Raw genomic sequence first — 112,787 nt, forward strand, 5'->3', positions numbered from 1 at the left:
AGATAGGGTGGTGAAAAAGATATTTAGCATGTTGATCTTCATCAGTCAGGGCATTGAGTGTAGGAGTTGGGACATAGTGCTACAATTGGACAAGATGTTGGTGAGGCTGCACTTGGAGTACGGTATACAGTTTTGGTCACCCTGCCTATAGGATATAGGAAAACATGGTTAAATCAGGAGTTCCAGAAAGATTTACTTTGATGTTGCCAGGGCTAGAAAGCCTGATTTATAAGAAGAAATTGGCCTGTTTAGGTCTATTTATTCCTTGGAACACCGGAAATGAGGGGTAACCTCACTGGAGTGTTCAAAATTATAAGATCATTGTCTTTTCCCCCCAGGGTAGGGAAGTCCAAAATTAAGGGTTTTGTGAGATTCTCACTGAAGGGGCAACTTTTTCCACGCAGGCAGTGATGGGTATGGATCATGCTGCCATAAGTGGTTAAGGCAGATACAATAGTATCATTTAAGAAACACTTAGGTAGATACATGGAAGGGTGGAGCTTAGAGAAATGTGAGCCAAATGCAGAAAATCAAGACCAACTGGGAGGGCCAAATAGCCTGTATCCATGCTGTATGCTGCCTGACTTTAGATATGTCATGTAGATTTTTTTCAAAATTAAAATCTTTGGCAGAACAAAAAGATTTGCATCCAGAGAACATGTATTTGAGAGAAATTTTGGGCAGAGTTGTTTGATGGGAGTAACTGAGAAAAAGACCTTTCTACCTTTTAAGGGAAAGGTAGAAATAGATTATTTAGGATAGTAGTTAGGGATTGTTTTAGTAAAAAGAATATATTCATGTTTTACTTTTCAATCTATAAAAGTGTTGTTTAATGGCTGGATCCATCCATATTTTGATAAATATGCCTCTTTTACATTAAATCATCATTGATATAAAGATCAAGTTATCACAGTATTCATTATTTAATTTGCTGCCAGCCAAGTATAAACATAAATTCAAGCAACACACATCAAAGTTGCTGGAAATTAATTGTTGAATTTCAGTTTTATTGCTCTTTCTCCCCTTACCTTTAGAGGGCGATGATGCACCTAAAAACGTTACTGCATTTGTTAAATTGTGATGAATGCCACTTCAAATGATGTGATTTGCTACATTCAGGCTAGTAGTAAATACAATTGTCTCACTAAGAATGAAAGTCATGGGCTTGAGCTTTAGCAAGTGCTTGCTAGAGAGACAAAGCTAAAACTCCATCTGCAATAACAACTGGCAATGGAATCAAAATCTAAAGTAATTATATTGAACATCACCTTTTAAGCTCAAGATGCTCTTTCAAAGAAAAAGAATCATATTTAGCTTTGAAGCCAATTAGTCTATTTCATAACCAAATTTGAGGGGAAAGGGTTAGTCTATTCGACCATCCACTGTAAAATTCAACATTGGCTGACTGCAAGGTCTGTTCTACAGCCTGGGTCTTTTTGTTTTAAAATCTAGGATAGGATATTTGATATGGAATCCAGCCATATATCCCAAATGGACAACTTATGTCTCCTTTCAGCAGTCCTTCCTCATTCAAATCTATCAGCGTAACCATCTATTCCCTTTATCCTTGTGTAGTCTTCTCTTTAATATAGCTTCACCATTTCATCAACCACTTCTACACTGGGGAATTACACATCCCACTCCCAGTGAAGAGGTTTCTTTTGAATTCCTTGTGGACTTTCTAAATACCAGCCAATCAAAATCTACTTAAAAGGCCTTCACGAGATTACCCTAGAATCTAGAAATTGTGTGGACTAGGTTAAGGCTGGGGCATTGTGCATTAAACAAAACGTTGAAAATGATAGAGAAACACCAGACAGGATTGTGTGAGGAATGTCAGGAAGAGGAGTCAATAGAACGTGTAGTTCTGAGTTGCAACAAGTATGGGATACAGAGAGAGATGATGAGAAATAAATTTAGGGAGTTGGGGATGCAGGAATTCACATTAAAAGGGTTGCTGGGCATGGGTGAGAGAGCACGTCCGGGTATTTTTAGCGTTTTTAAGGAGTACAGGGGTTTTTTATAGAATATAACGAATAAACAGGAATAGGATACTAGGATGGTCAAAGATGGGAGGGTGAAGTGTAGGGGTGTGTGTGTGTGTGTGTGTGTGTGTGTGTGTGTGTGTGTGTGTGTGTGTGTGTGTGTGTGTGTGTGTGTGTGAGTGAGTGAGTGAGTGAGTGAGTGAGAGAGAGAGAGAGAGAGAGAGAGAGAGATTGGGTGAAGGGATTTAGAATGTATGTCTAGTGCACATTCTGGAGCAGAGGGTGGCGGTAATGCACCATTAAACTGGATGCCAACCGCCGTAAAACAAGACACAGACAGGCCCTAGAATCTATTCGCAGCAGAAAGGGGCCCCAAACATGTAGATGTGTAGTACAGTGCACGTCGCATAGAGACGCTGCCTCAATTCTCCTGCGACATGGGGTCAATCCTCACGTCTGTGTGCTCCAAGTGATTTTCTCCTACATCCCAAAGACGTGTTGGCATGTTAATTGACCACAATAAATTGCGCCATCGTAGCCCTGCCGACTCTCCCATCAAAAGTATTGATGGGAATATGGTAAGAGTCGGCAGGGCTACGAGGGCGCTCAGCAGCAATTCCTTTGAGCTTATCTGCAGAATCCATTTAACTTCTACCTCTAATGTCTCTTTTTCCCCTTTTTCAGGGTGGATAGGGTTCTGTTAGAAAACCTGACCTGAAGTTACACTCAGACCGGTTTTTTGCGGTGGTAAGGCCCAGTCCCAGGGGCTCACGACTGGCTGCTTTACGCAGTCCCGTGGACGAGCTGATTCTCTGCGGGCTGCCGACTGAAACATCACAGAAGAAAACGATACAGTACATTGGGAATAGCAAATCAACTTTCAGAGACTCTGTACTCAATGAATTGTTCTCTCTCTCTCTCGTTGGTGGGGAAAGAGTTTGTTGCTAATTCTTGAGTCAGAGAACTCTCAGATAAGAAGCGATGCGACAGACTTTACCGTCGCAAATCAGCGTCTCCTCTCACTGTGAAAGATGGACATCTCTCTTTCCCTTTATTAGGAAGGGGGAGAGCCTGTGGTATGTGGAATTGTCGGGTGAATAATTAGTTTTTGTTGTACTCCATATTGTCATTTTTGGGAGTTCTGCTATTGCTTGCTTGGTAGGTGGAGGGGGCCGACGCCTTTTTTTTTGCTGAGGGGGCAGTGCTTTCAAACGTTTTTACTGTCACTCATTTTTTTGGGCGCTCTTCTGTTTTTGTGGATCTCTGAAGAATAAGAATTGCAGGAACAAGAATCCCTCCATGGTTTTATCAAGTTCTTTAATATCACCTTCTCTAAACTGTTAGGCCAATTATCATATATCACAGAAACATACTCTTTAGCTCACAATGTCCATTCTTCCCTTTTTGGTCTTAGATGGAGTTAGATAGAGCTCTTAAAGATAGTGGAGTAAAGGGATATGGGGATAAGGCAGGAAAAGGGTACTGATTGTGGACGATCAGCCAGGATCACAGTGAATAGTGGTGCTGGCTCAAGGGGCCGAATGGCCTACTGAATGTCTATTGCTCATCTAAACCAATCTCAACTGCTGCATTAAAACTGTATTCTTCTCTACCTTGTAGCTTTTATCCCCAGTTATCAGAAGCTATACTTCAAAATTCAGTACAAATAGATAAAGTAGATTTTAATTATGGAATTTTAAATAAGCTATTTGTTTCAAGTCAAAAAGAATAACATTACAAAAGGTACTTGATTCAATATATCAATTTTTCAATTTAATTTTGAAAAAAAAGAGCACCTTTGTAGTATTATTAGGAGGGAAAACTTGAGAGGACAATAACCAGATGAGATTTTATTATAAACACAAAAGATTCTACAGATGTTGGAAATCTTGAACACCACCACACACATAGTGCTGGAGAAACTTGGCAAGTCGAGCAGCATCTATGGAGGGGAATAAATAGTTGACAATTGGGACTGAGATGAAGGGTCTCAGTCTCAATCATCCACTGTTTATTCCCCTCCATAGATGCTACCTGACTTGCTGAGTTTCTCCAGCATTTTGTGTTGCTTGAGATTTTATTAGGCATTCATAAATTCAGTTTGTAAGACTATAAGACACAAGAGCAGAATTATGCCATTCAGCCCATCGAGTCTGCTCTGCCATTCCATCATGGCTTATCCCAGATCCCATTCAACCCCATACACCTGCCTTCTCGCCATATCCTTTGATGCCCCGACCAATCAGGAAATGATCAACTTCCACCTTAAATATATGCACAGACTTGGCCTCCACCGCAGTCTGTGGCACAGCATTCCACAGATTCACTACTCTCTGGCTAAAAAAATTCCAGCTTACTTCTGTTCTAAAGGGTCACCTCTCAATTTCGACACTGTGCCCTTTAGTTTGGGATACACCCATCACAGTAAAAATCCTCTCCATATCCACCCAGATCTAGCCCTTTCAACATTCGGAAGGTTTCAATGAGATTCCACGCTCCCCCCCCCCCCACCCACATTCTTCTAAATTCCAGTGAGTACAGGCCCAAAGCTGCCAAATGCTCCTCATATGTTAACTCCTTCATTCCTGGAATTATCCTCATGAACCTCCTCTGGACTCTCTCCAATGACAACACATCCTTTCTTGAGATATGGGGCACAAAACTGGTGACAATACTCCAAGTACAGCCTGACTAGTGTCTTATAAAGCCACAGCATCATCTCCTTGCTATTCTATTCCCCTTGAAATACACGCCTACATTGCATTTGCCTTCTTTACCACGGACTCAATCTGTAAATTAACCTTCTGGGAGCCTTACACAAAGACTGCCAAGTCCTTTTGCACCTCTGATGTTTGAATTTTCTCCCCATTCAGATAATAGTCCACACTATTGTTCCTTTTACCAAAATGCATCATACATTCCCAACACTGTTGCCCATTCTGCGACTTTTTTACCCATCCTTCCAATTTGTCTAAGTCTTGCTGTAATCACATTGCTTCAACCCTACCTCCCCCCTCCACCTATCTTCATATCATCCACAAACTTTGCCACAAAGCCATCAATTTCATTATCTAAATCATTGACAAACAATGTGAAATGTAGCAGTATTAATACTGACCCCTGAGGAACACCACTAGTCACAGGCAGCCAATCCAGAAAAGGCCCCTATTATTCCCACTCACTGCCTCCTGTCTGTCAGCCATTCTGCTATCCACGCCAGTATCTTTCCTGTAACACCACAGGATTTTATCACATTAAGGGCCTCATGTGTGGCACCTTACCAAACATCTTCTGAAAATCCAAGTAAATAACATCCACTGCCTCTCCTTTGTCCACCCCACTTGTTATTTCCTTGAACAACTAACAGATTTGACAGGCAAGATTTCCCTTTTTCAGAAACCATGCTGACTTTGACTTATTTTATCATTAGTCTCCAAGTACCTCGAAACCTCATCCTTAATAATAGACTCCAACACTTTCCTACTCACTGAGGTTAGACTAACTGGCCTACACAATTTCCTTTCTTTTGCCTCCCCCCGCCCCCCACTTCTTAAAGAGTGGAATGACATTTGCAATCTTCCAGATCTCAGGGACCATGCCAGAATCAAGTGATTCTTGAAAGATCGTGACCAATGCATTCATTATTTCTTCAGCAACCTCTTTCAGGACTCTGGGATGTAGTCCATTTAGCCCAGGTGACTTATTCACCTTAAGACCTTTGAGTTTGCGCAGCACTTTTTCCCTTTGTAATAGCAAAGTGCTCCCTGACACTCACAGACCTCTGGCACACTGCTAGTGTCTTCTTCACTGCTAGTGTCTTCAGTGAAGACAAATGCAAAGTACCCCTTCTTTTTCTCCCATTACCTCACCAGAATCATTTTCCAGTGGCCAAATATCAACTCTTACCTCCTTTTTATTCTTTATACAACTGAAAAAATTAGCATCCTACTTTATATTATTAGCTAGTCTACTTCATATTTCATTTTTTCCTCTTATATAGCTTTTTTAGTTGCCTTTTGGTGGATTTCAAAAACTTCCCAATCATCCAACTTCCCATTTACTTTTGCTACCTTATATGCCCTTTCCTTGGCTTTTATGCAGTCCTCATCTTTCTTTGTCAACCACAGTTGCCTATCCCTGCCATTTGAGAACAACTTCTTTTGTGGGACATATCTATCTTGTGCCTTGTGAACTATTCCCAGAAACTTCAGCCATCTCTGCTCTGCTGTCATCCCCACCAGCATCCTCCTCCAATCCACCTGTGCAATCTCCTCTCATGCCTCTGTAATTCCCTTTATTCCATTGCAATACTGATACATCTAACTTGTGCTTCTCCCTCTCCAACCGCAGTATGTATTCAATCATATTATGATCACTGCCTCCTAAGGATTCCTTTATGTTAAGCTCCCTGTTAAGATCTGGTTTATTACACAACACCCAATCTAAGATGGCCTTTCCCTGAGTAGGCTCAAGCACAAGCTGCTCTAAAAAGCCATCTCATAGGCATTCAACAAATATCCTCTCTTGTGATCTGACACTAACCTGATTTTCCCAATCTCCATGCATATTGAAGTCCCCATTACAATTGTGTCATTGAGGACACGCAGTCCTCTTTTATTGACATTTAGTAATGCATGCATTAAGAAATGATACAATGTTTTTCCAGAATGATATCACAGAAACACATGACAAACCGAGACTGAAAACCTGACATAATTACAACATATAGTTACAACAGTGCAAAGCAATACCGTAATTTGATAACAGACCATGGGCACGGTAAAGTCTCAAAGTCTCTCAAAAATTCCATCATCTCATGCAGACGATAAACCTCCAGCGCTGAAAAACTTGCCGATGCAGCATCCCGGAAGCATCCGACCACAGTCTGACTCAGAGTCTGTCCGAAAACTCCAAGCCTCCGACTAGCTCTCCGCCACCGAGCACCATCTCTGCCGAGCACTTCGACCCCGGCCCCGGCAACAGGCAAGGCCGAGGATTTAGAGCCTTCCCCTCCAGAGATTTTCGATCACACAACAGTAGCAGCAGCAGCCAAGCAGGCATTTCAGAAGTTTCTCCAGATGTTCCTCCGTGCTTCTTCACGTCTATCAGGATTGTGCACGACATCCTACTTCACAGATACGATATCATTCGGAACGGCCACGCACTGTGTCGCGCCGCCATCTTCTCCTCTCTCCTCCTTACACTTATTACACGCCTTTTCCAGCTCCCTTTGCCATCTCAACCCCATGTCTTGGCTACTATTTGGAGGTCTATATATGTGTTTTTCTTACCTTTTCAGTTTCTTAACTCCACCTACGAAGATTCAACATTCTCTGACCCGATATCACCTCTTTCTAAAGATGTAATTCTATCTCTTACCAACAGAGCCACACCACTATCTGTGCCTTCCTGCCTGTCCTTTCGATACAAAGTTCCTTTGATATTAAGCTCAACTACGGCCTTCTTTCAGCCACAACTCAGTGATGCCCACAACAGACCAACAAATCTCCAATTGTGCCATAAGTTCATCCACCCTATTCCAAATGCTACGTGCATTTAAATACAGCACATACAGTCCTGCATTCTTTGTCCTTTTGAATTTTTGCCTCTGTGGTACAACTTAACTATTTGCTCTGCCTGTACTTGTACCCAGTCATTGGCTTGTCCTTCCTTACATTCATGTTACACCCATCATCTACTTGTAAACCTGCTGGCTCATCCTCAGCTCTATCATACTGGTGCCGTATTAGTTTAAACCACTCCCAAAAGCTCTCATAAATCTGCCCACAAAAATATTGATCCCCCTCTGATTCAAGTCCAACCACTCCCTTTTGTACAGGTCCCAACTGCCCCAGAAGAGGTCCCAATTATCGAGAAATCTGAATCCCTCATCTGAAATTAAGTCTGTATATTTATCCATCCTGATTGCAACCAGTGCCGTCGCCCCTTCTATTAATATCCTTTTGTAATTACCTGTCTGGTAGAGCAACAGTGACAACTTTAAGCCATCCCCGTTATTTATTTACTTTCCATCGAGTACTTTTCATGATTAATACACTGATGATTTTCATGACTAAAAAATCTGAACAAGTTGAGTGTGGCTTAGAGCACACACCCAGTTTAGAAATGTGGATATGAATGCAAGTCCAAACTTCAAGATCAATGACTGAAAAATGAGAAATAAAACAAACAATTTAAGTCATCACAAAATCCTTTCCAGCTTTATTGATTCTTACAGCACTTCAAGCATTTTCTGCAATATTCAGTAAAGCTTTCAAACTGTATGAATTAGAGTTGAATTCATGGAACTGTTGGTGAGCTGGGCTAGTACATTATTCTCACTTGTGGATTGAGCACATTTGTGGCAAGTTTTCAAACAGTAATAATTAAGGGTCTCGGCCTGAAACGTCGACTGCGCCTCTTCCTATAGATGCTGTCTGGCCTGCTGCGTTCACCAGCAACTTTGATGTGTGTTGCTTGAATTTCCAGCATCTGCAGAATTCCTGTTGTTTGCGTAATAATTAAAAATATTTGAAACCTGAATATTGATTCTTCTGAGGTGGACAAAGCCAGTCAAACAACAGTATTGTCAGGCTTTCTTTGAGCAGCAGTATTCCCAACACTTTAAATGTAAATGCCTGCAGAGAGTTGGTATAAATGGGTGTTTCTCCAGTTGGCAGTCTGTGGAGAGTGGGGTGCCGCAGGGGTCGGTGCTGGGCCCGCAGCTGTTTACAATTTACATTGATGATTTGGAAGAGGGGACTGAGCGTAGTGTAGCAAAATTTGCTGATGACACTAAACTGAGTGGAAAAACAGATTGTACAGAGGATGTGGAGAGTCTGCAGAGGGATATAGATAGGTTAAGTGAGTGGGCCAAGGTCTGGCAGATGGAATACAGCGTTGGTAAATGCCAGATCATCCACTTTGGAAGGAATAATAGGACAGCAGATTATTATTTAAATAGTGAAAGATTGCAGCATGCTGTTGTGCAGAGGGACTTGGAAGTGTTTGTGCATGAAACGCAAAAAGTTGGCTTGCAGGTACAACAGGTTATTAAGAAGGCAAACGGAATGTTGGCCTTCATTGCTAGAAGGATTGAATTCAAGAGCAGGGAGGTCATGCTGCAACTATACAAGGTACTGGTGAGGCCGCACCTAGAGTACTGTGTGCAGTTCTGGTCTCCGTACTTGAGGAAAGATAAATTGGCTTTGGAAGCAGTGCAGAGGAGGTTCACCAGGTTGATTCCAGAGATGAAGGGGTTAACCTATGAGGAGAGATTGAGTCGCCTGGGACTATACCCTCTGGAATTCAGAAGAATGAGAGGAGATCTTATAGAATATAAAATTTTGAAAGGAATATACAAGATAGAAATAGGAAAGTTGTTTCCATTGGTAGGTGAGACTAGAACTAGGGAACATTGCCTCAAGATTCAGGGGAGAAGATTTAGGATGGAGATGAGGAGAAACTGTTTTTCCCCAGAGAGTGGTGAAAAAGTGGAATTCTCTGCCCAGGGAAGCAGTTGAGGCTTCTTCACTAAATTATATTTAAGAAACAGTTAGATAGGTTTTTACATAGTAAGGGAATTAAGGGTTATGGGGAAAAGGCAGGTAGATGGAACTGAGTTTACGGACAGATCAGCCATGATCTTATTGAATGGCGGGGCAGGCTCAATGGGCCGGATGGCCTACTCCTGCTCCTATTTTTTATGTTCTTAATGCCATACAGATCCACAAAAATGAAAAATAAGGCACCTACAAGGTTTAATTAGTACAAACACGTCTGGCCTACTGTCGACCTCCAGAATAAAATATAGTGGAAAACTGACATTGGATCAAATATTCCCGGAAGAGTCGGAACATTTTGTTTTCATACAATTGATTCTGAATGATTGCTGATTGAGAATTTGTCACTATTGCATTGTGCTGGCATTAAAGCTGACTTAATGATGTGTATCAATGGATTTGCCAACTAGAAGTACCAAAAGGGAATAAGCATTTAACTATTAAGAAATTCATATTTACTTCAGTGGCTTTGGAAGCAGTGCAGAGCTGATTCACCTGGTTGATTCCAGAGATGAGGGGTTTAGACTATGAAGAGAGATTGAGTACAGTCCCAGGCGACTAATTCAGAAGAATGAGAGATCTTATAGAAACATAAAATTATGAAAGGGATAGGCAAGATAGAGGCAGGAAAGTTGTTTCCACTGGAATGTGAGACTAGAACAAGAGGACAAAGCCTCAAGATTTGGGGAAGTAGATTTAGGACAGATGAGGAGGAACTGCTTTTCCCAGAGAGTGGTGAATCTGTGGAATTCTCTGCCCTCTGAAGCAGAGGAGGCTACCTCAGTAATATTTAAGACAAGGTTAGATACATTTTTGCATAGAAGGGGAATTAAGGGTTATGGGGAAAAGGCAGGTAGCTGGAGATGAGTCCATGGCCAGATCAGCCATGACATTGAATGCTGAAGCAGGCTCAATGGGCCAGATGGCCTCCTCCTGCTCCTAGTTCTTAAATGGAAAATTAAACTGCCAATGACTCAATGTCAGTGTGCAGAATTTCTACAAACCTCCTTTCCACAAATCACTCATTTTGAATGTATTAATTCAGGGATAGTGGTATATTAAAAACATTTATATGTAACAGTTTCACCTGGATAATATAAATAATGCTTCTTAACACGAGAGATCTATGCCAAATCTTACCTTTGGCTTCACCTGAAGAGTGCAGGTAGGTATGTGGACATTAGTCAATAAGATTGCAATGGTGATTTCATGCCAGCAGTGGTCAAGCTATTCAACTCAAGTAAATTTGAATACATAACAAAATTATTTCCTATAAAAGGAATGAATAGGACACCTGTGCTGAACGCATTCCATTATCAAATACACATACAAAAAAAATGCCATTAACAAGCCACAACAGGTCATGAAACCTTGTATGTTAAGCCTGAGCATAATAAATAGCTAGGGTATAGAACACAGAAATCTGTAGCACATTACAGGCCCTTTGGCCCACAAGGTAGTGCCGACCATGAAACTGGTCTAGAAACTGCCTAAAATTACCTTACCTTACTGCCAAGTCTTCCATTTTTCTAAGCTTCATGTACCTATCCAAGAGTTTCTTAATAGACCCTATTGCATCCACCTCCACCACTGTAGCCAGGAGTGTATTCCACGCACACACCACTGTGAAAAACTTAACCCTACCATCCCCTCTGTACCTTTTTCCAAGCACCTTAAAACTATGCCTCTATAGGTATAAAACTATGGGTATAATCAATTACTTTGCATTTTACTAGAGAAATTCAAGATAGGAAAATCTATGAATATAAGAACACATGCTTAGAACTAAAATAAAGCTAATGTAAAGTTGATCCAAGAAAGCATAGATTTGAACAATGAATTGAACTTTAGGATGATAAATTGGCAATAAAATGAAAAGGTCTCCATGAACTAGAAGGGGCAAAAATTTTGGATAAAAGATGAAAAACCAAAGCTCAAATGCTTTGACACAGCTAACCCAAGTTATATACCACAATACAAAAATATTAGAAAAATGGGTAAAATATAGACTCTGGCAATTTTGAAACAGGGTTTGATTTAGTTCTCATATTTGTGGAAGATTTTGCATTGAAATTATGTAACAATGAATACAAAGACACCTCACTTTGGTTCTAAACTATATGCTCAATTTTCATTTATGGTTATCCCTTGCCCTTCTTCCAAAACCTACCCTCAGATGTATATGACTACTATCAAGTAAAAAGAACAAAGGACATTTGAATCATAAATGAGACACTTGTAACATCCACAGTTTAAACCATAAGAAATAAAAAGCAAAATGCAGCAGTCAACTACTTTGAATAGGCAGGTGTTTATTTTGTTCAGGCTTTGGGTTTTTATTTTACATTATCAAACAGAGCTGAGGTACTAGTGATATTCCAGGACAAAATTTTCCTTTTCTTAAACTTCGGGTTATCATAGTAACAAGACATACGCAAAAGTAGTAATGAATATACAGTTGCATGGGTACAACAGTCAAGCCAAGTAAGCCATATTCTGTTCAAAAACCAGTACTATTGAAACTGCACACTACTGCACCACAGAAGCCTTGAGAGCTCAGCTTGTGAAATAATTTTTAATCCATACATAAAAGAAAAATGCTGCTCTCCAAAAAATTGTTCACAAGCTTGTTAGTTTTGTCAGTGTATAAAGAAGTTCTGATAAAAATCAGCATGCTCTTGTTTGGCCAGACAACTTCCCCAGTTGAGCTTTAATGATTGTTTAAATACCGTGGAGAAAAGAAAATGCATGGGCAATCCATTTAGTGTTATTTTCTTGTACTCCAAGAAAAATGAGGATTACAAATGGCAAACGTATATAAAGAACCCAAGCCACACCGTCTTACAGTATTTTCAATAGGAAAATTAAGAACTAATTAGTTATCTAAAATGGATAAGCAAAAAATCTGCAATACATTACAGCTCTGGCATGCAGGGGGGAAAGCAGCCACTTCCAGGCAACATTTCAAAGTGTGATAGACCGGTCAGGTTTTGTAAAGACCAAGAAAATCTTAGTGCCTGTAAATGCCACACCAAAAGTAAGGCAGAATTATGATTCTTAGCAACAGTGAAACCAACTATACCTGCAGCCCTACTTTAACAACGCATGAGGTGTAGGCACTTAAAGGATGCAAAAAATCTTAACTGGATAGTTTCATGTGGTTTTACTTTCTCCAGTAAAAATACAGTAAAAGTGGTGTACAGCATGAACTAGAAACAGTTTCTCCATCCCCTCCAACCAGTTAGTCTAAACATGCTTTGATGCTTAGATTAGAAAGAAAGCCACAAGATAAAGCTATAGTGTTCTATGCTGAAAATCCTTACATGACAAAAATAATAATAAAATCAGTGACACTTATCTAAAAGACTTCAAAAAAAAACTGGAGCACAGAAATAAATTAGAGGGGAGATAAACAATCCTCTTAAATAAAAATCCTAAATCATATTATTCCAGGTAGGTAAATCAACTATGCAGAATTACAAAACCCTAAACAATATGGAAGCCCTATAACAAAAATTAATAGAAGATGCATAATTTTACAAATTCTGCATGTGAATGCTTTCCTTCCTTCAAATGCACAATTGAAGAGATCTCTGTATGCTAGAGGACATTCTACTTTTAAAATGTGTGCAAGTGAGTAAAGAGAACTTTCCAGCCTATGCAACACAAAGGTTTGTCTTCAGTTACTTTTTGCCCTTTCAAATGCAATTCTTTTATCTCGAAATTATGCTTGATTATTTGAAAATGCATATCTGAGGGGCCATCACCATCTTAATTGATGGCTAAATTTAGGGGAAAAAAGACAAGTTGGGCTCAGATGAAGCGATAAAGGAATGGGGAAACATGAATTCATTGACATGATTTGGGTGGGGTTTAAATACTAACAGGTTTCAGCAAAACTACAAGTGATGTATGCTTTTAAGTTCTCTTTGCACACATGAAATTTAGTTAACAGATTTGGTTGAGAAACTTATCATTTTGAAGCATTAAAAGATCCAATTCACTGGTGTCTCATTGTTCAGATATTGTAGTCACTGTCATAAAGCCACTTAGCATTCAGATGTTATCTGCATAAACTGTCCTTTACACTAAACAGCTACAGAGTTCCATCATTAAAAGTGCAATATTATACAATGCAAAGAACTAAATGTGTCTTCCAATTAAAAGTAAACTGATGCAGATTGAGTTTTGGCAATTACATTTTTTTTGAATTTATTTCCAATGAAGACACTGACATTTTCTCCACATTTGTGCTTGTGAAGCTAATAGATCAATTACAAGACAGCCAGCAATGATGAATTGCAATACTTTACCAACAGGGTAAGATTACTAGCCAATATTCACACTGTGGTGGATGGCAATGACAAATAAGCAGTGGGCTCTAGAACCAGTATTAGCAGGAGCATCCTCCCTCACTGACTGGTTGTTCTTGGGTCTTTTCCAGTTTTATATCAATCACTGAAAGTCACCTGTGTTAAGGGAAAGTTTATCATACATTTTAAAGCCTTTCTTCTTTAAAGAAGGGCTGATCATTAACAATTACCAAAGAACTCAACTGAATATCAGAGCTTCATAAAGCATCAAGACTTCACCATATTGCAACATATTCAGGGTATTTTATAAAATGTATTGAATAAATAGATTCACACCTTCCTATATTACAACGAATGGGCTGAAGTTCTGAGAGCAAACTTGTGATTTCAGCTTTAAACTACACGTGTATTGAAACAATGGTTCCCAACATGTTTGAATGAAAACCCCACTTGCATAAACCTGGAAAAATATGCATACCTCATTCCCAGCATAAATACCTGTAACATCATAGCTCAGAGTTGGAGCTTTTTCAGCGGTTCTGTGACAGCGAATAGTCCCCAAAGCTGTTAACTAGTGTGCTGAGAAATCTTTATTTTACAAACTTTAATATTGAATTATTTTAATTTAAAAGTCTTTGCATCACTCACATCCAACAAGAGATTACTTCTGAACAACCTCATAGTTTCCTAGAACTTTCCAATTTCCCTTAAAAATTCCAGCACAACTGCACAATATTAGAAAATCATAAATACAACTCCTGAATTTATAAATTCAGAACAAAAAGGAAAATTATCTAGTTGCCTTCTCCCTCCACCCAAGTTGAACATGCGCAGTTCTGTTAATTAAAGACCAAATTCAATTTTATTTTACTTGGGCAAGCCAAAAAAGGATACTGTCTTCCCTGCTCTTGTCCTGTGTGCTTTCCATTCCAGGCAAGGCAGCAGCTACACGCCGGAAAAGCTAAGGTAAGAGATGCACAAAAATAAAAGCTTTGATTTCATGAATTTTAAAAATGGATTGGTGTGATAGGAGGCTTAAATAGGTGCAAAAATATTGGGAAAATATCTCAATCAGTCCCTTTAATTTGGTCCATTCCTGCATCTTTGACTAACCAAATCCCCAAAGAGTTCAGCAAGCCACAAATTAAAAAACTAAGATTTTAGTACAACTTTAATGTTACATCTTCTATTCGAGTTAAAACAAGAGGTGCACATGCCGGATGCATTATAGTGGCCTCCCAGAAAAATCTGGCAAAATCTGGCACTTTCTGGAAAATATTGCTGCATCCTTTTGAGAAAAAAAAATCAGAAAAACACACAATCTGAATGTAATTTTGAATTAACAAGTCAAATTTACAATCAACTGGTTTCGAAGACACTAAAGCAGTAAACAAATTTATCAAAATACTGGGGATCCAAGAATTCATAAATATTCAACAGTACACTGAATTAATCCATTTAGAAAACACAAATTGACAACAAACAGCACAAAAAAGCCCAACTTTACCACGAAGAGCATCCCATGAATGACAATTCTTTTTAATTGTAAAAATGTGTAGGTTATTACTGGAGATATACCCAAAGCAAATAGTAAAATATGACTTAGAAAAAGAGCTAGTCCTTTTCAGATAGCACAGAACTGCTGATAGAACTTTGCTTTGTTCCAGAAAGCCAAAGAGAACTGAACTGCAGTGAGCACAGTTTTCCCAAAGCCAATCCAGTTATCAAAATCAATAAATATACAAGTTTAGTGAGACAGGCAGACTGCCTGACCAAGTGACATCGAGCACGAAGCAGGGTTTAAATTTTCTCAGAAAATTTAGAGAATATTATTGTCTGGTACTACAGACAAAATATTTCAGAATTATGGAAGAGTTAACATATTGGCATGCAAGATTGACTGATTTAATAGAAAGTGGAAGGTTATTGTAGACAGGATCCAGTAACTTGGTTCTTTCCTATATCTTTCCTCTATCCACGTAGCATCATCTTTTACTCCAGTGCCCGCAGAGGTCAACAGATGATATTAACAGCTGCTTAGAATTGCTGTCATCACCTTTGCTTCCCATTCTTTAGTTGCTGACTACTTGAACATTTAACCCTAATCACGTGACACTGAACAGTCAGCTTTATAGGGGAAAAAAAACAAACTGATTTAAAGGAAACTTGAATATTTCTGATTAAGAAATAAATGATGTGTATTCCAATACAGGTAAAAACAATGCTAATGTATTGCTGATTGCAAGCTGTTGTACTCAGACATATTCACCAGTGTACTTGCTATGCAAGTTGAAGGAAGCATCTATCTTTAGCACACTAATTCATTATACAGTAGGACGAACCAATATTGAGGTAGAGCATTAACTAAGGAATAGCCCTTTGGTCTGCTCAGAAGTTGTTGACCTGCCAGCAGATTGAGATATTCGTGGAGGAATCAACTGGCACATTCCCAGCCGCAGGATATATGTTGAGGAATGCATGAAGCTTGGGTGCAGCACCACAAGGGCTCAGTGGGGAAGAACTAGTGTAGGGTTCTTCTGTTACTGGAGCGGGAAGGGCCAGGTTGGGTGATGAAACCCCTCAGTTATGGTAGGAGTATACCGCCCTAAAGGGATCACGAGTGGCAGTAGTGGTATTGACGTGTAGGAATGTAATAGAAAGGTGCTGAAAGCATTGACTATGGATGGAAAGCACGAGAGGGCATAGTTTTAAGATGCTTGGAAGCAGGTACAGAGGAGATAACAAGGTAAGTTGTGTTTGTTTGCTGTTGTTTGTTTTTTTTTTAACAGAGTGGTGAGTGTGTGGAACGGGCTGCCGGTGGTGGCGGAGGAGGTGGAAACGATAGGGTCTTTTAAGAGACTCCTGGATGGTTACATGGAGCTTAGAAAAATAGACAGCTATGTGTTAGCCTAGGTAGTTCTAAGGTAAGGACATGTTCGGCACAGCTTTGTGGGCCGAAGGGCCTGCATTGTGCTGTAGGTTTTCTATATTTCTATGTTTTTTCAAGAATGAAATGCATTGCACGGTTTATTCTCGTTTTATTATGAATAAAGCTTATTTTGAGTTTTAAAAAATAAGGAATAGATCTCTGCGTTATCACTATCACTAAAATATTTGTTATCTTTAGCATTCAGCATTTGCTGCTCTCTCTGTTCTGAGGAAAGTAGAGGTGCAGTCTATCATGACCTAAATATTGAGAATAACAAGTACTCGTAAAATACCTATAATCTATAATTTTACTGTAATCGCATGTTACTTCAATCAGTTGGTCACTAGGAACTTCTATCCCCATTGGAGTTTTCTGTTGGCCTCCGATTAATGAGGGGTCTGTTATGTATTAAAAACTCAATTTACTATTGAATACTGCATAATTTTTTAATTTCTACTTCCTACAAAAGATGAAAGCAGCACATAATGTGCAAAATGTTTATTTCCTTAAAATGAAGAGAAATGCTGTTAACATTATGACTTCCAACAGATAGGGAAAAAAAACTTTAAAAAGTCTAGTATACCTAGCCCAAAAGTTTAATGGAAAAAGCCTTAGTATGTTTAATATAAAAATTGAGATTTGATCACTTTCACAAAACTTTCTAAAATATGGACGCTACTTGACTCTGAATTTCCTGCTGAGACAGGTTACAAAATTGTGTTCAAGTAGCTAATACACAGAAGAGTGAAAAACAAAATTAAGAAATTGTGGTGCATCCCATGAAACAAGTCAAACATACACACTGTTGCGTCCAAGAATCCACCGCTTATCAAAAGATAACCAAGATTCATTTATGTGCAAATTACATTAAGATTACATACAAGGCTATATAAATTCCTAGTTATCTGTATGGAAGTTGCAAGAAAAGCAGAATGTTAAAGCTTTTTTAAAAAATCTGGAAGAAATAGCTACGGATCAACCTTCAATGTTTGATAGAGATATTGGGAAAATCTTACCTACAAAAAATTAACACTTCTGAAACCTACAACGCACCTGACTAATTTTCAGTTCAGAGCATTTTGGACATCTATCTGAAGATATTGATTTCCTGTTGAATGTTTATTTTTAAGAGCTGGACTTTGATGCTAAGCTGTAAACTTCAGGTATGGTGCCAAAATACACTCAGTGGCCACTTTATTAGTGACACCTGCTCATTAAGGCAGATATCTAATCAATTATCTGGCAGCAACTCAATGCATAAAAGCATGCAGACATGGTCAAAAGGTCAGTTGCTGTTCAGAACAAACATCAGAATGGGGAAGAAATATAATCCAAGTGACTGACTGTGGAATTACTGATGGTGCCAGATGGTGATCTGAGTTCTGCAGGAACTGCTAATCTCCTGCAGTTTTCATGTAAAGTCCCTAGAGTCTACAGAGCATGGTGCAAGAAACAAAAGACATCCTGTGAGTGGTAGATCTGTGGGTGAAAATTCCTTGTTAATGACAGGGGCCGGCAGGGAATGGCTAGACTGGTGTATGCTGATAGGAAGGCAATAGCAACTCATTACCATATGTTACAGCAGTAGTGTGCAATGGAGCATCGCTGAATGCACAACCTGCTGGACCTTGAAATGGATTGGCTAGAGCAGCAAAAACAAAGATATATCACACTGGGTTCCATTCCTGCACCTAATAAAGCAGCCACTAAATGTATAATACCTACAAACTACACTGCAGAAGTTCTCCATGGCTTCTTCCTTAAAACCATGACTGACAGGAGAACTGGTTCCCTCTAAACACTCACCATCCTCACTATGTATTAAATAATCAAACTCACAAAAATCCGTAACTAATGTTACATGGGACTACCTTAAGGAGGCAAATTAACTCCACCTTTAAAGAGCAATTGGGGATGGGTTGTAAACACTGACCTTCCCGGCAAAGTTCAAGTTCCAGGAGCAAACAAACTGTGCTTTTCATGCTGGTGATTTGTGCGTTAGGAAGTGTTTCAGTAATGTTCACTCTCCAAACCTCTGCCCTTTATAAAGCTGCATTCTGCTCTACATGAGAAGGGAGTGCCCTGGGAACAGCATAAACTTGGCCTAACTGCTACTGAATGCAGCAACAAACTATTTGCTGGCAGAGCTCAAAAGGTTGAACAGCATCTGGTGGGCAGGGGTGTAAACGGACCTGAAATGTCAAAATTCATTTTAATTCCCTCCCACCACCACAAATGAAGCGCGACCTGCTAAATTCTGATGGCAGATTGTTTATTACTTCAGATTCCTGCACCTGTGGTCATTTGTGTCTCCGCTCAGCTATTTTATGTACTCCTGAAATTATTTAGTGGTCAGTTGAGTAGCAAGGGTCACAAATGCTTAGTGCAAACAATTTGTATGCAAGGCAAATTATAAATCCTGCAACACTTTAGGTGACAAAGTGCATCATCTACAGTCAGGTAGTGATGGAAAAACTGGATACTATGACTGAAAATATGGAAGTGTAAACTATCTTATAAACTTAAAAGTCAAGTGATGGCTCAGAAGTTGCTGAACCTCATGCTGAAAGGTGTACAAAACTTCTGTGGATTAAGGAATAATCAAATGCTTATTGAAGACAGGCCAACAAAAACTCATATCATCAAAACTTCATGCAATTTTCAAATTCCAGTTGAAAGAGCATCTCTCTTATTGTCATCATGATCAACAAAGAATTCTGCATTCTCGTGTCTCCAATGCCATCATGAATCTTTCCATCATGAAGATTATTCCATACAGGGTTGATGTGAGTATTCAGTCATGAGTAAATACTTATATTTAAGAATTGAATAGAAATTTTCTTCATTTTAGTGCCATATTTATACTTCAAGATAAAGAAATTAATTCTCTTAGAAACTACGGCATTCATAAATGTGTGTGTCAAAATTGCAGGCCTTTACACAAGTTTTTCCAATTCAGACCAAATGGAAGTTATAATTCCCAAAGACTCAAAGTTGAAAAAAAATCACATGTAATAGTGGATCTGCAGTTTCTTGCTTTTCATGCACTGTAGAGGGGCCACAAATGTCAGAAAACAATGGAATTATACCAAAATATTAATCTAACTCTCCTTTTTCTGATCAATTTCCTGATACACATTCTACTTTGATTGAGGTGTGTCATTTTCATTCAATTTAAATCCCTACTATCGGAGACTGCCAGATTTATCTTGCATGGATAAGTTAATTGGAATATACCCAAATCATTTCTGAATTATTACACTTTGAACAACAGGAAGGAAGTTACGCATATTATTCACTATCAACACAGCTGTAATATCACTACAACGAAAACTACTTTTTTTATAATGTCAATCTAAGTAATTTAGCATAAAATTTGATATTAACATACTCAAAAGTTTCCTTAAAAAGATACTGCATGACATATTTAAGAATTAGCTGCACTGTTAAAAAATACATGGACATGATGTAGCCACATGCTGCTAATTTGTTCTTTTAGACTGAATGTGTAATTCTTAAAATATTAAACTAAAATTACTGTCACTCGCTTCTGGAGGAAAGAAAACAACAGTTGTACATTTCTCATTCAGTCATGTGAAGCATTTTGTCAAATGTTTACCTCAACATTTTATCAAACTATTCCTTTGGCTACAATAGAGAAACTACCAAAATAAATACACATATAATTTCAGAGCACTTGCAGAATTGAAATCTCTATAAAAGTCAAGGTATGACAGTCTGTCTGCATTGTATGTTGAGGGGGGAATAAACAGGATACCATTAGCTTGCAAAACTATTGAATGGTGTTGCAGCACCAAGCTTGCATTCAATGGCAGTGCGACCATGGAACTGATTGTGGACTTCAGGAAAAGGAATTCGAATGAATACACACTAGTCCTCATCAAAGTGTCAGTCAGAAGTGGAAAGGGTGAGCAGCTTCAAGTTCCTGGGTGTCAACATCTCTAAGGATCTATCCTGGGCCAAACACATCAATGCAATCACAAAGATGACACGCCAGCAGCTCTACTTCATTAGGAGTTTAAGAGTTAGTATGTCACCAAAGACTCTAGCAAATTTGTACAATAGAGAGCATTCTGATTGGTTGCATCACAGTCTGACAAGGACACTCCAATGCCCAGGATACAAAACAGGTGCAGAGGGTTGTAATCTCAGCCAGTTCCTCCTCACTACAGTTGACACCTTCAAAAGGTGGTCCCTTTGAAAGGTGACATCCATTATTAAGAACTCTCATCATACAGAACATGCCCTCTTCTTATTACCGCCATCTTGGAGGATGTACAGGGACCTGAAAATGCACGTTCAATGGTTTTAGGAACAACCTCTTCAGCTCTGCCATCCGATTTCTCAATGGCCAATGAACGCATGAACACTATCTCACTATTTTGTTTTGTATTTTTCATTGTAACTTATGGCAATCTTTTATGTCTTGCACTGTACTGCAGCTGCAAAACAAGAAATTTCACAACACTTGTTAGGGATAATAAATCTGATTCTGATTTGCACTGAAATAATAAATCCTTCCAAATGCCTTCTCCCATGTCACCTTAGGTATGATTTACTATTGCAATAGGCAAAAGGTGAAATGGGCAAGACAAAATAAAATCACTACTGGTGACAGTATTTAAGCATTCTGCTGAATTAGCAAGTGTTTTCCCCTCCCTGCTGCATTTGAACTTTGAAAGACCCAGATGTTCAGATCTGGTAAGCATCAGCTGAGAATCTTCCTCATCAGTGAAAGCTTTTATTCCAAGGCATTCTACAAGTATGTGAAGAGCAAGAGGACAAGACGTGAATGAATAGGACCTATCAAGTGTGACAGTGGGAAAGTGTGTATGGAAGTGTATACTTCATAAATACTTTACTTCAGTATTCGCTATGGAAAAGGATCTTAGTGATTGTAGTGATGACTTGCAGCAGACTGAAAAGCTTGAGCATGAAGAAAAGAGGATGTGCTGGAGCTTTTGGAAAGCATCAAGTTGGATAAGTCGCTGAGACCGGATGAGATGTACCCCAGGCTACAGTGGGAGGCGAGGGAGGAGACTGCATCGCCAATGGGGATGGGAAAGGTTCTGGAGGATTGGAGGGTTGTGGATGTTGTTCCTTTATTCAAGAAAGGGAGTAGAGATAGCCCACGAAATTATAGACCAGTGAGTCTTACCTCAGTGGTTGGTAAGTTGACAGAGAGATCCTGAGAGGCAGGATTTATGTACATTTGGAGAGGGATAATATGATTAGGAATAGTCAGCATGGCTTTGTCAAGGGCAGGTCATGCCTTACGAGCCTGATTGAAATTTTTTGAGGATGTGACTAAACACATTAATGAAGGAAGAGCAGTAGATATAGTTTATATGGATTTCAGCAAGGCATTTGATAAGGTACCCCATGCAAGGTTTATTGAGAAAGTAAGGAGGCATGGAACCCAAGGGGACATTGCTTTGTGGATCCAGAACTGGCTTGCCCACAGAAGGCAAAGAGTGGTTGTAGACGGGTCATATTCTGCATGGAGGTCAGTCACCAGTGGAGTGCCTCAGGGATCTGTTCTGGGACCCTTACTCTTCGTGATTTTTATAAATGACCTGGAAGTGGAGGGATGGGTTAGTAAGTTTGCTGATGACACAAAGGTTGGAGGTGTTGTGGATAGTGTGGAGGGCTGTCAGAGGTTACAGCAGGACATTGATCGGATGCAAAACTGGGCTGAGAAGTGGCAGATGGAGTTCAACCCATATAAGTGTGAAGTGATTCATTTTGGTAGGTCAAATATGATGGCAGAATATAGTATTAATGGTAAGACTCTTGGCAGTGTGAAGGATCAGAGGGATCTTGGGGTCCGAGTCCATAGGATGCTCAAAGCAGCTGCACAGGTTGACTCTATGGTGTACTGGCCTTCATCAATCGTGGAATTGAATTTAGGAGCCAAGAGGTAATGTTGCAGCTATGTAGGACCCTAGTCAGACCCCACTTGGAGTACTGTGCTCAGTTCTGGTCGCCTCACACGAGAAGGATGTGGAAGCCATAGAAAGGGTGCAGAGGAGGTTTACAAGAATGTTGCCTGGATTGGGGAGCATGTCTTATGAGAATAGGTTGAGTGAACTTGGCCTTTTCTCCTTGGAGCAAAGCAGGAATACAGGTGACCTGATAGAGGTGTATAAGATGATGAGAGGCATTGATCATGTGGATAGTCAGAGGCTTTTTCCCCAGGGCTGAAATGGTTGCCACAAGAGGACACAGGTTTAAGGTGCTGGGGAGTAGGTACAGAGGAGATGTCGGGGTAAGTTTTTTTTAACTCAGAGAGTGGGGAGTGCGTGGAATGGGCTGCCGGCAACAGTGGTGGAGGCAGATACGATAGGGTCTTTTAAGAGGCTTTTAGATGGGTACATGGAGCTTAGTAAAATAGAGGGCTATAGGTAAGTCTAGTAATTTCTAAGGTCGGGACATGTTCAGCACAACTTTGTGGGCCGAAGGGCCTGTATTGTGCTGTAGGTTTTCTATGTTTTCATTTCCAATGGATGTAGAACCTATCGTCCTAATATAATTAAGCACATCTCAAACAGAGGTTCAGTAGATGCGAGAAATCCAGAGAAACACGTGCACAATTCTGGAGGAATTCAGTAGGTCAGGCAATATCTATGGAAAGGAATAAATCAATGTTATGGGCCAAAAGCCTCCTTCAGGACTGGTGAAGAGACTCAGAATAAAACGTTGACTGTTTATTCTTTTCCATAGATGCTGCCTGACCTTCTGAATTCCTCCATAATTTTGTATGTGTTACCCTAAGCTCAACACACATTACCAAAAAAAAGCATGAAAAGCTATAGCAATAGAGAGCACCACCTAATGTTGCAATAAGGATAACAAGATTTGACAAATCACTATCAGATAAAGATCTCTGAAATGCTCAAAATTGTTGCATTTTTCTTAGATATCACAAATGTAAAACAAGGGTACAAGTTTTAAACAGGAGAAGCCACTGCTGAGAATTCTGCATTAAAAATACATTTTAAAGGCAACCTCTGGTGAGCTGGAATAAGAGAACAAACATCCTACGAATTCGGATCGAACAAAACTACATGCGCTACCATGCAAGATAAAGTGCAACTTAAAATGCTTACAATTAAACCTTTGTGAACATGACGTTATACAGCAAGCCCCATCAGAAGGTAAAAGTGGAATTACCAATAACTACAGAGTTGATTGGGACAAATCTGTGCGGGCAAAGTTTAAAAAGGCAATCATTGCAATAGAAGAGAAGCAGAAGCCCTGAAATTTAGTTCCACCAGTGTCTTAAAGAAATCGTAATTTACTGAAAATATGCAATGAAACAAATGACCAATAAAAGTTTAGTGGTTATGAAATATAATTTTTTTTTAAATCGCTACAAAGCAGTCAATTTGAAACAGAAATAGTGTTTGAGGCCAAAATGCACAGAAATAATTTTAAGACAACCATTTTAACAGCAATCTCAGTAAATTATTAAGTTTTGAATTACAAGTATTTTTCCAAAAAGTGCACAACTGTCTTAACAGTTAATGCTATTTTTGGATTTAAACACTAACTGAATAGGTACAATATTTTTATTACTTTGTACTCGTACCATGCAATTAATCATCCAGCAGAAGGCAGGATAACCAAACACCACTACAAATGGCACACCATGGATATAGCAAGTTCTACCTGCTTGACATTGTAGCCTATCTTTGCACTGGTTTCAATAAACAGAACATTCAGGTCTTTGGCTCTCCTTTCACCTTCTTCAGTTGTTATTTGCCTGGACAGATGGCAAGACAGAACAGGAACTTTAAAACGATGCACACATATATTTGAACACTGCAGTTTTTGCTCATTTCTGGGCTACATTTAAAAGGAAAATATCAAAATTTTAAATCAAAAAAGTTTCATGAGATTCCCTCTCAAGATTGCATGAAAAGGTTTCAGAGCAGCATCCCAAATGCTGAAATTATGAAGTTCATAAAACAATTCACTCATCAAATATATTAACAGCCTGAATCCCAAAGATGAGACTCATATTTCAAAATGCTCACTGATGGCTGAGTTCTCATTGCAAGACCCCAACACCCATAAATACCAATATTAAATATAAGCTTTGGTTTTCCTCTGTAGCCGCATAAACAAGCAAACCCTGCAGTGTGCCCTATTTCTCACTTACCTGTTTTACATTGTAGCCTGCTTTAGCACTAGTTTCAATAAACATTACATTCAGTTCTTTGGCTTTCCTTTCTCCTTCCTCGATTGCAACTTGCCTGCAGCAGATAAAATAGTGGTTGACAATGAATTTTACAGCATTGGGGAACACCAGTGAAGATGAACTTTGGTGAGTAGGAATGTATTGCTGACTGCCGTTACCCAATATCAATTGGCAAAAGACATTGTTCCAATTGTTGATCATTTTGGATAATAGTTCAGTGTCAAATTAAATGAACAGGTACAGAAAGCTGCAGTTAGTAGATATCTGATTTCAGACGAGGGGGAATTAGGAATTAATTCTGGCTGACAGTACACATGGTAAAGAACGTCATGTTTGACAAGTCAAAAATTCTCTACAAAAATAAATTCCCTATTTTGGTAAATGAAAATTCAATAATACTAGATACAAGAAATCAAAATTAAAATAGAAAATGTTAGTAACACTCAACAGGTCAAGCAGCATCTGTAAAGAGAAACAGAGTTAGCAGTTCCGATTTGAATATCCTTCATCAGAACTGGGAAAGAGGGAAAAGGAAATTAGTTGTAATTTATAGATAAGGTGAAGGAAGAATGGACAAAGGGAACAGTCCTGATAGGAAGAAACTAAGACTGGCATAACCCTGTTATTCTGTTTCACTTTCCACAAAAGCTGCCCAACCCACTGATTGCTTCCTTCATTTTTTAAAATCACAGTATTGGAATTAAAAAGGTCCTTAATGAAAGGAATGGATCGCATGATTTAAGAACTCTCAATGTGAAGGCAAATGTTTTACACATTAACCAAAAATTAGATGACTATTTTATCCAAATGTTACAGGACCAATGGATGAGCAAATTCTCCACAAATACTAAAAGACAAAGAAGTCCTAATCATGGAAATACAAAATAAAAACAAAATACTGGAAATATTCAGGAGGTCAGGTAGCATTTGTGGATAGAGAAGCAGAGCCAATGCTTCAAGTGATTAGCAGGTCATTGAACTGAATTTTCTTTTTATTTAGAGATTAATTACAGCTCTTTTTGGCCCAACGAGCCCACATAACCCAATTACACCCATGTGCGCTATTAACCCATGTGTCTTTCGAATGAGGGAGGAAACCCAAGTGGTCACAGATGGACTTAAGGACAACAACAGACATTGACAATTTCTCTTTTCACATAGGGTGCCTGATCTGCTGAGCCTTCCAGTTGTCTATTCTCATCTCCTAGCATTATTTTAGGCAAAATAAATATCTTTGAAGGAATGAAAAAAAAAGTGCAGTATTTTAAAAAAGACTGTTAGAAATAATTAACATTGATTACAATATGTAATAACATGCATTTTCTCAGCAGTCCCTTTCATCGATCACGCAAAACCACATGGCTTTGAGAGCTACAATCCTAATTTAAAAGACTGCAAGATCTAGAAAAATCCAAAATATTTTTAAATACAATTCAAAATATCAATGTTTCTTGGGAGTGATTGGGAAGAAGGGGAGATCACTTAGGATGGACAAATAGAGAAAAACAATCATGTTTAGGATGTAGTTGAAAGGCTATAGTTGCAAAAGATTAAAGAGGACAGGAAGATTGTGCTTTGGCAGTGGTGGGAGTTGAAGGACACTTTCAGAATTATTTTCTATTTGAACCATTGTCTGAGGTTGTTTCTATTTTGCAATCAATTCTTTGCTGGAGGTTAATTAGTCTGAATCCAAAAATGTATGTAACCATGAGGAATTTCAAGACCTTATTAGAAACTAATTAAAATGGAATCAAACAATGCAGATATTAATTTGAATTCATAGGTATAAAGATATGAAAGGTATGTGGAAAATGCATTTAAAACTGTTGGGATAGCACCGATAAAGATCACTCAGGAGAATCAGCCTATTTGATTTGCTGCACAACGTTTGCTGCTACTTGAAATGGTACAACTTGTCAAAACTGTGTAACAGAGACATATACAATGGCATGCAAAAGTTTGGGCACTCCTGGTCAAAATTTCTGTTACTGTGAATAGCTAAGCGAGTAAAAGATGAGCTGATTTCCATAAGCCATAAAGTTAAAGATGACACATTTCTTTAACATTTTAAGAAAACTTTTTATTTCCATCTTTTATAGTTTCAAAATAAGAACAAAGGAAAAGGGCCCAAAGCAAAAGTTTGGGCACCCTACATGGCAGTACTTAGCAACACTCCCTTTGGCAAGTATCACAGCTTGTAAACACTTTTTGTAGCCAGCTAAGAGTCTTTCAATTCTTGTTTGGGGGATTTTCGCCCATTCTTCCTTGCAAAAGGCTTCTAGTTCTGAGAGATTCTTGGGCCGTCTTGCATGCACTGCTCTTTTGAGGTCTATCCACAGATTCTCAATGATGTTTAGGTCACGGGACTGTGAGAGCCATGGCAAAATCTTCAGCTTGCGCCTCTTGAGGTAGTCCATTGTGGATTTTGAGGTGTTTGGGATCATTATCCTGTTGTAGAAGCCATCCCCTTTTCATCTTCAGCTTTTTTACAGACGGTGTGATGTTTGCTTCCAGAATTTGCTGGTACTTAATTGAATTCATTCTTCCCTCTACCAGTGAAATGCTCCCCGTGCCACTGGCTGCAACACAAGCCCAAAGCATGATCAATCCACCCCCATGCTTAACAGTTGGAGAGGTGTTCTTTTCATGAAATTCTGCACCCTTTTTTCTCCAAACATACCTTTGCTCATTGCAGCTAAAAAGTTCTATTTTAACTTCATCAGTCCACAGGACTTGTTTCCAAAATGCATCAGGGTTGTTTAGATGTTCCTTTGAACTTTCTGAATAGAACTTTTTGGCTGCAATGAGCAAAGGTATGTTTGGAGAAAAAAGGATGCAGAATTTCATGAAAAGAACCCCTCTCCAACTGTTAAGCATGGGGGTGGATCGATCATGCTTTGGGCTTGTGTTGCAGCCAGTGGCACAGGCAACATTTACTGGTAGAGGGAAGAATGAATTCAATCAAATACCAGCAAATTCTGGAAGCAAACATCACACTGTCTGTAAAAAACAAAACGAAGATGAAAAGAGGATGGCTTCTACAACAGGATAATGAACCTAAACACACCTCAAAATCCACAATGGACTACCTCAAGAGGTGCAAGCTGAAGGTTTTGCCATGGCCCTCACAGTCCCCTGACCTAATCATCATCAAGAATCTGTGGATAGACTTTAAAAGAGCAGTGCATGCAAGACAGCCAAAGAATCTCACAGAACTAGAAGCCTTTTGCAAGGAAGAATGGGCGAAAATCCCCCAAACAAGAATTGAAGGACTCTTAGCTGGCTACAAAAAGCACTTACAAGCTGTGATACTTGCCAAAGGGGGTGTTACCAAGTACTGCCAAGGAGGATGCCCAAACGTTTGCTTTGGGCCCTTTTCCTTTTTTGTTATTTTGAAACTGTAAAAGATGGAAATAAAAAAGTAATCTTGCTCAAAATATTAAAGAAATGTACCACCTTTAACTTCATGGCTTTTGGAAATCAGTTCATCTTTAACTCACTTAGCTATTCACAGTAAGAGAAATGTTGACCAGGGGTCCCCAAATTTTTGCATGCCACTGTATACGTCGACAAAAGATTGCACATTAAAGTTAAAAAAAATTATGTTTTTGGTTTAATGACAATCTGCATAAGTGACCTTTCACTTATTAACTTTGAAATATTTACTTCAAAACTATTAATATTTACATGTTAAAAATAACATCTGTAAGTCTTTTTCCCCTAAGATTTCAATGTCTGTCTACAAGTCCAATGAATTTACAAACCGAGCCATACAACTAGACACAAATCAAGGAAGAAAATTAAGATTCCCTAGCTATAAACTTACAGTACATGAAGATTGCTGGGCAAATAATTACCCACAAGTAAATAAAGTTGTTGAAAAGCTGCGAGAAGATAAGGAAGACGATAAAATAATTAGTTACTAGCAGTGCATTTTTAAATTATATACAGTTAGCATTACTGAAAAGCATCTTACCTTTTGTCTGCAAGATCTGTTTTATTTCCCACTAACATAATGATGACATCACTTCCTCTCTCTGTTCGGACATCATCAATCCACTTTGTGGTTTGTTGGAAGGAGTTTACATCTTTTGTTTTGAAAACAAAATAATGAATATTAGTTGTAAATTAACACCAATTACAGTTGCTTTAACTTGCAAATGAAAAAGGGCCATGTCCAATGAGACAAACGGAGACACAATTGTAAGCTCTAGCTTCAATATCTTTTAATTTTTCCATTTAAAATTTTTTCTCCGCTTAAAGATTGCAAACTGTTACACCTGTCCAATGTAATTCATTGAACAAGCAACCTTGGGAAATTTCTTTCAGCAGCAGTATGCCAATCTGTTTGAAGAATTTTTGGTGCAATTGTACAAATGAAAACTGATGTACTTTCCCAATCTCAATAAATGCATGTGCTAAACATCAGTTTATTATGGTAGCTGAAGTTCTACAAGTACAGAGCGCACACAACATTTCACCACCTTCAAAACACAAGGATCAAGTTTTACTTTGTAGGATAAACTTACCAAACAAGTTAATAAGTATCTCCCTTCAAGAAAGGTAGAAACTTAGAATTTCTAAAATTACAGCGGATATTTTAATTAACTACTTCTCAACAGCCATAAGTCCATTTGAATTGATCTGAGGACTTACAAAAGCTTTTAAGTAGCTGTTGGGTATATTTAAAAAGCTGTACTGTATCTTAAAAATCGCACTTCTTGAAAGTGAAAATTTTCAAATAACCTGACACCTCAAAATCCTTTTCAAAAAACTGAAGACCATGTCCAGCTCTGACCTTAAAATAATGAGGAATTAGTTAAAGGAGGATTCCAGTTGCCTCCTCGGAGGAATACTTTCTCCAATGAGAAAAACACATTGAAAAACACTGAGTAGTGTTTACCACTCACCTTCAAACTCATTTGATTGTATTTCAATCTCCTCACATTGAAAAAAAACATTGCTCATTACAATGCAAGGAAAATATAGGGGAATATTGGGTAAGTAATCCAGAATAGGCAAATCGTAAAATTTAAGGACAAGGAGCACGGATAAATATTGAAAATCATAGCTTCTAGTACTTGGGTTACTTGTATTTCTAGTAACAAGTTAGTTTGGTAACAGGGATCCTAACAAGAGATAGATAGGGGGAGGCCGAGGGAAGAGACGGTGGGGGTGGGGCGGGGGAGGCAGAGAGAGGAGAGACGGGGGGGGGAGGCAGAGAGAGGAGAGACGGGGGGGGAGGCAGAGAGAGGAGAGACGGGGGGGGAGGCAGAGAGAGGAGAGACGGGGGGGGAGGCAGAGAGAGGAGAGACGGGGGGGGGGGCAGAGAGAGGAGAGACGGGGGGGGAGGCAGAGAGAGGAGAGACGGGGGGGAGGCAGAGAGAGGAGAGACGGGGGGGGAGGCAGAGAGAGGAGAGACGGGGGGGGAGGCAGAGAGAGGAGAGACGGGGGGGGAGGCAGAGAGAGGAGAGACGGGGGGGGAGGCAGAGAGAGGAGAGACGGGGGGGGAGGCAGAGAGAGGAGAGACGGGGGGGGAGGCAGAGAGAGGAGAGACGGGGGGGGAGGCAGAGAGAGGAGAGACGGGGGGGAGGCAGAGAGAGGAGAGACGGGGGGGGAGGCAGAGAGAGGAGAGACGGGGGGGGAGGCAGAGAGAGGAGAGACGGGGGGGGAGGCAGAGAGAGGAGAGACGGGGGGGGAGGCAGAGAGAGGAGAGACGGGGGGGGAGGCAGAGAGAGGAGAGACGGGGGGGGAGGCAGAGAGAGGAGAGACGGGGGGGAGGCAGAGAGAGGAGAGACGGGGGGGAGGCAGAGAGAGGAGAGACGGGGGGGGAGGCAGAGAGAGGAGAGACGGGGGGAGGCAGAGAGAGGAGAGACGGGGGGGAGGCAGAGAGAGGAGAGACGGGGGGGAGGCAGAGAGAGGAGAGACGGGGGGGAGGCAGAGAGAGGAGAGACGGGGGGGGAGGCAGAGAGAGGAGAGACGGGGGGGAGGCAGAGAGAGGAGAGACGGGGGGAGGCAGAGAGAGGAGAGACGGGGGGAGGCAGAGAGAGGAGAGACGGGGGGAGGCAGAGAGAGGAGAGACGGGGGGGAGGCAGAGAGAGGAGAGACGGGGGGAGGCAGAGAGAGGAGAGACGGGGGGAGGCAGAGAGAGGAGAGACGGGGGGGAGGCAGAGAGAGGAGAGACGGGGGGAGAGGCAGAGAGAGGAGAGACGGGGGGGAGGCAGAGAGAGGAGAGACGGGGGGAGGCAGAGAGAGGAGAGACGGGGGGGAGGCAGAGAGAGGAGAGACGGGGGGGAGGCAGAGAGAGGAGAGACGGGGGGGAGGCAGAGAGAGGAGAGACGGGGGGAGGCAGAGAGAGGAGAGACGGGGGGAGGCAGAGAGAGGAGAGACGGGGGGGAGGCAGAGAGAGGAGAGACGGGGGGGAGGCAGAGAGAGGAGAGACGGGGGGGAGGCAGAGAGAGGAGAGACGGGGGGAGGCAGAGAGAGGAGAGACGGGGGGAGGCAGAGAGAGGAGAGACGGGGGGGAGGCAGAGAGAGGAGAGACGGGGGGAGGCAGAGAGAGGAGAGACGGGGGGGAGGCAGAGAGAGGAGAGACGGGGGGAGGCAGAGAGAGGAGAGACGGGGGGAGGCAGAGAGAGGAGAGACGGGGGGAGGCAGAGAGAGGAGAGACGGGGGGGAGGCAGAGAGAGGAGAGACGGGGGGAGGCAGAGAGAGGAGAGACGGGGGGGAGGCAGAGAGAGGAGAGACGGGGGGGAGGCAGAGAGAGAGGGGGAGACGGGGGGGGGGAGGCAGAGAGAGGAGAGACGGGGGGGAGGCAGAGAGAGGAGAGACGGGGGGGAGGCAGAGAGAGGAGAGACGGGGGGGAGGCAGAGAGAGGAGAGACGGGGGGGAGGCAGAGAGAGGAGAGACGGGGGGGAGGCAGAGAGAGGAGAGACGGGGGGGAGGCAGAGAGAGGAGAGACGGGGGGGAGGCAGAGAGAGGAGAGACGGGGGGGAGGCAGAGAGAGGAGAGACGGGGGGGAGGCAGAGAGAGGAGAGACGGGGGGAGAGGCAGAGAGAGGAGAGACGGGGGGGAGGCAGAGAGAGGAGAGACGGGGGGGAGGCAGAGAGAGGAGAGACGGGGGGAGGCAGAGAGAGGAGAGACGGGGGGGAGGCAGAGAGAGGAGAGACGGGGGGGAGGCAGAGAGAGGAGAGACGGGGGGGGGGCAGAGAGAGGAGAGACGGGGGGGAGGCAGAGAGAGGAGAGACGGGGGGGAGGCAGAGAGAGGAGAGACGGGGGGAGGCAGAGAGAGGAGAGACGGGGGGGAGGCAGAGAGGAGAGACGGGGGGGAGGCAGAGAGAGGAGAGACGGGGGGGAGGCAGAGAGAGGAGAGACGGGGGGGAGGCAGAGAGAGGAGAGACGGGGGGGAGGCAGAGAGAGGAGAGACGGGGGGGAGGCAGAGAGAGGAGAGACGGGGGGGAGGATAAGAGAGGGGAGAGACAGGGGGGAGGCAGAGAGAGGAGAGACGGGGGGGAGGCAGAGAGGAGAGACGGGGGTGAGGCAGAGAGAGGAGAGACGGGGGTGAGGCAGAGAGAGGAGAGACGGGGGTGAGGCAGAGAGAGGAGAGACGGGGGGAGGCAGAGAGAGGAGAGACGGGGGGGGAGGCAGAGAGAGGAGAGACGGGGAGAAAGAGAAAGTGAGGATGAGTATGATGGGATGAAGGCGAGAGAGGCAGATGAAAAGCAGAGGGTATAAAATATTAGTTGCAATATTTGGGTTTTTTGACTCTCCAATATGGAATCTCTGTGACAAACTCTATTACTTTTAAATTTATTTTACTTATTGAAAATAAACTGTTCTTCAGCAACTCTCTACCAAACCTATCTTAACCTTTGCTTACTTGCTTTCCACAAGTACATCTACATTTCAATTTTCCAACAATTCATTTAGGATTTATATTTCGCCAGTCTCATTTTATAGTGAATTTATCTTTCTATTATCCAACTATTTGTATCTTTCCCAAATGAAGCAAATTATTACCAACAAACTGTGTGTCAATTACAAATGAGGTGGTATAAATTCTACCAACTTGAGAAATGTTGCCAGGTACATTAACACAAGTTTCATCACTACTATATACTTCTTCAGCATCACCAATATGCCCAGAAATTGTTCGTGACCTTTGGATCCAGCATTGGCTTTAAAAGTAAATCAAGCACACTATTTTTGGAACTACAGAGTACGTATAGAAGCATTGGTTCCAACGACAGTGGTTTGAGGTTGGGTTGCTGAAGCTTTGCCTACTAAAATAAACAGCAAATTGATCAATCGTGTAACTCAAAACTGGGTGCTATTCAAATACTGGAAACAAACTCATGATTGTCATCTGGTAGAACAAGCTTGGATACTTTCACCCGGGCAACTTTTTAGTTTAAAATAATGCTGTGTATTTATGAAAGTTGTGTGACATTAAAAGGGTAATGAATATGTGGCAGCCATTGATCACCACACTTGATTCAGATCTTCTGATTAGAACCATCTGACACCCACCCACCCAACTTTCAGCGAACATCATAGCAAACATAACCTGGGAGAATTTTGAAGACTAAAACTTTACTGAAAAGGCAAATGTCAGATTTTCATTGATGATCTATATTTTCAGGTTACACCTTCCAAACAGCTTTGAACTTTCAGATAATTTGACTTAATTGTCACATTTAACATCTTATTTAACAGAGTCTTTAGTATCCTGTTTTTCGAACATTAACTGCACCATAAGACCGCCTTATAATAATAATGAGAAGAACTTGCAGGGGAAAGCTCTTAGAAATTAATGAAAATATATTCAGAACAGTTACCCTGCAACCACAAGTCCAAGTTTGTGCGCAAAAATAAGAAATTCTTTCATGTCTCCAGCAGCCAGTTTTTTTTTATTTCATGTAGCTGGAAGATCAAGCAAATTTCAGCAAACTTACAGTTTCTATTTGAAGCTATAAGGAGGCAGCTCATTATCATCAATTCAGCTACGAATGTGGCAGGTCTTAAGCAAGCTGATAATGCAACTTCAGTCTACTGCACTGCAATGGATTTTGCACAAGGGCCTCAATAACTAGTCAACTTCAACCGCATTGCTAAAATTCTAGAAAAATGAACAAAATTTCAGTCGGGCGTGCTATTGGCAATGACAAATAACCCCAAGCTGTTTTATTATGAGAAAAGAAATCTTTTTATTAGAACTGGATGGGCAGTGCATTTGTTTTCCCTCATTTTAAATTCCTGGAACAAGTTCATTGTTGAACCTTTTCCAGGAGCACTACTTTGAAGACAGTAACAGTATTTCCAATGAAGTGTGACATATTATGGGACCATTTTCTTCTCGTCTCAGTGCAGCACATTTATTCAAATCAATTTCAATTCCGAAACCAATATTTACATGCACACATGCCGAGTACAACTGTAACACATCTATGATTGAGGGAACATGCAGAATCCATACTTTGCACGGCTCCAGGTCTTAAATTAAAATGGTTGTGTTTCATGCTGACAATGTAAACATTTTCAGACCACTTGGGCTTTAACAGCGATAAAGGGGATTATTTCTTCAGTGCAACTTTGTTCGCAGACTGTTAAGGACTCTGCTATGCAAGATCTCGCACAAAATGAATGTGTAGCCTTAATTTGTTGGTGCAGATCAGCTCAAAATTGGTAGTTTTATCACACATAACCAATGACAATACAAGAAAAAGTACACAATGTTGTTACTCCAGGATTAGTTGAAATACTAGTTCTTGGGAGACAAGCTTTTACTGAACTTGGGACTATCTGATGTCAAAATGGAAGACAGTTCTTATAATTGCCATGTTTCATTTTAACACTGAAAACCTACAGATTTCTAATGAAATTTGCAACGGCTCCTCGTTGTTTCTTCTCCAAAATTCATGAAATGGGGGTAAACTGCCCTTTTCAGAAACTGGGCACAAACCACCCTAAGTAAAATACATTTCATAGCGAAGTGAGCCAGCTTCACAACTGAGAATCTAATTTTTTAATTTATCACATATGAAATCATGACTTAGTACTCCAATTAGCTTCAGCATTCATATGGAAAATAGCTAGTGGGAGGTAGAAGCAAGGACACCTACATCTATCCTGTGATACTGCAGGGAAAAAATCCACCAGTGCAGACCATGAGTAATAAAAAAACAAGCTTGACTGGCAGTATTGTCAACCACTTTCATACAGATGTCCAATCACTTGGCTGAGAAACTGAAGGGCTTCTCTAGTGACATTACAACTTAATTACAGCAAGTCAAGAAGCTGAAAATGTGGCTTCATAAAAGGTCGACCATCAAATAGAAGGCAAGAAGAAATAGCAATTTTAATGGCCTTGAGAAATCCAACTGACTCTGTATTCTCAGTGAGAAATATTCAAGTCATGTTTGCAATCCAGCCAGGTCCCTTTGCTGATGTCACCAAGGAGCAACAGCATGGATCTAAAGGGATTCCAAAGCAAAAAGTCTTCATTTCAAAATCAGGTGTCTTAGAACTAAGAAACCAAACTAAACGATATTCTTATTTGGGTACTGCAACTTCTTCAGGCAAGAACAATTCTCAGATCAAACTCGGCACAGATATATTGTTTCCTGTGGAGTTCCCTCCTTAGCAAGGTCAACAGATTAGTTTCTCAAGACCTATTTTCTCTTCAACATTTTTATAAAAGCAAGAGCATTTATATTTGAAAACATATCAAATTATCTTGATGTTAATAGAAGATGGAAAAAATAAACGAATTATTCTTTCCAGCTCTAAGTATTCTTCAATTTTTCTTTCTTTGATAGAAAGAAATCTGGATAGGTACAGGGATAGAAGGAATATGAAGGCTATGGTCCTGGTGCAAGTCGATGGGAGTAGTCAGTTTACATGGTTTCAGTATGGACTAGATGGGCCGAAGGGAGTGTTTCTGTGCTGTACTTCTCTGACTCTAGTCCCCCCAAACTAATCAATAAGCTTCAGGTCCTAGGCCTCAATACATCCTTGTGCAGCTGGATCCTTGATTTCCTCACTTAAAGACCCAAGTCAGTTCTGATTGGCAACAGTATCTCCTCCACAGTCTCCCTCAGTCCAGATGCACCACAAGGATGTCTGCTTAGCCCCCTGCTCTACTTGCTTCATACTTATGATTCAGAGTAAGCACAGCTACAATACCATATTGAAGTTTCCCAACTACACCACTGTCATTAGCCAAATCAAGGGAGGTAACGAATCAGCATATAGGAGGGAGATTGAAAATCTGACTGAGTGGTGCAAAAACATCTCACTCAATATCAGCAAAGCCAAAGAGATGATTATTGATTTCAGGTGGAGAAACCAGAGGTCCATGAGCCACAACTTATCAGGGTAATCAGAGGTGGAGAAGGTCAGTGTTATCATTTTGAAGGATCTATCCTGTGTCCTGCACACAAGTGCCATTACAAAGCAGTGCCTCTAAAATTTCAAGCTTCTTTCAATGTGTGATGGAAAGTATATTGACTGGTTGCGTCATGATCTGATATGGAAACATCAATACCCTTGTACAGAAAATCCTACAAAAAGTAGGATATAGCTCAGTCCATCACAGATAAAGCCCTCCCATGAATAGAAGGGGGGGAGGAGGGGGGGATGATTTTTTTTAAACTGAAAGGAGAAATCAATATTCATGCCATCAGATTGCAGGCTATCCAGACAGAATACAAAGTGTTGCTCCTCCACCCTGAGGGTGGTCTCACGTTGGCACAAGAGGAGGCCAAGGACCAGCATGTTGGAACAGGAATGGGAATTGGAATTAAAATTAAAATGTTTGGCCACCGTTAAGTTCCACTTTTGATGGATGAAGTGCAGGTGATCAATAAGCCTCACCAATGTAGAGGAATCTGCATCAGGAACACTGAATGGTGGTGAGGGAGGAGGTGAATGGGCAGGTGTAGCACTTAGGCCACCTGCAGGGATAACTGACAGAAGGAAGATTAGTGGGAGGGGTGAATGGACAAAGGAATCATAGAGGGAGCGATCCCTGCAGAAAGCAGAGTGGGGTAATGTTCAGTGGTGGGATCCCTTTGGAGATGGTGTAAGTTACAGAAGATGATGTGTTGGATGGCGAAGCACATGGGGTGGTAGGTAGGACAAGAAGAACTCTATCACTGTTAAGGCAGTGGAAAGATGGTGAGTGTGGATGTTTGGGAATGGAGGAGATGCGGGTGAGGAGGAAGGGAAAGTTTCATTAACTTCTTTAAAAATTGCCTCAAGATTGTTTTGCTAGTCCCTTAATAAAAGATTGAAGTTAGTCTTCAACTTTGGAACCTTGTTATTGGATTGGAGAGTGTGTCATACAGGATCAAACCCCACCCCCCACCCCACTTAGCCCCTAAGCGGTGTTGGTTTGTTTGAGTAGCCACTACAACATACAAGCAATTAGAAAGGCAAGTGGTACGTTGGTTTTAAATTCGCGAAGATACGAGTAAAGATTTCTTGTTACAATTGCATGAGGACTGGATGATATATGGAGTATTGTGTACAGAACTGAACTCCTCTCTGAAAAAAAGTTACACTTGCCATAGAGTGCAGCAAAGATTCACTGAACAAGTTGCTGGAATAGTGAGTTTGCTGTTTGGAGACAGAATAGGACCATTTTCTCTGAAGCTAAAATGGATTTCCACTGAAGGTTACAATACTGAGGCACAACTAAAATAGGGTGAATCCAAGAAAATATACATCTCCTCTCTATGGGGTCGAGAATCAGGATGGTGCGTAAATATAAATGGCAATGTTAGAAATTTCCTCACTCAGAGGGTCATAGACAATGAAAATTTAGGAAGTCAGACAGGAAAAGAAAGCACACAATTTGAAACAACTCCACAGTGAAATTTTGATGTAATGATGTTACTAGCTCCTCATTACTATTACTTGAAAGAATGACCTTGGAAGTCTTCAGAGTATAATTTACAGATGGGCCAGCCAATGCCAATAACCAAAGCTGTAAATCTAAATCACTCTCCAACAGAGGGCTACAGATGCCAGAATAACTGAAATTTTTTAGTAGTGAAATCAGAAAATTTACTAAGGAAATTTAGATCAAATACAATCAAGAGACAACAGCAAGATGACAGTGATCTTGGGGAGCTTTAGTGATATCTTCTACTGTGTTACAATATGATCAGGAGATTGGATATTAAGAAATGTAGAGTTAGTATGGGAAAGCTGCATCTAAGCAGATAAACCATGATTTTACTGAATGGTAGAGCACATATGATGAGTCAAATAGCCTATTCCAGATTCTTCCAAAACATTTATTACCTGTTTAATATGAAAGACAATTTCAATACTGAGTTCACCTTAAAACATACAGTTTCCGCTAAAGCATGTCGCAATGACACAGGAATATGCTTTAACAGCTTGTCTTTATCTACAAAGGAGAAAGGAGGAAAGAGCCACCTCTATTTCAATTGGAAGTCACCAGAGCAAACCAGGTATGTCTTCTGATCAGAAGTGAACAATGACAGCCAAGTAGCAAGCAGTGGATGATCAGCCATGATCACAGTGAATGGCCGTGCTGGCTCGAAGGGCCGAATGGCCTACTCCTGCACCTATTGGCTATGACTTGATAATAAATAATAAAATGAAAATGCAGAGGGCAAGTGAACAAGGGTGCATTCAAACGGGTGCAACAGGAAGACCCCAGGGGAAAAATTCACCAGTGATAGTGTCACACCTAGCAGAAAGCACCATTGTTCTGGTGGTGGAACAATTGCTGAGGGTAATTACAATGCCTGGGAACGGTGCATTTATTCTCAGAGAAGCAAACGTTTGTTATCTTCCTTCCTTGATAAAGATGGGAAGTGGGGCTATTGTCTGTAGTTTGCACAGTTTCTTGCATAATGAAGCAATCCGAGGCTGCCAAACAAGACAAAAGACAAAAGCCCATGGCATTACAGGAAATGTACTAGCATGGACAAAAGACTGGCTGATTGACAGAGCAAAGAATGGGAATAAAAGGGGCTTTTTCTGGTTGGCTGCTACTATTCTGCTAGAGTTACTGCTGGATCCACTACCTTTCACGATAAATAATGATTTAGGTGATGGAACTGATGGCTTTGTGGCTACATACAAAGACAAGTGGAGGGGCAGATAGTGTTGAGGAAGCAGAGGGTCGGCAAAAGGACTTTGACAAATTAGGAGAACGGGCAATGAAATGGTAGCTGAAAAATAGTGTAGGGAAGGGCACAGTAATGCACTTTGGTAGAAGGAATTAGGTATAGACCACTTTCTAAAGGAGTAAATTCAGAAGTTGGAGATGCAAATGGATTTGGAAGTCCAGGTACAGGATCCCTCAAGGTTAACTTGTAGGTTGAGTTGTTAAGTAAGGAAGGCAAATGCAATGTTAGCATTCACTGTGAGAGAAATAGAATATAAAATCAAGAATGTAGTATTGAGACTTTCAGGCATTGGTCAGTATCAAGAGCAGTTTTAGGCCCCATATCCAAAAGATATTCGGCATTGGAGAGGTCCAGTGAAGTTTAATGAGAATGATTCTGGGAATGAAAAGGTTAACGAAGGAGAAGCATTTAGTGGCTCTGGGCCTGTGCTCACTGGAGTTTTGAAGAATGTTTGGGGGGGGGGGAAGAAAGAAGAAGTCTCAGAAACCTAGCAAATATCGAAAAATCTAGATAGAGTGGATGCGGAGAGAATGCTTCCAATAGTTGGAACAAAGATGAGAAGGAATTTCTTTAACCAGAGGGTGGTGAATCTGTGCATTCACTGACTCAGACAGCTGTGGTGGTCAAGTTATTGAGTATATTTAAAGCGGAGGTTGACAGATTCTTGATTAGTTAAGTTGTCAAAGGTTAGAGGGAGAAGGCAGGAGAATGGGCTTAAGAGGGAAAATAAATCATCTATGATTGAATAGTGGAGAAGATAAATGGATTAATTCAGCTCCTATGTGATATGGTCTTAAAATCAGGAAGCAGAAATGCCTGGGTAACCACAATTTGTGTTAATCAACAAAGCTGACTTTTGAACCATACAAGTATCAGGTAATGACCATCTCAAAGGGTGCTTTATTTCATCTCTTGACACTTAATTCCAATACCACTTCTAAACTCCCTATCATCAGCATGTCAAACTAGTACTGACTAGGGATACACAGACAAGTTAAAAAATATATACCCATGCGATCTAATAGAAATTGGCAAATTGGATCCAAAATTGAGTCAGAGAAAGGAAATGCAATGGTTGACAGTTTCAATATTGAAGGCCATTACCAGTAGAATTCCACAGGGCTGAGTACTTGGTCCCTTGGATTTTGTAATGTTTTAGATACAGTTATAGACAAGTTAAAAATTTAGCCATATGGCGACCAATAAGGAAGAAAAAATGTTACTGCAGGAAGATATAGATGGTCTGGTCATCTAAGCAGAAAGTTGACAAATGGAATCTAATCCAAAGGCATGACTGATGCTGTGTTTTGAGAAACCTAAATAAGGCAGGAGAACAGAAACTTACTGTTATGATATTGAGTGATGTTGAGATATGGGAATACAAGCCGACCTCCACATCTATTAAAGCTAGCAGGACAAATCAATAAGGTAGTTAAATGGGCATACCAAGTGTTTTCCTTGGTTAGCCGAGGCCTACATGTTAAGGGTTGGGAGGTTATTTTATACATGTATGCAACAGTGGTTAAAACACTTCTTAACCAGGTTATAGTTCTGGTTACTGTACTGCAGGAAAGTGATTGCACCAGTAAATTGCAGAGGATATTTGAGATTTACCTGTTCTGAAAAACTGCTGCTAGAATGAAAGATTGGATTAGCTAAAATTGTCCCCTTTAGAACAGAGGCAGCTGAAGAGAAACTAATGACATGTATGAAATTATGAGGAGCACAGATAAAGTAAAAGGGAAGGGTTATTTCCCTTGGTAGAATCAAACAACAGGGGTGACGTATATTTAAGTGATTGATAAAATAACTGGATGGAAGATGAGAAAATATCCTTTCACCCAGATAATACAGGGTTTGAAACTTACTGCCTTGGTGGTAAACGCAAAAATTACTTGAAAAGCAACAAAATTTGGGATCACAGACAGTGCTAAAATATGGGATATGGGGAGGCAATTCCTCTGCAGCTTCACAGAAACAGTGGACCAAATAGTCTCCTGTATCCTAACTTTTCTATGAATCAAGATGCATCAACTACATAAACAGTGTGGTTCCTAGAGCAAACCTTATTCACTGAATGTTGCATCAAATAGGTCACTTCTAGGCTCCAACAAAAACGTGCCACAAACTAGAGTGTGCTGGATCCAAGGGGCATGCCTGCATGGAAGAGCTGTAACAATGCACAAGCAGCTCAACATTACCCAGTACATAACAATCCATTTGATTGGTAGCCATCCAATATCTTGAACATCTAATTCGATACCCCAAGCATTATGACTGCAACACAGTACAGGATGTGCAGCGACCATCTTTCATTAGGGCTTAATGAAGCAATTGGCCCATCTTTTTTTTTTAAATAACACCTCCCAAACTTACCATTTTCTTCATTTAAAGCAGTCCAGCAGTAAAAATCCTGGAGTTACCTAGAATCAGCACACAAACTGCAGTAATGTTCATAAATGGAGGTCTTTCTTTCCCTAAAGCATAATAGGACAGACTAAAGACTTCTTTTTTACTTCTATGAAGACATAGCTTAGAAAATTGAACGGGATGTTTTGTAATGAGAAATTCCTGCATACAGTTTGAGTTGTTGTTATGCACCAACTGGAGAATTTTGAAAAACATCCTCAATATAATTTAACCCAGGGTAACCATAGTCACAGAAACACAACCAGATTTTCTTCACAGACCTGTTGAGGTTAGGCTATAACGTAAGCAACGAAGGGGATGCACATGCCCATTTGAAGCCAATGTTAGAATAGCAAAAGGCCCCACTCACTTGTAATATCATAGACAACAACTGCAACAGTAGAGTCACGAATGTAGCTAGGAATCAAGCTCCTGAAGCGCTCCTGACCTGCTGTGTCCCATAACTGCAACCGCACCTAGTCACCAGGCAAACAACAGCAAGAAAAGGGAGGAATAAGAATATCAAGGGCTGTTCCCTTTTGAACATGAAAACTTCAAATACCTACTTGTAATATCGTAAACTACTACAGCTGCAGCTGAATCACGGATGTAACTGGGAATAAGGCTACGGAAACGCTCTTGGCCTGCAGTATCCCAGAGCTGAAGCCGTATCTGTGGGATGGGAGAAAAGGTCAAAGAGAACAAAAGCAGTAGCAAGCATTCAAATACAAAAAGGATAAAGTAAAAAAAAGCGCTAATATGAGGGACAACAGAAGTGCAATAGTCAGAGGCTGAAAGATAATTGTGTGGAATTAGCATTAAACGTATCCAACTGGTTCTTGCAGTGTTACACATTAAGGGCTGGAACATTTCTGTCATCCGCACATCTGTACCAAATTAAGCTGCTTTTATTTAGCTGTCAGTGCAGAACTGCAAAGTGGCGGCTCCTGGAGTCTAAAACAACTGGCAATTATCAAGATTAAAAGTTAAGTTGGCCATCATACTAATCCAAGATTTCATGAATTCAGGTATTGACTCCAGTATTAAAATAGTTACAGATACAGTCAACAAGACTGTTTTCCCCAATTAAGTGGCTGGATTCCTCACTCGGAAAATCTGTGGGTTGGAAGCAGCAATTGTATTAACATAGATTTATCCACTTGATCAATGAGACAATGCATGAGTGTTTTCACACCTCCTGAGTATAGCAATGATTCATACAGGAAAAAGGTAGAATAAAAAGGATCTGTTTGGTTTCACTTTTTAAGTTCTTTTTTTAGCCAGTCAATTGCTGCAATTTGTAGATAATGGACAATTTAGCCTCCAAGCAATTTTGATAATGCTTTCGTCAAATTTACTATTCCAGATGTCAAACAAATAGTTCTGTTCAGTTTCTGAAATTTCTAATTGTCAAATTGAAACAAGTTTCATTATCTGTTCTGAGCCAGGAAAACACATTAAATTGGACTGGTGTTATTATGCGACAAATGAATTTAGTACTTGGAGCTGTGCCAAAAAAAACTGCTTTAGGTAGCTGCCTCCACTTCAGTCCAGTCATTCCAGAAGGCACACAGATACATTAGTGAAAAAAGAATCTGACTCAGTTGTGGTAGCTCATTTATGTCTGCATTTCTAAATAGCAAGCATCGACAATAAAAGCCCACATAAAATTGGTCACCTTGATAAGGTGTGGTAAGGCACAACAAACCTCAGTTTCTCTCACTCAAAAAATGAGATTAAAACAAATGGATCAAAAACTACGTTGATGCATTCTTCTTGTATCTAACAGAAGAACCCACCTATTCCAAATCAGGTACCTACAAGATCAGTTTCATTAGCCATTGGAGCCAAAGAGCAGATCTTCCAGAACTGAATGGGGTGCCAGTATTCACCACTGGCACAATGCATTTCCTTCACCAGAGAAGTGCTAAAGCAGATTATACCTATCAAAAAATCATTTAATAAAAGATTTTGAAAGCCAATACCCAAGCCTCAGATGTCTCTTCAGTATAGTGAAGTGGCTTGTTGTCAAAAGCAGCTCCCATCTGTTTCAGTATCAAACTCGAGAGATTTATACCAGGTAAAAATCTGCAAATATGCTGCAGGTAAAAGCATGGTCTTCGTATCAATTGAAGAAAGGGCTGAGATGTTGCCGCTATCAACAATAATGCAGGTGTGCAAGCCCAAACAGCAGAAGACTTTAGATGTGTTCACAAGCTCCCTCAAAGTGTTTTTTTTCAGTAAATCTAAAAGGAGAAAAACTGAAGGAGGTTACAGAAAAATTCCAGTAACAGCTGAAAACATCCGAGTAGGAAAAAATGGTATCTCAAGGGTTTAAGGGATACACAAAATAATCTGCAGGTGCTGGGGTCAAAGCAACACTCGCTGGAGGAACTCAGCAGGTCGGGCAGCATCCGTGGAAACGATCAGTCAACGTTTCGGGCCGGAACTCTTTGTCAGGACTGTAGAGGGAAAGGGCAGCGTGGGAAGAAGGCTGGTAGGTTCCAGGTACAGGACTGTAGAGGGAAGGGGCAGAGGCCCTATAAAGAAGGTGGGGGGAGGGTGGGAAGGAGTTCTCCTTCCCACCCTCCCCCCACCTTCTTTATAGGGCCTCTGCCCCTACCCTCTACAGTCCTGACGAAGGGTTCCGGCCCAAAACGTTGACTGATCGTTTCCATGGATGCTGCCCGACCTGCTGAGTTCCTCCAGCATGTTGTGAGGATTTAAGGGATAGATTGAGGACTGGCGGACAAGGAGAAACATAATCACGAGCATCACCATTTCAAATTGGAGGGTACAGGCAAACCTTACAGTCTGGTACAGAAGTGATAAAGATGCAAAAGAGCTAACCATGTTGAGGTAACATTAGGCCAGAAGAGGGCAAAGCTACAAGGGCAAGCATATGCAAATAAAGACGGGAATAAACCTGGAAGCTGAAGGAAATTTGGAATTACCTAGCGCAGTAATGCTAAAGCAGAGTTTGCCTCAGCCCGAGATGGTGGACAGGAAAGGAATTTGGAAGCAATATCAATGGTGTAAAGTTCGTGGCCAGGGCTACAGTATGCTGCTGGTGTGGAATTCCATGGATAAGCCATTTTCATTAAATGCAAGGTAGTGATCTTCGTGATGTTCACCTAAAAGAAACTGTGCTTCAATGAAGAGGGTGGGAACTATTGAAACACAGCGAAAAGTTTAACACACATGGAGCAGATTTGGAGCCAAATGTACAGACATTCTTGTGAAACTTACACTATGATACATGGATCATGCTACCAAAGCATAACACGAAAAACGGACTTAGTGTGCACAAGAATGATGTTACTGGAGATCAACTGGCTATAAAGTGGGACCAGGCAAAGAAAGCTGAACAATGGAGGGTGGAGTTCTGAGAATTTAAATAATCATACTGAAGGATATGGTCAAAGTGAGAAAATGTTGCATATTCACAAAATACATCAATTGTGTTGAGATAGGGTCAGAATGCACCCTTTGATTCAAATGGAACTTTTAAAAAAAAAAGCACTGAATTGTAATAAAAATTGAACTTGGATATGAGGGGAAGAGGAGGTTAGACATGTTTTTGATGGGGACGTGGATTGATGATAGGAGTTTCAAAAGTGTACAGCACTTTCCCAAAATAGTAGATAATTTGAAAGATCAACAAGAAAAATGTATAGTTTGAAGACCAGCAGTATACTAGAATATGCATAGAGTACAGTTGGATGTCATGAAAACAATGAGCTTGAAGAGATTATATGGAATGATGGCAGAAGCCAAATTGAAATGCAAATTCAGGGATTGAATAATGAGAAGACTGGGGAAAGAAAGCATTTGGGGAAAGGTGCAAATTAGTCAACCTATATATGATTGGGGCATTTAAAATTGGTTAGTGACTATATGGGCCAAAGATAAACGTTTTCTGCAGACCACAAATGATGGTATGAAATTATGTACAGTAAAGCTTTTATTTGAAAATTGCACTCTGGAAAGATGATGGGCTCCATGTACCAAGCTTTACATTGTGTTCAACATTGAAATAAATACTTTCAATACTTTATTCATGGTTAATTGCCTTTGGGAGAATAGAAAGTATCACAATATTTGCCAATCTCCTAATAAACTGGAAGGCAAAGGTCAAGATTAACTAAATCTAACTGATATCAACATCGTGAAGAAAACATAATGAAACAAGATCAGGAATTGATAAATGACTGTAAACACAAAACTGTACATTATAAAAAATACATGGGAACAATACATTATACTTTTGATAATAAAAAACTTCTGCAAATGAGAAGATATAACAGAAAAAGACAGCCTATACAAAATTGCCAATTTTGTCTATTTAAGGTTCAGTGCACTCTATTACATGCTATTTGGATTCCATAATCATCCATGAATGGATAATAGCAAAACCAAAGGGCATCTCAGAGGCAGGAGATGTACTCCATCTTTCAGAAAACTGCTTCCCTCTTTTAAAGGGAAGTACATCTACTTATCACAAGTATAGGCTCTGTCTCGCAGGACTCCTGACTTAAATCCTGACAAAGGCACTGTTAAGATCCAGTGGACAATAAGAGTAACTGCAAGACATGAACAACAATCTCACATCTGCATGCTGAACACAACTGAACAGCTTGGTATGAAGAGCTCCAACTTCCCCCTTTCAGAGGAAACTACAGTAAAGTTAGTTATTGCAAAGGCAAATCAAAAAATGCAGATGCTGGAAATCTAAAACTAAAACAGAAATTGCTGGAAATACTGATCAGGTGATAGACTCTTCAATCTGAAATATTAACTATTTCTCTTTCTGCAGATACTGTGTGATCTGCTGAGTGTTTCCAGCATTTGCTAGTTGATTTGATACATCAGAAGCAAAGGACTAAAAGAAGCTCCACATGGAATAAAAAGAGGAAGGTGGCCTGCAAAGCAGTTATATTAAAGCTGAAATTAACTGTTGGGTTTTAACAGGATTCAACAGAGACCTGACAACAACTTTAATGAAGCACTTCATCTGACTAAAAGGAAAACCAAAAAATTTTATATAACCATTTGCCCCCAGCTCTGCTCCACAACACCCCATCTCTTACTTCAGTAGTTAGTAAGTAGATAGAGAAGATCCTGAGAGGAAGGACTTATGAACATTTGGAAAGGCATAATATTATTAGGAATAGTCAGCATGGCTTTGTCAAGGGCAGGTCGAGCCTTATAAGCCTGACTGAATTTTTTGAGGATGTGACTAAACACATTGATGGAGGTAGAGCAGTAGATGTAGTGTATATGGATTTCAGCAAGGTAGTTGATAAGGTACCCCACGCAAGGCTTATTGAGAAAGTAAGGAGGCATGGGATCCAAGGGGACCTTGGTTTGTGGATCCAGAACTGGCTTGCCCACAGAGGGCAAAGAGTGGTTGCAGACGGGTCATATTCTGCATGGAGGCCAGTGACTAGTGTTGTGCCTCAGGGATCTGTTCTGGGACCCCTACTCTTTGTGATTTTTATAAATGACCTGGATGAGGAAGTGGAGGGATGGGTTAGTAAGTTTGCTGATGACACAGAAGTTGGGGGTGTTGTGGATAGTGTGGAGGGCTGTCAGAGGTTATAGCAGGACACTGATAGGATGCAAAACTGGGCTGAGAAGTGGCAGATGCAGTTCAACCCAGATAAGTGTGAGGTGGTTCATTTTGGTAGGTCATATATGATGGCAGAATATATTACTAATGACAAGACTCTTGGAAGTGTGGAGGATCAGAAGGATCTTGGGGTTCAAGTCCATAGGACATTCAAAGCTGCTGCACAGGTCGACTCTGTGGTTAAGAAGGCATGTGTGAATTAGCCTTCATCAACCATGGGATTGAGTTTAAGAGCCAAGAGGTAATGTTACAGCTATTTAGGACATTGGTCAGACCCCACTTGGAGTACTGTGCTCAGTTCTGGTCACCTCACTATAGAAAGGATGTGGAAACTATAGAGAGGGTTCAGAGGAGATTTGCAAGCATGTTGCCTGGATTGGAGAGCATGCTTTATGAGAATAGGTTGAGTGAACTTTGCCTTTTCTCCTTGGAGCGACAGAGGATGAGAGGTGACCTGATAGAGGTGTATAAGATGATGAGAGGCATTGATCGTGTGGATAGTCAGAGGCTCTCCTCCCCCGCGCCCCCCCCGCCCCCAAGGCAGAAATGGCTAACACAAGAGGGCACAGTTTTAAGGTGCTTGGAAGTAGGTACAGAGGAGATGTCAGCAGTAAGTTTTTTTAAAAAATATAGACAGAGTTTTGAGTGTGTGGAATGAGCTGCCAGCGATGGTGGTGGAGGTGGATACAATAGGCTTGTTTAAGAGACTCTTGGATAGGTACATGGAGCTTAGAAAAATAGAGGGCTATGGGTAACCCGGTAATTTCTAAAGCAAGTACATGTTCGGCACAGCATTGTGGACTGAAGGACCTGTATTGTGCTGTAGGTTTTCTATGTTTCCATGTTCTTATATGGCAAATTTATTGTGATCAGTTTTCACTTTACAGAGCAGTGAAAAAACTTAACTTTAAGTTTAAAAAAAATGCTTTTAAGTTACTTACTGTTCGATCTTCCAAATACATAGTTTTTGACAAAAAGTCTATTCCGATGGTTGCCTGTAGGGGGAGAATGAAATATTAAAATAAATGTACTTATGACAAAATAGGATCAGCTATGAATTACACAACCAAAACTTGTGACATGGTTTGATCCATGTTTATCAATAATTAATCCCAAAATACTTGAATAACTTTTCCCTTAAGCATAATCTTAACCAAGGGTCTGAAATTAGTTACAATGACAAAATTCACCTACTTTTTCCATTATGCATTCTAACAGATATAATGAAAACACATTTTTAATAGAAGGGAATTTTTAAAAACGTGTGCCTGCAAGATGCAGTTGATTTAACAATTAAGCTACTGAAAAAAGAATGAAATATTCAACCACATGCAATTACCACTTGTCACAAATTAATACTTCCTATTCATGAATTCAACTCAATAGGCTGAAGGTTACATTCAAAGGACAGACAGGTCCATTTTCTTAGATTCAACTTCATTTTATCTACCAATCAACATATTGCATCTGAATTTTCTTTGTTTTAAAATTGTAAACACTCTTAAGCATCCGGGAAAATCCTGAGAATCAACCCATTATTCTTTCTGATCAAGCAACACACATAAAAGTTGCTGGTGAACACAACAGGCCAGGCAGCATCTATAGGAAGAGGTACAGTCGACGTTTCGGGCCGAGGCCCTTTGTCAGGACCTCTGCCTGAAACATCGACTGTACCTCTTCCTAGAGATGCTGCCTGGCCTGCTGTGTTCACCAGCAACTTTTATGTATGTTGCTTGAAATTCCAGCATCTGCAGATTTCCTCGTGTTGCATTCTTTATGATCATTCTACTTTGGTGACTTGGCACCTTTATTCACAATTCAGCTAGATCTCAATGGTTACAAAGTTGGACATCAAACAATGAGCTGCAATCCCTAAACAGCACGGTTCAGTGAAGACCTCTGGTAGTTCACATCAGTCACTCACAATCAGCATCGCCCATAGTTCAATCATTTTCCATTTTTGGCTTGCAACTTCCAGCTAATTATTTAAAGTACAAGAAACCCGAACAAATTAATTTTTATTGGACATTGTGGAATGAATTATGAAGACAAAAAGAACCAGAGATTCTGTAATTGCTACCAAGTGGGGGGAAAAAAGCACAAATCTCAGGAATAACTCAGTGAATCAAGCAACATTTGTGGAGGGGAAGAAAAGTACTTTTCACTGTTTTGGAATAAGAGCCTGCATCGGGACTGAGGAAAGATTGCCAATATACAGCAGTACGAGAGAGGAGTGGAGCAGAGCCTGGTGAGTGATAGGTAGAACCAGATGAGGAAGATGATGACCAGCCAGATAAAATAAAATCATGTTGCTTTCACACAGTTGTGTTTAGGTGGCTTACAGGAAATTGTTACAGAATTAAATCAACATTTTAAACAAATAGTTTAAAACAGGCACCATAAAACAGCTGCAATGCAGATTTAGTACATGGGAGCTGGGATCTATTGCCAACACATTTGCACTGCGTGCCTCCAACTCAAGGATCTTTGACTCAGTTGATGAGCTGGAATCTATGATTCAGACACTGTTCATTTTGTTGGATGTTACATGGATATGTTTTTCCAGAAGACCATAACAGCCCTGAGCACTGTAGAAATGGTTGGTCAAGATGGCCAAGAAGATCTGAGTTGGCCGGAGGAACGTACAAGTGATAGTAGGAGCTTCAGCCTTTGCACAAATCTAAGATTCTTGCAGAATTTGTGGATGGGAGCAAAATCATCACAACATTGCAGTATTTGAGTTTGAGTTAGGGGAACAAAAGAGAGCACAATAGTAAAGGCAACAGCAATATAGCATAGTTAGTGTTGACGTTCGGAGGAGCCTGGATGTTATATATTAATCATGAAAGCTCAGTAAGTAATTAGTAAGGCAAGTGTTATATTGATTTGTACTGCAAGAAGACTTGAGTACAAAAATAGAGATGGCTTTCTCCAATTGGATAGAACACAGTGAAAACAACCTAGAACATTATTTACATGTGGGTAGCAGGTTTAAAGCACAAAATGAGATTAAGCAAATTAGGCCTAAACTTTCATGCAGAGAATGAAAAAGATCTCACCAAAACTTCAAAATGGGTCTGACCAGGTAAATGCTGAGCTGATCGCCCAAGGATTTAAACAACTACAACACCTCCGCTCTGTTCTTGAAACAGTATGACCTGCTTCCACTCTTTCTCCACTTTGAATTATCAGAGCCGAGGAATCCATGGGATGTTACACTTCAATAAGGTTTTGAGCATATCATCTAATTTTTTTTTTCCTCTCTGCCTGGAAATTTTCCATTAAAGAACTTGGAACAGAGAGTCAGCAAATGAGGTGGTCTGTCCAACAAAGGCAGCTGATTACAACAAATGCTTCTAAGCTATGGATATTGGCCTAAAGAGGACACCTACCTTTGTATATAGGATTTTGTGCAGGCACAGTTACTACTACTTTTCCACTACCTTGAGATGCCAACTATATTTTATTTTAGAGATACAGCATGGTAACATGCCCTTCCAGCCCAACGAGCCTGTGTTGTTCAATTAATTGACCAAAATACTAAACCCATACATCTTTGGAATGAGGGAGGAAACCCACATGGTCACATGGGAAAAAATAAAAGCTCCTCACAGTCAGCAGTGGAATGGAACCCAGGTCACTGGAGCTGAAATAACATTACACTAACTACTACACCATTATTCTGCCCTTTATATATAGGCATCTCTAAGTCTTATAAGACCATGGATTTGCCTTGGAAGGTTTCCAGGGTGCAGGCCTGGGCATGGTTGTATGGAAGACCAGCAGTTGCCCATGCTGCAAGTCTCCCCTCTCCACACCACCGATGTTGTCTAAGGGAAGGGCATTAGGACCCATACAGCTTGGCACCGGTGTCGTCGCAGAGCAATGTGTGGTTAAGTGCCTTGCTCAAGGACACACACACTGCCTCAGCCAAGGCTCGATCTAGCGACCTTCAGATCACTAGACCGACATCTTAACCACTTGGCCATGTGCCGCCCTACATGCAGCTTTTAAAAACACATCAGAAGGCAAGGATCACTGCTGCCCAATGGATTACAAATTCGGTGCAGGTCCAAGGTCTCAAATTCGAATACACTTTACCTCAAATACAGGTTCTGCAGAATTTCATCAATATCTGCCTTCATTAAAAAATAGCTCCCAAAACATGAGAAAGGGTGTGTTTTCCAGAGTCTCACTGTGACCCTTTATTGCTAGAAGGCAATATGGTGCTGGAGTAATAGAGCACTACACTACAAGAGCAGCAGGTGTTCTTGCAGATGTTGAGAGGAAGGCATGATCTCTGATACATTTCTGCAAACATCAGCCAAACTGGAGTTTGGCTGTTAAGCATGAGGAAATAAAAGTGCCATCTGCATACTGCAGCTAAACCACTGAAATTGGATGACTTGATTCTAAAGTGGCTGAACAACTCCCATTAGTTTTCAAGATTAGGTCCTCTGCCACAAAAAGTCTACTGGAGCTGAGGGCAACATCATGCCAAAAAAGCAAGTTGAAAAAGCAATTCAAAAGTAAGCAACTGTTTGTTTTGGTACAAAGAAATGGCAGATGGATTTTAACCCAGCCAAATGTGAAGATCAAATATAAAGAGACTGTACGCTGTTAGTAGCAAGACCCTTAAAAGTATTAATGTGCAGAAGGGTATTGGGTCCATGTCCATAGTGCACGGGAAGTTGATTGGGAGATAAAAGTGACACAAGGCACGCTTGCCTTTATTAGTCAGGTATCATGTTCAACAGTCAGGAAGTTGTGTTGCAGCTTTATAAAACACTAGTTAGGATGCCTTGAAATATTGCATTCAGCTTTGGTTTCCCCATTATAGGAAGGATGTCAAGGGTTTGGAGAGGACGCAGAAGTAGTTTACCAGGATGCTGCCTGGATTAGAGGGCACCAGCTCCAAGCAGAGACTGGACAAATTTGTAATGTTTACTCTGGGGCAGCACAGCCTCAAAGAAGATCTGATAAAGGCTTACAAGATTATGAGAGGCAAAGGCAGAGCAAACATTATGGATAATGCTAATGTTAATTCAGCACAACAGTGGGCACAAAGGCTCGCTCCTGTTCTTGCACTCTATTTCAGTTTTTAAATTATGCTCCTACATCTTATGGTCTTGGTGAAGAGGTGGAAACAGCATTAAGCTAAGGCAAGACAAGAATTTTCCATTAAAGGGGCAGTAATTGCAGTCGAAGTGATACGCCTCTCCTACAAAACATGGGAAAATCACTGAGTGGATTCATCGGGGCACATAATAGAAGCTTTTAAAATTACATAATTACGTATGTGTGTTTAAAACACAGAGTGATAGATACCTGGAACGTGGTTAAGTAGTATTTCAATAGGCAACTAACTAGGCAGGAGATGGAGGGATACAGACCAAGAGCACTAGGAGGTGGGTTAGTTTAAAATGGCATCAGGTTCAGATTAGTATATTCGCCTGTCATGAAGCAAACACAAGATGGAGATGAATTTCTCCGGACAACCACCTTGAGTCAAAGGTTTAAATGAAGCTGCAGGAGGGAGTTCACAGAATTGTTCTAGTTTAACTATCATTTAACTATACATGAATACAGCCAAAAGAAACAGTATTCCTCTGGGCAAACAACAGGAATTCTGCAGATGCTGGAAATTCAAGCAACATACATCAAAGTTGCTGGTGAACGCAGCAGGCCAAGCAGCATCTATAGGAAGAGGTGCAGTCGACGTTTCAGGCCGAGACCCTTCATCAGGACCCTTCTTCCTGACGAAGGGTCTCGGCCTGAAACGTCGACTGCACCTCTTCCTATAGATGCTGCTTGGCCTGCTGCGTTCACCAGCAACTTTGATGTATGTTGCTAGTATTCCTCTGGGACTATGATACAAAACAGTACCAACAGTCATACACTGCACAAGGCACATATAAAACATACAATAGCAGTAAACGTAGTCACACATGTAACACGCTGTAAGGTTTCACTGCTAATGTAATGGCCTAAGGTTTCACTACTAAGGTAATGGTTTCTCTGTAGCAGCAATGCTTGGGTTATGACTAGAGATAACAGGGCTTTGGAATATGTGCTATCCAATGAGAGGAATGTTGTTCTTTCTTGTGGATCTGGGAGCAGAGATTTTGTGGTCTTTTGTCAGGGAGAGGTGAGGAGAGAAGACGCAAATGGAGAGAGTTGGTAGACGGCCAGACGGAGTGGACTGGAAGCAAGGGTCCGAGGGTTGGCTACACTCGGAGGAGGTCAACAGGGAACCAGTGGACTGAACCACAAGCTCCAATGTCGCGCATTAGACTGTTTCACGAGAATGGGTCTTTTTTTTGTTTCTTTACTAATCCTATAGTCAAATTAAGAATTATAAAGCTCAATCGTTTAATCACATATTGTGTACTGCTTGTTATTTCATGGTACTGATTTGTAATAGGGTTCACATCACGCAGCATACACCCAAACAAGATTTAAATTTGGTCAGGCCGGAGGCTGTCTTCCCCTAGATTAAGTCGCTAGTCAAACCGAGAATTACACACAAAAAAGAACAGCCCCAGTCCCTGAGTGACATGTCCTGTAAGTTGATGGTGTTGTCGGCAAGAACAAGCTCTCAGCACTCCACAGATGGACACAAGCACCCAATCCAGCTCGTCTTCCACCTAGTGAACACTGGAGGGCAGCACCGACAGCAAGGGCCAGCCCCCAATCCAGTATTTCCCCTCCTGGACGGCTGCAACAGGCAAGCCGTAGTCCTCACTACAACCGAGGCCACGCAGCTCCCCCACCATCAGTCACACCAATAAACCAGTGAACCAGACTTGCAGTGTTTTAGATTACCAATGTGTAACAGGGCTTGCATTTACAAGAAAACGGTCCAAAACAATCACTCACTGCCTTTCCGCACCATCTGACACCTTTCTGTAGCAGGCAGCAACATGGTCCACACTAAGTCCAGCTCCTCGATTAACAAGCTACTCACTGATGGAGTAGACCTGCAGTACTTGAAATTCTTAATGTCCAGCATTGCCTTGCAATCGTAAAGTAGTACATAAAAAATAACAAAGACCTTTGGTTGTTCCTGAAGAGGTTGCTGCGTCCAAGCATGCCATTATCTTACCAGAGAAGATGGTGGGATGCTCACCTTCTCTTTAGGCAAGATGGCCATAGAAACAGGGTTCTTTGGCCCAACTCATTCATGCCAACTTATCTATGTATATTCACCTTATCCCAATGATTCAGAAGCACTCCTGGGTCACTGGGAAGAGGCAACTAAGAAGGATCTGCTGATGATTTTCCTTGTAGCAGGTAGCAGGCAGATCCTTTTATAGTTATCAATCAGATCACCTTCCTTAAAGAAAAGAAAATGCTGGAATTCTCAGTATGTCAGGTACTATCAGTGAAAAGTGCAAGAGTTAATATTTCAGGTCCAAAATCCTTCATCAGAACTGAAAAAGGAGAATCGGAATTAGGTTTAATACCATCAGCATGTGTCATGAAATTTGTTGTCTTTGTGGCAGTGGTACAATGCGATACATAATAGAGAAAAACTGAATTACAATAAATATTATGTATTTAATAGTTAAGTACTGCAAAAATAATTGAAAGGAAAAAAAAGTAGTGGGGTAGTTTTCACAGCTTCACTGTCCATTCAGATATCAGATGGCAGAGAGGAAGAAGCTGTTCCTGAACCACTGAGTGTGTGCCCTCAGGCTCCTCTTCCTCCTTCCTGATGTTAGCAATGAGAACAGGTCATGTCCTGGGTGACCAGGGTCCTTAATGATGGATGCTGCCTTTTCGCTCTTCGAAGATGTCCTGGATACTACTGAGGCTAGTGCCCATGACGGAAGTGACAGTTTACAACTCTCTGCAGCTTATTTCGATCCCGTGCCGTAAGCCAACCCACCCTCCACCCCTCCCATAACAGGCAATGAATCAGCCGCCAGTCAGAATGCCCTCCATGGTACATCTGTAGAAACTTGCAAGTGTCTTTGATGACATACTAAATCTTTTCAAACTCCTAATGAAATAAAGCCTTTTTTATAGCTGCATGAAATGTTGGGCCCAGAATAGATCTTCACAGATATTGACACCCTGGAATTTGAAATTGCTCACTCTTTCCTTTTCTGATTCCTCTATGAGGAGTGTGTGTTCCCTCGTCTTACCCCTTCCGAAGTCCACAGTCAGTTCTTTGGTTTTACTGACACAAGTCAAAGGTTGCTGCTGCAACACCTTTCAACTAGCTGATATCTCTCACTCCTGTACGTCCTCTCGTCACCATCTGAAATTCTGCTAACAATAGTTGCATTGTCAGCAAATTTATAGATAACATTTGAGCTGAGCCTAGCTACTGATGTAGAGAGAGTAGAGCAGTGGGCTCAGCACACATCCCTGAAGTTAATCTAGGTGATAGAGAAGGCAGGAAAGGGTGATGAGTAAAACATAAAAAATTCTATTATATAATAACGTGGCGGCTTAGATCAAATTCAGTTATTTGTCTTAAAGACTGTCATGGTTATGGCACACATGGTTCCTGGTATATTCTCCTCTTCCCAGATGTAGGAAGGTTGATGACAAAGTTCCTCACTGCAGACTTTCAGGATTTCAGTGGGGATACTGATTGTTCCTGAAAAACTGCCTTATTGTTGAAGATTGGCCTGAAGCAGTGTTGTAGCATGGTGCTTATATTAAGATCAGAGACAATGCTGGAGAGGTTTTCAAAGTATTGCCTCTGGTGGTCATTGACTGCTTCTGTCTTAGAAGAGTTCACAACGGGTTCCTGGTTTGTAGATGGTTTTATAGCACAGTAGAACCAACTTACATCAACCTACTTCATCCATCATCTATTCTTTGGTCACAGATTTTCAGCTGGACCACTGCCTTCAGATACCTGTACAACTTTCCCTTTTCCCATGAAAAAAGTGCAGGTTCAATGCAGGAATGTGTTACATTTGTGGTGGAGAAGCCCTGTAATCTCTGACATTCTCATCAATATAGTCCCGTTTCTTCTTGGTGGAGAACCCAAGAGTCTCTTTACACATGCCAACTATTCAAGATGCTAGTGCAAAAGCTCTGGAAACTATGTGGCTCCTGTAGATTGACAGGCTGTCTGAGAAGATCTACCACTTTGGGGTCCTTCAGAGCTTCAACAATAATCATCTTGCAGTTCCCTTGATGCAAATGTTTTAGGGTCAGGTTGACGGAGATAGGTACTGATGACCAGTGGACAGACCACCACTTCTTTTGCTCCATCATGGCACAGCCGATGTTATTCATCAGTCCCTCTCGAAAAGTGATATAACCCAAGATGCCAGTGCCTGGAACAGGAGTATTGCAATAAAATTTTGCACTCATCTATCCGATGAGATAGTATGATGAGACTGCTCCAAGCATTGTCAAGAGGAGGACTTTGACAAGGTGTGATTGAAGTATATAACTTCAGAGGGCTGCATTTCTTCCTAACACATTGGCATTGTAGTAAACAGGGCAAGTTTCCCCTTTGGGATACAGACCAGGATATTTTCCACGTTCAGAGTATTTTCACCTCATCCAAGTATTGCAGGGTTGGGCATATGCACCAGTTAAACATAGCATATTAGTTCCATGTTAGAATTAGCTAAAATATTAATAAGTATTCACTAATTCCACAAAGGTAGCTGCCAACACATCAGATCAGCTCATTCTTCATTGCAAAGATCCCTCCATGATTATAAAACAGATTTTCCCCACACAAAAAGAAAATCTGTGAGCAGGAGATGGCCAATGTCAAAGCATCCATGTTCCCTTGTCTTGACAGAAATGTGGCATTCAGCTCATTAACTGTTGGAATTGTCTATGACAATTTTGATATTTCAGGTGCTGAACTTCATTTGGTGGAGAGAACTTCAAATAGTGTACACAGTTTCTTTTAATATGGGGTAGAACACTGCATACTAGCTACTCCACAGGCTTCACAGAGCAGAGGCTTGAGCCAATGGCAAGGGAGTCCAAGACAACTAAAGGCAAGGCTCTGTCACTCAGGTATTAATGCTCTCAACAAGAGTTTGAAATTAGTACATAGTTTGCAGCTTGTATATATCCCTTAAAGATTAAAAATTCAACAGAAAAAAGTAGTGCAGTTGTGGCAATAGAGTTAAGTACTATATTACATTTCGCAGAGAAAGGGAAGGGAGAGGGAACACCTGTGGTACGTCAAATTGTGGGGTGAACAATTTGTTTTTGTTGTACTGCAGATCATGATCTTTCTTGGGGGCTTTGACATTGCATGCTTGCTGGGTGGATGGTGCTGATTTGTTTTGTGAAAGTGGATGGGGTGGGGGAGGATCGTTGCTTTGCTGCTGCTTATGTGTGGGAAGGGGGAGTAGAGGGCTTTGGGGTTCTAACATTTTAACTGTCACTCATTCTTTGGGGCACTCTTCAGTTTCCATGGATGCCTGTGAAGAACAAGAATTACAGGATGTATATTGTATACATTTCTCTGATATTCAATGGAACTACTCTACATTTAAGACTCAAATTTTGTCAAAGAAGATTGAAGAGAAAATCCAACAGGGGATCAAGACATTGAAAAAGGAACCAGAAAGGGAAAGCAAATTAAGTACTGAAGTGTGCTCTTGAGAAGCATCTTAAAGAAGCGATTACTTTTTAAATGATATATTAAAAATTATTAAAAAGTTTTAATGCACCTCATTATTTAAGAAGAGACAAAAAGGAAGAGCTACAGACTACAGTTGGGTAGATAGAGAACCATCTACCATCAATGGTAAGGAAATGCTGGAATCTAGAATTAACAGCAGGGTTCTTAGAAAATGACAATAGGACTAGAGAGAGCTGGTGTTTGTTGTTTATGAAATGAAAAATGTGTATGGCAAATCTGATGGAATTCAAAGTTGCAACACTCAGATTAAGAACAAACTCATGAACGTATTTTGTTATAGGATTTTCAGATGCTTTCATTTTAAAAAAAGAAAGGTGCTGTGGAAGAACTTTCTCAAAATTCTAATGCATAGTTTTGGAGATAGCATATTGACAAGGACTGAGGATTGGTTAACTGATAGAAGATAGGATATTTTTGCTTAGGGTGCTGTGACTGCTGGGGTAAAGCAGACAACTATTGGGGTCCAGCTGTTCACAACCTGTATAAATTTGAATGCGGGGATAAGGTATAATTCCACATTTGTTCTGGGTAGCAGTATGAGGTATCAGAAAGGTGCAGGAAGGCTTCAGGAGATGCAAACAATCAAGTAGATAGCTGAACAAAGCAGACTGAGTAAAATGGAAGAGATAAAAACCAAGTTTCTTGATTCAAAAAAATTACAAATTTGAAGACTACCAACAATTAGAGAAACCTGGGTGCCCTACATGAATCATTGTAAACAAAAATATGGTTATAAAAAGCAATAAATGGGACAAATGGCAAGATCACCTTTTGTGCAAGAGGATTAGAATGCAGTGCTGGCGAGCCTACTTCCGGAATACAGCGTAAGTGACTGGTCTCTCTACTTAAGAGGTAGAGGGAGTTGCAAAGGTTCCACACGTTGTTTCCATGGCAGAAGCTTTATCGTGTGCAGGGTTTAAACAGAATCAGGTTTATTATTACTGGCAATGGAGCAGACTCGATGGGCCGAATGGCCTTCTGCTCCTTTGTCTTGACTTGTGATTACTCTTGACATGAAATTTGTTAACTTAGCAGCAGCTCAATGCAATACATAATATAGAAAAAAGTAATAAGTAAATCGATTACAGTATACATATATTGAATAGATTAAAAATCGTGCAAAAAACAAATGCTATACATTAAAAAAGCGAGGTAGCATCCAAGGGTTCAATGTCCATTTAGGAATCGGATGGCAGAGGGGAAGAAGCTATTGCTGAATCGCTGAGTGTGTGCCTTCAGGTATCTGTACCTCCCACCTGATTGTAACAGTGAAAAAGGGTATGTCCTGGGTGCTGGAGGTCCTTAATAATGGATGCTGCCTTTGTGAGGCACCACTCCTTGCAGATGTCCTGGGTACTTTGTAGGCTAGTCCCCAAGACAGAGCTGACTAGATTTACAACACTCTGCAGTTTCTTTCGGTCCTGTGCAGCAGCCCCCAGCCCCCACCACACCAGACAGAGATGCAGCCTGTCAGAATGTTCTCCACGGTACACCTATAGAAGTTTTTGAGTGTATTTGCTGACATACCAAATCGCTTCAAACTCCTAATGAAGTATAGCCGCTGTCTTGCCTTCTTTATAACTGCATCGATATACTGGGACCAGATTTGATCCACAGAGATCTTGATACCCAGGAACTTGAAACTGCTCACTCTCTCCACTTCTGATCCCTCTATGAGACTAGGATTATAAATTTGAGTTTATAAAAAAAAGTGAAAGATGACCACATTGAAACATACAAAATTCTTTGGTGGTTTGGCAGACAGATACACAGATAATCATTTCCCTTGGTTAGGGTATACATTATCATTTAGTCTCAAAATATGGATTCAGCCATTCTAGACAAGGCAGGAGAAGTTTCTTCCATACTGCTATTCCTTATTACGTTTAACAGTTCTCTACAATGTTATACATCCATAAAGAAAATTGTTACTAATTCACTGATTTATTCTCTTAACCAACAGCAAGGGTCACAAAGAATTATTGACATAGTACTGTAAACTATGTTAATCCAACCCTATATAATGTGATAGACCACATCATATTTTTCAACTGTACACAACCTAAAACAAAAGTCTCAAGACCTTGCTAAGGGCCTTTGGGATGACAATACCAAATAAAACAAACAAGTCTTGCATAATTTAATCACAGTCACTAAACTACTTTAAAGACCTGCACCATGATTTTGTAAGCTATTACACATAAATATCTAGACATTCCTTACATTGGATATCTAGGTTAGTATAAATAGCAACTTAGCACAAAGTGTTCCATTTTATGTATTTAAGCTACTTCTTAAACTGGAATTGAAGTGCACTTTAGCAAAAATTGAAGCTGAACACTGGTGAAAGGTCACATTTTCATTTAGACTTTAGAAAATCAGCTTCATTGTTGATCAAATGTACTTTAAATTTCATCTTGAACCTTATGTGATGTGGGATTATTTAAATCTTTGTTATCCAATGCTAATCTGCACAAAGCATTTTCATACACAACTAGCATACTTCCACCTCTGCTTTCTAAACTGCAAACTATAAGTGTTACATAAATTACTTAAGTAAATCAATGGCTTTAGTACACAAAAGAAAATTGACAATTAAGCATATTTTTAAAACAGTAATTGAAAATGTTTTAAAGTGAGACAATGGAAACCCTGACAAAAAAAAGAAAACGTGAGCAAAAACATCCAGCTGGTCAGGCAATTCCTCAACAATTCACTCAACATATTAAAAGATTTCTTTATCCAGATGCTGACTGACTTGCTAATCTTATTTTGACACATATAATTACTGCAATTCAGATAATGATTTTTTTGTTGGGGTAAAACCTATTTGTCAGTTTTCAAGTTCCTTCATGTCATTCGTGCTATACAAGAACCAACTCAAACTATAATCATGAATAAAAACAAGGTAACTAGCCCCAGCCAATTGATCTGAAAACAGTCCAGTTCCCATACACTTCAGTTTCTATCTGTCCTGCATAGTTCTCCTCACTTTTTTTTAAAAAAACATTTCATAGACAACTACTTCTCCCATCTCATTTAATACAAGTAGCTGTGATGGCTGACGATAATCCACCGACTATATCTGGACTGGTCCAGACACAAACTACAGTGAAATCTTGGTCAACTAAAGAATGAAAGTCAGCTGGAGCTTGCTAGCCATTAAAGTCCAACCTAATGCCATGAACATTGATTTCTTCACCTGGTAATTTCTTTTGCCTCCCCCTCCTATATTCACACTGCAGGAATAAAGGGTGCATTTTAAGTGGGATACAGTGTACTTCCAAAAGAATCCTTTTTACTTGTATTTCCATAATTAGGGTCATATTCGTAAAATACAAGTCTAAGCAGCAGGTCTCCGACTAATGGATTAGGCACAAAAATGAGAAATTTAAACCAATAATACCAACATTACTTGTCACTAACATTCAATAGAAAGGATCACCAGCTTTCATACAAGTAGCATGAATCCATTAAGACTTTTGATCTCATTTATATATTCATAAACCATTCTTAGCCAAATTTAGCAGCCAGTTTATATAATGACATGTTATTCAGGGGATTTAGACAGTAGAGTGGCACTGTTGCCTTGAATCTGGGCATTAGTGTTCAATTCTGACCCTGGAAATAGTCTGTGTGGAATATGGAATGTTCTCCACGTGACCTCTGAAATAATATCACTGAAAAATTCTCAAGGAGGATCTCTGTGGTTGGTTGAAAGCAACACCAAGAACTAAAGTAATTTTGATGATTCAACCCAGGTTTGAGATTTTATATTAGGGAAGTCTTCATTTGCATATTACACATTTAATTAACCCCATGACAAAACATGAAAATCCATAATAGTTCCTGACTGAATAAAAGCTGTTACTAAATAAAGGTGGATTTTTAAAAACCATCTACATAGTGATTTTACCCCAAAATATTGTTACTTCCATCCACTACTTTATGAGAAATAAAGGATGAAGGCTCATTTGAGTGCAGCCTGAGACAAAGTGCAATCAGCTGAAAAAAGGCAATGTTAATCAAGTTGGAAAAAGCAAAATACAATGATAACTTTGAAAAAAGCAGACGCTCACAAGCAATTTTTTTTAAATCAGATCTTTTTACCCAATTGGGTTAATGCTTGCACCATCATTACGGATTGACACAGTAACAAACAGCACTCTCAGTGTCGATTAAGACACTGCATGGTACAGCTTCAATTCACAATAGCCTGTAAAATGTGCTTCCAATCCTAGATCAAAGGTAGTCAACTGCACATTAGAAATTCAGAGCATTCCATTGGCCTAAGCTACAAAAACAATTAAATGATATGATCATTAAGATTTAATTGGTCTTGGTTAGTTTCAGAAAGTTAAAAAGTTAGTCAAATGGTTGCTGGCCTACACCAATCTTCTGCAGGTGTATGGAGGAATAAACAAACCATGGAAACTATCTGCATTGAAAACACTACAATTCTTTCTAATGTACATACATCAGTAACTTCTTTGTAACACAGACACTATGCATATATAAATTATCAAATTTCAAAAACCATGAGAAGAATCAGTTAACCATTAAGCTAAAACACTCACAACCATGTACTTTAAATGCAAAGCCAGCAGGTCAATCAGGATGGTGGGTAATAAACAGAGATAGATTGATATTTGCCTAAAAGCATCAATGCTCCCTGCTGCCCATTTAAGTACTGCTTCAAAGCCAATTAGAAGACATCAATCAGAATTGGTACAACATGGAAACTTGAACCCTCTCAACAAGTGTAATCCAGTCAGTCCCATTCTGATTTTACCACTGCAGTTTTTCACCCCCCTCTGCTATCTCTCAGCTTTCTTTTAGAAAACCACATTCCCTTTCCAAGGAGGATGTTACATTTTGACTGTCCAGCACCTGGAAAATCAGCATTTCAAAGCTACCCTCTCGGAATTTTGATCATTTCCATGGAAAGATTTCTCTTTACTCACTTTATTTTCCAGTCTCCATTTCTATTCCCTAAACCTCTTCAGCAATTTAAAGACATACAGTGGTGCTCGAGTTTGTGAACCCTTTAGAATTTTCTCTATTTTTGCGTAAATATGACCTAAAATGTGATCAGATCATACAAGTCCTAAGACTAGATAAAGAGAACTCATATAGATAAATACAAAAAACATTCTACTTGTTCATTTATTGAGAAAAATGATGCAGTATTACATATATTTGTTGGAAAAAGTATGTGAACCTCCAGCATTATCAGTTCCTTTAAAGGGGAAATTAGAGACAGGTGTTTCAATCAATGGGATGACAATCAGTATGAGTGTGGGAGGTCCTGTCCTATTTAAAGGCCATAAACCTGTGTCTTCACTATCAAAGTCTGATCTTCACCATACAGGTTTTTGGAAGCGTGCCAAGCTCGATCAAAGGAGATTTCTGAGGACCTCAGAAAAAAGTTGTTGATGCTCACCAGGCTGCAAGAGGATACAAACCCATTTCTAAAGAGTTTGGGCTTTGCCAAACTAGAGTCAGGCAGATGGTGTCCAAATCGAGGAAACTCAACACTATTATTGCTCTCCCCAGGAATGGTCGACCAACAAAAATCACTTCAAGAACAAGTCATGTCATATTCTAGAAGGTCACAAAGAACCCCAGGGTAACATCTAATGAGCTGTAGGCTTTTCTTGCATAGGCTGTCAGTGTTCATGGATCTACCATCAGGCAAACACTGAACAACAGTGATGTGCATGGCAGAATTGCAAGGAAAAAGCCACTACTCTCCAAGTATATAGCTGCCCGTCTAAAGTTTGCTAAGGACCACATGGCTAAGCCAGAAGGCTATTGGAAGAATATTCTGTGGACAGATGAGTCCAAAATAGAACTTTTTGGCTTAAATGAGAAGCATTATGTGTGGCAAAAAGCAAACACTGCATTCCAACACAAGAACCTCATCCCATCTGTGAAACATGGTGGTAGTAATGTCAGGTTTGTGCCTGCTTTGCTGCCTTGGGACCAGGATGGCTTGCCATCATTGATGGTACTATGAATTCTGATTTGTACCAGCAAATTCCACAGGAAAATATCAGGGTATCTGCCCATGAACTGAAGCTCAAGAGAAAATGGGTCAGGCAGCAAGGCAATGACCCTGAATACACAAGTCAGTCTACCAGAGAATGGTTAAAGCAGAAGAAATTTCATGTTTTGGAATGGCCAAGTCGAAGTCCTGACCTTCATCCTATAGAAATATTGTGGAAGGACCTGAAGCAAGCAGTTCTTGCAAGGAAGCCCACCAATATCCTCGAGTTGAAGCAGTTTTGTAAGGAGGAATGGCCAAGGAGAAATTTTGTGAGGAGCATCTGTTGACTGATCAACAGTTACTGGAAACGTTTGGTTGAAGTTGTTGCTGTACAAGGGGGTCACACCAGTTACGGAAAGCAAAAGTTCACATACTTTTTTCCAACAAATACATGTAGTATTGGATAATTTTTCCTCAATACATAAATGAACAAGTATAATTTTCTGTGTTATTTATTTAATTGGTATCGCTAACTAGTTTTAGGACTTGCGTGAAGATCTGATCATCTTTTAGGTCATATTTATGCAGAAATAGAGAACAGTCTAAAGTGTTTACAAACTTTCTAGCACCACTGTATACCTACTGAGTAACTCAGAAAAGCAAGCTGTTCCAGTCCATGACACAAATTTCTGTTCCTTCAGATCCCCATCTGGATCTCTACTCTATTTCCTTTCCTCATCCTTGCTACCAAAATGCATCCCATTCACTTCTCTGCAGTAAACTCCATGTCTGGCCATTACATCCATTTATCTCTATCATCTTTAAGTTTCTCACTTTTTTTTTTACCCCTTGCACTAAAGTCAAGTCATTAATACAAGAACAGCAGTGATCCTGATAATCAGTCCTACAAGAACAGCATTACCCCAGTCTGATAAATTGTTTCAAATTAATATAAATGTAAAATCTATATATAGCATATACAATTCATTATACCTGTGACAATATTCCATGGTGAAAGAGAATTGGATTATAGTCAGAATTCTACCAATTCACCCCTTCTTCTGTCAGATGACCTGGTAATAAGACCATAAGACACAGGAGCAGAATCAGGCCACTCAGCCCATCAAGTCTGCTCCAATTCATCATGGCTGATTTATTATCCTTCTCAACCTCACTCTCCCGCCTTCTCCCTGTAACCTTTGACGCCCTTGCTAATCAAAAACCCATCAAGCTCTGCTATAAATATACCCACTGATCTGGCCTCCACAGCCATCTGTGTCAATGATTCCACAGATTCAGCATCTATTGCCTAAAACTTTTCCAGAATCTCCTCCATCAATTTTTGATATACTCAGTTCCTTAACTAGCTATTATAAATCTAACAACAGCATCATACTCAAAGGTATTTCTTCCTCACAAAGCTATTTAGTATTTCTAGAGTGCACTTTACCTACACAGGTCTCTTTTGCTGTCTTAATTCACCTGACTTCATCAAGTATATTAGATAAATGCCCAAAGAAAGCCTTTTTATTCCTTTTCTGTTAATTACCATTCTATTTGTATTCTTTCTGCCCTCCATTTACTTCCTACTTGATATTTCTAATGTTCAGACCACATTACACTTATATTATTAATCTAACCAACTGAAGCTTTATTCAAATTCATTATTGGTTTGGCTACTCCACCTTCAGTGCTGCAATAGAAAGCTTATTTTCTATTTGAGTGGCGGGGTGGGGATGCGCCTCTACCAACGACGGTGCAAGGAACTCCTTCCCTTTGCTAGCCTGCAAGTCACCTTTGGGCAAGGTGTAGCACCTGCTTAGCGCCCTCTTCCCCACCCCCCCCCCAACTATCAGTGTCATATGAAGACAAAGATAATCTCTGAAGAATATTGATAATGGCTGGGATCTTGTAAAGACACTGCCAGAAGGCAATGGCAAACCACTTCTATAGAAAAATTTGCCAAAAACAGTGAATAATCTTGATCACCTACATCATACAACACAGCACATAATGATGATGACAGTCTATTGAGTCTCTGCTAGCTCTCCAAAGAAACCCATCAATTCTATTCCCCATGTTTTTCTCAATAATTGATTTGCTCTTAGCTGGTCAACAACAGCACTCCAATTATCTTTCCACCCAGTTTTAGTATGGTGAATTTGCAGCAAACAATTACACTACCTATCAGCAAGACTTTGGAATTGAGAAGAAACTCAAATAGTCATATAGAAAGTATGTGAGGTCTAAACAGACAAGATGAACCAGTCCACTGGAGTTCAGAGGCAACAGCACTTTTCTCCCATTATGTCACCTTCAAGCCTAGGTCATTCTCTGACTTGTAGCAGAAATAACTTCTCTTCCGCCCCCCCCAACCCACCCGCCAAAGGGAACAGAAATCATTGTTATAACATCAACACATTCTAACATTTAAGAAATGCTTTCACCAATTAAGCCTTTACCTGATAAGTGTTGTCAAAGCTGTCATACATGAACCTAGTTATCAATGATGTCTTCCCAACTGAAAGAGAAAACAAAAAGTACAACTTAAAAATTATTGCAAACACGCTAAATTATACAAGGCATAAAACAGTTGCATTGATATATTCTTTAAAATGGATGCTCCATAAATACTCAATGAAGCAACAGCAAGACTTAGAATATTAAGAGATGCCATTAGCTTAAAAGGATTACAGACCCAAGAGAAACAAAATCAAATTACACTTTAGCTTTATTTCCTGGACATCACAAAAATCCATGTTCATTGAAATCTATGTCCATGCCTTCAAAAATACTTTCTAATAAATTGAAAAATTATAAACCTGAAAGTATATACAGTTTTGTTTAGTTTTGTTCAAACACTTCAGACTTAGAACAGATACAAATAAAGTGCAATTATTTTTTCTGATTTTAAATATACTTCTGGAACAGAACCCAATTACGGACAACTTATCTGGCACTTAAAAGGTTTTAGGAAAGGTTAATAGTCAGAGTTGAAATAACACTCATTTTCTTCAGAACAGGAATTAACTTGACCTAGCAATAAAGTTGGTGATGGAGCAAGATGACAGTCACTGATGCTATACCCAGTATCACACTGCTTATAGTTAAGTATATGGTAGACAATAATGAAGTAAATGCAGAAGTTGTACACCTGTTACTAAGTAATAACCACCTCATGTTAAGGCACATTACTGAAATATTTTTACTATGAAATTCGGGTAATTAAGTGACACAATAGGCCAGCTAGACTTACTTTTACAATTTGAAATGAAATCAAATGGAACATTTAAGAATGAAATCTAGCTGCAGATTATTAAAATGTTTCAGTTGTGTTCTAGTAAACAAATTTACTCTACCAGAAATGTCCTTCCAAGCCAAGACAAAAGGTGTGAACTTTGGTCTTCTGCTTGCCCATGGCTTGATGCAGAAAAGCTGATTATGAGTACCAGTGTTGGGCAAGCTGTAGCCACTCAGCGCACAGATGTGGGGCTTAGAGCTGCACCCTGTCCAGTATGGAGTATACAGACCATTGCTCTATTTATTTAAATAAGACTAGTCAGCTCCTTCAACCTGACTTACCATCAATTGAATGTAATAGAATTTGCTGCCTTAGTCTCTGATTACACAGTTCCACCCAGCCCCAAGATTTCTATGGTAACAACCTCACTGGTTGCTATTGACTTTTGGGGGAAAGCATCCACTTCCAGGGATGATGAGAGACACAACCATTCCTTTCAGAGGATTTGTCCTGGGCCCAACATGCAATTGCAATTATGAAGAAAGCACAGCAGGGCCTCTCCTTCCTCAGAAGTTTGAAAAGATTCAGCATGACATTTAAAACTTTGACAAACTTCTATAGATGTGTGGTGGAGAGTATATTGACTGGCTGCATTACAGCCTGGTATGTAACCATCAAAGCACTTGAACGGAAAATCCTACAAAGCATAATAGATACAGCCAGTCCTTCATGGGTAAAGCCCTACACACATTTGAACACATCTAAATGAAGCACTGTCTCAGGAAAGCAGCATTCATCGTGAGGGACCCACATCACCCAGATCACCCACATCACTCTCTTCTCACTGCTGCCATCAGAAAGGTGGTACAGAAGCCTGAGGGCCCACACCACCAGGTTCAGGAATAGTTATTACCCCTCAACCATCAGGCTGTTGAACCAGATGGGATAACTTCACTGTCCCCATCAGTGAACTGTTCCTAAAACCTATGGACTCACTTTAAAGGGCTTTACATCCCCCATTTGATACTTCAAGCTTCTTTATTTTTCTGTTGCTCTCTTTTGTATTTGCACAATCTGTAGTCCTTTGCACATTGGACTGCAACCTGGCCCTTAACACCTAGAAGACCAAGGAGATCATTCTGGACTTCAGGCATGCGAGGAGCCACACTTATGTCCCCATCTACATCAATGGAGCTGTAGTGGAGCATGTATCAAGCTTCCAATTCCTTGGTATCCACATTTCCGATGATCTCACCTGGTCCCTGAACTCTTCCATCCTGATCAAAAAGGCACAACAGTGCCTTTATTTCCTGTGCAGCATGAAGAAAGCTCACCTCTGACCCAGGATATTGATGGACTTTTACCATTGTACCATTGAGAACATACTCACCAACTGCATCTCAGTGTGGTATGGCAATTGTCCCGTATCGGACCGCAGAGCACTCCAGCGTGTGGTGAAAACTGCCCAGCGGATTATCGGTACCCAACTGCCCACCATTGAGAACATCTACCATAAATGCTGCCTGGGCAGGGCGAAAAGCATTATCAGGGATGCATCTCACCCTAACCATGGACTTTTTAGTCTCCTCCCATCCGGTAGGCGCTACAGGAGCCTCCGCTCCCACACCAGCAGGCTCAGGAAGAGCTTCTTCCCTGAGGCTGTGACCCTGCTGAAACTCAGATCATAGCACTAAGCAGTATTGCACCCATATTGTACTGTCTCAGTACTTTTACATTTGTATGCTGCAGCACTTTTTATTCGCAGTTATTTTGTAAATACTATTCTTTTGCACTTCTGGTCAGATGCTAATTGCATTTCATTGGCTTTGTATCTGTACTCGGCACCATGACAATAAAGTTGAATCTAATCTAATCTAACATTGGTTGTTTGCCCTATTGGATGAAGTCTTTCCTTGATTCTATTGTGTTTCTTGGATTAACTATGTATGCCCACAAGTAAACAAATCTCACCATTGTTTATGGTGACGTACATGCTTTGATGATAAATTTACTATGAACTTTGAACAGGATCTGGACAATCTGTCATCAAGGAGCAGTGCAGCCCTGAGCCACATAATTGACATTGAGCAGGTGCATGGCTAATCCAACACCAGCCCTCTTAGATAGCATTTCCACATCACGCCACAAAGTATTTGAGGCACGTTTTATAACACCTTTTGGCAGCAATTTTAATAGCCCTCTCATTCCAAGAAATGCAGCTCAAGCACTATATGAATATACATTACTGTACAAAACAACATACATCAAAGTTGCTGGTGAACACAGCAGGCCAAGCAGCATCTGTAGGAAGAGGTGCAGTCAACGTTTCAGGCCGAGACCCTTCGTCAGGACTAACTGAAGGAAGAGTGAGTAAGGGATTTGAAAGTTGGAGGGGGAGGGGGAGATCCAAAATGATAGGAGAAGACAGGAGGGGGAGGGATAGAGCCGAGAGCTGGACAGGTGATAGGCAAAAGGGGATACGAGAGGATCATGGGACAGGAGGTCCGGGAAGAAAGACAAGGAGTGGGGGGGGGGGGTGACCCAGAGGATGGGCAAGAGGTATATTCAGAGGGACAGAGGGATAAAAAGGAGAGTGAGAGAAAGAATGTGTGCATAAAAGAGTAACAGATGGGGTACGAGGGGGAGGAGGTTTACTGTACAAAAGACAGGTTTTATGAGAGGTGAGAGGTGATATAACTGAAAATTGCAGCAGTCTGAATGGGATTGACAGTGGATGTCCTCTAATTGGAAATTTTAAAAATCCTCCTGGTATCTGGCTAATGGTTATTTAGGACTGAGGAGAAATTTCCTTATATAGAGGTTGTAAATCTTTGGAATTTACTACCCCAGAGAGTGTGTATATACAGATATACAAACATATACACACATACATTTAATCCCCAAGATTTTTGCACAGTCCTGTAGTAACGTTATATATTGCACTATACTGCTGCCCCATGAAACCCCTTTTTATTGGGTGTCTTTTTATTGAGCCCCTTGCTAACAGCCACTGGAGCCTGCGACGAGAAACCCACCTTTCTCAGGTTTCGGATGTCTAGGGTGTATGCGACCAAATCCAAGGAATGGATGTCTCGCGTACCCTAACCCTGGTTTGTGTGAATGCTGTGATTTACTGTCTCTGCCAATCACCCATGAGCAAGAAATAACAGATTGTACACTGCATGCAATTATAAAGAAGTGTATTTAAGAATGTTAACTTAAGTAAACAGTTATTAAAGGAAAAAAAAACAAAAAGTCAAATGTGCACTCAAGTTGGAGCTCATCATCAACTCGTCTGTAACTAACCCTCAGTCTGCATGAAAGCACACGCCACCTTCCAAATGTCACTCAAAATCCATCTCAAGCAAACAGATCTTCCATGGGAGCACTGGTCCTTCCGCTTTGAAACCATTCATCTGTACAAAGCACCTTGTGCAACAGGGACAGCATCCGCAGTCATCTTCCCTCCCATCTTCTCCCAGCTCCTGTAAAAAAAACCTCCCTACACCAGTGTTCTCCTGAACCTTCTCCCCATTCCACCGCCCTGACCGGCAGACACCACATTCCCAAGTTGAACAACAAAGCCTCTCATCTCAGCTCAAACCCAAACAGGCAGAAAGCAGAACAAACTGCTCTTACAGAACTGCTGAAATGAAATACTTACAGCATAGCAGTAAAAATCTTAATCAGGGCGTTAAATGCAAAAAAAAGGACAAATTTCATGACCTATGTGAGTGATGATAAACCCGATTCTCATATGAGTCTCTGTTGTGGACTGAGAGTGTGAAAGGAGTAGGGAGAGGGGAATCATGGTTGGGAAAAGGGGAAGAGAGTGTAAAGTGGGAAGCACCAGAGAAAAATTCTATAATGATCAATAAACTAATTGTTTGCAATCAAATGACCTTGCCTAACGTCTCAAGCTGGCTGTGTCTGCATCTGTACCACCCACTACCCCGGCACCCCTTCTCTGCCACCTGTCCTACACCCCTCCCATAGCACTCCACCTTCACCGTTCCCAACATACTATGCTCCTGCCAGATTTACAAAGTTGCTCTCTGCTCATTGACAAATACAGTACTGTACAAGAGTCTTGGGCACCCTAGATATCTGTACAGTATATGTGCAACTTGTACAATACTGTAAATGATTGATAATCATGCAAACTTCTCATGATAGATCATATGTTAATCTTAAACAAAGGATGACATGCCAACATCAAGGAGGAAATTAACAACATTGTCACAAATTTGCCAGGATATCACTGAATGGCTGAAAAACCCTGGGGAAACAGTTTCTTAACCGATTGAGACACTTTGAACACAAGCACAGGAATCTGTGGAAAACTCACTTTCCTTGGACCAGCTTTTAAGCAATCCAGATTGCAAAAATCCCTACACATCTAATCAGGAATGAAGACCCTTTCTGCAGGTTACCTCATGGTATAATTTCCTTATCTATATAAATATCCCATTCTGCAGTGACAAATATTCGAACCAGTTTTTTTCTGCAGTTTAATGCATTTTACTTAAATTATATTCAAGCTATACATCAGAACATTGAAATATTCAAAATGGCAGATAATGCTGCAGAAATTATTGAAGTATTAAATAACGCTGAGGTATTTGCTGCACAGAAGATTCAGCATGCAGGTCTAACGTTTCCGTCGGTAAGTTCATACAATTCTTAATAATCAGGTAATCCTGACCCACCTTACAGCACTTTGAAAATATAAAGGAGAATGGGAAAATAAATACATTCAGAATGAAGCAACTGCATTGCAGTAATGTCTAGCACAGTATGACTTAATGGTTGTTTTCTCAAATGTTAAAAAAACATTTTTAGCAGTCATTTTCCAACAAAAGGTAGGGAGGAGAACTTATTCTCGTCTCCTATATAGGACAAGAATACACTATTGACATAAAGTAAAAGCATCATAAGTAAATATAACACAAAAAATGAGATAGGGGTAAGCGGGGGTGAGGGGTGTTGCTTAAGTGCTATGGACGAAAGGTCGGAGAATGGGATTTTTTTTTAAAGTTATGATTGAACGGTGGAACAGACTCAAAGGGCCAAATTACCTACTTCTGCTCCTGAATCCATATGTGGAGATGTTGCTGAGATATAAAGTACATGCCATCATTAATTGTTCCCTTGAACAGGACATTTCAAAGGCTGGTTAAGAGTCAACCACTTTGCTTTAGTTTAAACCAGATCAGGTAAATATGGGAGACTTCTTTCCGTGAGGGCAATTAGTTAACCAAATGGGGTTTAGTGGCAAGTTGGTCACCATTAAATGTATTTACATTTTTACTTCAGATTACTTAAGGTTAAATTTAAATACAAACCCCATTTCCAGAAAAGTTGCGATATTTTCCAAAATGCAATAAAAACAAAAATCTGTGATATGTTAATTCACGTGAACCTTTATTTAACTGACAAAAGTACAATGAGAAGATTTTCAATAGTTTTACTGACCAACTTAATTGTATTTTGTAAACATACACAAATTTAGAATTTGATGGCTGCAACACACTCAACAAAAGTTGGGACAGAGGCATGTTTACCATTGTGTTATATCACCTTTCCTTTTAATAACACTTTTTAATTGTTTTGGAACTGAGGATACTAATTGTAGCAGATTTGCAATTGGAAATTTTGTCCATTCTTGCTTGATATAAGACTTCAGCTGCTCAACAGTCCATAGTCTCCGTTGGCTGATTCTCCTCTTCATGATGCGCCATACATTTTCAATAAGCAGGCCAGTCAAGCACACGCACTCTGTCTACAAAGCCACGCTGTTGTAGCCCGTGCAGAATGTGGTCTGACATTGTCTTGCTGAAATAAGCATGGACGTCCGGGAAGAGACGTCGCCTTGATGGCAACACATGTCTCTCTAAAATCCTAATATATGCCTCAGAGTCAATGGTACCTTCACATACATGCAACTCACCCATGCCGTGGGCACTGATGCACCCCCATACCATCACAGATGCTGGCTTTTGCACCTTTCGCTGATAACAATCTGGATGGTCGTTTTCATCTTTGGCACGGAGAACTCGACGCCCGTTTTTTCCCAAAACTAGCTGAAATGTGGACTCATCTGACCACAGCAAATGGTTCCACATTCTTTCAGTCCATCTGAGATGAGCTCAGGCCCAGAGAACTCGCCGGCGTTTCTGCAGAGTTGATGTATGGCTTCCTCCTTGCGTAATACAGTTTCAAGTTGCATTTCTGGATGCAGCGACGGACTGTGTTGAGTGACAATGGTTTTCCAAAGTACTCCCGAACCCAGGTGGCTATAATTGTCACAGTAGCATGACTTTTCTGTGCACTTTTCAATCTTATTTTAACTCTGTCCCAACTTTCATTGAGTGTGTTGCAGCCAAATTCTAAATTTGTGTACGTTTATAAAATACAATTAAGTTGGTCAGTAAAACTATTGAAAATCTTTCTTTGCACTTTTGTCAGTTAAATAAAGGTTCACATGAATTAACATCACAGATTTTTGTTTTTATTGCATTTTGGAAAATATCCCAACTTTTCTGGAAATGGGGTTTGTACTTCTGTCACAATGAATTTGAATTCAAGTCTCCAGATAATCCACCTTCATATGATGGAAAACAAAACCAAAAGATGAAAATTATTTTTCTTCTTTTCTGTTACTGACTTTCAAAAAAAAAAAGCCTTAAATCAGTAGTTCCCAACCTTTTTATGCTATGGAGCCTTACCATAAACCAAGGGGTAATGGACCCCAGGTAGGGAAGCTCTGCCTTAAATGTTTCAGGATAGACTTCAAGTTCTAATCCAAAACATTATTTTTCTTTTATCACCTTTTTTGCCCTTCAATTTCAGCATTATTTTCAAGCTGGCAATTTTAATTAAAAAGTCATCTCATTTATGATTGGATACAATTCAATTAAATTTTTCCAGTACATGAAGAATTGGGCCAAATATTTTACAAATAAACAAGTAATTTTTAAAGGACAGAATGAAATTATTAATCTCCTGTATATTGCCATTTAACTAATGGAATTGAATGATAAATCTCCAGAACCTGAAAACACAGAACTTTAAAAGGTGAGAACAGAGCCAATAGTCATCATCCTCCACAATTTAATGTATTCTAATTTATTTGAGTGGATGCAACCCTTATCCCATTGAAGAATGGAGAGAGGAAAATAAAAAGAAACTACAGACGAGTTAGCCTGACATCTGTGTCAAGAACCAAATCTGCTTCATTTTCCATGATGACTCCAGCTGATCTTCCATCTCCACCAAAACAATTCAATTTGTTTTGAAACAATTTAATGATCAACTTTCAGAGCCCTCCACGATAAGGGACTCTAAATGGTCAAGACACAATGCACGTAGAAATTGTTTTGAGTCTTGTGATCTTACCTCTTTCTCTACGAAGCTGATCCAAATTTCTAAATTTCCCAGTCAGTGGAAACATCCATCTTATATTCAACTTGCAAGAGGGTTCGGGTTCATCCTGTACTTATATTTTCTCTCATTCTTCAACATCCAGAGAACACAGGACTAATCTACTGAATTGCACTCACGTAACAAACCAACCATCCCTGAAACCAGTTTAGATTCCAGTATTCTCTCTGCTAACTATTACATTTGACACATCAAAATTTGAGATTGCAGCAAGAGATATAGACAAACTAGTAAATGTAGTACATTTGAACTTTCAAAAACCTTCAATAAAGTTACCAGACAAGATATCAGACAGAATCAATGCAAGGATTGAGATTTGGTTAACAAAGTAGGAATAAGCAAGTGATCTTCAGGTTGCGAGACTAAGACCAATGGGGCACTAAAGCTCTTCACTGATTTGTTTCAAGGTTAACTTAATGTACCAAGACTGGCAAATGAAACAAAACTAACTGGCAATTTGAGTTGATGGGAAGCAGAGAGGCTTCATGTATAATCAGACAGGCTAAGTGAATTGGCAAGGACATGGCAAATGAAATGTAAAATATGGAATCATCCGTTTTGGTGGAGAAGTGGCGGCATGACAAGAAACTGAAAGGTGGTGATGTTCAGGAACACCTGGTCATCTTGGTGTTAAAAATCACTGAAAGTTAACATGCAGTTACAGTAAGCAATTCGAAAGGCAAACACCATGATGGTCTTTATAAAAGAAGTTGGTTGACAAGAGAGGTGAAACATTTAGTCAAGAGAAAGAAGAAACATACTTTAAAGTTCAGGAAGCAAAAGACTCAGGCGGGGCCCATGAGAATGATAAGGCAACCAGGAAGGAGCTTAAGAATTGACTTTACAGTATTGAAGGGGACATGAGAAGGCTTTGGGAAGTAGGATTAAAGAAGGCATTTTATACATGAGAAACAAAAGGATGATGGGAGTTAGGGTATGAGTTAGGGCAAGTCACCATTTTGCAGATGACATAAAGGTTGGAGGTGTTATGAATAGTCTAGGTGGCTGTTGTAGGTTACAACAGGATATAAAAATGTTGCAGAGTTGGGCAGAGAAGTGGTTGATGGAGTTCAATTCAGAATAAAGTGTGAAACGATACACAATGGAAAGTCAAACTTTAATGACAATGCAGTATTCTTAGTGTGCAGGAAGAGAGGGATATTGGGGTCGAAGTCCACAGATCCCTCAATGTCGCCAGCTCCAACACCTCAGGGCATATTGAAAACCCAGACTCCAGCAACGACCATGGACACCTTCAAAGCGATTGCGCAACCACCAACCACGACTCCAGCCTTGAACTCCAGGCCGGGTCTTCATGAGCTGCTATTGTGACTCCCGTCTCCCCTTCCCCCACCACCACTCTGCAACCCCGTCTCCCTCAGATCCCACCGTCAGCTCCTGGGCCCTCAAAGGCTCCATCTTCCTCTCACCCCAACCCTCCCCTCTCCACTGACACCCCCAGCCTCCCCCTCCCCCCTCTGATCCCACTTCTCATCCATGCCGGGTCTTTACCATCCCCTCTGACCTTCAACTGTCTGAGGCAGAATGCTCTATGCTCAGTAAGGGCCTCACCTTTGTCCCCCTTCGTCCACACCTCAGCGAGTTCCACGTTCGCCTGGACGCGGAACTCTTCTCCCGCCAGCTCCGCCTCCTCTGGGTTTTCCCCCCCTCCCCCTTGTCTTTCTCCCTAGGCCTCCTGTCCCATGATCCTCTCATATCCCTTTTGCCAATCACCTGTCCAGCTCTTGGCTCCATCCCTCCCCCTCCTGTCTTCTCCTATCATTTCGGATCTCCCCCTCCCCCTCTCACTTTCAAATCTCTTACTAGCTCTTCTTTCAGTCAGTCCTGACGAAGGGTCTCAGCCTGAAATGTCGACTGTACCTCTTCCTAGAGGTGCTGCCTGGCCAGCTGCGTTCACCAGCAACTTTGTTGTGTGTTGCTTGATTTTCCAGCAACTGCAGATTTCCTCGTGTCGTGCAGAAATACAATTGCTCAAAAATTTCATCTACCAGGTCTGACCGGTTTGTGTTTGTTTATATTATTTTTTTTAAAGTTTTTATTTCCTTTGTAGAAAGAAAGAGCAAAACATTTTCATTGTTTTTTTTTAAATGAACGCAAAGGATTTATTCAATTTCTTTGTCCACAAATCTGTCACTGATCTAATATTTTCAGTATAATGGCCTCAACATAAATTACTCAATTATGTAATGTAGCAAGGGCAATTTATTAAAACTTTTTTTTAAAAAAAGACAAACATCAGCAGAAATCCAAGCATGGAGACAGAGAAAGAGTGAGGTGCGCATAATTTAGGTGCATCTCAAAAATAGACAAAATTATATAGATTTATGAAAGAAATTCTAGAACCTGTCTATCATATGGCATTCCTTCCTCTATTCAAACCTAGGACTCAAAAAGCAATGAAAAGAGTGACTAGCCTATTATTTAATCTGTGAATTGAATGACAGGGTATTATTCTGAAACAATGCCTTGCATTCTAAAACAATTCAATGGCTTAACTGACTCAAACTCTTCACAATTTCTTCAACCAGACTGACTAAATTTGGCAATTCTAATGCAAACCTGTGTAAATAGCAAATCAAGGCCTTGCCAATTTAGACTCATGACAAAATGGCATAGAAGATAATGGCTGAGAACTGGGTTGAAACAACTTCTGCTGCACTATAACTATTCTTCCTGTTACAAAAAGAAATATTTTTTTAAAATTTTGTTTAGATCAGGTAAAATAGTGCCTGAGAAAGTAAATCCTTGATTGCAAAAGGCTTTTTAAAAAAAGTGCAGTGCAGGGGTAGGGGGCACAATGCCCTCTTCAGAACAGTGGTCCCCAACCACCAGGCCACAAAGCACGTGCTACCGGGCCGCGAGGAAACGATATGATTTGGCGATATGAAACGATACGAGTCAGCTGCACCTTTCTTCGTTCCCTGTCACGCCCACTGTTGAACTTGAACGCATGTGAGGTCATTACACACACATCATCCATGTCAGCATGGGAAGAACAACTCCTCGAGCTTGCAAATGACAGTGGGCCGAAAAGCATGGTTGACATAACATCTCTACCGAAATTCTGGATCAAAGTCAAGGCTGAATATCCTGAGATAGCCATGAAAGCACCGAAAATGTTGCTTCCATTTCCAACATCATATCTCTGCGAAGCAGGGTTTTCTGCAATGAACACAACAAAAACTAAATTGCGGAATAGACTGGACATAAGGAACCCCCTTCGAGTATCGCTGTCTCCCATCACCCCTCGATGGCATCATCTTGTTGCAGGGAAACAAGCCCCGGGCTCCCACTGATTCAGCAATATTGGTGTGTTGCAATGATTTTATATGTTCATACAAGGAAAATATGCACTGTGTGTTTAATATCCAAAAGTTACTTAAAATGTTATGATACTGACTTATAATTGACTTATCACTATATTCATGCGAGGAAAATATGCGCTGTGTTAAATATTAAATTTGTTAGATAAAACCTTTTAGAAACGAAATTGAGTGTATTAGCCACTTATAAGTGACTTATAATTGATTTATCACCTATCACCTTTATTCCAGTCGTGATTAAACCGCCCCCCCCCACCCCATTGGCCAGTCCACAAGAATATTGTCAATATTAAACCGGTCTGCGGTGCAAGGCTGGGGACCCCTGCTTCAGAAGACATGTTAATTCAACCATATCCTGAAGGGACTGGGAGACATGGTGCATCTCTTAAGTAACTCTTAAAACCCTTTGTCCGTCCCACTCCAACCTGTCGGTGCCTTCCTGTACTGTTGCAACAAGGTCCAAAAGCATTGTCCCCAGATGGAAGACAAGATGATTTTCTTCAAGCCTGTATTGTGCCTTGTTCTAACAGTCCAGGAGGCCACAAGAAAATATGTTGCAGGGGAAGTGGGATGGGGAATTAAGGTGGCAAGAAACCAGATCAGGATCACCTTACAGACTCTACACAAATGCTTTACAAAACAAAATTACCCAATTTCTCAAAGGTACAACAGAACAGCAAAATCTTGCGGAAAAGAGTTAATCTGTCTGGGCTTACTGCAGTCTAGTCAACCCCATACTGAATTCACCAACTTTAGATAACTCATTCTTCAACCTGCATGAAATGATATCCGCATTGTCATCATTTTTTCACCAGTTTTCAAACCATCTGTCTGGCCTATTAAGCATATTTTACGGCTATGCTATTAGCAATATATTACACAAAGCAGCATAATCATTTCTAACTGATTTGGTCTCACTCATTAAGAATATTCCTTCTACTGTTCTACCCATTTCACTCCCTCCTTCACCGCTGCTGAAAACTATTGCTTTTTTCTTCCTCAGATATGACAGTGTTTCAGAACCAAAACTTGAACAACTGCTTGCACAGATGCTGCCAAGTGTTTGACATGTCCTGTTTTTATTTCATATTTCTACCATCCACAATTTAATAGTTATATAGAAATATGCCCTTCAACCTACCACATTTACATCAACCATCATGCTTGCCCATACCAATCCCACTTGCCTGCATTAATTCCATATCCCTCTAACCCCTAGTTACATATACCTATCCAGATAATTATTCTTTGTGAAAAGTTTACTCCTCAGACCCCTTTAAACCTTCTCCCTCTCACCTTAAACCTATGACATTGTGTTTTAGACATCCTCACCATGAGAAACAAACTCTAGCTATCTGCCCTATGTTTCTCAATTTATAAATAGCTCTCACATATCACCTCTCAGCCTCCTTTACTCCCAGGAAAACAAACCCAGAATATCCAATCTCTTTTTGTACATCAAGTCCTCCAATCCAAGCAGCATCCTTGAGTACTTTCTGCTTAATTACGTCTTTCTTATTATTTGCTGACCAGAACTGCACATTGGGGTCGAGAAGGATAATAAATCAGCCCTAATGAAATGGCAGAGCAGTCCTGATGGGCCGAATGGCCTAATTCTGCTCCTACATCCTGTGGCCTCGTGTCCTCTATGCCACTTAAGAATAGCATATTTAGCTTGTTCCCAGTTCTGACAAAAGAGATTTGACATCAAATGTTAACTCTTTCTCCTTCCATGGTTGCTGCCTGTCCTCAATGTTCCAAGTACATTTATTATCAAATAAAGTACCCATATCATATACTACCTTGATTAATTTTCCTGCAGGCATTTACAGGTAAAGAAATGCAAATTAATTTTATAAAAAATACTATACTCCCTAGTGTCATGAGCATTTTTTTAAAAAAACATTCAGCCTGAGTTTTGAAAGTTTAACTAGGAAAGTGTTCAAACCTATTAACCAGAGATAGCAACCCACCCATGGGTTACCATAAATTCCTGGTAATCCTCGCTACTTGATTAATCCAAACTTGATCATTAACAGTAGCAGATACATCAAAGAACAGGCATGTCAACTAGTATGAAGAAATAGTTTTCAGGCACATGGTTTTGCAAATCCGAGCCTTGGGATCAAAAGGCTTTTTACCATATTAAGCTTTTGTAGAAGTTGTGTGTATTTTAACTACTCTCTGGCTTTATTTTATTGAAAAATATGTTTAATAACACTCAAATTTCATGTCTAAAATAAAATAACAGTATATGTCAACTAAATCTACATGAAAACTAAAAATACTGTTCTTTGCAACCAATTTGAAGACTAATTGGGAAATCTCATGACATGCTTCCTCACCCATTTGAAAATTCATACACTAGAAGTCTCCCATTTTAGAGTAAGATTTTACAGCAAAGAATCCATTAATCTAGACAAATGCACATATAATGGCTCCAAAGTGTCAATAATGCTGGAGTCGCACACCATCTTAACTCCAGCATCCCTAGAGCAATTAGAATTCTGAGGAAATCTTGGTAACGACTCTAGAAGGCTATCCACCGCCACCACCTCCAGGCAACAAATATGCCTTCAAATACTAATCAATCAATTCTTCTATACACCTTGTCAACCTTGTCAGAAAATCCTATAAATAAATGAAATGAAGTTCTGTCAGTCAATGACCTTTGTCACCCAGACTTTTGGAAATACAAATTTGATACAACATTACAAATACATTCTTATAAATGACTCACACCTGATCTTGTAGTTCTATCCTCTTTCAGAGTCATCTGCACAGACAAATTAAATGATCACATCATTTACTTTATTGCAACAAAGAGATACAATGATTGCCACCACACATGGAAAATTTGTATCTTTGTGACAATGGGGCAACCTAGAAGAGGTATTTTTGGTCTGACCAGCTTAGTAAAAATGGGAAACAACAGCCTTGACACACAATTTGAATGTTACAATGCATCAAATTAGCTTTTTATTTAGGGGAAAAAATTCCAGGTTTTTTTGGGCAGTCTATCATAGCCCACAGCTCTAATTTCATCTCCACTATTTTTTAAGCAATATTATGAACAGTCTTAAAAGACTTGCTGTTTCATTAGATGCTTTCATCATTCTTGCATACAAAGCCTTAGTGGCAAACACATCTGTAAGAGAATTGAGCAGCAAGATTTATTGAAGATATGTCAAGTTAAGTAGTAGTGAACAAAGAAATAAATCAAATACTTCTCCTTCATTCTTTGATGGGGAGTACATAAATCAGAGTCAGAAGGTGGCACGGAGTGGGTGGTAAAAAACAAACATCAATCTTTTTTTTTAAATCCAATCTAGGTTGAGACTGAAGTATCCAAAGTACCACCTTTTTCTGAAGCTAGCATCCCATTCACCTTCGGTGGACATTTAATAAGATCCCCACTTAATGAAATCATGGCTAATCTGTGACCCAAGTCCATGTATCTGCTTTAGCTCCTTGTAAAACAGAAATATATATAAGGGACCTCTGCAGCCAGTCTTTACACCTCAAAAGGAACAGCACTAATATCCTCATGAAGAGAGGAGATTACTTTGGACGTGCTGTTGGGGAGGGTTCAAACTTCATCGTGGGGTGTCATGGTAGCATAGCAGTTAGCACAATGCTATTAGAGCACGGGACATCAGAGTTCGATTCTGGTGCCCTCTGTAACAAAGTTAATTGGTCATTCTAAATTTTCCTGAGATTAGGATAGGGCTAAATAGGTGGATTTCTGGGCAGTGCAGCTCATTGGGCTGGAGGGCCTGCTCCACACTAACTGTAAATTTAAAAAATTAAATAAATGGCCTGCTTCTTTGTTGGTTTCTCAATATATTGTTTTTTTTTAAAAAAAGAAAGGCATCAAGGCTGTACTATAAACACATCAAAGCTACTTTTGCTAAATCTGATTTGTCCAATCAATAATTAAAGTCACCCATGGCAATCACAGAATCCATTTTACATGCTTCCATTATTTCTCAGTTTTTATATCATTACACATGGGCAGGGGAGGGTGGCTATTATTATTCCCACAGCCAGTTCTTATGCATATCATTTTCTATCCCCATCCAAACTGATTCAGTACCTTAAGCTTCTTGCAATTATTATTCCCCACATCTGTAGTGCTTTCATTCTTTATTAACAGAGCTTCCTTACTCACTTAAGCCCATCATGTCTACAGGGTACAGGTCACCGACAGCAGTACGCCAGAGTTCTCAGTCCTGGGTTAGTCTATCCCAGCTGTAGCCCAACTTCTCCTTCCTCTCCCAGGGATGAGGCTTTTAGAGCTTCTGCTGGTGTTTCTGTAGCTCTGGGTTTTTTATGGAATGGGATTGTTAGCTCCATACTCAATCCTCCTCCTTTCACAGACAGGATTGGGACCGCTCATGACAGCGTTTATTAATAGAGCTACCCTATTTCATGCTGACACTTCTGAAATGTCAAAATATTTCTGAATGTTCAGTTTCAAAGCTTCATACACTAAAGCTACAATGAAATCATAACCTCATTCCTTCCAATTATCTATCTTGTTGCAATGCTGCATTCAGTTTTACCTTTGATCCAGTGTGTGTGCACTGTCACTTCTCCTTACACTGTATCACTTCTGCTACTGCTCGGCACCTGTCTTTTCCTTTCTTTGCCTTCCTAAATCCCCAAACCCCCATTTTACCTTCTCTCTCTTAGCTTGTGGGGAATCTGAAGATTTCAAAGTAGTTTTTTTTTAAATTTAGTATGAACAGGCCCTTCAAACCCTTTGAGCCACACTGCCCAGCAACCCACCAATTTAACCCTAGACTAATCATGGAACAATTTACCATGATCAATTAACTAACTGGTACATCCTTGGACAGTGGGAGGAAACCGAAGGAATGAACAAACTTGCTTACAGAGGATGCCGGAATTGAACTCTGATACCCTGAGTTGTAATAGCTAACGGCTACACTACAGTGTTGCCCAATTGGGAAGTTTGAACCCTTCCTAATAGCATGTGCAAAGTATTCGTGCCATTCCTGTTGAGGTGTAAACTACCTGGCTGCAGAGTTTCAACTCCCTCAAAAATATCTCTAATTCCTCAAGAATCTAGAATTCTCCCTCCCACATCATTTTTTCCAGCAGCATGCTCACCTACTCCATTTCTTTGCACAGTAGACCTTATTTAATCTACATTTTCACTCCCTTAACTCAGCGTACATGACCTTCTCCCTACTTCTGCTCATATTGTTGATACCAAAAAGGACCCAGTGCTTACCCACCTCCATCCAGATACTTGCACCTATTTAACAATATCCTTGATTCAAGCTCCAGGGTACAATATGGCTTCCTGGAGTCACAGAAAACACCTGTCTATCTCCCCAGCAGTTGAATGCCGTTTTGTTATTGCTCAGGCACCTCTTCTTCCTTCCCCATGAGCCACATATGATGCCATCACCTGACTGTTTCCAAGGAACAGGGCAATAGAAAATACTATTCATGAGGGACATGAACTCATGGATCACCAGAACTACCTGCTTGCTCCTTATTGTCTCCTTGCCATCTGCAGAGGGCTGAGCAAATTTCAGAGGAGTTTGAAGTACACATCAGCTGAGTGGCTGAGACTGATGCACATTTTGTTTGCACCATGTTGACTTACGACAACAGATTGAAGAATTAAAATATCAAGTATAAAATGTATGTGTCCCAAACAAACAGCATTCAAAGATCAATTATTCAAAACTCTGTACTTTAAATACATTGATGCTATTGTAAGGCTCTTGGGAAAGACCAGGAGATAATGACTAAGTTTCAAATAACTAAAATTAGAACGATTAAGATCTAGTATTAAGAACTTCTGTGAAGTAAGAGAATAGCCAAAGGTTTGTTCAAAACTTTAAATCCACATTTTCCAAATACAATAGCATCAAATTAAGCAGTTTTAGGCAAGGTTTACAAGTAGTAACATTGCACCTTATCTCAATAAAAAGCAGTAGCACTATCCAAATCAAAAACCTGTGCAATCAGCATTATTCGCCTGGAAGTAATCAAAATTTGCAATGCTAATAATCACATAATGAACTACAATCCAGTGCAAGTTGTCTTTTTTAATAATAATTCCAAGTTGAAAGCAGCAGCATCTCTAGGAAGAGGTGCAGTCGACGTTTCAGGCCGAGACCCTTCGTCAGGACTAACTGAAGGAAGAGCTGAAGGGTGGATTCAAAATTGGTTCGAAGGAAGGAAACAGAGAGCAGTGGTTAAAGGTTGTTTCTTGGAAAGGAGGCTGGTGGTGCACCACAGGGGTCGGTGTTGGGACTCTTGTTATTCAGACCGTATGGAGGATGTCACTCCAGGTTGCATTGTTTGCTGTCGCTATCTTCGTCATTTATGTAAATGATTTGGAACTGAATACACAAGTCTTTCAGTAAACTTGCAGATTTCATGAAATAGGTGCCGTCAATTAGTGAAAAATCTTATTGTAAATTACGAGGGGGGGGGAATTTTAATCAGTTAAAAGTAGGCCAAGGAGTGGCAAAAGGATTTCGATGCAGACAAGTGCGAGGCAAAGGCATTTTGGAAAGTCAAACTAACACAGGACTTGCACTCTGAATGGTAGGACACTAGGGAATGTAATGGAATCCAGAAGTACAAGAGGTTCATTAAAAGCAGCATCACAGTAAGTCAGAGTGGTGAGAGGGGTGTTTGGCATGTTGGCCTTCATTAGTCAGGGCATGATGTTCCTACTTTTTTACTCCATGTGGCAGTTGTACAAGTCATTGGTGAGGCCACATTTGTATAGTTTTAGTCACCTTGTTATAGAAAAAAAAAACTGGTTAAACTAGAACAGGTGCAGAAAAGATTTATGGGATGTTGCCAGGACTAGAGGGCTTGAGTTATAGACAGAGGTTAATCAACTTAGCCTCCCTTGAAGCACAGGAGAATGAGGGGTGATCTGGAGATTTATAAAGTCATGAAGGGATGATGGCAGTCTTTTCCCCATATTTGGAGAGTCTAAAACTAGGGGATATAGATATAGGGTCAGAAGGGAAATATTTAAGAGAGACTTGAGGGGCAACTCTTTCACAGAGGGTGGTGAGTATATGGAACGAGCTGCCAGAGGAAGTGGTTGAGGCAGGTTTAATAGCATCATTAAGCACTTGGATAGGAGTATGCAGGGGCAGGGCTTATAAGAATATGGGATGAATGCAGGAAATTAGGAATAATGTTGGTATGTTCTTGTTGGGCTAGAGGGCATGTTCCTGTGCTAGTCTAAAACATCAAGCACTGTATTTATTACTTCCAATCAAATTATTTGAAAATCATAACACTAACCAGAAATCCAATAGGCCTACATAAACCTGACAAAACTACAAAAAACCACAAAGGGTGCAATTTATTCTACAGCTATATAAAGCTCTGACTGGACCACAACTGGAATAGTAAAAGGGTTCTACGTTAGAAGGATATGCTAGCCTTAAAAGGAATGTAACTATGATTAATCTAAACGATTAATACACAAAGTTGGAAGAAAAGATACAATGGCTGTATTCCTTGGATCTGAGTTAGTGGGTGATTTGATCAACTATTTAAAATATGAAGAGGAACTAAGCTTCATTCTATCTACTATTTTCACTAGCTGAGAGAACATGATGAGGGGGCAAAACTCAAGCCATGATCTTCTTGCAATTCATCATGAAAGCCTGCATTACTCTGTTACAACTAGCAATTAATGCTATATCCTAAATTTAAAAAGATTGAAAAACTTGTCCCTTTTATACTTTTCTGTTTTACAAGCAGCAAAAGCAGATACATGGATTTGGGTCACAAATTAGCCACTATTTCATTAAATGGGGAAAACATGTTCAAGGAGCACTATGGTCCATTGCTGATTCCAAGCAAAATCTCCAAGCACTTGTCTTATTAATACTTAAGCAATACAGCACCATGGAAAACTTGAGTATGTCCATTTTTAAGTTACTTTTTTTGATGATTATCCAAAATAGAAAATTTAGAAAAGCCTCCCACCTTTAAATTTTTGAAACTTTGCCAAGTAAAATGATGCTTGAGGGAGAGATATTCTGCTGAATGAGATATCAAGGTCACATCTGCTTGCTCAAATGGAGGTTAAAGACACCATAATATTACTCTAAAGAGACGTAGAATTCTTCCAGCCAACACAACTTTCTCCACCATAAATTTCAACTGATCACTTTTACTGCTGTCGGCAGAATGTTACAAACCTACATTGCCTACTGGTACTGAACAATCATCAGATTCCAAAAGTAATTTATTGTTTGGAGAGATCAAAGACATTTTCAATTATACAGTAGGACTTGAATCATATTTGTACCAGGCAGTTAAAGAGACAATGGAGTGACTGAAATGGGGGGGGGGGGGGGGGAGGAGAGAAGAAAAGCAAACCAAAAAGTGCTGGTGCTGAAAATCTGAGAAAAAAAATAGAAGATATTGGAAATAATCAGCTGGTCAGCCAACATCGGCGAAGTGGCAAATGGTCTTTCCACGTCAATGAACTTTTAAAACTAGATAATTTTCTTATTGCTGTTGTACGACCTGCATCCTTTGCTGCCTGAAGGTGCCAAGAATGAACAACGTTCACTTTACCAATACTTAAAGCCAAATACTGTTAAACCCAAAATATGGAAGGTCTTCTGCTTAATGAAGCTTCAGCAGTTGTATTGTAAAACATATAAAAGCTTCAGTAGGAAAAAAATCTTTTGCACATATTTTTAAAAAGCACTTGGTGAAATTGTAAATAAACTGGTGACTGCACATATTCCAGACTATAAATCTACTGAGCATCTCAAATAGAGAAAATTGAACATTCACCAAATATTCAACATGAAAAATATTGGCTGTTCCTACCAATTCCTTTAAACATGAATGAATGACAAATCGCACTCCTAAGTAAACCAGTTCTTTAGAATCTACTTTCATTATCAGTACCTATAAAAAAGTGCCAAGTAAGCAAAACTATGCAATCCTGCAACCAACTGATAAAAAACTCAGCTACTTCAACTTATGAATGGAAGTGAGTCACTGAACAAGCAATGAGACCAATTTAAAAACAACTCATCTGATCAGGCAAGATTAAAAGTGAAAGCATAAGAATTTACAACCACATTAAGCCACTGAAATGAACCATTCCAGCTCTTCCCAAACGGTCCCACTTCCACAGAAGTCAGTCTTCAGCCAATATGATTTATTCCACACAGAAACAAGAAACACTAGAGTAAACTGGACTCAGTAAAGGATCAGTACAATCTGGAATTGGTTGTGCAGGCATTTCCAATCCAAAGGTAAATTTGATAAATGCTGTGGCCAGCAGGCAGTGGTTAAATGGAATGCATGATGTTCAGCTTAGGCTCTTTGATTCCAGATAACCAGAAAAGCAATTTTCCAGAGGCAAGAGAAAGGATGTTTCACTACACAAGGCACAAAAGAACTTTTAATAAAATTGAAGAACAAGAACAGGAACAAGCCCTTCAACTCATATTGTGCCAAACTAATGATGCCTAATTAAACAAATCCCTTCTGCCTACACGTGGTCCATATCCCTCTGCATATTCATGTGCCAAATCAAGACGGTCTTAAATTCCTCTACCATATCTGCCTCCACCACTCCCTGTCAGAACATTCCAGGCACCCCCACTCTCAATTTTTAAAAAACTTGCCCCACGTCATCTTTGAACTTTCTCCCTCTCACCTTAAATGCATGGCCTCTAGTACAAGGCAAAAACCAGAGGTTCCAATATGGATATTGTGGAACACCACTAGTCATGGATGACTAGAGAGTCATAGAATATTACAGCACAGAAGCAAGCCCTTCAGCCCATCTAGTCCATGCCAAACTATTGTGCTGCCTAGTTTCATCAATCTACACCCAGACTGTAGCCCTCAATACCCCTCCCATCCATGTACCAATCCAAATTTCTCTTAAATGGTGAAATCAAACCTGCATCCACTACTTCTGCTGGCAGCTCATTCCACTCTCACCACTGAGTGGAGAATGTCCCCCTTATATTCTCCTAAAGCATTTCACCTTTCACCCTTAACCCATGAAGGTTTTAGTCTCACACAACCTCAGTGAAAAAAGCCTCCTTGCAGTTACCCTATTTATACCCCTCATAATTTTGTATACCTCTATTAAATCTCCCCTCATTCTCTTACACCCCAGGGACTAAATTCCTAACCTATTCTTCCTTTCCTTATAATTCAGGTCCTCAAGTCCAAGCAACTTGTAAATGTTTTGGATGAGCCTACCATGAGAATCTTCTCAAATGTCTTACCAAAATCCATATATCTAACATCCACTACTCCATCATCAATCAACATCTACTTCTCTATCATCATCAAAACCAGCACAAAAGAGAACAGTTCTGAGCATCATACAAGCTCCAGGGCACCATTAAAGGAGCTCCTCCTGGGAATACTGTAGTCCCAACTGTCTTCAACTACTTCCTCTATAATCCTGCTGCCAATGGTCAGAACTAGAAATCCTTAGTTCAATTCCATTTGCAAATCAGTAACATACAGAACAAAACAACCTGACATCATCCACATCCTTAAACAATGCCCTATCAACAAAGTACAATGCAGAAGTTCAGCAATGCTTACAAGATCCTATCTACTAAACCCATAATGACCAACACTTTTAAGAATGGTTACAGGCGTGGGTACGGACTACTCTAACATACAAGGTCACACCAACATTGTCAGGTCAACCTCCTGGAATTCCCTAAAACCACTCATGAACACCTTCACCACAACATACGCAGCAATTCAAGTTAATGACTTGACCCTACTGCCACCTACTCAAATGGAATTTGAAATAGGCATTCGATAGCGTCATTAGTTCTCACATATTAGAACAAAAGATAATGAAGCAGTGTTATGCTCCATCAACCTTCAAACCCCACTTAAATTTTTAAAGTCCTATATTTTATCATCTTCATATTAAATATCCTCACATATCCCTTTACTGTAGTGGATCTGTCCATCAAGGGTAAAGCTCTCTCCACCACTGAGGACATCGACACAGAACATCATCGCAGGATAGCAGCATCCATCATCAGTAATCTCCGCCAGCTCGGTCATGTTCTCTTCTTGCTAGCAACAATGGGAAGAAGGAATGGAAGCCTCAGGACTCACACCACCAGGTTCAGGAACAGTTATTACTCCTCAGACATCACACAAAGAGAATAACTTCACTTTCTCCATCGTTGAAATGCTCCCACAACCTATGGGCTCACTTTCAAGGACTCTTCATCTCATGTTCTCAAATATTTATTGCTCATTTATTATTATTTCTTTAATTTTGTATTTGTTCAATTTGTTGTCTTTTGCACTAAGTTGGTGCAGTCTTTCATTTATTCTGTTATGGATGTATTGAGTATGCCTGCAAGAAAATGAATCTCAGGGTTATATATGGCAACATACATGCACTTTTGATAATAAATTTACATTGAACTTTTAGATTTATATCTACTTAATTATTTTGGGTTTCTAGGAATTTTCATTTCAGTGACAGTAACTGATGATTATCCCTATCAAATGTGAATAATGTAGTATTCATAACTTTCCAGTTTCAAATCTCAAGTTACATCTGTGTTAAAAATCAAAGTGCAGCATCCAAAGGATCCAATTTTTATTGCTAGGCATGCAATTACTAATGGGAATGAATATAAATTGGCATGAAAAGGACTCAAAAATATGCACTAAACAAAAATGGTTGAAAACAAAATCGCGAGTTTAAACCCTGATTTAGCAAGTAATTAACTGGAAAACTCATCATTAAATCCAACATTTAAGGTTCATAAGGTGACAAGGATTGTTGGTTGAAACTAAAAGATAATTCATGTGTTAGATTTTAAATCTCAGCGACTCAGGAAGATATCCACTAATAAAATGAAAATCAGACCCTGCACTTGAAAGCAATTCTTAAAATAGCTTTCCATTTGTCAAGGGAAAAAGCAGCATCCAATTTAAAATATGGAAACTAAAACAAAAATAGAAAACACTGGGAGATGCACAATAAGTAGGTTAGCATCTGCAGAAGAGAAAACAGGTTGAGGTTTGTTTTCTTTCTCAATGCTTGTCACCCTTCAATGCTTTCTCAGTTTGTTGTCTTTTGCACTGTTGAAGCAATCTTTTGTCGATTCTATTATAAGTATTATTCTATAATGGATTTATTGAGTATGCCTGCAAGAAAATGAATCTCAGGGTTGTATATGGTGATATATATGCACTTTAGTAAATTTATTTTAAACAAGAGAGAATCTTGATGTGCTGGAGCTTTTGGAAAGCATCAAGTTGGAAAGTCGCTGGGACCAGATGAGATGTACCCCAGGCTACTGTGGGAGGCGAGGGAGGAGATTGCTGAGCCTCTGGAGATGATCTTTGCATCAATGGGGATGGGAGAGGTTCCAGAGGATTGGAGAATTGTGGATGTTGTTCCTTTATTCAAGAAAGGGAGTAGAGATAGCCCAGGAAATTATAGACCAGTGAGTCTTACCTCTGGTTGGTAAGTTGATGAAGATCCTGAGAGGCAGGATTTATGTACATTTGGAGAGGGATAATGTGATTAGGAATAGTCAGCGTGGCTTTGTCAAGGGCAGGTCGTGCCTTACGAGCCTGATTGAATTTTTTTGAGGATGTGACTAAACACATTGATGAAGGAAGAGCAGTAGATGTAGTGTATATGGATTTCAGCAAGGCATTTGATAAGGTACCCCATGCAAGGCTTATTCAGAAAGTAAGGAGGCATGGGATCCAAGGGGACATTGCTTTGTGGATCCAGAACTGGCTTGCCCACAGAAGGCAAAGAGTGGTTGTAGACGGGTCATATTCTGCATGGAGGTCAGTCACCAGTGGAGTGCCTCAGGGTTTTGTTCTGGGACCCTTACTCTTCGTATTTTTATAAATGATCTGGATGAGGAAGTGGAGGGATGGGCTAATAAGTTTGCTGATGACACAAAGGTTGGAGGTGTTGTGGATAGTGTGGAGGGCTGTCAGAGGTTACAGCGGGACATTGATAGGATGCAAAACTGGGCTGAGAAGTGGCAGATGGAGTTCAACCCAGGTAAGTGTGAGGTGGTTCATTTTGGTAGGTCAAATATGATGGTAGAATATAGTATTAATGGTAAGACTCTTGGCAGTGTGGAGGATCAGAGGGATCTTGGGGTCAGAGTCCACAGGACGCTCAAAGCAGCTGCGCAGGTTGACTCTGTGGTTCAGAAGGCATACTGTGTATTGGCCTTCATCAATCATGGAATTGAATTTAGGAGCCAAGAGGTAATGTTGCAGCTATATAGGACCCTGGTCAGACCCCACTTGGAGAACTGTGCTCAGTTCTGGTCGCCTCACTACAACAAGGATGTGGAAGCCATAGTAAGGGTGCAGAGGAGATCGACAAGGATGTTGCCTAGATTGGGGAGCATGCCTTATGAGAATAGGTTGAGTGGACTCGGCCTTTTCTCCGTGGAGCAACGGAGGATGAGAGATGACCTGATAGAGGTGTATAAGATGATGAGAGGCATTGATCGTGTGGATAGTCAAGAGGCTTTTTCCCAGGGCTGAAATGGTTGCCACAAGAGGACACAGGTTTAAGGTGCTGGGGATTAGGTACAGAGAAGATGTTAGGGGTAAGTTTTTTTTTTAAACGCAGAGACTAGTGAGTGCGTGGAACGCGCTGCCGGCAACAGTGGTGGAGGCGGATATGACAGGGTCTTTTATGAGACTTTTGGATAGGTACGTGGAGCTTAGAAAATTAGAGGGCTATAGGTAAGCCTAGTAATTTCTACGGTAGGGACATGTTCGGCACAGCCTTGTGGGCCGAAGGTCCTGTATTGTGCTGTAGGTTTTCTCTGTTTCTAATCAGCAGATGCTGGAAATCCAAGCAACACACAAAATGCTGGAGGAACTCAGCAGGCCAGGCAGCATCTATGGAAAAGAGTACAGTTGACATTTTGGGCCGAAACCCATCATCAGAGCTGGAGAAAAAAAGATGAGGAGTCAGAGTAAGAAGGTGGGGGGGGGGAGGGTGTGGAGGAAGAAACAAGGTGATAGGTGAAAAGAGGGAAGGGGTGAAGTCAGGAGCTAGTAAGTTGATTGGTGAAAGATGTACATGGCTAGAGAAAGGGGAATCTGATGAGAGAGGACAAAAGGCCATAGAAGAAAATAAAGGGGGAGAAGCACAAGTAAAGAGATAAGGTGAGAGCGCGAAATGGGAATGGGGGGGGAGCATTATCAAAAATTCAAGAAATCAATGTTCACGCCATCAAGTTGGAGGCTACTCAGACAGAAGATGTTGCTCCTCCAACCTGACTATGGTTTCATTGTGACAATAGAGGGGGCCATGGACTGACATGTCAGAATTCTGCACCCTTTGCTACTTCAAAAACAAGCTTCAGACATGCTTACATCTAGCCTTTTTTCAATACTTTTTAATTAGATCTGAAGCCTTCTCAACTTCAATTTTCTTATAGATAACTTTTAGTAAGATTAAACAGCTGCCACAGAAAAAGCTCATTTGGCATACTAACTTCAAATTGCACAAATTATAGAGATACAGAGCAGTCCCTAGTACTGCTAACATTATGATTAAAATGCAAAAACATTGTAAGTTCCAATACTGCTTACTAGGTTTTATTCCTCAAACACACAAGATTAAAAAAATGATAGCTCCAAAAGCATCAGAAAGGAAATTTAAAATATGATCAATGCTGAACAAACATCTCAAGGAAAATGATTTATACTCAGCCAGGTGAATAGAGACAAAAGCTGCACAAAAAGGCTTCAGAAATAGCTCTTCCAACAAAGCAACATTATAGTGATTGAACAGTGTTTCATTCATTTTGGAATGTAAGGCAACTAAGTTCAAAGTACATTTATTATCAAAGAGTGGATAGAGAATACAACAGATTCGTGCTCCCACAGGCAGCCATGAAACAAAAACACCATGGAACCCATTCAAGAATACATCAAACACCCAATACGTGAAAAAAAGAACAAATTGCACAAATAGCAAAAAGCAAGTGAACAACACAGAATATCAAACGTCGAACCAGAAAAATTCAGTTTAGTTCAGATCAGCGCCACGTCACTAGCCAACGCAGGCCACAGGACAATTCTTCACTGAAATGCCCCAGTCCACATTGATTGTCCTAATCAAAGCACTCAAAAACAGCAAGAAAGTGTAACAAGATTCCAGGAGCACATGCAACATGAACCTCAAAGTCCCTCAAAAGGAGTCCACAGCCTCACCGATCCAATTCGGGCAACGTGGATCCCAAGACTTTACTTTCCTGCATCTGCCACCAGCAACAGCTAGCAAGAGGGAGAGGAAGACTGGTCAAATGCAGGCAGACGCTGCCGAACACCCACACATCCTATGCTCTAGTTCTCATCAACTTCAACCTTGGTCAATGTCTCTAAGAGAGAAGCAAAGGAGTTGAGCACAAGCTCACGCCCCATCTCCAAGCTTCCAGGCCGCACTGGTAAAACTAGCAATATTGCCCATCTTTGAAGACCTGCAGTCCTTCTGTGATGATGCTGGATGGGAATTTCAGCACATAAACCCAGAAATGAAGGAATTTACAATGCAATCACCAGAACTTCTAATACATATTCCAAAAAAAAAAAAATCCCATGGATTTGGACAGGAACCTACTCATGGTGGCATCACTATGGACTGCTGACCTTTGCCACTTTTGTTGGTGATAATAGGTGCTGTTCAAGATTACCTTAATCTGAATGGTCATACACCATGCTCAAAGTTTAAATTTATTATCGAAGTATATATATGTCACCATATACAACTGAGATTTGTTTTCTTGCAGGCATACACAGTAAATCCAAGAAACAAGAAGTCAGTGGAGGACTGCACTCAACAGATAGGCAACCAATGTGCAAATACAAAGAAAATAATACAGAAAGAAGCAATAAATTTCAAGGAAGTGAGCTGAAGAGATCTTGGAAGTGAGTCCATAGGTTGTGAGAACACTTTAGTAATGGGAGAGTGAAGTTATCCCCTGTTTCCAAGGGCTTGATGGTTGGAGGAGTAATAACTGTTCCTGAACCAGATAGTATGGGTACCTCCTTCCTGATGACAGCAGCAAAAAGAGAGCATGTCCTGGGTAGTGGGGGTCCTTGATGATGGATGCTGCTTTCCTACCAGATCACTCCGTGTGGATGCGCTCAGTGGTGGGGAGGGCTTTACCTGTGATGTTCTGGGCCATATCCACTACTTTTTGTAGGATTTTCCATTCAAAGGCATTAGTGTTTCCAGACTGGATTTATCCTGCTTTGAGAACAGGACATACCCAGCCAATTTTCCACATTGTCCAGTAAATTTCAATGCTGTAATGGCAAAAAGAGCTTGGCCAGGAACCTAGCTAATTTTGCGTACAGTACAAATGATGCTGTTCACAAACAAATCAGTTGCCTGGGATATGTGAACATTCGAATAAATTTAAAATGTACCTCTTGGCAGATTTGTGAGGGCCAAAGAGATAAAGGCTGCATATGACATGGTGCAGAACAGTGAAGTTATGTCTTCCCCTCCATGAAACTACAAATATTGGTGTGGAATCCTCCCTCAAACAAGTTGGAATGAGCACCAATGGACTGCCTTCTGCTGAAGATATAATCCAGAAAGCAAATGTTGGCCAAACCCAATTCTGAACAAGCAATATAATGCAATTCCTCATTTACTCATCTGCTTTGAGAAGCATCTTTAATAGAACTTAAATCAAAATGTGATTTTTTTTCACCAATTTCTGAACTTTGGTCAAAAAGATGCTTACGAGAAACAAAAACTTCCACGTACTGGACAACAACAGTGCAAGTATATTAACCTTCTATATAAATGATTGCCTGCGACTATTGTGTCACCTGACTCCTCGAGAGCAGTGTTCATATTAATGTTTTATACCTAATAAAAATAGATGTTTTAATCAGCACAAGTCAAATTGAGGCTCCATCAAACAGGCACTCAGATGAACTCAATTTGACTGATTGAGGGAAAGCAACTGCTTATACACCTTAAGGAAAAAATATCTGCAGATGCTGGAAATTTGAAAATACTAGGCAGATCAGGTTACACCCCTGGAGAAATAAGCATAATTCTAACAAAACTAATCTCGGGCATTATCTATTTCTCTCTTTACAGGTGCTGACAGACATTATGTATTAACACTGGCCTTTTTTTTATGTCTGGCTATTCACCAAATTTTATTCTCCACCACAACCCCACTATTGCCTTCAGAATGCATTTTATGATTTAAATTGAGAATAAAAATATTCAGATTACAGTATTTCGTTAAATATCATTTATTCAAAATGGCAGGATAGTTCAGTGTAGAACTCTAGTGATTAATTTACTGGACTGTTATTTTCTCAAATTGTTTAGGCAAATTGCATATTCAATTGACACAATAAACATTAAAAACTTAGAGGTTTTATTAGCGGCCTCAGTTTGTGAAACCAGTGAAATTGTATTAAAAAAAAATCGAGGACACAGTGATGTACGACACGTCGTAGTTAGTTTTTTCGTGCCTAGAAGCAGTCAATACCGACCTGCGCTACTGTATTCTGTACTGTGAATGATGCAGACTGCCTCACCACGCCCAGATTCCATTCATCTGCTTTCTTCTAATAAAGGTAACGAGACAATGCTTTCCTTCATTGCTTTCTCCTACAATACTTCACCGCTGCAATTTTCATTACCTAACAAACAACATTTTATATCGGGGTGGTCACCTCTCAGGGACGTAATACGACAAAATCTAAAAACAAAAGCGCACTTCATCAGGGATATCACAGGCATTCGGAACAACCACCATACAATTGTCAGAAAGGTGATTATGATCAAGGCTATATCTTAATTGTACAGAACTGACTCACTCAACATTACCGTAAGGTTAGGTCTGTATCGTTACTGCACAAACTGTTTAATCAGCTTTTTTTTAAAAAAACGAAATCTCTACTTGCGAATCAATAACCCATCTCCATCATATCCCAGCTTCACGGAAACTAAATCTTAATTGCTACCCTAAATATGTTATGCTTCAGAAACAGATACATCTGAGACTATGTATCAATAGGGATTTTTTACTTCCCAGTTAATTGGACTATTAAATGTAGGTTTACGGTGCTACATATCGACGTTCGCAGTAGATATTCAAATCAGTGGGATTCTTGCCCAGTTCATGCGCTGACAAAAATGCAAATTATTCGTGCTGAATTTTAATGAAAAACGTTTGCATAACTCGATCGTTCTGATTTTACAGTAAATTATGGGTTCAACTGTTCTAAGATTAGACAAAAAAAATTCAAGGCGCGGCTGTGTGGATCTTTATAACATAACGTTACACTGCTTAGTAGGCCAGATTTCAATCAACTAACGGCTGTCTTGATTCCGGAAGATAAAATAAAAATCACTTCCAGCACTCTTTTTAAATGCACCACTGCTGAACAAATTGCCAAGATGCAAATTCTTGATTCGAGACTAGCTGTGATCAAGACAATTAACCAGATTAAAAGAAAACGCCCTTGTTTTGTAAACAGGGTTAGTCAATAGTAATTTAGTGCTCAGCAAGACAGTGCAGGAAAATGCGGATGAATGCGAGTGGATATTACCACTGAAGGATCTGGGGGAAAAAACACGAGCTGATTAACTATTACAAGCGTGATACCACCCACACCCACCCACCCCCACTCCAGCGCGTCCAACAGTAAATGAAAGATTCAAAAAAAGATAAAACTCAGCAGAGAATGTAGAATGAATGCAGTCAACACACATCTGCCTACGAAAATCCTTTCATCTCTCAAAACGATGTTGGCGAGTGGCTTAACCTGCAATTGGCTGTTCAAAGAATAGAGATTTTTTTCTATCTCTCCCCCCTTCTGTTTAAAGCATCTTTATTTTTATTCTCTTTGCATCCCCATTCCCCAGGCCTCAGGTCGAAGGTGTGTCCACAGGGAGGGGTGGGGAGTGGAAATCAAGTCAATGCAGCCTAGCGCCTGCCAGTCATCCCGATGAGAGAGGCACCCTCTACACCAGCTCCCCCGCCGGTAACTCACCGCTCTGCTCGCCCAGGAAAACCAGCTTGAATTTCCGCAGCGGGTTCCCGAAGTCGCCTCCCGAAGTCATCGCGCAGAAGAGAAAGAGGGCTTGAAAGGAACTAAACGTCTCCTTTTTCCTTCACACTCGCAGCCGAAATGTAGTTGTTGCTAAATCTAACTGCAATCGATTACCGGCGATATTATATTTTAAGATTATCCACAGTCAACTGAAAGAGGCGCACACACAAAAAAAAATCGCCTCACTCTTCACGGTTACTATACCAGCCGCTGCATAACAACCTAACCTGCTTGCTGGAAATGGCTTCCTGTTCCCGTGGAGAAAAGGGAGCGACATGACTAGCAGTCCCGCTAGCCAATCACCAAAAGGGAAGCTGTTCGTAGTGTGTGACGTCTCCTCATCAGACATCCAATCGGTGGCGAGCGAGAAGCGGTTTGGTTGATCCGCAAGTGACCTGCGCATACGCACAACGCCACGTTATCATCCCACCCACGGGGTGACGTCACCTGTCACACAAGGATCTTTGCCCTGTTGTTTGGACTGATGAGTGGTTGAGAGTTACAAAATATGCTATGATAAGACATGTTTTTTTAAAATTTTTCTTCTGATACATCATCTATTTGATTGCAATTAGTGCAACTTATATCATAAGATCTAAGGGTAAAATTAGGCCATTTGGTCCATTGAGTCTGGTCCACTTTTCCATTATGACTAATTTATTTTGCCTCTCAACCCCATTCACCTGCCTTCACCCTGTAACCTTTGACATCCTCACTAACCAAGAACCTATCAGCCTCCACTTTAAATATACCCAGTGACTTGGCCTCCATAGACTTCTGTATCAATCAATTCCACAGATTTGCCAAAGTCTGGCTAAAGAAGTCCCTCATCATCTCTATTCTAAAGAGGTGTTCTAGTATTCTGAAGCTGTGCCCTCTACTCACAAACACTCCCACGATGGGAAACATCCTCTCCATGTCCACTCTATTTGGGCCTTCAATATTCAGAAGGTTTCAATGAAATTCTCCCTCATTCTGCTAAATTCCAGCAAGTGGAGACCCAGAGGGATGAAATGCTCTTCATATGTTAACCCTTTCATTCCTGGGGCCATTCTCATAAATACACAAAATGCTGGAGGATTTTGCGCCAGGGCCTGATGATGGGTCTTGGCCCAAAAAGTCAACAATTTATTTCCCTCCATAGATGCTGCCTGACTTGTTAAGTTCTTATAGAACATAGAACATACAATAATACAGCACAGTACAGGCCCTTCAGCCCACAATGTTGTGCCGACCCTCAAACCCTGCCTCCCATATAAGCCCCCACCTTTAATTCCTCCATATACCTGTCTAGTAGTCTCTTAAACTTCACTAGTGTATCTGCCTCCACCACTGACTCAGGCAGTGCATTCCACGCACCAACCACTCTGAGTAAAAAAACCTTCCTCCAAATATCCCCTTTGAACTTCCCACCCCTTACCTTAAAGCCATGTCCTCTTGTATTGAGCAGTGGTGCCTTGGGGAAGAGGCGCTGGCTGTCCACTCTATCTATTCCTCTTATTATCTTGTACACCTCTATCTTGTCTCCTCTCATCCTCCTTCTCTCCAAAGAGTAAAGCCCTAGCTCCCTTAATCTCTGATCATAATGCATACTTTCTAAACCAGGCAGCATCCTGGTAAATCTCCTCTGTACCCTTTCCAATGCTTCCACATCCTTCCTATAGTGAGGTGACCAGAACTGGACACAGTACTCCAAGTGTGGCCTCACCAGAGTTTTATAGAGCTGCATCATTACATCGTGACTCTCAAACTCTACCCCTCGACTTATGAAAGCTAACACCCCATAAGCTTTCTTAACTATCCTATCCACCTGTGAGGCAACTTTCAGGGATCTGTGAACGTGTACCCCAAGATCCCTCCGCTCTTCCACACTACCAGGTATCCTGCCATTTACTTTGTACTCTGTCTTGGAGTTTGTCCTTCCAAAGTGTACCACCTCACACTTCTCCGGGTTAAACTCCATCTGCCACTTCTCAGCCCACTTCTGCATCCTATCAATGTCTCTCTGCAATCTTTGACAATCCTCTACACTATCTACAACACCACCAACCTTTGTGTCGTCTGCAAACTTGCCAACCCACCCTTCTACCCCCACATCCAGGTCGTTAATAAAAATCACAAAAAGTAGAGATCCCAGAACCGATCCTTGTGGGACACCACTAGTCACAATCCTCCAATCTGAATGTACTCCCTCCACCACCACCGTCTGCCTTCTGCAGGCAAGCCAATTCTGAATCCACCTGGCCAAACTTCCCTGGATCCCATGCCTTCTAACTTTCTGAATAAGCCTACCGTGTGGAACTTTGTCAAATGCCTTACTATATAGATCACATCCACTGCACTACCCTCATCTATATGCCTGGTCACCTCCTCAAAGAACTCTATCAGGCTTGTTAGACACGATCTGCCCTTCACAAAGCCATGCTGACTGTCCCTGATCAGACCATGATTCTCTAAATGCCCATAGATCCTATCTCTAAGAATCTTTTCCAACAGCTTTCCCACCACAGACGTAAGGCTCACTGGTCTATAATTACCCGGACTATCCCTACTACCGTTTTTGAACAAGGGGACAACATTCACCTCCCTCCAATCCTCCGGTACCATTCCCGTGGACAACAAGGACATAAAGATCCTAGCCAGAGGCTCAGCAATCTCTTCTCTCGCCTCGTGGAGCAGCTTGGGGAATATTCCGTCAGGCCCCAGGGACTTATCTGTCCTAATGTATTTTAACAACTCCAACACCTCCTCTCCTTTAATATCAACATGCTCCAGAACATCAACGTCACTCATATTGTCCTCACCATCATCAAGTTCCCTCTCATTGGTGAATACCGAAGAGAAGTATTCATTGAGGACCTCACTCACTTCCACAGCCTCCAGGCACATCTTCCCACCTTTCTCTCTAATCGGTCCTACCTTCACTCCTGTCATCCTTTTGTTCTTCACATAATTGAAGAATGCCTTGGGGTTTTCCTTTACCCTACTCGCCAAGGCCTTCTCATGCCCCCTTCTTGCTCTTCTCAGCCCCTTCTTAAGCTCCTTTCTTGCTTCCCTATATTCCTCAATAGACCTATCTGATCCTTGCTTCCTAAACCTCATGTATGCTGCCTTCTTCCACCTGACTAGATTTTCCACTTCACTTGTCACCCATGGTTACTTCTCCCTACCATTCTTTATCTTCCTCACCAGGACAAATTTATCCCTAACATCCTGCAAGAGATCTCTAAACATCGACCACATGTCCATAGTACATTTCCCTGCAGAAACATCATCCTAATTCACACCCGCAAGTTCTAGACCTATAGCCTCATAATTTGCCTTTCCCCAATTAAAAATTTTCCTGTCCTCTCTGATTCTATCCTTTTCCATGATAATGCTAAAGGTCAGGGAGCGGTGGTCACTGTCCCCCAGATGCTCACCCACTGAGAGATCTGTGACCTGACCCGGTTCATTACCTAGTACTAGATCTAGTATGGCATTCCCCCTGGTCGGCCTGTCCACATTCTGTGACAGGAATCTGTCTTCCAGCATTTTTTTTTTGTGTGTTGCTCCTTGTCTGCACAATCTCTTGTGTTTATTATTCTGGTAAACCTTCTCTGGATCCTCTCCAATGACTGCACATCCTTTCTTAGATAAGGAGCCCAAAACTGCTCACAATACTCCAAGTGCAGTCTAACAAATGCTCAATAAAGCCTCAGCATGATATTCACAAACAAGAGAGAATCCCCAGGTGCTGGAAATCCGAACAACACGCACAAAATGCTGAGGAACTCAGCAGGCCAGGCAGCATCTGTGGAAAAAAGTACAGTTGGCAGTGCATGGAAAGGATTTCGGCTCGAAACGTCAACTGTACTTTATTCTATAGATGCTGCCTGGCCTGCTGAGTTAATCCAGCATTTTGTGTATGTTGTTCAGCATTACATTGTTGCTTTTATATTCTGGTACTCTCAAAATGAATGAAAATATTGCATTTGCCTTCCTTACTACCAACTCATCCTGCAATTTAGCTTTTAGCAAATCCTGCACAATTACTCTCAAGGCCCTTTGCCCCTCTGATTCTGAACTAGCTTCATGTTTAGGAAACTGTCTACCCATTTATTCCTTCTAACAAAGTGCATGACCATACACTTCGCTACACTGTACTGTATTCCATCTATCACTTCTTTGCCCATTCTCCTAATCTGCCCAAGTCCTTCTGCAGACTCCCTCCTTCCTCAACCTAGTCCTCCACCTAGTTTTGTATTGTCCACAAAACTTGACCACAAAGCTATCAGTTCCGTTGTCCAGATCATTAACATTCACAAATAGCAAACCCAACACTGACCCCTTTGGAACACCAGTAGCCATTGGCAGCCAAACAGAAAAGGCCCCCTTTATCACCTCTCTTTGCCTTCTACCGGTCAGCCAATCTTCTATCCATGCTAATGTCTGCCCTGTAATAGCATGGGCTCTTATTCTGTATAGCAGCCTCGTGTGTGGCACCTTGTCAATGGCCTTCTGAAAATCCAAGTAAACAACATCCATTGGCTCTCCTTTGTCTATCCTGCCTGTTATTTCATCAAATAACTCCAATAGATTTGTCAGACAAGACTTCTCCTTAAAGAAACCATGCTGATTTCAGCCTATTTTTTCGTAATACTTGAAATACTCCGAAACTTCACCCTTAATAATGCACTCCAACATCTTGCCAACCACTGAAGTCAGGCCAACGGCCTATAATTTCTTGTCTTTTGCCTCATTAAGGAATAAAGTGCCATTTCTAGTTTTCCTGTCCTCCAGAACGGTTCCAGAATCTAGTGATTCTTGAAGGATCACTACTCATGCCTCCACAGTCTCTTCAGTTACCTATTTTAGAACACTGGGGTGTAGTTCATCTGGTCCAGGTAACCTATCTACCTTCAATTATGCTTCTGCTTTTAGATATGTGCCCATGACGGCTTTCAGAGGATAAACGCTTTCGCAGATGGTGGATTTTAAATCCATAAGTGGTACATTTTCTTTGGTGTCAGTTTGACTCAAATGAAAAGTGAAATAAAGCAGAAAGAGAGAAGAAAATGAAATCCAGGAACAGAGTACGTCTGAACAAAGAAGCAAACGTACATTCTATATGACCCAGAGCACAGATTAGAAAATGAAGTAGGTTACTCATCAGCTCAATCCCCCCATTCATTGGGACAATGGCTGATCTTAAGGAAGAGATAGATTCCTTTTAAGCAAAAGGTAGAAACTAAAGTTACATTTAGATCATACATGATGTTATTTAATGGCAAAGCAGGCTCGGAGGGTTGGATGGCCTAACTATATATTTGTACTTATATCTTCTAATTGTGATCCCCCACATCCCATAATGATATACAGATTGAAAAACAATTTGAACTAGGAGAGTTTTAAACTCTATCGACTGGGCACACACTGCAGTGGAGTAGTTCTGATGCAGGGTCTCAGCCTGCCACACAGTAACATAACGGCTCACCTGAAGCTTTACGGCACTGTCTATCCAAGTTCAATTCCCAAGGCTGTTTGTAGGGAGTTTGTATGCTCTCCCCATGCCTGCATGAGTTTCCCCTGGGTGCTCCAGTTTCCTCCCACATTCCAAAGATAGACAAGTTAGTCGATTATTTGATCACAAGAGTGTAATTGGGTGGCACAGGTTCATTGAGCTGGAAGGGCCTAGTTACAGTGCTGTACCTCCAAATAAAAAAAGACCAAAAACATTGGCTATCCTTTTCCCTCCACAGACGCTAGCTGACCTACTGAGTTCCCCCAGAAGTTTGTTTTTTTGAATTTGAACTAAAATCCACTTTAATCTGCGGCAGACAATTCTACACTTCTATCATCCTTTCTTAATTCTCATTCACCCTTTATCTTGGCTTGGTTAGGTTACATTTTCATTTATAACATTTCAACAGATACTGTTTACTTCCAAGCATTTTGATTTTATTTGGCAGGATTATATTGTTTGGGGAAGACACTTCTTAGGCAATTTTCTTAGGTCATTGATGATATGCTTTCTCTACAGTTCTGTTTGTTTTGTGGCTGATATGGCCAATATGGGACTGCAAGTACTGCCTGACAGAGATGCTGGTCCAAATGGTTCAATTTAATATCAGCAAATGTATACAGTATACAACCGGAAATTCTTACTCTTCACAGACATCAACAAAACAAAAAACCCAAAGAATGAATGACAGAAAGTTCAGAACCCCAAAGCACCCCCCCACACAAAAGCATCAGCAGATGCATTGACCCTTCCCTCCCCCTCCCCCACTTGCACCAGCAAAAGCAACGACCCCCACACCCCACCATGCAAGCAGTAGCAAAAACCCACAAAGGAACCTTGATCTAGAGTCCCATCAAAAATTGCAGTCCATAACCCAACACTTCAGTATCCTAGACAGGCTTTCTCGCATTAACAAGGGAGAGAGAAGTCACTCCTGCAACAATGAGAGCAGGAGGCCGGCCGCTCGCTGTTCGATGTTACAATCTTCTACACCACTTCTCCGAGCCCCCTGTCTCGAGGACTGACAGGTTCTCACCCTCCTTCAAAAAGAGAGCAGAGAGAGGGAGCGGATTGCTCGAGGACAGGGGTCTTCTTCCAACAGCAGTGCACACACCACCTACAGTCCCAAAGTTTCGATCTCCCGCGACGCTTCACTCTGTGAATTCGGTGAAAAACCAGGTCATAGGTTGTCTGCGGGGACGCATCCCAAAGTTGTACACCTTCCAGGCTGCCCCTGAAGATATCGAAAGGCCTGGTCGCACAGCCGCTCCAAGAACCTACCACTTGCGGAGAACTGTAGATTGAACTGTAGATCGCGGACCCCAAAAGGACCCCAGTGAGGAGAGCTATTTTGAAAGATAGTGCTCTCCTTCCACCATTTATTCTGAGCTTCTGTGTGCTCCTGATTGTTATGTTCAAAGTTCAAAGTCAAAGTAAATTTATTATCAAAGTACATTTTTGTCACCACATACAACCCTGAGATTCATTTTCTTGTGGGCATACTCAATAAATCCATTATAAAATAATAACCATAACAGAATCAATGAAAGACCGCACTAACTTTGGCATTCAACCAGTGTACAAAAGACAACAAACTGTTCAAGTCCAAAAAGAAAATAATAATGTTAAATAAGAAATAAATATTGAGAACATGAAATGAAGAATCCTTGAAAGTGGGTTCATAGCATGTGGGAATATTTGAACAATGGGGTGTGAAGTTGAGTGTAGTAGTTCCCTTGAGTTCAAAAGCCTGATGGTTGAAGGGTAATAACTGTTCTTGAACCTGGCAGTGCAAGTCCTGAGACTCCTGTACTTTCTTCTTGATGGCAGCAGCAAAATGAGAGCATGTCCTGGGTGGTGGGTGTCCCTGATTATCAACTGTCCAGCTCTTAGCTCCATCCCTCCCCCTCCTGTCTTCTCCTATCATTTTGGATCTCCCCCTCCCCCTCCCACTTTCAAATCTCTTACTAGCTCTTCCTTCAGTTAGTCCTGATGAAGGGTCTCGGTCCGAAACGTCGACTGTACCTCTTCCTAGAGATGCTGCCTGGCCTGCTGTGTTCACCAGCAACTCTGATGTGTGTTGCTTGAAATTCCAGCATCTGCAGATTTCCTCGTGTTTGCCTGATTATGGATGCTACTTTTCTGTGACAATGTTTCGTGTAGATATGTTCAAAGGTAGAGAGGGCTCCACCTGGGAATGACTGGGCTGTATCTATTACTTTTTGTAGGATTTTCCATTCAAGACCACAGCATACCAGGCTGTGATGCAGCCAGTCAATATACTCTCCACTAAACATCTATAGAAGTTCGTCAAGGTTGTAGATGTCAGGCTGAATCTTCGCAAACTCCTAAGGAAATAGAGGTGGTGCTATGCTTTCTTCGTAATTGCACTTGTGTGCTGAGCCCAGGACGTGTCCTCCAGAATAATAACACCAAGTTGCTGACCCTCTCCCCCTCTGGTCCTCTGACAGCACTGACTCATAGGCCTCTGGTTTCCTCCTCCTGAAGTCAATAATTAGCTGGTTGGTCAGAGCTGAGTAAGAGGTTGTTGTCAGGGAAGTTAGTAAAATATTAACTTCAGCAATCAATCTTTAGAACTGAACATCAGAATCAGAATCAGCTTTATTATCACCAGCATGTGTCATGAAATTTGTTAACTTAGCAGCAGCAGTTCAATGCAATACATGATATAGAATGAGAATAATAAATAAATAAATAACTGTATATGTATATTGAATACATTAAAAATCATGCAAAAAAATCCAGAAATAATATACGAGGGGTGATTGATAAGTTCATGGCTTGGGGTACACACGCTGGAGGAACTCAGCAGGTCGGGCAGCATCCGTGGAAAAGATCGGTCGACGTTTCGGGCCGGAACCCTTCGTCAGGACTGAAGAGGGAAGAGGCAGAGGCCCTATAAAGAAGGTGGGGGAGGGTGGGAAGGAGAAGGCTGGTAGGTTCCAGGTGAAAAACCAGTAAGGAGAAAGATAAAGGGGTGGCGGAGGGGGCAGAGTGACATAGGGATGGGGGAGGGAATTACCGGAAGTTGGAGAATTCTATGTTCATACCAAGGAGCTGGAGACTACCTAGACGGTATATGAGGTGTTGCTCGTCCAACCTGAGTTTAGCCTCATCATGGCAGTAGAGGAGGCCATGGATGGACATTGTATCCATATCTATTGCATCCGGTGCTCCCAGTGCGGCCTCCTCTACATTGGTGAAACCCGACGTAGATTGGGGGACCGCTTCGTTGAGCACCTCCTCTCCGTCCATCAAAACAGACAGAATCTCCCAGTAGCCACCCACTTCAACTCTGCTTCCCACTCCCATTCAGATACGTCCATACATGGCCTCCTCTACTGCTGTGATGAGGCTAACCTCAGGTTGGACGAGCAACACCTTATATACTGTCTAGGTACTCTCCAGCCCCTTGGTATGAACATAGAATTCTCCAACTTCCAGTAATTCCTTCCCCCTCCCTTCCTCTATCCCGATGTCACTTTACCCCCTCCTTCAGCTCCCTATCACCTCCCTCATGGTTCTGCCTCCTTCTACCTCCCATTGTGTTTTCCCCTATTTCTTCTTCACCTTTCCTGCCTATCACCTCCAGATTTCCCCTCCCCCACCCCTTTATTTTTCCCCCTTACTGGTTTTTCACCTGGAACCTACCAACCTTCTCCTTCCCACCCTCCCCCCACCTTCTTTATAGGGCCTCTGCCCCTTCCCTCTTCAGTCCTGACAAAGGGTTCTGGCCCGAAACGTCGACCGATCTTTTCCACGGATGCTGCCCAACCTGCTGAGTTCCTCCAGCGTGTTGTGTGTGTTCCTGTAAGTGCTTCTGTGCTTCTCTTGTCCAAATCTTCTTGGTCCTCACTACTGGTGCTGCAGTCTTCAGGCTCTGCCTGTACTCCAGGAGTAGAAGTACAGCCAGGTGATCAGACTTCCCGAAGTGAGGGCGTGGAACAGCATGGCAGGCATTCTTGATGGTGGTGTAACAGTGATCTAGTGTGTTGTTTCCTCTGGTATTGCAAGTGATCTGTTGATGGTAATTGCTTAGTGATTTTTTTCAGTTGGTCTGGATAAAATCCACCAAAATGATGGTGAAGGCGTTAGAGTCCACTGTTTTGTGCATGGTGATCCCCTTGCTCAGATTGTCTGAAGCCTGATTGACATTGGTCTGAGGTGGAATATATAGTGCTACCAAAATGATCCCAGAAATCTTCCATGGTAGGTAAAATAAACGGCACTTAATTGCTAGATGTTCCAGGTCTGGTGAGCAGAATTGTGACAGCACTGAAATATTTGTGCACCACGTTGATCATGAGGCATACTTCTCCACCTCTGCTTTTGAAAGACTCTATAGATCTATCCTGAAGGTGGATTGTAGAATAAAATTAAAATGTAGTCCTGGATGATAGGTTCCTAGAGCTTTGGACAGCAGGTAATTGAAATACCAGGCAATGCTGACTAACATTCATTTTGGGTTTATGGGGTGTGGGTGCGAAGAAGTGTAAAAATTGCATGTAATTCAAAGGAAGCATTGTAAATACATTATAACTATAGAATTGTCCTTTGAGCTTTAGCATGTCAAATGACAATTAATGTTGGGTCAAACAGGTCTCTTCCTTCAGAGAATGCCTCAGTTTGTTGAATGAAAGACTGCTTTATATCTACCAGCTGCATCTCTCCAGTGAATTTGTTCACGTTACAACAATCTCCAATGCTGATCCAGTTTCCTAACCATTTTTCTTCCATTCTGTGCTGCTGGACAATCTAAATCACCTTTGATCTCATTCAGACTGTACATATTTCATGTAAATTTGCACACGGAAATATACATTCAGTGGCCACCTTATTAGGTACACCTGCACACATGCTCATTAATGCAAATATCTAATCAGCCAATCATATGGCAGCAACTCAATGCATAAAAGCATGCAGACATGGTCAAGAGGTTTGGTTGTTGCTCAGACCAAACATCAGAATGGGGAAGAAATGTGATCTTAGTGACATCATCCATGGAATTGTTATTGGAAGGCAGACCATTTGGTCTGAATATCTCAGAAACTGCTGATCCTCTGGGATTTCCACACACAACCATCTCTAGAGTTTGGTGTGAGAAACAAAATAAAACATTCAGTGAGCAGCAGTTCTGTGGGTGAAAATGCCTTGTTAATGAGAGAGGTCGGAGAAGAAAGACCCGACTGGTTCGATCTGACAGGAAGATGATGGTAACTCAAGCAATCATGTGTTACAACAGTGGTGTGTGGAAGACCATCTCCGAACGCACAACACTTGTAACCTTGAAGTGGTTGGATTACAGCAGCAGAAGACCATGAACAAACACTTCGTGGCCATCTTATTAGGTACAAGTGAGGTGAGGGCCTACATTGGCCAGAGTAGACCATGGATATTGCGTCCTAGCTGTCTAGATATGCAAGCCTGGGCAGTATAATATGGAGAGAAAGCTGTTTCCCATTTGCAAGCTCCCCCTCTGATGAACCCAAAGGAATGGCAGAGACTGATACAGTTGGTACCAGCAGCTTCGTAGGAGATGCCAGTCAGCATTGAACTCAATGTAGAACTGCCTTAGGGACTCCAGCTCCAGATTTTCCCTCGGGGTTTACTCCCGAAGCCCTCCCCATGAGTGGGTATAGCTGCAAGGCAGCGGAGGTTTGAGATCAAATGTGCCTTCTCCTAGAGGAGCTGCCAACCGCAGCTGATGAGCCCAAAGCGACTGGTTTTAAGACGCCAGTAACCCGCCTTTGCCCATTCTCGTGTTAGAAGAAACAGTTCCGCCGGGCTTAGTAGCTAAGCCACACATGAAGGTCAGGAGCTAGACTTGGTTGTCAGAGGCTATTTGAGGTGCACGTCATTGGGAGCATTTAATAGCTAGTGAGAGCTTGTCCCCATTACCAGCCCTGGTTATAACAACTTTAAGGAACCCTTAGGAGGTACCACATAAAGTGGCCACTGAGTGTATGCAAATAGGCCACCCCATTCTTTTGTTCAAGATAATTACTCTAATCATTTACTCACCGGAGTATATTGACTGGCTGCTTCAGAGCCTGGTCTGGAAACACCAATGCCCTTGAACAGAAAATCCTGCAAAGAGTAGTTGATACGACCCAGTCCATCATGGGCAAAGCCCTTCCCACCATTGAGCACATCTATATGAAACACTGTCACAGGAAAGCAGCATCCATCATCAAGGTCTCCCACCACCCAGACCATGCTTTCTTCTCACTGCTGCCACCAGGAAGAAGGTACAGGAGCTTCAGAACTCACACTACCCCATTCAGGAACAGTTAATACCCCTCAAACCATTATGCTCTTAAACCAAATGGGATAACTTCACTCAAATTCACTTGCTCCATCATTAAAATGTTCCCACATCCATAAGCCCATAAGACCATAAGATATAGGAATAGAAGTAGGCCATTCCAATGGACTCACCTTCAAGGATTCTTCATCTCATGTTCTTGATACTTATCCCTTATTTATTTATTATTATTATTTCTTCCTTTTTGTAATTGCACAGTTTGTTATCTTCTGCACTCTGGTTGAACACCCAAGTTGGGTGGTCTTTCATTGATTCTATTATGGTTATTATTCTACTAAGGATTTATTAAGTATACACACAAGAAAGTGAATCTCAGGGCTATAGATGGTGACATTTATGTACCTTGATAATAAAGTAACTTTGACCTTTGAACCATTTCTCTCAAGCTACTCAGTCTGATCTCGAGCATTGATATACTTTATCAACCCAAGAGTGAATGAATCCGACAAACTTGCAGTGTTGGTAGATGGACAATGATGAGCTGGCACATGAAATCAGTCCTTCACAATGGGCAGACCATCAGAACAAAACTTCTTACTCTCTTTCTAAACCAGCTCTCACCCTTTTCTGTCTTACCATACAGAAAAGTTGCAGGTTGAGTTACATACTTTAGAAAGTTTGTTTATTTTCTTCAAGCCTATTGAGTGCTCATGTCTGCAAACACTGCCCTTTCAGAGATCAAGCAAAATGGCATCTGTCTAAGAAATAAACAATTACTTAAGCCCCAGAAGCACTATGACCGCAGCTGTCTTCGAGGAGAAGAATTATCAACTATACACATTCAATTATACATATAGAAATTACTACACAGCCCCACAGGCCAAGTAATTTCCTGAAAGTGGCCAAGAAACCAGAAATAAACACTACGTCAAGTAAAAATTCTGTGACCTAGTCAAGAGATCAAAACCAAACCAGGAGATTGTATAAAAATTTAAAGTTAAGCTTTATTTATCACATGTACACCAAAACATCAAAACATGCAGTGAAATTCATCATTCGGCGTCAATGACCGACACAGTTCGAGGATTGTGCTGGGGGCATCCTGCAAATGTTGCCATTGATCGATCAGGGGTTCCCTACCTGGGTCCACAGACCCCTTGCTTAATGGTATTGGTCCATGGCATAAAAAAGGTTGGGAACCCCTGCCATAGATCAAAGTGTTACTTTTCTTTTTTTCTGCTCTCTTCTAAACCACATTATCTTGTACCAATTGCTCTTCATTCTTGATCCTCCTACAAATGGAAGGAGTTTACCTCATTCTGTACTGCTCCATTTGTTTGATGTTTTAAAACTTAGAGTCCTACCCATTCTTCAAATAAATATAGACCAGGCAACATTGTAGAAAAAAATGAATAATATTCCCTTTAAATACTTAATATCCTTCCTACGATGTTTAGCCCAGTGATACAGACAATGGCCTGTGATATTATTAAGGCCTTCACAAGATCACCATTACCTCTGAGGTTTTATTTTCTACACAAAAACCCATTAGCATTAACAGCCTCATTGGCCTTTGATGCTGCCTTTAATGTTCAGTGAAGTATTACTCTAAATTCCTCTATCTTCTCCCACAGCATGTTTCCTGCCTTTCAGAGTATAATTGCTGTTATTTTTTCCTTTAACCAAAATGTATTGCCTTACATATAGTTCAAGCAATTTCTACCTGTTACTTGTTTAGTCCATTCCTCTGTTCTATAAATATCCCTATGTAGCTTCCTTTAGTCTTCCAAGTAATTAATTTTGCACAATATTTTGACATCATCTGGAAATCTTTCTAATGCTTACTCTAGTTTGAAATTCAGATCATTGATATGCACAGTGAGGAGAATCAAATCCTGCAGAACAAGACAAACCACTTTCAACCACACCAAAAGCTGGCATTTTCAAATGATCATAGACAAGCAAGAGAACTCAGGTTTAACACAGTAAGTGAAGAACAATTAAAGGATTCGCTTTATTTGTCACATACGTTGAAGCATTGAAATATTCAGTGAAATGTGTTGTTTTGCATCAATGACCAGCACAGTTTGAGGATTGTGCTGGGGAAGCCTGGAAGTGTCGCCATGCTCCCAGCAGACTCACAACTTACTAACGCTAACCCATGTCTCTTCAGAATGTGGGAGATAACCAGAGGAAAACCATGTGGTCACAAACACGAAGAAATCTGCAGATGCTAGAATTTCAAGCAACACACATAAAAGTCGCTGGTGAACGCAGCAGGCCAGGCAGCATCTCTAGGAAGCAGCTCTCCCCAAAACTATGTGGTTATGGGGAGAGCACAAACTCCTTACACAGAGGAGTGACGGGAATTGAACCCGGATCGTGATGCTGCAAAGCGTTAAGCGAACCGCTATACTGCCGTGCCACGTGGACCATACCACAACTTGCACTGTCCAAAATTATAATAGCTTAAATTCTTTAGAGGAAGTGAATATTTACTCAGTTATGAAGGCACAAGAGACTGCAGACGCTGGAATCTGGAGCTACACGCAATCTGACGGGTTGCATCATCGTCATCTGGTATGGGGGTGCAACTGCACAAGATCGAAAGAAGCCACAGAACATTATAAGATTGGTCGGCTCTACAAGCCTCCATAGTATCCAAGACATCTTCAAACAGCAGTGCCTCAGAAAGGCAGCATTCTTCATTAAGGACCCTCAACACCCAGGACATGCCCTCTTCTCTTTGTTACCGTCAGGAGGGAGGTACAAAAACCTGAAGCCACACAGGTTCTTCTTCCCCTCTGCCATCTGATTTCTAAATGGACATTGAACCCATGAGCACTACCTCACTTTATTATTTCTGGTTTTGCATTATTTTTTAATGTTGGGCACATGGCCAAGTGGTTAAGGCGTTCATCTAGTGATCTGAAGGTCGCTAGTTCGAGCCTCAGCTGTGGCAGCATGTTTGTGTCCTTGAGCAAGGTGCTTAACCACACATTGCTCTAGTGTCTGTGTGAGGAGTGGTGCCCCACACAGACTTCCAATCAGCACCTTGTAAGGCATGAAATTGCCCGACGCAGGCCTCTCATGGTCTGAGTTGACATTCCCCCCACCCTTAATATAACTATTTAATATACATAAGCTTACTGTAATCCATTTATCCGTTTGTTTGTTTGTTTATTTATTTTTCTATATTTAGGCCTGAGTCGACATAATAGTAGTATATTTGTTATGTATTGCATTGTACTGCTGCCGCAAAGTTAACAGATTTCACGACATATGCCGGTGATATTAAACCTGATCTGATTCTGGAAAAACTCTGCGGGCCAAGCAGCAGCTGTGGGTGGGAGGAAAGAGGCACTGTATCAGGACTGAGATGGAGAGGCAAAGTGGCCAGCATAGAGAGGAGAAGGGGGAGTGGCGAAAGAGGCTTTTGAGGTGATTGGTGAAGTAAGGAGGGGAGTCAGGTAGTGTCAGGTAGGGGAGCTGAGCAGGGGTGGAGTTGGATGTTTGTGCCAGGTGAATGATAGATAGAGAGAGAAGAAAGAGAAAAAAAAAACAACAGACGGAGAGAAGGGAGGGGTAGATGTATGAGAAAGTAATAGGGCAATTCCATTATTGATCAGTGAAACTAGACCTAAAAAACACTCTTTCAGTTACAATTAAATATCGATTTAATAATGACTTGTTTTGTTCTGTGCTTCCCTTAAAACATCATTCTTTTCAATGTAAGTCAATAAGATTTCTCAAGAATTAACCAGAGGCAGTGCTGGGTAAAAATTCAGCACTGCCCAAATCCGATCATTTGAAAAGCAACCAATGCAACTCTGAATGATTCCTTCAGTTCACCTGCAAAAATCTCTTACTGGTTGCAGTCTCCCATGTTCAAGCTGTATGCCTGTGAGTGATTCCTGACTTACCCGTTGGAGAAAATGTATCAGTATTCCCCATTTCCCTGCTTATGCCAACCT

General features: G+C 40.8%; 1 protein-coding gene across 4 annotated transcripts; it reads right to left on the minus strand.

Moving 5' to 3' along the window:
- Positions 1 to 12,825: 12,825 nt before the first annotated feature.
- On the minus strand, positions 12,826 to 97,309 carry rab6a (RAB6A, member RAS oncogene family). 4 transcript variants are annotated; one of them, XM_063054443.1, is made up of 8 exons: positions 96,965 to 97,309; positions 66,316 to 66,374; positions 48,164 to 48,217; positions 42,157 to 42,262; positions 28,990 to 29,101; positions 24,482 to 24,575; positions 14,755 to 14,821; positions 12,826 to 14,005 (listed from the first exon to the last, which is right to left on the minus strand). In XM_063054443.1, exons 1-8 carry the CDS (start codon positions 97,032 to 97,034, stop codon positions 13,941 to 13,943), a joined length of 627 nt encoding a protein of 208 aa, XP_062910513.1. In that variant the 5' UTR covers positions 97,035 to 97,309; the 3' UTR covers positions 12,826 to 13,940. The 4 variants fall into 4 exon arrangements, with proteins under 4 accessions (XP_062910513.1, XP_062910512.1, XP_062910511.1 ...); XM_063054442.1 differs by lacking the exon at positions 42,157 to 42,262 and adding an exon at positions 41,961 to 42,066 and having other exon boundaries at positions 96,965 to 97,308; XM_063054441.1 differs by lacking the exon at positions 24,482 to 24,575 and adding an exon at positions 24,975 to 25,068 and having other exon boundaries at positions 96,965 to 97,304.
- Between the last annotated feature and the right edge of the window lie 15,478 nt (positions 97,310 to 112,787).

Source organism: Mobula hypostoma, chromosome 7 (genome assembly GCF_963921235.1).
Source record: "Mobula hypostoma chromosome 7, sMobHyp1.1, whole genome shotgun sequence".
Classification (NCBI taxonomy): Eukaryota; Metazoa; Chordata; class Chondrichthyes; order Myliobatiformes; family Myliobatidae; genus Mobula; species Mobula hypostoma.

What these genes read in the sequence shown, in the direction of transcription:
- rab6a (XM_063054443.1), bottom strand. Translation starts at nt 97,034, where the DNA reads ATGACTTCGGGAGGCGACTTCGGGAACCCGCTGCGGAAATTCAAGCTG. An exon ending in GCTTTGACAACACTTATCAG is followed by an intron (nt 48,218 to 66,315) that starts GTAAAGGCTTAA and finishes CTCCCCCTACAG; the next exon opens with GCAACCATCGGAATAGACTT. An exon ending in ACAGATCTTGCAGACAAAAG is followed by an intron (nt 24,576 to 28,989) that starts GTAAGATGCTTT and finishes CCATCTGTCCAG; the next exon opens with GCAAATAACAACTGAAGAAG.